The sequence below is a fragment of the Desmodus rotundus genome, chromosome 9 (assembly GCF_022682495.2).
Source record: "Desmodus rotundus isolate HL8 chromosome 9, HLdesRot8A.1, whole genome shotgun sequence".
Taxonomy (NCBI): domain Eukaryota; kingdom Metazoa; phylum Chordata; class Mammalia; order Chiroptera; family Phyllostomidae; genus Desmodus; species Desmodus rotundus.
Genome location: NC_071395.1, coordinates 75,511,957 through 75,655,647, shown reverse-complemented (window position 1 = coordinate 75,655,647; position 143,691 = coordinate 75,511,957). Strand labels below are relative to the sequence as shown.

Genomic DNA, 143,691 nt, shown 5'->3' with positions numbered 1-143,691 from the left:
CGAGGCAGGCAACCTGGACATGAACCTGATATGATGTTCATAGCTGCACACACAGCCTCAGAATACGCAGGCAGACTTTTCATATCCATCTCCGGTGATGTGGAAGATTGAAAAAGAAGCAACAGGTTTTTGGTGATGGTGGCAGAGAGGAGCACAGGCAGGCAGGTAAGCTCACAGCTGGGGTGGGACAGCAGTCCCAGGTGCAGTGAGGACATGGAGGTCAGTATTCTCCCTCTCTGAAGTGTCAGAGTCAAGCAGGGAAGAAAAGACCTAAGCATTTAGTAATGAGAGTGTGACAAAATCTTGAGACTCTTTGGGAGGAAGGACGAGGTAAGTATGAAATTCTTTTCTACCAGAAGACAAGAGATTCTTGTAGCTGTTACTGGGAGCCACCAAATTAGAGGTGCAGAAAGTAGGCGATGGAGGAGAGCAGACGAGGGAGGATCCCTGCAGACTGGTGTGTCTGGGGAAGCTTCGCAGACCAGGAGAGCAGGGGGGAATGTAGAGCTGCCCCCTACCCCAGCAGGGTGGAGGGACTGGTGACTGGAGTGTCCCTTCAGCCTGACATGTTGAGGATGGATGCAATTTCTCCTTCCAGCTCCTGAGGGGACACTCAGAAATTTGCAGTCTGTGTTTAGACTGAGAAACTGCTTCCTATGGGACTGATCCTTGGCGTTAGGTGGTCTCAGCGTTGGGTGGGAATGGAGAGTGTCCACTAGTCTCTGGCTCTGCATCAGGGCAAGACTACAGTTGTCACTGCTCCCAGTGGCGGACAGTACAGGGAAGCAGGGTGGGAGGTGCTGGTGCAGAGAGTGTCCCTGGGAGAGCAAAGGACGAGGGACAGCATTCAGAGATGAGCACTAGGGAGTGAGGCGAGTGTTCAGGAGGCTGACTGGTAGGGAATGTGGTGCTGCTGCTGGAGCAGGGGCGGTGTCCGACTGACGGTGGTGTGGAATGGACAGGTCACAGGGGGACATGCAGGCTCAGACAGGCGCTGCTGGAGGTGCCTTCCTTTCCTCCTCTCCGAGGGTAACAGTGTCTGCCATTAGGAGTGAGTGACAAGAGTGAAAAACAGATCCTTAATGGTAATGGAAAAAGTTCGGATCCGGTTTTCTACTGTGTGACCTCTCTCAGCCTCTTCCAGCCTCAGGTTCCCCTTCAGCACAGGACAATAGCATTGTCCATTTCCAGGGGCTCTTCAGGGAGTTCCCTCCCTTTAACACTGTGGTCCCCCAATTACCCCCACCTCTGTCATCTGGGAGGCTCTGGCAGGAAACATGCTGGACTCAGTCTGACCATGCAGGAAATGCTGTTGACTTGGGCTGAGGGTGTTGCTCTGAGCCTACACTCTCAGGGGTGGCCGAGCCAGGCACTCTGTCCAGTGTGCCGTGTCCTGCCCTGTCCAGCAGAGGGATTCAGCCTCAGAGATTGCTGCATTTCAAGCGTCTCTGTCCAGGTCGGGTGACCCTCCCTTCCTCTGGCCTCCCGTCCCTGTGCGCACGGAAGAGTTTCTGGTGGCGCGGAGAACACAGCCCCTTTCCCTGCAGCTCTGGTCCTCCACTACATCCACTCAGGCTCCCCCCTAAGACTAAGCGTCCCAGGGGTCCGCCCCACGATGGGAGTCTGGCCCTTTATGACAACGGACCTGAGACTCATTAGAGGTAAGGGAACGAGCATTGGAAGCAGAGGTGTTGGAAGGGCTGCTCAGTTCATCCTTCTTTTCAACTCAGGAATCCTTGCGCCAGCGTCCCGCAGATGAGTCTTCCCTCAATTTAGGGAAGGATAGTGGTGGACACTTCCCCACAAAAGACCCTCACACCCCACTTTGGATCAGGTTCCCATTCTACCTCGTGAGGTTGCAAGCCTGGGCACCTCTTAACACTGTTCAGACAAGTTATTCAAACGCCTTCCAGGTGGTATTATATTGCGTGCATTTTCCTGTATTATTAAATGTTCTTCAGACCACTTTTACTCACGCGTGAATTTCTCCTCCTTCTATCAATGCAGAGGTCCCCTCTCTCTCACCCCTGTTTCCCTAGCCTCTCTGAGCCCCTCTCAATGCCCTGATGGTGCCACACTTGCTTTTGCCTCAGCTCAGATGTTACTTCTTCCAGGGACCCGTCCCAGTCCAACAAAGTGGAATTGAATATCCCTTCAATGTCCTCCTGTGGCATCCTGTGTGGCTTTCTATTACAACAGCTTACAAGCAAAGACTGAGTTTCTGGTCTGCTTCCACCACCTTTGAGGGCAATGAAGAGAATAATGTGGTTAACGAGTCAGGAGAGGAACTTAGTTTCATGAGGAAAAAAAGACCATGAACACATAAACGTTTAAAGGAGAGAATCTTAGCAAGCAGAGAGTGCCATGAAATGAGTGAGCACGAGAACACCATGGAGGGTAACTGCGCTGCGGGTGTGGCTTCTTAAAATAAAGACGTCTAGAAGGAACTCTCTGAGGAGGAGGATTTGAGCTGAGACTTCAAAGTTGGGGTTCAGGCATTTAATTGGAATTGCATGGTATTTTGGACTGGGGAATTAGAATTTTTATATTATTGAATTCTTCCCAGGTAAGAATATGGAAAGTCTTTCCAAATTTCATATTTTGATTCATTTTCTTCAATACAATTTTACAGTTTTCTCCATAGAGGCCCCATGTTTTACTGTTGCACTTATTCCTAAGTGTTTCATAGACTTTGTTGTTGCTGCTGCTCATTTTGTCCAAGTCCCAGGATGATTTTCCTAGAATGTAGAAAATTATATACATATTCTTCCATTCATCTTTCTTTTATTATTTTATTTTAAATTGTATTCCATTTTATTTTTATTCTTAAATTGTATTTTGTTGATTAGGTTTTGCAGTGTCCCATTTTTTTTTCTCTCCTTTATTCCCTTTCAGCCAGCACTTCCCAGTCACCCTCAGTCCATCCCCCTAGTTGGTGTCCATGGGACATACCTACAAGTTCTTCGGCTTTTACATTTCCTATACTGTTCTTAACCTTCCTCCCCTTGTCTGTGTCGTACCTGCCATTTAAGCCCTCTACCTTTTCCACAGTCGCCCCCTCCTCGCCCCCGTCCCCGCTGATAACCCTCCATGTGATCTTCATTTCTGTGATTCTGTTCCCATTCTACTCCTTTGCTCAGTTCGTCTTTGTTTCTGCTTTCTTTTAGCTTGGGGTGTGGATAGCTGTGAATTTGTTGTCATTTTACTCTTTGTAGTTTTGATCATCATCTTTTTCTTACCTAAGTCCCTTGAACATTTCCTATAACAAGGGTTTGGTGATGATGAACTCCTGTAGCTTGACCTTACCTGGGAAGCACCTTATGTGCCCTTCCATTCTAAATGACAGCTTTGCTGGATAGAGGAATCTTGGATGTAGGTCCTGGCCTTTGATGACTTGGAATACTTCTTTCCAGCCCCTTCCTGCCTGCATGGTTTCTCTTGAGAGATCAGCTCATAGTCTCCTGGAAATTCCTTTGTAGGTAACTGTTTCCTTTTCGCTTGCTGCTTTTAAGAGTCTCTCCTTCTCTTTAACCTTGTGTAATTTAGGTAGGATTTGCCATGCTGTGTGCTTCCTTGGGTCCTACTTCTTTGGGACTCTTTGAGCTTCCTGGACTTCCTGGAAGTCCATTTCCTTTGCCAGATTGGGGAAGTGCTCCTTCATTATTTGTTCAGATACTTTTTCCATTTCTTGCTCTTCCCCTTCTCCTTTTGCCACCCCTAGGATTCGGATGTAGGAACCTTTCAAGGTGTTGCACAGGTTCCTAACCATCTCCTCAATTTTTTGAATTCCTGTTGGTTCATTCTGTTCTGCTTGAACATTTGTTTCTTCTTTTGGGTCCAAACTGTCGATATGAGTCCCGGTTTCCTTCCCGCGACTCTTGGTTCCTTGCGCATTTGCCTCTATTTCACTTTTCATAGCCTTCACTTTTTCCTCTCTTCTGTGACCATACTCAGCCAATTCTTTGAGCACCCTGGTTAGCAGTGTTTTGAACTCTCATCTGATGGGTTGGCTATCTTTTCATGGCTTAATTGTATTTTTTCTTGAGCTTTGGTCTGTTCTTCCTTTTGGGCAATTTTTTTTGTTTGTTTGGCAAGCCTGTTATGTAGTAAGGGGTAGAGCCAGGGCTTGGCTTAGGTATTTGCCAGGGCTTGGAAACGCAGGCCTTGCGTTATGGTGCTATATGTGGGGAGAGGTCTGAGAGGGAATAGTGCCGCTTGCTCAGTTCTTGGCCAGGTTTCAGTCACTTCCTATGCTACCCAGAAGCAAATTGGGCCCTTCTGGTGCTGATTCCCATGTTGATGAGTTTGTGTACATTCTAGGACCCTGTGGGTCTCTCCTACAAACTCTCCTGTGAGGCTGGGAGCTTCTCCCTCTGCCACAACACACACAGGTTTTTGCAGTTGGAGGCTTTGAGGCTTCATTTGCCCATGCTGGAACCCTGGGTTTCTTAGTCTGTCTCCCTCCCCACTTGTTCCCCCCAGTTTAACCACAGGCAAATGTGGGACCACCTGCTCTGCCAGTCGCCACCTGCTCTGGTGATCCAACTGCAGCCTTGCCGTGAGTCCTCTCCACCCCGGCTGCCCATTTCCAACACTCCTACTGGTGTTGGTGAATGTTTCCTCTGTAACTCCTTGATTGTCAGACTTCCATACAGTTCGATTATCTGGCAGTTCTGTTTTGTTGTTGTTGTTGTTTTGCTTTTAAACTTGCTGTTTTCCTTCTTTTGGTTTTGTGAAGAGGCGAAGTGTATCTAGTTATGCCTCCATCTTGTCCAGAAGTCCTATTCATCCTTCTCTTAAGATTAAACTTATTGGTGTAACATTGGTTAATAACATAACAGTCGAGTGTACAATTCTATAATACATCATTCATATATTGCATTGTGTGCTCATCACCCAGGGTCTAGTGTCCTATCACCATATTTTGACCTCCTTTACCCTCTTCACCTTCTACTCAGCTGCCCTCCACTGGTTACCCCCATACTCTTGTCTGTGTCTTTGAGGTTTTGGTTTGTTCCTTTGTTGCTTTCTATTTCATATCCTACATATGAGTGAAATCATATACTTCCTGTCCTTTTCCATCTGACATTTCACTCAGCATGATAGTCTCTAGATCCATCCATGTTGTCTCAAATGGCAATATTTTATCCTTTTATATGACTGAGTAGTAGTCCATTGAATATAGGTATCCCATCTTTATCCAATTATCTATTGAAGGACACATGTTGTTTTCATGTCTTGGCCACCGTGAGTAATGCTGCAATGAACATAGGGATGCATATATCTTTACAAGTAAGTGTTTTCAAATCCATCCTTCTTCATATACATAATCTCTTTGTATCCTCAGATGCTTACACTGTTTCTGACATTTTGTTCACACCCAAGTAGTAATGTTGAGTGAATAAATGTCATTGTATTAGCACTGGAAATGGCATCTCTTCTTGCCTTATGGGGGAGAAAGAAGTTTTGAACCACCCAGGGAATCAATGAGGGAGAATCAATTTTGTGTGGTTGAAGGTAAAACCTGAGAGTAGATTTTGAGGGAATCGAGCTTGAATCTTGATTCTATCACTTCCAAACTGTGTGGACTAGGCAAATTATTTTTACGTAATTCATCTGACTATCAATGTCCTCTCATATAAATGGAGCTAATAACTTCTATTATTTTTCATAGGTATTTATAAAACTTTATTTTTCACAGTGACTATGAAATAGCTATGAATAGCTCCAGATTATAGGCATAGAGGGGTAAGTAACTTGCTCAAATTTCAGAGTGTAGATTCATAATGGAACTCAGGCCAAACTGAAGCCTGAATGGGCTTAATCATGGTGCTCTTCTAAAAGCAAGAGGTGTACACAGAACTCAGGGTTGTGTGTCTGTGTGAACTTGACTAGTCATTCACAAATGGTCCTTAGGAATGTGACCTATTACTAGTACTTTGAGACAAAGATTATTTAAACTAAAATTCTCCTTAGGTGAATGCTTTTCCAGTGATTTTCAAAATTTTCCATTCTATTCTGTCATACTCCTGATTGCTATACTATTGATTTTCATTTCACTGCCAGAAGATATTCATTCATCCATTGGTTATCGTTGTCCAAATCCTTAGAAAGTATTCCTATTAATTCCTACCTTTGTGTTAAAGGCAAACATTGGATCTTCGTATTCTCACAGCACGCATGTGAGAAATCTTGAAACACTGGCTATGGAGGAATGGAAAGGTTTTCAAGGTGACCTGAAGACTGGGCACTTTCCTACCGTTGCCGGCTCCCTTGTCATAATGTTGGAAGGGGTTCCTATCCCAAGGTAATGCAAATAGGAAGCTGGGGCTCCTTTTTTTCTCACAGAACCTTTGCTCCTTCTGGATTTTTCCTGCAACCAAAGATTGTATATTTTTAATACCAAGGGACAGTGAGTGTCCCCATCCATTATGTGGACAGAAACAAAAAGCCACAGGTGCTCTTGTGTCACATCCGTGAAAAGCCACGGTCAGAACATCCTCAGGGACAGAAAGAGATCAGGGACAGCCCAGGCAGAGTGGGCAGGAGGGGGAGTGATGGAGCAGCAGCAGGCCCAGGGTTGGTGTGGGGCGGCTTGTTCTGGAAGGAGAGAGTGCTTGTGACCTGAGGGATGGTTTGGAAAAGTTGTGAATGTAGCGAAGGCTGCTGGGATATACACGTTGAAGCATCACACAGATCAATTTCATTTGCCTTAACTGACATTTTATTTGGTTCTCACATTTTGACACAGTTTATGAAAACTACATTTTAATTTAACAGACTAGTGTATTAAATGAGGAGAATTAACAGTGCAAGTAGGAGACAGGGAACTGTACAAACGGCAGTCGGAGGGCAGGGGTCACTCTGTGCTCGGGGCAGTCAGCAACACCAGGGGCTGAGCCCCTGGGACTGAGGGCCTCCAGGAGCAGAGGCCAGTGGCTCTGGGGCCACAAGCGGTTCTGGGGCCACAAGCGGTTCTGCTTCTTGCAGTTGAGTCACAGCTGTGCCTGGAGCAGGCTCCGAACCTGCAGAGGGCCCAGCAGTTGCCATTTCCTCTTCAGGTGGCTCTTGCTCTTGCTCTGGAGCTGGTTCTGTAAGTAGCAAGAAGAGAACGAGTTACTGCCAAGACCCCCTCTGACGTGTCTTGTGAGAGCAGGAAAGTTCTCATGTCCACGGAGGAAGTGTCAGGTCAAGTCCCCAGCTGAGCAAGTCTTCCCAGACTGCAGGCCACGGGGAAAGTGACCTGAGCCGATGCTCTGCTCCTACTCCTCCCAGCCTCTGGAAGCCCTAGTCAGTGTGGCCCTGCCCCTCCCCTGCCCACAAGCCCACCACACACCCACTCCTGTTGCTCCTCCTCACCCTGGGTGTCTGCCTCAGAGGGCTCAAGGTGCTCCAGCTCCGAAAGGACAAGCTGAGCCCGATGCCCAAGGTCAGAGCCTGGAAAGTTGAGCTCTAGGTAGGCCAGCAGCATTGTCAGGCACAGAAATCCTGGGGGCTGGAAAAAGTCCTCAGGGTACTGGTCCAGCCAGATGTCCAGGATGGAGGAGATGGTCCTGGGACAGACCAGAGCAGCAGAGTCTGAGGCCTGGCTTTGCCTTCCCCAGGGCCCTTCCTGAGCTTCCCCCTGTGGCGTGGGTCCCTGCGCCTCCTGCTGCTGCCCAGGGAGAGCCAGTCCTACTGGAGGTCCCCCTTCGATCTGGCAGTCCTGGCAGAGATGGGCCTGGTCTCCTCAAAAGGTCTTGCACAAAGCCTTTGTCACAGAGAGCTCTTGCTCATTGATGTGGGTGCAGGTCAGCCTGCTTCAACAAAGCCAGGCATGCTCTGCCAGTGACCCTGCCCCCTGCTCACTGAACTGCAAACCCCACAAAGGGAGGGAGGGTGGTGGGTGCTCTTTACATGGCACTCCTTGGCCCACAGCAGGTATTCCAGGAATGTCTGACTCATCAGAGAAGAAACACACTCTGTGTCCAGCCCTGGCTTCCCAGGGCCCACCTAACACCTCCCACAGTAGCTCCTGCAGCTTCTTGCTGTGTGATTACCGACGTGCCCTGGGAGTCCTTCTCTTCCACTGACACTCACTTCCCACGGGGCAGAACCAACAACTGAGGCCCGCGCCAAGTTGAGTGAGCAGAGTGTTTCTCACAGCCCCTATTCAGGTCCCAGCATGGGGCGGCAGAAGGTGCTCTTCCACACCATCAAGTCTACATGCACAGCTCACTCATCTCCGTTTCAGGTTCTAGGAGAATCCCTCCCACCTCTGTCCTCTGCAGAAATCCCAGGATGGGTGGGAGGCAGGGTTCTGCCCGCACCTCAGATTCTCAGTGCCCATGCTCCCCTGACGTGGAATCCAAAGCCCACTCACTGTCTCTGCCGGTCCAGAGGTACCCCATGCTCTTCACAATATGGGAAGATGCAGCCATACCTAGAGGGGGTCAGGGGGACTTCATGTCAACTGTCCCATGGTCATGCCCTGTGTTCTGTGACATGTGGTGTGAGAGTCCCCTCCCCCATGGCAAAAAGGTCTGGAGTGCCTCTCAGTGGTCTGCTGGGTGCACTGGATTAGGGTCCGTGCCCAGAAACGTGACTGTACCTGTCGTGCCTCCTAACGTACTTGCTGCGTGAACGAGCCCCAAGCAACCGGGTCCTGGCCACGTGAGGGAGCCCGGGGCCCCATGCTCACCCTGGGATTTCCTCTCTCACTTCACCGAGGACAGGCAACCCTAACGGCACCTGCAATCTCCTTTTCAAAAGAGAAAAGGGTTTAAGCCCCAGACCTGAAACTCAGTAACAAGTGAGGCAGAGGCTTCGTCATGAGCGAGGGAAAATGAACATGTAGCACAAGTGAATCCCCTCTAGCAGACCTGTCCTCTGCCAGGCACCCAGAGAGCACTTTGCAGGGAGGAGCTCACTGAAGCCCTACAAGAACCCTGTGAGGTGGGTCCTCTGTTCAGCCCACAGGTTGATGCACGGATCTGAAGCCTCCCAGGTAGCACGTGGCCAGATAAGCTTGGCGCTGTGGAGGGCCAGGGTGCTCACCTCAGAAAGAGCTGGTCCAGCACCTGTTGGGTGGTAGCAAATGTTCTGTAATGATGCAGAAAGGTGGAGACGAAGGTGTGGTCCTTGCCCAGGAAGGCGGTCACCAGGTATTCCAGCAATCTGTCCAGCCAGTGTCCTTGGGTGGTTGCAGCACGCAGGACTTCTTTCCATGCGGGGTGGGTGGTTTGTCACCCTGGCATGGGACAGACGAGGGACAGGAGGTGAGAGGCAGCATCCTGAGCTGCTGGGTGGGTCGGGGTCTGTAGCCCAGAAAGAAGCTCCAAGCCCGGAGGGGTTTGTGGCGTGAAGTAAGACACAAGGGCTCTCAGGAGCGAGAAAGGTTCCAGGCGGGGAAAGGAACAGGTGAGGAATGACGAAGCACGTGAGCATGCAAGGTCATTTTCCTAGTGGAGGATGGACGTCTCCTCCTGTACTAGGTGTCATCCCGCTGGTTTTGGACACAACTTCCCATTGTGTGAGGGGAACACAGAGGCTTTTCCTGGGTCAGATGGGTCAGGACAGGAGGACTTTGGGGATGTTCAGGGCAGCACCGTTGAAATGGCAACAGAAGGGGATCCCGTCCTGGTCCCACACAGGGGAAAACTGGATCGCTTTGGTCAGCAATCAGCATCCTGGCATGTTCCTCAAGACAGGGATGTCCTTGATCTCAACCCATAGGGGCCACCAAGATGTGTTCCCCAGAGCAGCACAGCCGGAGCAGCAAACTTGGCAGCACCAGCCCCATGTCCTTTTACTGAAGAGCATCCCTAGTCATCACCATGGTGAGTGAAAGTGGAAGTCGGCTTGGAATGATGGTCGGGCCCACATGGACATGTGGGGATGGGCATTGAAGGAGGAAAGTGTTGACGTCCGGCCAAGATGGAGGCAGAGGTAGATACACAGTTCTTCCTCACACACCCAAAACAAGGACTACAACAGTTTTAGAAATGAACAATGACCAGAACTGCCTGAAAAGTGAACTGTATGGGAATCTGACAACCAAGGAGTTACAGAAGCAACATTCACCCAGAACGGTAGAAGTGAAGGAGACATGCAGCAGGGGCGGAAAAGACTGGCAGCAAGGCAGTGGCTGCAGGAGAAGAGTGTCCCGCTAAGCATGTGATTAATCTGGGAGGAACAAGTGTGGAGCGAGACAGAGCAGCCCAGTGTTCAAGCGTGGGAAATGAACCTCAATACCTCTGGCTGAAAAAACGTGTACGTGTTTTGGCAGGGGGAGAAACTCCCGGCTTGATGGGAGAGTTCCTCAGAGAGAGCCACGGGGACCTAGAATGTACAGAAAATCACCCACCCAGGAATCAGCACCAGAAGGGCCCAAGGTACTTGTGGATAGCAGAGGAAGGGACTGAAAGGTAGCGGAGAGCTGAGCAAGCAGCATTGTTTCCTCTCAGACCCTTTCCCTGCATACAGCACCATAACACAGAGACCTGAGTTGCCTCCCACTGGCGAATACTTAAAACTGCCCCCTTTCATACGTACCAGGTGCACCGAGATAAAGGACAGGCCCAGATGAAAGAACTGATCAAAGATCCAGAAAAAAAAATACAACTAAGCCATGAAGAGACAGCCAACCTATCAGATGCAGAGTTCAAAGGAATTGGTTGAGTGTGCTCAAAGAATTGGCTGAGTATGGTCACCAAAAAAAGAGTGGAGGCTATGAAAAGTGAAACAGAGGCAAATGCACAGGGAACCAAGGGTCATGGGAAGGAAACCAGGACTCATATTGACAGGTTTGGTCTGAAACAAGAAACTAACATTCTCCTCGCACAACCAGAACTGACAGAGAATCGAACAGCAAGGGGGACCGACACCAAGGAAATAGAAAATAAACATTCATCCAGACTGGTAGGAGGGGTGGAGACAGGCACCAGGGTGGAGAGGACTTGCGTGGCTGTGGCGGGACTGAGACTGGCAGAGTGTGGGACAAATGGCGCAGGCAGTCCGAGCACTAGCAGACCCTGCGGCCCCACATTTGCACAGATAAACCCAGAGGGCCGGACTCAGAGTGGCAGAGAATGGGGCAGGCAGAGCAGTGGGTAGCACCCTGCGGCACCACATTCGCCCACAGATAAACCGGATGAACGACGGGGAGTGAAGCAGACCTCGCAACCCAGGGCTCCAGCTCGGGGAAATAAAGCCTCAGACCTCTGATTGAAAACGCCCGTGGGGGTTGGGGCAGCAGCAGGAGAGACTCCCAGCCTCACAGGTGAGGTTGTTGGAGAGATCCAAAGGGGCCTAGAGTGTGCACAGGCCCACTTACTTGGGAACCAGCACCAGAGTGGCCCAGTTTGATTGTGGGTATCAGAGTGAAAGATTGAAATCCGGAAGAGAGTGAGGCGGGCACCACTGCTCCCACTTGGCCCCTCCCCCACGTAAAGCATCACAGAGCAGCGACCAGCACTAACTTGCCCCGGTGAACACCTAAGGCTCCGCCTCTTAAAGTAACAGACGCACCAAGACAAACAAACAAACAAACAAAAGGCCCAAATGACAGAACACTTCAAAGCTCCAGAAAAAATACAACTAAGCGACAAAGAGCTAGCCAACCTATCGGATGCACAGTTCAAAACACTGGTTATCAAGATGCTCACAGAATTGGTTGAAACTGTTCGAAAAACAGATGAAAAAATGAAGCCTATGCTAAGAGAAACAAAGGAAAATGTACAGGGAACCAATAGTGATGCGAAGGAAACTGGGACTCAAATCAATGGTGTGGACCAGAAGGAAGAAGCAAACATCCAACCAGAAAAGAATGAAGAAACAAGAACTTGGAAAAATGAGGAGAGGCTTAGGAACCTCCAGGACACCTTGAAACATTCCAACATCCGAATTATAGGGGTGTCAGAAGGAGAAGAGGAAGAACAAAAAATTGAAAACTTATTTGAACAAATAATGAAGGAGAACTTCCCTAATCTGGCAAAGGAAATAGACTTCTGGGAAGTCCAGGAAGCTCAGAGAGTCCCAGCTCAGAAGCTGGACCCAAGGAGGAACACACCAAGGCACATCATAATTACATTACCCAAGATTAAACGCAAGGACCTACATCCAAGATTACTGTATCCAGCAAAGCTATCATTCAGAATGGAAGGGAAGATAAAGTGCTTCTCAGATAAGGTCAAGTTAAAGAAGCTCATCATCACCAATTCCTTATTATATGAAATGTTAAAGGGAGTTACCTAAGCAAAAAAAGATCAAAAATAGGAACAGTAAAAATGACAGCAAACTCACAGTTATTAACAACCACACGTAAAACAAAAAGAAGAGCAAACTAGGAAAACAACTAGAACATGAGGGTTCTCAATAAGGGAGTGGGAGGGGGAGAGGGGGGTAAAGGTACAGAGAATAAGTAGCATAGATGATAGGTGGAAAATAGATAGGGGGAGGGTAAAAATAGTGTAGGAAATGTAGAAGCCAAAGAACTTATAAGTATGACCCATGGACATGAACTATGGGGGGGGGATGTGGGAGGGAGGGGGGTGGGCAGGATGGAGTGGAGTGGGGGGGGAAATGGGACATCTGTAATAGCATAATCAATAAATATATTAAAATAATAAAAAATAAATGCTGAAACATCAAAAAAAAAAAAAAAAGAAAGAAACCAACATTCAAGCAGAACACAATGAACTAAAAATGAGGAGAGGGTTAGGAACCCGTGGGACACCTTGAAAAGTTCCAACATCCGAATCCTAGGGGTGAGAAAAGGAGAAGAGGAAGAGCAAGAAATGGAAAAAGTATTTGAACAAATAATGAAGGAGCACTTCCCCAATCTGGCAAAGGAAATGGACCTCCAGGAAGTCCGGGAAGCTCAAAGAGTCCCAAAGAAGTAGGACCCAAGGAAGCACACAGCATGGCAAATCCTACCTAAATTACACAAGGTTAAAGAGAAGGAGAGACTCTTAAAAGCAGCAAGCGAAAAGGAAACAGTTACCTACAAAGGAATTTCCAGGAGACTATGAGCTGATCTCTCAAGAGAAACCATGCAGGCAGGAAGGGGCTGGAAAGAAGTATTCCAAGTCATCAAAGGCCAGGACCTACATCCAAGATTCCTCTATCCAGCAAAGCTGTCATTTAGAATGGAAGGGCACATAAGGTGCTTCCCAGGTAAGGTCAAGCTACAGGAGTTCATCATCACCAAACCCTTGTTATAGGAAATGTTCAAGGGACTTAGGTAAGAAAAAGATGATGATCAAAACTACAAAGAGTAAAATGACAACAAATTCACAGCTATCCACACCCCAAGCTAAAAGAAAGCAGAAACAAAGACGAACTGAGCAAAGGAGTAGAATGGGAACAGAATCACAGAAATGAAGATCACATGGAGGGTTATCAGCGGGGAGGGGAAGGAGGAGGAGGGGGTGAACGTGGAAAAGGTACAGGGAATAAGAAGCATAAATGGCAGGTATAAAACAGGCAGGGGAGTATGTTAAGAAGAGGGTAGGAAATGTAAAAGCCGAAGAACTTGTGTGTATGACCCAGGCCCATGAATTCTGGGGGGTGGGATGCAGGTGGGATGGGGGCTGCAAGGCCGAGGGGAAAAAAGAGCGGAGAATGGGAGAACTGTAACAACACGATCAGTAAAACATATTTAAAAGAAAAAAAAATAAAGGAACAGCATTAGAAAAATGCCCAAGGACTCTTGATTGGACAGGAGGTGTACTGGTAGGCAAGCCTGTTTCCCGGTATTCCTCCAGATATGCGGTCAGTGATTTTGCCTGAGCCCTTAGGAGCTGGACAGTGAGGGCAGGTTAGGGAGCAGATGAGGACCCAGGTCATTTTGGGGTCAGGACTCTAGGAGGGAGCTCAGGAGCATAGCCAAGAGGCTTCAGGCGCCGGTGGACCCATTCAAATGCTTGGGATCCTGGAGCTGGAGTCTAATGGGCCCCTACACTCACCCTGAGTCCTGGCTGCACTCTGGTGGACGTGTGGTGTCCCCGAACCTCTTGCAGGGGGATGGAGTTGAAGTCCCCATGCGTGAGCTCCTTTCCGTGCTCCTGTGTGGTGGTCTGTGAAGATGGTACCCAGCCCCCCAGGCGCAAAACTCAGAGCCCTGTCTTTGCTGGTCGTCAGACCCCAGAAGTTCCAGGGCACGTGTCAGCACACACGCTCACACAAACACACACACCGTGTTCTTCTGCTAATGATGAGGCATGTTTGGCAAGCCCCTCGCCCCCCTGCCTCCGTTGTCCTGTTGTGTCATCACGACAGGACCCCTGGCTTATCCACTGCCCAGCAACTCCTTCCTGCCCAGGGGAGTCCTCCTCTCAGGGTCCCCTAACACCCACAGAAAGAGGAAGCTACATGGGCTGCCCGAGGAAGGCTTCCAGAGGTGGCTTTTCCTGGACTGGATTGAGCAAGGCCAGCTCTAATTACCTTGGGGGATCTTCTGGAAAAGGGCCATAGACGTCGGGGGCGAGGGTTGAACCAACATCTGCAGAATCCTGTAAATCTCTCAGTGAGGAGTGTGTGGAAGCAAGAACTCCGACACAGTGAGGGGGCAAAGGAGGAGAACATCTTGCTCGATCAATGGACTCTTGACCAGTGAGCCAGCTGTGGGGCTGTTGTTAGTCCTTGGCTGCCTGGATACGGGGTTCCAAGTTCTACAGGGCAGTGACCTCACTTCTGGGTATGGCCTTCCCCCTACTTCCCTTGTCCAATAACAGCTATGCCTTAGTCCTCTGGGCCACCACCTGCTCACCTGCCTTCTCCATGGGACGACAAGTGCGTCCCCAGTACCTTGGGCTCAGTGCTGTCCACAGAGCCCCAGAAGGTCTGGGCACAGCCAGGGTTCAAGAGCTGAGGAGAGAGACCTGGCTTCAGACTGAACTCCTCATCCTGACCTCTTCTTCATCCCCAGTGAGCTCCTAGGGCCCTCAGGGCCTGGCTCTCTCCTGCCTGTACAGTAGGAAGGAACCTGCTTCTTAGGGATATGGGGCACCTGGGGCATAAGAGCTCTCAAGTTGGCTCTGGTCTGTCATGTGTCCGTAGTGCCTTTCTTTTCTTTTCCTTTCCCCTAACTGTGTCTGCTTTTCTCGTCACGTCACCCACAGTCATCTCACGGAGGGACAGAGGCACGGAGATGTGATGGTGTGTGCACACACCTGCCAGTGCTCTCCTCCCAAATGAAGTTCTGAAAAGTGTTCTCAGTCCCAGGGTGTGAGGAGGCTGTTGGCTGTAGAGCAGGTGACTCTGGGCTGGGGAGATGGGGACAGTGTGTGAGCAAACCTGGACATATGTTTTTGAATACCCACATGAGTGCAAAGGTAAGACACACGTAGTCACTGCTGTCACTGCCCCAAATGCCACCCTCCACTCTCACTCCTTGAGGTTCACTGGACTGTATGTATATTGGAGCTGCTTAGCTGTAAACTTGAAAACTAAAATAGTCTGTGATGGTCTCCAAGTATTAATGAATTATCCTTAATACCAGATTGTGTCTGTTGTGGGTGATAGCCTACTGTGAAGGGTAATTATATAAAAAATCTGATGTGTAAAGTTACAGAAACAGACATATTAGTAAGAATAATAATTGCCTCCATCTGCAAATAAAATTCTACAAATATAAAATAGGATGGGAAAAGTAATAGAGACAAGTATATTTATGAAATATTAGAAACAGGGACATTAATAATATTAATAATTGCTCCTTTACACAAATAGAATTCTGAGAAAGGGGTAAATCAGATGGGAGGAACATTTAAAGAGGCAGTGTTGACAGATTCTTTAAAAAGGAAATGTTTAGAGTAGAAACATCTTTAGAATGAAGGAGCACATGAATTCCCTGAAAAAGTTACAAGAAAATGTGTGAACACGTTAGTGGAATTAACAACAGTGGGAAGGGAACATTTTAAGCTTCCAGAGAAAGAGAGAGGATTCCTGACAAAGGAGCAGCAATGTCATTAATTCCGATTTCTCCCCAACATACTATGTGCAAAAGGACTATTAAATCATGTGTGTAAAGCAGGAGAGAAAATAACTTTAAATACAAAAGTTAATGTTTGGCCTAAGAGTCAGTTAAATTTGAGGTCATCGACATACAAAGTAGGAGAGAACCAAGATGGAGGCGTAGGTAGACACACTGAGCCTCCTCGTACAACCAGAACTGACAGGATATTGAACAGCAAGGAAGTCCAACAGCCAAGGAGATAAAAAATAAACATTCATTCAGAGTGGTAGGAGGGGCAGAGACAGGCAGCCGGGGCAGAGAGGATTCACGTTGCCGTGGTGGGACCGAGACTGGAGACTGAGACTGGAGGAGTGTGGGACGAACGGGGCAGGCAGTCTGGTCACTAGCAGACCCTGTGGCCCCACATTCGAGCACAGAAAAACCGAGAGGGCCGGACTCAGAGTGGTGGAGAACAGGGCTGGCACAGCGGCGGGTAGCACCCCGCGGCCTCACATTCGCGCACAGATAAACCAGGATGAATGGCGGGGAGCGAAGCAGACCACATAACCCAGGTCTCCAGAACGACGAAATAAAGCCTCAAACCTCTGATTGAAAACACCCCTGGCGGTTGGGGCAGCAGCAGGAGAAACTCCCAGCCTCACAGGAGAGGTCCTTGGAGAGACCCACAGGGGCCTAGAGTGTGCACAAGCCCACCCACTCGGGAAGCAGCACCACAGGGACCCAATTTGATTGTGGGTAGGGGAGGGAGTGACTGAAATCCGGCAGAGAGTGGAGCACGCACCATTCCTCCCTCTTGGCCCCTCCCCCACGTATAGCCTCACAGTGCAGCGACCAGTGTTACCCCGCCCTGGGGAACACCTAAGGGTATGCCCCTTTAAGTAACAGACACGCCAAGACAGGAAAAAAAAAATGGCCCAAATGACAGAACACTTTAAAGCTCCAGAAATAATACAACTAAGCAGCGGATAGCCAACCTATCGGATGCACAGGTCAAAACACCGTTAATTAGGACGCTCACAGAACTGGTTGAATTTGGTCAAAAACTAGATGAAAAAATGAAGGCTATGCTAAGAGAAACAAAGGAAAATGTACAGGGGACCAATGGTGATGGGAAGGAAACTGGGACTCAGCCCAACGGTGTGGACCAGAAGGAAGAAAGAAACATCCAACCAGAAAAGAATGAAGAAACAAGAATTCAAAAAAATGAGCAGAGGCTTAGGAACCTCCAGGACATCTTGAAACGTTCCAACATCCGAATTGTAGGGGTGCCAGAAGGAGAAGAGGAAGAACAAAAAATTGAAAACTTATCTGAACAAATAATGAAGGAGAACTTCCCTCATCTGGCAAAGGAAATAGACTTCCAGGAAGTGCAGGAAGTTCAGAGAGTCCAAAGAAGCTGGACCCAAGGAGGAACACACCAAGGCACATCATAATTACATTAGCCAAGATGAAAGAGAAGGAGAGAATCTTAGAAGCAGCAAGAGAAAAGGACCGAGTTACCTACAAAGGACTTCCCATAAGACTGTCAGCTGATTTCTCAAAAGAGACCTTACAGGCAAGAAGGGACTGGCAAGAAGTATTCCAAGTCATGAAAGGCAAGGACCTACATCCAAGATTACTGTATCCAGCAAAGCTATCATTTAGAATGGAAGGGCAGATAAAGTGCTTCTCAGATAAGGTCAAGTTAAAGGAGTTCATCATCACCAAGCCATTATTATATGAAATATTAAAGGGGGTTACCTAAGAAAAAGAAGATAAAAAATAGGAACAGTAAAAATGACAGCAAAGTCACAGTTATTAACAACCACACCTAAAACCAAAACAAAAACAAACTAAGCAAACAACTAGAAGAGGAACAGAACCACAGAAATGGAGATCACATGGAGGGTTATCAATAGGGGAGCAGGAGGGGGAGAGCGGGGGGAAAGGTACAGAGAATAAATAGCATAAATGATAGGTGGAAAATAGACAGGGGGGAGGGTAAGAATAGTGTAGGAAATGTAGAAGCCAAAGAACTTATAAGTATGACCCATGGACATGAACTATAGGGGGGGAATGTGGGAGGGAGCGGGTGGGCAGGATGGAGTGGAGTGGGGGGGGGGAATGGGACAACTGTAATAGCATAATCAATAAATATATTAAAAAAAGAAATAAAATTTGATGTCATCATGAAACCATTCTCAGTTATACACGGCTTAAGATGTTCTCCAGAGAAATATTTACCTTGAAGACTCTCCGGAAGAAAGTACTCAGGTTAGAAGACAAACGTAATCACAACAATTATGCAAGGGTTATGATAAGTAGGGAGAAAAATAATTTAGCCAAGTTTCCCCTGGACTAAAAAACGCATAAAAAGTCTGAGATAAAGTTCTAAAATACCAGGTAGCGTCAACACTGTCGAGTGGATGAGAGTCGGACTATGGGACAGGAGACCATGTTACAGCACTTGTCCTGCTGGGGGAAAACAAAGATACCTTTAAGAAATCCATGGGGGTAAATTTCAATGCATGTATTTTAAGTTAAGAGAAGGCATCCTGGTTTGCAAAATAGAATGGGTAAACTAAACCATCCTCAGGAGAAAGGACCCATTAAATGAGCACCAGTAAACCGTAAGAAAAACTGAGAAGAGAATTTGGCCAATGGAAGTGATCGTTTGCTTTGTTGTACACGTTATGTCAGTACCTAGCAGACAACACCCAGCCTCTTAAGCAAAATGACATGCTAGCATGTACTATGCCACATAGGAAGTCTCAATAAATTCTGAAGAAGAAATACATGTTTGCTCTCCTTTGAGACGACAGACAATACACAGTGCAAATATGTTCTCTAACCATCGTGCACTAAGGTAAGAAGTTAATAATAAAAGGATAGCTCTCATATGACCAAATACATGAAAATTTAAGAATGTATTACTAAATATGAAGTGAAATGTATATTGTATAAACCTTGTGTTCAAAAAGAAATTGTGAGCGAAATTATGGAATACTTACAATTAAAGAAAATAAAGAAAAGCTACAAATCAAAAGCAGTAAAAAAATGAGAGAGAGTTTTAGTTTTAAAAAGGAAATAATAATAAGGAAAGAACTGTATCGCTCATGCAGTGCTGGTGGGAAGGTAAAATACTACAGCCGCTCTGGAAAGTAGTCTCGTCATTTCATATAAAACCTAATGTGCAACCCAGCAGTTGTTCTCGTGGGCATTTATTCTAGAGAAACAAAACTTACGTTCACTCAAACACCTGTACACAAATGCCTATGGAAGCTTTCTGTTAAAACTAACAAGATATATCTTAAATCCCTTGTTGAGATTAATATGTAGAATTTGTAAGAAACATCTGTCAAATGTAGAACAAAAATGTGTTGAGTATGTGAAAAGAGAATTTCATGAAGGGAAACCCCAATTGTTAGCCCACTATGAAGTGATGTTCAATCTCACCTGTAGTCAGAGAAGTAATGGGTGCCCTTTCCACCCATCAATGCCAATAGAGTCTGATGATACCGAGTGTTGGTGGGAATAGGGAGAAATTGGGAACATCATGTACTGTGATGGGACTGTGAACTAGCACAGGCAATCAGGGGGGCCATCTGCCAGTACTGAGAAAATTAAAATTAAATATATTTATGTGTATTTGAGTATACATACATATATGACTTTGCTAAGTACCAATCATTTTTTTCCTGATGGTCTATATTGGGATATATGCTATATATACATATATATACTATACACTATATATACATATAGTCCCGGCTTGGTGGCTCAGTTGTTTGGAGCCTCATCCTGTCCATACACTAAAGGTTTTGGGTCGGTCCCCAGTAAGGGCGTGTACAGTAGGCAACTGATTGATGTTTCTCTCTCACACTGATAATTCTCTCTCTCTCTCTCTCTCTCTCTCTCTCTGACTCCCTCTCTCTGTCTCTCTTCTTCTCTCTCTAAAATCAATTTAAAAAGCTCTTCTTTGGGTGACGATTAAAATTTTAAAAAATTATATTCACATACGTATGCTGGTATATATGTTTATATATTCATTCATCTATATCCATCTGTCTATCTTTCTTCCTATGTATAGGAGTATCATCCATCTCCTGTTACCTAGAATTCCATTTCTGAGCATAAACCTCACATAAAGTGTCTTAGGGTCCATAGAGAGACATGCGCAGGCTGGTCATCACAATGTTGTTTGTATGAACTTAGGTGTTCACTACCTGGGGGAATGGAGAAATAAAAGCTGGTGGATGCATACATTTCTAAAAGAAACATCACTCTCCCCGGGGTCCACAGTTCCCTAGACGTGGACACACAAGAGCAAACTAAGACATGGTCAAGAAAGCATGTTCACCATGCCTATGGTCCCATTACTATCATTCAAAGTCTGAGTGCTCCACTGAAATTGAGCACTGCCTCATGAGGCAGGCTCTGTGCCATGCCTTCTCATGTCCTCTCATTTAGTAAAAAGGAGTAGATGCTTCCTCCTGTACCCCGCCCTGCAGGAAACACATGGAAGACCAGTAAGAATCACCATAGAAGAACCCATAGCATAGGCCTCTCATTCTCAGGCTGAGTTGATCATTTTTTGAGTAACATTTGCACAGCTGGGACACATGGGAAGAGGCAGGTCTTTTGAATCAAAAGACATCCCCTAAGAGTTTAAGAGCATAAACCCAGCTCTTCAAGTCAGTATCACTGGGTGGAAATGAATCATTGGAAATATTTGCCCAAATAGACAGAAAAAAATAAAACCCAGCGGGAATAAGGGGGTTCCAAAGACTTACATTAGCTTTATTATGAGAATTTTTCCACTGACAACAACATTCCCTTGTGATGATAATTGTGTCGTATCTTAAGAGCATAGCTAATAAATTCATGTGACATCATGAAATGTTGCAAAAATGCTATGATGGAGCCCCCCAAAAAGAAAATGTATCTTCTGTGCACTTTCTTCTGTTGTCATTCATCAGTAAAATGATAACAAAGGGGGGAAATAAAAGAAGCATCGGTCTAGGTGTACATGTAGCTACAATAATATTTTCTATAATTTTTAAAAGTGAAAATATTACAAATACATAGTCTGGTACATAGAATAAAATACAATCACTTGTGTTACTACTGAATCTTAAAATGTTGTCATTGTATGCTGGAGAGAGAGGAGGTACAGTGCAGAGAGGCATAAAGGGGAGAAAAAATTGGGACCACTGTAATAGCATAATCAATAAAATATACTGAAAAAAGAAAAAAAATGTTGTCATTGTATATGAGGCCCAGAAGGTATTCAGCCATGTAATATGAAAAATAGAGACATTTATTGAAGAAGAAACAAGAAACATTGTACATAGGACAATTGACACTTCAGTCCCCTTCAAGGTAGGCACCTTGGGACCTCACACGGTTCTCCCAATTGCCATCAGCTGCCCCGTCATATTTTCTGAATCTCATTGATGGTCTGAAATCTATTCCCTTTCAAAGTTGATTTCACTTTTGAGAAAAGCCAGAAGTGACAGGTTGCCAAATCTGGGCTGAGTCACCTGGGTGATTTGATGTTTTGCCAAAAAACACTTCACTAGATGTAATGCATGAGCAGTCATGTTGTTTTGATGAAGCTGCCGATCACTAGTTTCCCATAGCTGTGGCCTTCTGAATCATTGAATCATCAGTTTCTGCAAAGGAATGTTCAAGCTTAGTGCAAAATTTGATGCAGATTCATTGCTCTACTCGCTCAGTCATTTTGAATGCAATGGCCACACAGTACACACTTTCACTCAATGGTGTGTAACACCTCCAATGACTAGTACAGTGAGGTTGTCATTGTTCACACATGTGTATTCCAGTTCACTCTTCTTGGCTGCCAGGTTACATCGATGTCACATAAACTATTCTCGTTATAGTAAAAGTGTCTAGACTTGTTCCTGACAGACCTCATATGTGTGTGTATTTAAATAGAACATTAGAGTTACAGTTGAGAGAACTTTTGAACTGATTCCATCCCAGTATTTCCTTCCCCAGAGGTAATTACTATCACTGACTTAGTGTTTGTCATTCTTATGTATGTTTTTATAATTTTTCTCAAAAGTTGTGCTTCCAGAAAAATATTTAGCATTGTTTTGCATATTTTAAATTTTTATTTCAATGACATCATCCAGCATGTACTCTGAAACTTGCCTTTTTACTCAAATCATGTTTTGAGCTTTGTTGATACACATACTCAAGTTCATTATTTTAACTGCTGTAATACGTATATGGTATAATTTGCTTATGCTCCTATTGAAGGGCATTTAGGTTATTTCTAGTTTTTCACAATTATAAACAATGTTGAAATGAACTTTCTTGTACACTTCTTTTTGGGCACATGAATGAAGGTTCTTCAGAGTATACTGCTAAGAACGAATTTCTGGGAGGAAGGCCACGCACACCTTACATTTTACTAGTGGGTGCTATTTTACTGGCTGGTTCTCCCATCCCCACCTCCCAGCTGCTATGAATGTTGGATGTTAATGGCTCGTACCTGCCCTTTCCCTGGCCATGGAGGTTAGGTACCCGCCCCTCCATTGCCCTGGGATATAGGGGGACAGCCAGTGGCCAATAACTGACTGACACTGGGTAGACAAGACTGGCTCCTTACCTCCAAATGGGACTGATTCCATGGGTACAATTTGTGTTCCAGATCTCCTCTCAAGACCAGGCTGAACATAGAGTGCTGAGTCCACATCTCTGCTTACCTCCATCTTCTTCTTCTGAGGTAACTCCTTCAATAACCACTTTTCCAATTCCCACTAGTCCCTCTACTTTCAGGGAACCTGACCCAAGATGACTAATATTGCCAAAGTCTCCCTGAAATGGTTGTACTAATTGATGCTGTGAAGGAGAGGCCTGGAGGCTGAGAAAGAGAAAGCCTTCCAAGAGCTGAGGTCGAGGGATGGGTGGCAGAGGCAAAGGCTTTGAGATGAAAGAGCTTTGTACATTCAGCAAACTGAAGGAAAGCCAGAGTGGCTGAAGTTTGGGGAACAAAAGAAAGAGAATGATACTGGTTGAATTGGAAGATATATGTAGGAGTGAGACAAGTAGACCCCATAGGCTGGTTTAAGTTTATTTTTCCTAATTATAATAGGAAGTTCTTGAAATGCTTTAAGAAGAAAAGTGATAGGGCTCAATTTAGACTTTAAAAGAATTATTCTGTGTTTAGATAGTGCATTGAGGAAAGATAAGAGAAGTAGGGAGTTGAGTATCCATAAAAATTATAGTGGTAATGTAGAAAGAAACACAATGGGATCTATAGCACAATACTATGTGTGTATATAAAAAAGGAAGGCATTACATTTTTAAGCATACATGTCTATTTTGAAGTGGTTACCTCTGTGGAGGGAGAGGAAGGGAACAGAGATTAGGGCTAATAAAAGACAATAAAACTAGGAAGATGTCTGACAAGGAATAGTGGTGATAGGCTGTCAAAAACTGAGGCATACGATTTATTCAACTATGCACCAAGAAAATAAAAATCAAAACAACAGCAACCACCCTCCTCCCCACCCATTATTTTCCTTCTCCTTGTGATGACCCATGTCTGGGATAGGGAACAGGCTTTCTGAGAGACCTTCCAAATAATCTAAACTTTTACTCACTAAGTAGGTTCAATTGGACAGCAGAGACCTTCCCTAGTGATCAATTCAGATCTGAGTCAAGGATAGAAGAAGCAGAACCTCCCTGGAGCCTCATTAGTAAGGAAACAGATAGGAATGTTGAGGCAGTCTCCTGACTGATCCTGGTGGAAGCTCCTGAGGCAACGTCTCAGCCTAATTCCTCATTTCCCCGGGGCACTCCATGGAGCTGGGGGCCTATAACTGTGCTCCAAGGTAATGGGGGCTAAATGTCTTGTTAGTTCCCCTTTGCGCAAGTTCATGTCCTAGTCCCAGGAGACCTGGGAACCTAACTTCTACCGTGTCTGACTGTTCTTTGCCTCAGGGCCCAGGGCAGGAGTAGATTAGGTATCAATGAACGTCTGTGCATTAAAAGTTATTGCTTGAATCCTTGATTAAGGGCAAGGGCCTTGAGGTTTTCCTTGACATTTTCCTTCAAGTGCCCATGGAAGCATATGACATGCTCTGAAAGTGTATTTGTCACAATTAATGTTCAACGAGCTTCTTGAGGTGGCACTTTTGTTTCTCATCTAGCCTCGAGAGACAGAAAGTCCCAGTGGACAGAAAAGAGTGTATGTCAGCTTTATCCAGTGAATAAAGCTGCTCTCAGGGGCTCCAGAGCCACCTTCTCAGACATTGTTCAAGACAATCCAAAACCCAGATTTACTGACTGAGCAACTTTCCTTCAGTGGTAAATAGTTTCTTAGTGATTGGCGTCTGAGCTGAGGAGCTTGGAGGAAGCCCAACCTTGCTGGAGCCTTAACCACGAAATCTCTCAATGTACAAACACTACTCACGTCTCTTGGGCACAAGTCCTGGACTGGGCCTTTGGGGCATCAAGAAGAATGAGTGATTCTTACTGAGAAGTCCTAGGTCTTAGTCCACTCAGAAACAGACACAAGTAAAAATCCCCTCTAATCCCATCATCCAAACACAACCACATGCAACATGTTAGTATATTTACTTCTGATCTTTTCCTGTGCATGGGCAAATAGTTTCTTTCTTGTTCTCATTATCTCATGAGAAATGTCTCCTGCTCATAAACATGCTGCATAATATTTCACCTGTTACATGTGCCATCATGTGCTTAAGCATTTCCTATTTGATGGTCATTAGGGTCTTTTTATTTTAAAAAATGATAAATAATGCTGTGATAGACATCTTTGTTTATAAAACTAATTCCATTTTGGATGATTTATTGGGACATGTATCCCCAGGAGTAGCCTTATAGAATCAAATTATATAAACAACAGATTTTTAAAAAATCTTGTTTTTTAAATAATAAAATACTTGATATAATGGTTTGATGCATACGCTTGCAGGTTTTTCTGATAATATATAAAAACACAGATATGTGATTAAAAATAGGATTAAACAAACTTGTGGGTTTCTTCTTTAATTTAAAACTTCAATATGGACATTTTTTTTCTTATCTGCCTTAAGAGAACACCACCCTTTTTGCAACTGAGTATTTCATTGACATGTACATGTATTTTACTCAACAGCCTGTTGATAGATGTTGGGGTAATTCCACATTTTTATGATTACAATGTTGTCATAAATTTACTAGTACTTATATCTTTTTATTTTTCACTGTTGCTTGAATTCCTATAAAGTAAGTTCAAAAAGTGGAATTGTTTGAAAAAGTATGAACATTTTAATTTTTTTAGATCCTCTAAATTGTTCTCTAATAAGTTTGCCCCAATAAAAAATTTCCCCAAAATGTATAAGTACACATTTTTCACACTCTTTCTGATAATCTTTTCCTATTGCTTGTCTTTAAAGGAAATTATTTTTCCTAGACTTTTGAAAGGAGGATGTGGTTAAAAATAGTTTTCCTAACTTCACAACTTACGAGCTCCCTACTTTCTTGTTTTGATGCAGTGTTCAAAATGTGGTAATATTTTCTAACCTCCAATTTTATCTCTACAGTGTCTTTCCTTTTCTCCTTTTATCTGAGTTACTCAATTTGGATTCTATTTTCAGTAATGTTTCCTCTTCCAAATTTACACTTCTTCTGTATCAAAATACCTTCTTGCCATCCCCCCTGCTCACCTCTCCACAAGTCAAACTCTTCCCCATTGTAACCTATTATGGGCCCTCCTGGAGGTCCCCAAGTCAAAAATGGAGGATCATCCTTGATTTGACCCTATCTTGTGTCCCTAGTATCCAGGCCACCCTTGAAGCTTCATGATGTCACCTCCAAGTGTAGCTAGATCATTCTTTTCCTACCTTTCCTGCTCTCGTCCTAGTTCAGGCCACCTTCTCCATCTGCTAGGCAACTGCCCTTTCTGCTTCTGTTCCTGTCCTGTCTTCAACCTGCTCTCATGGCAACCAGAAGGACCCATTCAACCTAAACTGAACCATCCCACCCTACCTGCTTAAAACATTTTAATGACTTTTCACTGTAGTTAAAATAAAAAACAGAATGACTAACTGGCCTAATCCGACCCTACATAGCCCCCAACCTCAACCTGTGTGTCTCACAGCCTCACTCATAAAACACCAGCACTGACTTTCATTCAGTCCTCGAAGACACACTTTCATACCTTTGCAGATGCTCTTCCTTCTTTTTGGAAAGCTCTTTGCCCACCTCTCTGAGCGGCTGACACCCCCTCAGCTGTCTTATGTCAGCTTAAATGTCTCTCAGAAAGACTATCTCTGACCAACTAATCTAAGAAGTTGCCTGCTGCTTCTCTACCCCCACCCCATTACTCTCCATTCCAGATTGGTATTCTCTTGTGACACTTAACAGTTTGTGATTAGTTTTTCAATGTCTGTTTGCTTTTAGAAGCTCTCTCCTGTCCTTCCTGGCATACAAGCTCCAGGAGGGGAAGAAATCATGTCCATCTTGTTCATGGTGGTATCCCCAGCACCTAGCCCAATGCCTGCCCTCAAAAAATAAGGCATGAATAAAACAAGAAATGAGGGGAGGAAGGTAAACCTCCAGGCACAAGTAGAACTGAGGTTGTTTTATTTGTTGGGAGTCTTGGCTACTCCCAGAAAGGATGGGGGTTGTAAAGACAGACTGCAAGGACTTCAGCAGCAGGAGATTGGCCCTCTGTACAAATTGACCCCATGGGGTTGCTGGGTAGTGGCACCAATAAAACTGTGACCACCTCATAATTTGACCAGTAGAGGGTTTGTCACTGTTAGATCTGAATAGTGGAGGAAATTGAGGCATAGAAGAATTCAGTGAATTAATGGATCTTGTAGTGGGACCAGGATAGAACAGAAGTCATTTATACTCTCCTCTAGCATTGTGTCTGTGGCATGACTGCCCCAAACGAAGACTCCAAACTAAGATGTTTTTATACCTACCAACTATGAGACTGGATGCACTCTGTTCAAAATCTGTTTGAAGGTAGTGAGCTCCCCATCAAAGAGGAAATACAAAGACAACACAAGATGTTATCTGGACAGGGATGCTAAAAAAATCTAATTCCTCTAATAAAGGGGTTGTGGAAAAGGGTAAATAGACTTGTTTGAATCTGAAATTCTTTTAACATTGAATCAGTGGCCATAGGAGTTTGGTCAGCTCCTTGGATGGGAGGAGCGATCTGTGGTTTGGGAGATCCTAGCCCATCCTATCCACCTAAAATAGGGAGAAGAAAGGAGAAAGAAATTGAGGCAGGTAACACAGTGAGGGTGGGGAGAGAAGGAGAATCTGGCATTTCCCAAGACCCTTGCTCATTGGAGCAATTACCCACAATTATATGAAAAAACTATCTTGGGATTACTTCCCTGAGGTCTCCCCAAAACTGATACACAGGCAGTCCTGACACAGCCACTTCTTACTGAACATGAGGCTCAGGCATCAGCTGTCAGGTCACCCAGCCTCATTGGGACACCCACAGCCTTAGGTTCTGCCTCCTTTATTAAGGAGACCAGAGATCCAGGTATGAGTTCCTCTGCTTTTACCTTTACCCTATTCCAGTCCTGAGTCCCACAGCATTACTTAAGATCTTTTCTGTTAGTGTTTTCCTGATGTGCACTGAATTTCTGTTTTGGTTGTGTCTGTTTGTCAGTTTTTAATGGGAAAGGAGCAGGTAAATTTGTAATAAACTGAACTTTATCTCATAGAAAAAAAGATCTTTTCTGTTCTGACTGCGAATTTTCATTGAATGCAGGAGCGAAGTGGAGGCAGCGGAACCAGTGAACTCAGAAACCAGCACAGAACAGTGGGTAAGGTCCAGATGTCTTGGGCTCATTCTCTTTCTCTTTCCTCCTTCTCTTACCTTCTGTCTTCTCCATTTTCTGTCTCACACAAACATACAAACTTTGGGAGAATTTTCATATACTCTAACCCCTTAGTATTTATAGGTAATTAACAAACCCTCTGATCGTTTTAGTGCTGTGCAGTTCATTCTCAAACCTGCAAGAAAGGCTTGGTGGGTGAGATGAGGAAGTTGTGGGGCTAGGAGGTGACAGGTTGGGCATTAAAGTCCAGCTGTCCAATGCCAGTTTGGAGCCCTTCTCCATACTGCCCCCACACTCTGTCCCCTCTCCACCTAGTCATGCTTGCAGTGGGGTTTGTGCCTCAAAGGCCATCAGACCACACAGTTGTTCAGAACCCACCAACTCCTACAGGCTCAGAGCAGTACTACTGAACATACAGGAGCCCAACCACCAGCTGATTGCTGAAGAAGACTAGGTTTTCCGAACGGAGCTACTGAGACATCTCAAGGAAGGGGACCTGAACATCTTTTAAAAATGAGTTTTGCAGTCATCCTGATGCACACTAAAGTGAGGGGGACATTTGCCTTCAGGTCAAGAAAGCAGGTGGATGCTCCTGAGTGTCCTGTGGCTTTTTCCCTACCTACCTCTGGCCAACAGGAGGAGTCCCAGAGGGCCCTGAATCCAGGCACCAGGCTGGGTAGGGAAGGGGCTCAGACAGTGCTGAGCATTTCATATGCATTTCCTTGTTTCTCCTCGCTGTAACGTCCCACAGGGCATCAAATAAGGGTAAACTGCAAGTTTTCTATTTGTGGTGTGTGTGTAAGAGTAAACTGGATTTCTAATTTAACAATTATTATAAACATCTTTCCATATATATAAGTGAAAAAATGTTAGCATCATCATTTTATGGTAGCTTCAATGTATTCTGTTGACTTAATAGATTTCATAATTTTTTAAAAGATTTATTGAAATATATAATTCAATGCCATAAAATTCACTTATTTAAAGTATGCTATTTAATGGTTTTAATATATTCACAGATAACCTAATGATTTCACAAATATCACCACAATCTAATTTTAGAACATTCTCATCACTGTTAAAGAAACCCCACACTCATTCCCAGTTATACCCCACTACTCCCTCCCCACAGCTCCTGGGAACATCTGTTCTCTATGGATTTGCCTATTCTGTAATGTTTTAAACAAAATCTCTAATATTGGATGTTTATGTTGTTTTTACTCTTTTGTCATTATTAACAAGGCTCTGATAAACATCTAACATATATTGTATTTTTACATTTTATCTGATTACATGCTTAAGATAAATTTTGAGAACTAGAATTTGTCTAAGCAAAAGCATATCCTTTTTTGTTTGTTTTCAAAGTCACAAAATGACATTGCTGAATATACATTTTTCTTCCTTTTGATTTGTGTAGAAAAATACTCAGGAATATGGAGACAATATTTTTCAAGAATAACAGTGTGTGTGTGCATATGTGTATAAAAATTGGTTGGGTAGCATACTTTTATGACTTTCAAGAAATATAAAATTAAATTTACAAAAAAACTGGAAGACCAAACTTTATAAGCAGTTTTGTATTTGCTTCAATATCTAATACTATCACAACAATTTCTAGCATAAAAGCAAGAAGTTTCTAGATCTCAAGTATCTTCAATAATTGTCAGCATATTTTATGTTTATTATCCTTGTTTCTTGGAGTGATATTTTTCTCAATATTTGTGATTTAGCTTCAAAAATTTCATTTTGCTATTTCCTTATGGTATTGAGCTCATTTTTAAAAACTCCTTTATCTTTATCTTGATGTGGCAGTAATGAGTGCTCTGAAATTAAACATGTTTCACGGGTTAGATTGGCAGGGCTGAATGAACCTGTCCACTTCCCATTGATATGGGGAGTGCAAGTTGAAACTGTCTTCCTGGAGGACATCCTGGCCTGTATAAAAATGAAAAGTGGTACATCCCCTTGAATATACCTAGAAATATATTTAAAAATGTATGTGCAAAGATATTCACTGATTTGCTGTCTGTACAGGAGAAACAGGAAAAAATCTAAATATCCATCATCAGAATATTGATTAAAATTTTATATAATAAAATCATAAAATGCAATAGTATGCAATGGTATATTTTCACAATGGAATTATATGCAGCAGAGAGAAAGAAGGAGCTTGTACCCTTTGCAACGGCATGGATGGAACTGGAGAGCATTATGCTAAGTACCATGGTTTTTTGATCCACTCACTTACTGATGGGCACTTAGGTTGCTTCCAGCACTTGGCTATTATAAATTGTGTTGCTATGAACATTGGGGTGCATAGGGTCTTTTGGATTGGTGTTTCAGGGTTCTTAGGATATAATCCCAGCAGTGGAATTGCTGGGTCAAAAGGCAGTTCCATTTTTAGTTTTCCAAGAAAATTCAATACTGTTTTCCACAGTGGCTGTACCAGTCTGCATTCCCACCAAGAGTGCACTAGGGTTCCCTTTTCTCCACATCCTCTCCAACACTTGTTTGTTGATTTATTTGTGATGGCCATTCTGACCAGTGTGAAGTGGTATGTCATTGTGAGGTTTTTTTTTTTTATTGTTGTTCAATTACATTTGTCTGCATTTTCTCCCCACCACTAACCCCCACCCCAGCCAAACCTACCTCCCTCCCTTGCTTCCATGCTCCCAACTTGGTTTTCTCTATGTGTTCTTTATAGTAGTTCCTGAAAACCCTTCTCCCCACTGTTCCCTCCCCCCTCCCCTCTGGCTGTTGTGAGATTGTTCTTTTTTTAAAATATATTTACTGATTATGCTATTACAGTTGTCCCATTTCCTCCCCTTCACTCAACTCCATCCTGTCCACCCCCTCCCTCCCACATTCCCCTCCTATAGTTCATGTCCATGGGACATACTTATAAGTTCTTTGGCTTCTACATTTCCTACACTATTCTTACCCTCCCCCTGTCTATTTTCCACCTATCATTTATGCTATTTATTCTCTGTACCTTTCCCCTCTCTCTCCCCCTCCCAATCCCCTATTGATAACCCTCCATGTGATCTCCATCTCTGTGGTTCTGTTCCTCTTCTAGTTGTTTGCTTAGCTTGCTTTTGTTTTTGTTTTAGGTGTGGTTGTTAATAACTGTGACTTTGCTGTCATTTTTACTGTTCCTATTTTTTATCTTCTTTTTCTTAGATAAGTTCCTTTAACATTTCATATAATAATGGCTTGGTGATGATGAACTCCTTGAACTTGACCTTAACTGAGAAGCACTTTATCTGCCCTTCCATCCTAAATGATAGCTTTGCTGGATACAGTAACCTTGGCTGTAGGCCCTTGCCTTTCATGACTTGGAATACTTCTTGCCAGTCCCTTCTTGCCTGTAAGGTCTCTTTGGAGAAATCAGCTGACAGTCTTATGGGAAGTCCTTTGTAGGTAACTGGGTCCTTTTCTCTTGCTGCCTCTAAGATTCTCTCCTTCTGCTTAATCTTGGCTAATGTAATTATGATGTTCCTTGGTGTGTTCCTCCTTGGGTCCAGCTTCTTTGGGAATCTCTGAGCTTCCTGGACTTCCTGGAAGTCTATTTCCTTTGCCAGACTGGGGAAGTTCTCCTTCATTATTTGTTCAAATAAGTTTTCAATTTTTTGTTCTTCCTCTTCTCCTTCTGGCACCCCTATAATTCGGATGTTGGAACATTTAAAGATGTCCTGGAAGTTCCTAAGCCTCTCCTCATTTTTCTGAATTCTTGTTTCTTCATTCTTTTCTGGTTGGATGTTTCTTTCTTCCTTCTGGTCCACACCATTGATTTGAGTCCCAGTTTCCTTCGCATCACTATTGGTTCCCTGTACATTTTCCTTTGTTTCTCTTAGCATAGGCTTCATTTTTTCATCTGGTTTTCGAACAGATTCAACCAATTCTGTGAGCATCTTGATAACCAGTGTTTTGAACTGTGCATCCGATAGGTTGGCTATCTCTTCCTCGCTTAGTTGAATTATTTCTAGAGCTTTGAAGTGTCCTGTCATTTGGGCCATTTTTTTTTTTTTTCTGTCTTGGCACATCTGTTACTTTCAGGGGCGGAGCCTTAGGTGTTCACTGGGGCAGGTTAGCGCTGGTTGCTGCGCTGTGATGCTGTACGTGGTGGAGGGGCCGAGAGGGAGTAATGGCGCGCGCTTCACTCTCCTCTGGATTTCAATCTTTCACTCTGATACCCACAATCAAACTGGGCCCCTCTGGTGCTGGCTCCTGAGTGGGTGGGCTTGTGCACACTCCAGGCCCCTGTGGGTCTCTCCAATGATCTCTCCTGTGAGGCTGGGAGTCTCTCCTGCTGCCGCCCCAACCCCCACCGGCACTTTCAATCAGAGGTCTGAGGCTTTATTTGCCCGAGCTAGAGCCCTGGATTACTCGGCCTGCTTTGCTCCCCACCATTCGTCCAGGTTTATCTGTGCTCGAGTGTGGGGCACGGGATGCTACCTGCCACTCTGCCTGCCCCATCTCTGCCACTCTGAGTCCGGCCCTCTTGGTTTATCTGTGCGCGAGTGTGGGGCCACAGGGTCTGCTAGTGTTCAGACTGCCTGCCCTGTTTGTCCCACACTCCGCCAGTCTTGGTCCCGCCACGGCAACTCGAGTCCTCTCCTCACTGGCTGCCCGTCTCCGCCCCTCCTACCAGTGTGGATGAATGTTTATTTTTTATTTACTTGCTGTCGGTCTTCCTTGCCGTTCGATTTTCCGTCAGTTCTGGTTGTGCGAGGAGGCTCAGTGTGTCTACCTACGCCGCCATCTTGGTTCTCTTCTAGATTGTTCTTAATTTCATTGTCTCTGGTTATATTTTGTTTGCTTTTTTCTTTTGTTGATTAGGTTCCAGTCAAAGGCGAGATCATATGGTATTTATTTATATAAATACCATATTTATATATGGTATTTATATAAATACCATATATAACCATCTGATGGCTACTGATGCTGAGCATCTTTTCATATGTCTCTGGGCCCTTTGTATGTCCTCCTTGGAGAAGTGTGTGTTCAAGTCTTTTGCTCATTTTTTAATTGGGTTGTTTGTCTTCCTGGAGTGGAGTTGTGTGAGTTCTTTATATATTTTAGAGATCAAACCCTTGTCCGAGGTATCATTGGCAAATACGTTTTCCCAAATAGTTGGTTCTCTTTTAATTTTAATGCTGTTGTCTTTAGCCATACAGAAACTTTTTATTTTGATGAGGTCCCATTTGTTTATTCTTTCCTTTATGTCCCTTGCTTTAGGGGACATATCAGTGAAGATGTTACTGTGTGGAATGTCTGAGATTTTCCTGCCTATGTCTTCCTCTAGGATTTTTATGGTGTCACAACTTATATTTAAGTCTTTTATCCATCTTGAGTTTATTTTTGTGCATGGCGTAAGTTGGTGATAGAGTTTCATTTTTTTGCACGTAGCTGTCAGAACTCCCAACACCATCTGTTGAAGAGGCTGTTTTTGCTCCATTTTATGCTCCTGCCTCCTTTGTCAAATATTAATTGACCATAAAGACTTGAATTTATTTCTGGGCTCTCTGTTCTGTTCCATTGGTCTATGTGCCTGTTTTTATGCCAGTACCAGGCTGTTTTGATTACAGTGGCCTTGTAATAGAGTTTGATATCAAGTATTGTGATGCCTCCTGCTTTGTTCTTCTTTCTCAAAATTGCTGCAGCTATTCGGGGTTGTTTATGGTTCCATATGAATTTCTGAAATGTTTGTTCTATATCTGTGAAATATGTCATGGGTACTTTAATAAGTATTTCATTGAATCTATAAATCACTTTGGGTACTATGGCCATTTTGATGATGTTAATTCTTCTAATCCATGATCATGGTACATGCTTCCATTTGTTTATGTCTTCCCTGATTTCTTTCTTCAGTTTTGTGTAGTTTTCTGAGTACAGGTCTTTTACCTCCTTGGTTAGGTTTATTCCTAGGTACTTTATTTTTCTTGTTGCTATATCAAAAGGGATTTTTTTTACTGACTTCTGTTTCTGATATTTAATTGTTGGTGTACAAAAATGCCTTTCTGAATATTGACTTTGTATTCCACTGTTTTGTCAACTTCACTTATTAGGTTGAGTAGATTTTGGTGGAGTCTATAGGATTTTCTATGTACACTATTGTGTCATCTGCAAACAATGACAGTCTTGCTTCCTCCTTTCCAATTTGGATGCCTTTTATTTCTTTTTCTTGTCTGATTGCTGCAGCTAGGATTTCCAATGCTATGTTGAGTAGGAGTGGATAATATGGATGAAACTGGAGAGCCTTATGCTAAGTGAAATAAGTCAGGTGATGAGGGACAAATACTATATGATCTGACCTTTAACTGGAATCTAACCAACAAAGAAAAAAGCAAGCAAAATATAACCAGAGACATTAAAATTAAGAACAATCTGAGAGTAACCAGAGTGGAGTTGGGAGGGGATAATGGAGGGAAGGGTTTTCAGGAACAACTATAAAGGACACATGGACAAAACCAAGGTTGTGGGTGGAAGCTTGGGGGGGAGTAAGGGGGGTAAATGCAGACAACTGTAATTAGACAACAATAAAATAATTTTAAAAATAAATAAATATCTTAAGTAAATTATAGATTAATTCAGGAAAATATGTGCCTTTACAATATGTTACCTCTCTATGTAGAAATTAGTAAGTCTATCCATTTATTATTAAATGTAGAAATGGAGAATTGAAATGTCGTGCCCAATTCTTGTTATCTTCATGTTTTAAATTATTTCATTGATAATGTTTCACATAGTATTTTCACCTAGTGATTATTTACACACATACATATTTATAATAATAGGCAATATTTATTGAGTGCCCATCACATACCAACTCTTTGTGTTAAGCACTTTATTACTTAATATTAACCTTGCTACTCATTTTCTCACATAAAAAAGTCTTTTTTCACTTAGCATAATGCTCTCCAGTTCCATCCATGCTGTTGCAAAGGGTATAAGCCAGACGGTGAGGGACAAATACCATATGATCTCACCTTTAACTGGAACATAATCAACAGAAGAAAAAAGCAAGCAAAATATAACCAGAGACATTGAAGTTAAGAACAATCTAACAATGGTCAGGGGGGAGTGGGGAGGGGACAGTGAGGAGAGGGGATTAGAGGAACTACTGTAAAGGACACATGGACAAAATCAAGGGGGAGGGTGGAGGTGGGGGAAGGAGGTGGGTTCAGCTGGGATGGGGTGGAAGGATGGGGAGAAAAGGCATAGAACTCTAATTGAATAACAATAAAAATTTTTTTAAAAGTGTTTTTTCTCTCTCTCTTTTTTTAAATTGTTCTTCAAATACAGTTGTCTCCATTTCCCCCCCCTCCCCAACTCCCCCCAACCCCAGCCATCCCCACCTCCTACCCTCAATCCTACCCCTCTTCGGTTTTGTCCATGTGTCCTTTATACATGTTCCTTGACAACCCTTCTTCTTTTCCCCCCATTATGCCCTCCCATCTCCCCTGTGGTTACTGTCAGGTTGTTCTTAATTTCACTGTCTCCGGTTACATTTTGATGCTTGTTTGTTTTGTTGATTAGGTTCCACATATAGGTGAGATCATATGGTATTTATCTTTCACTGTTTGGCTTATTTCACTTAGCATAATGCTCTCCAGATCCATCCATGCTAGAAAAAAAGCACATTTTAAAGAGCTCAGGTAACTTGCCTGAGGTTTCACAGCAAGTGGCAGAGCTCAGACATGAATCCCAGCATCCGATAGTACAATCTTACCCTTTGCATTGGATGGCCAATTGGGAACACCATTACTTTTGGTCTATTCACTGAGTAAATGGCCACTTTATGGAGGTCATTTTTTATTTCAGCAGATTATCTTAGGTTTCCCAGATAGATCATCCTATCAGCAAATAATAATAATTTTCCTTCTCCTTTCCAATATTTTTACTTCCTCCTCTTTGTTGAACCAACAATAGCCATTTCTTATAATGCTTACACCTGTTTAAAATATCATTTAAAATCTATTCAATATCATACTCTAGTAATCACTATGCAGTTCAGGATATTGGAAGATGGTGGGTTTGAAATAAAACATAGACATTATGCCTGTGATATTGAGTACACCAGATTAGAGTTGCTGGAATGACTGAGTTGCAAAAAGATGTTCCATGTTGTGATTTTGTGCCAGTTTTTATTTTGTTGCTAATCTAAAAATATAAAACAGTCTAAATTGTGTTAATACTAAGAACATGGTTGATTTTGTTTATATGAATGCCCTGATTTGATTGAGGACATATAGTAAATGTCTGTTGGTGCTGATATTGCAGAAAGGTGGGAAATGCATGGAGGCAACCAGAGCCGGGTCTCAGACTTCATACTCCTGGGGCTCTCCGAGAGTCCTGAAGACCAGAGGGTCCTGTTCTGGATGTTCCTGCCCATGTACCTGGTCACAGTGGTGGGAAATTCACTCATCATCCTGGCCATAGGCACTGACTCACGCCTGCACACTCCCATGTACTTCTTCCTGGCCAATCTCTCCTTCACCGACCTCTTCTTTGTCACCAACACAGTCCCCAACACACTGGTGAACCTTCAGTCCCAGAACAAAGCCATCTCCTACACAGGATGTCTGACACAGCTCTACTTCCTGGTCTCCTTGGTGGCCCTGGACAACCTCATCCTGGCCACAATGGCATATGACCGCTATGTGGCCATCTGCCGCCCCCTTCACTACACCACAGTCATGAGCCCTGGGCTCTGTATTTTGTTCCTTATCTTATGTTGGGTGCTCTCTGTCCTCTATGGCCTCATCCACACCCTCCTCATGACCAGGGTGACCTTCTGTGGGTCTCGGAAGATCCACTACATTTTCTGTGAGATGTACGTCCTGCTGAGGATCGCATGTTCCAACACCCAAGTCAATCACATGGTATTGATTGCCACAGGCTCCCTCATATTCCTCACTCCCTTAGGGGTCATGATCATGTCCTATGTCCGAATTGTCAGTGCCATCTTCCAAATACCATCAGCCTCTAGCAAGTACAAAGCCTTCTCCACCTGTGCCTCCCATCTGGCTGTGGTCACCCTCTTCTATGGGACACTTGGCATGGTATATCTGCAGCCCCTCCACACCTACTCTGTGAAGGACTCAGTGGCTACAGTGATGTATGCTGTGGTCACCCCCATGATGAATCCCTTCATCTACAGCCTGAGGAACAAGGACATGCATGGGGCTCTGGGAAGACTTCTCCTAGGGAAAGCCTTCCAGAGGTTCACATGAGGGTAATTTGGGGTATTGAAGTGGAAACTGGGAATTCCCCCCAGCAGGTGGAAAGCATTATCCTGTGGGGAATACAGAAGTAAATAGGACATAGCTTCTGCTCAGAATGAGCTCATTTATCTGTGGTGAAGAAAAGACACATGTAACTAAATATCCCCAGGCCTCACCAGCTTTGACAATAAATAAGCTCATGCTAATACTAATACTAGAAGTTTGCAGTATCAAATCATTAACTTACTTGACCACAGGACCACAGTGCCATCATCCCAGCTTTTTGAAATATACCCAGTTACAGCCTGGGTGGGGTCTCGTGTTCTCTAACACACATCCACTCATGTTCCCAAGCCCTGGCCTTCTGTAAGGAGCCTGCTACCTGTAAGCCATTTGGAGAAGACACCTTACATGACCCTCACTACAAGTGCTTTGAGTGAGGGCCAGTTCCTGGTGCTTTGGTCTGACCCACAGACTCTCTGGATGTAGCCCCTCCAATTCAGGCAAAACTTGTAGGAAAGTTCTCTCCTTTGCTCTGGGGTGACTTTTGTCTCTTGGGCCTTAAACTAGGCTGACTGTGCCTTTTTCCTGCTTTCCTTTACCCTGTGGGAAGACGTTACCCCTGCACAGCTCTTCCCACCCTTTATTACTGTGGCTCCTCACTCCATTGCCCCTGCAAGCAATCCATCCTTCCCTCAGAACAAAACTCTCATGCAGAGCAACATGCATTCCTGAACTGGAGTGGTGATGTAGGTAGTAGATGGGGAGGAGGTAAATGGGAGACCGATCTTACTTAGAGTCAGTCAGCCTGCCTTGTCAAAGGCACTGGCTAGAAAGGGAATAGTAACTGATGAGAAGAGGAATCACTGGGTGGAGGAAGCTGGAGAGAGAACAATTCTTTACAGATGAATCAGGGGAGCCAGCACGGACCTAGACTTAGACAGACAGAGTTGAACTGATCTGAGGTTCACTTTATTCCATTAAAAATGACAGAGTGCCTTTTAGGGCCCTTGACTTGGGTTACACACATGGATCAGGAGTTCACAATGGATGAGGAAGAAGACTATTTTAATGCCATGTCTGAAGAGTTACGGTCTTGGTAGGAGGGTTGAGTGGCACATAGTAGGTAAGCATAGCCTGCCTTGTCAGTGATGGAAGGAGGATTTGGGGATGGCTTCCTTAAGGTGGTGACAGCTAAGCTAAGAACAAAGAATGCTTCTGAGTCACCCAGGAAAAGTGGGAAGGGCAAAGTAAGGTCACTCCCGGAGGGGAGGAGGCAAGGTGCAGAGGGGCGTATTCACATTGGCAGCAGACAACACTACCCATTCCTACGGTGTTTGTAGAAGCCACCTCACCATTCCAAGCATCCTTTCTCCTCTGTAAATCAAGAACAATGGCATTGTGCACCTCGGAGGGTAGCTGTGAGGATTAGATGGGATAATGTGTGAAAGCCCTTAGCAGAGGCCCTGGCCCTTAGTGCAGTTGTTATAAGCGGACATAGCTGGACAAAGGTAGTGAGGCAGGGAATAGCCCGATGTATGCGAGGACTGTCCCAGCTGAGTGCAGCTGAGGAACAAGCCCAGCAAGCCAGGAAGCTAAAAAGCATGTGGTGGGGAGCTGGCTTCAAGGGCCACCAATGCTTTTTTGAAGAGCTAGGCGTGTATTCTGTAGACAATGAGATACAATGAATGTTTATGGTTTGTAGTTTCTACTGTGTTTGTTGAACCAACAATAGGCATATATTGTAGAAATATTACAGTAAAAATAAACCAAAAAAATTGCCTTTAAATTTTAAACTTTGTATTAAATTGTATTTACATGTTAAACTTTGATCTCTGCTAAATATCTATTTTTTCAGAATGAATTCAAACTGTTTTGAAACTTGTTTTTCTACTTAATATCTATGTTAGTAAATATTCAGCTATGTTATCACTTAATGTCTATGCAGTATTTCAGTGTGCAATTCAATAAATAATTAGAATTTCTTTAATACACTGCCCATTATTCAGTATTGGGTTGCTTACAGTTTTCCCCATTGTTTGCTATAAGGAACTGTTCCACTTGTGGGAAATGTAGTCTAGCTCCCACTTGGAAAAGCCAGTGGGTGTGAGGTTCGGCAGGCAGGACCCACGCCCATGGACAGGTTCTCCCATGGGGAATCAGGCCTGCATTGTACCTAGGCTGCTATGAGACTTGCTTTTGCTAAAACTCCCTCACCCTGAATTGAGGCAGCAAAAGTTTACTAAGTATCTTTAACTTCCTAAAGTCTGTGCTAAACCTCCCAAGTATGGAGTGCAACCACTTTCCCCCTTGATCTGTAACATCCTTCTCTTTGAAGTAATTACCAGCCTTCTGTCCTTTGTTGTCTGTAAAAGGTAATCATCTACTGTGAACCTGTGCATAGTAAGTGATGACCATCCTCTATGAAATGTGCCCAGAAAAGCAATAAGAGCCTGTCCAAGCAGGGGTTGGTGCTCTCTTGGGCTCTCTCTAGCCCTCTTGCCCTCTCTCACTTAGAGAGTGGCCATGCCGTCCCTTTTTCTCCAAAGGATTTCTGTAGCCCTTGTGAATTTGTCTATTGCCTCCACAACACAGGATCCTGCTGGCCGGGATCAGCATCAGTTTGCAACTCATCTTTGTTCCCTTACCCGATTGTTTCCTCGGGCGAAATTGGTGAAGTGGACTTGCTGGGCCAAAAGATTGGATGTTAAATTTCAGAAATGAGAGAAAGCATCAGAAACTTTTAAGTATTGGGCTGATCCAAAAGTTCATTTGTTTTTTTTCCATAAGATGTCTCTAGTAGAATTTAGTTGTCTTTATCTTCATTTGAGAAAGTTTTGTTAGATTATATTGTGACAGTTGTCATATAACTGTGAATTTCAAAAAGACTTATCAAGATTGTTAAATTTTTGAGTGGCCATTTTAATATTGAAGATGGAAAAAAATATGCACATTTTGGCATATTATGCTTTATTATTTTAAGAAAGGTAAAAACACAACTGAAATACAAAACACGTATGTGCAGTGTATGGAAAAGGTGCTGTGACTGACCGAACGTGTCAACAGTGGTTTGCTAAGTTTCATACTGGAGATTTCTCACTAGTACAGATAGCCGGTTGAAAATGATAGTGATCAAACCAAGACAGTGAGAATAATCAATGTTATATCACTGGGGAGATTGCTGACATACTTAAAACACTCAAATCAATAAAGTTATTGGTGAAAATGAAAAAATGTGTCTTTCATTTTCAGGAAAAAACTAAACGGACTTTTTGGCCAACCCAATAAAATAGTCAAAAGCAACAATGTGCTTCTTTCGCAACATTGCGCTAGTTAGCATTGTACAGGAAAAGGGGGCTACTCTTTCTCTCTTCTAGATAACCATGGAAATAGCCACCTGGAAGTTAATTCGAAGTTCAAACACACACTCAGAAGTGTCAGCAGTCTTTTTGTCAGCTGGCTCCAAGCTCTTAACACGCTAACTGCTCGGGCTCTTTCTCTCACCCTCTGGCTGCTATAATGTAATTTACAACATCCAGATTTTTTTTCTTGTCAGTAGCATAAAGGATCTTGTTAAACTAACTAAAGTCAGGTGCCCACAAAGAACCATCACTGTGGACAGGCCAGTCAGATGTGCTGTTTCTAACTCTACTCTGGACCCCTGAACCATGCTCCCTGGAACCACCTGGATGCCAAGTGGAAACTGGCAGCTGTTAGAAAGGGGAAAATCGAAGTGGTGTTCACCACAGAACATTATCAAAAAGTATGTAGACTTCTGGTTTCCACTTTGACATATAAAGAGCTTGGAAGTTGTTACTCTCCTCCTTACAGCAAGAAAAAGGATGAACAATCTAAAAAATAAATGAACCCAACAATTTTTCTTAGTTCCATCAGATAATTGAAGTCATATGGATATGAAATTAACCTTTGCTGTTGCAAACCACTGAGATTTTAGGGGCTTGTTTGTTAGCACAATGTAACCTAGCCTGTCTTGCCTGATACAGATGGAAAAACTCTTTTCCACTCAAAGTGAGACACAAAATCACAAAGCATTGTAAGAAAAGACAGACTTGACCACATAAAAATGCAACACATCTATGTGGCAAAACACACTTCAAGCTGAGACAACCGGCACGCTAGAGTCAGGATTTGCAAGTTGCAGGACAAGAAGCTGACATCCACAAAGATGGTTTCCTACCAAACAATCCAGTGGTGAAGAGGGCGTAAGTGTCAAAAGGCAATGCCACAAGAAGAAATTGGCCAACAAATATGTGAAGAGATTCAAGTGCAGTTTTACCTAGACTTAAAAATTAAAATAAAAATATTGCCATTGCTCAACCTTTAGATTGTAAAAACTAAAGACATTCACTTATAACAAGCCTCGATGGGAGGGACAAGGCTACACAGGCACTATCATAGCCTAGTGGATGTGCGAAGTAGTGCAGACATTTTGGAAAGTAAGAGGACAACATACATATGTGCGCATGTGTATCTCAAAACTTATATTTGCATTTTTTAAATTCCATAAAGTTATTCATAGGAATTAATTCCAGGTGGATAATACAGAAACTTGGAAAAATGTCTTTGTAAAGATATTCATCACAGCACTGTTTGTTGTTGCAAAAACAGTTGGAAACAACTGAAATTATATCAACAGAAGTTTGATTAAGTAAATTATGGTTTATGTGTACAATGCTGCGCTGTGCAACCATTGCAATAAAAAAGGATGACTTTTAGTCTTTATTGTGTAAGAGGTTATATTGCATAATGTCTAGAAAAATAAAAGGCAGATCCCAGAACAGTAATTGGTCTCAGGATGTGAAATATGCATGTCATGTTTGTGTAAAATCTCTGGAAGGATGAACATAAAACTCTTCAGAGGAGTAAACGCTGAATCAAGGTGTTTTTTGCTGCACAGACATTTGGACCCAGATGTCAAAGGACAGTTGTATTTTTACTTTCCACTTGACCAAATAATATAGAATCTGAATGTTTCCACTATCAGGTATAACATTTCTAAATAATTTTTAACTGAAGATATTTACATGTGGGGACACAAAGGGAGGAGTCCCAAATGAAATGCAGCTTCTTCACTTCTTAAGGACCCCCTTTGATCTTGCAGGAGAGGGAGAACATAAGAAACAGTTTCCAAGGAAAAGATCCTAAGAGTTTGGGATGAAGGTTCAGGAGAAAACATGCGGAGGCCAGGGGTAGCAGATGGCTCTTTGGGGGTCATAGATAGGATGCACTGGGACAGTGCTAATTGCTCAGAGCTAGATGGAGTGGTAAAAATGGTGGTGGTCATGCTCCCAAAATATCTTCTGGGTGCAGTCCTAGGACAGACTTAGTCCAGACCATTCTGACCAAAAGTAGTTGAATGTGAAGAACTGTGAAGAGATGCTCTTGTCCTGGGTCCTTATGGAATAGGTCGAAACAAGGTCTACCACAGAAAGGAAGTTTCTAAGGTCACCGAGCAGGGGTGACAGCCCACATGCCTGCTTTTCCTTCACAAGAATTTTGCCCTTTGAGAGAAGCTCAACCTCTAACCCCAAAGAGTCTGGAGAAACAAGGGTATCAGGAAAGAGACATACCTCACCTCTGCTCATTAGACTGTATAGGCTGGCACTGCCTGCAAGGCAGGGAGGCTGATGGCCCAATGGGGTTGTGCAGGATAAACCCTCAGCACACACATCTCCCCTCCCTCTGCCCCACCTGTCAGTCCTACTCTGTCCTCTAACATTGTCTGCTAGCAAGAAGAAGCATAGGAGTAGTTCCCGGGAGACTTTGCATCGTTATACCTTTGGCAACACTTAAACATTTTTTCTTCCTGCTGGGAAGGGTGAGGCCTAACAAGAACATCAAAGGGGCTATCAGCTGTGTGGCCACAGCTAATGGGAACTGAGTCCATGGTATGAATTTTGTTCTCGTCTCCTGTCCCCGTTCATCTTCCATTTGCTCCATAGTCGTCTTTGACCTCATCAACCTTCCTTAGTCATCTTCAGTGGATAATCCCAATTCTCCCATCCTTTTTCATCTCCCACTTTCTCATGTCCTTTCCCCAACTGCTATCCTTCTTTCTCAGCCCTTTTGCTCACTGTGCTGTCCCATCACTCCCTCTACCCTCGCACCTCATCTTCATTGCTCCATTCCCAATCCTACCCTACTGCCTACCCTCATGTCCTTTCCCCCATCCTCATTTCAGCTCTTTCTTACAGTTTCCTGGCTCCAAGAAGATATTGCAGAGAAGCCAAGCTCCAGGTGTAGCCATGGGACAGTTTTAGGAATGATACAGTAGAGGGACATCAGAGCAGAATGGCCAAGAAGGTTGGTAGCCTTCCAGAGGAGCCTGGAGAAAAGACACTATTTGGCAATGGATGATCGAAAGATGGAGAAACTGAAGATGAGTGAATTCTCTATGTGGAAGCTGTACTGATGTGTAATTAAGTAAATTCAGAAAGAGGCATCACTCCCACAGACTACATTTATGGATACTCTCTGAACTAAGAGGTTTGGGGGAGAAATGCAGAACTTTGGGGGAGAAGGTTATAGTGGACATCCTACAGTGAAAATTCTAAGGGCCTGACAGGAGTAATAATGCTTACTCTTTCAAAGGCTTTATCGTGTATGTGAGAATGGTGACTCACTTAATAAGGGAGAAAAATATGGCAGAGGATGGAGATGAAACATGCCTTTTTAGACCTGCAGGTATACCATGTATGTATTAATGTAGCTTTTATGTAATGGGCTAGTTCCCTCTCTAGATCTTACCTGTCCCCTAAACATCTTATGGGATTATTTGTGTTAGTAAAGAGAAGGAGCTGATTTTCCTAGAGGTGAAAGGTGAACCATAGAGTAGAATAATCCTTGGCACTGATTTAAAACAGCTTTCTGCACCCTGATCTGGACGGAATCTCTCATTTCCCATGAGAAAAATATTTCACAGTGATATTCCTGGTTTTTTAAGCTGCGATCAAACAAATAGTCCTTCCTTGTAGGCTACTGCTGCCCAGAACAACCAGGCTTCCAAGGTTTCAAGGCTACCTGGAAAGTGAGCATAGCTGAAAAGAAGATAGCAACTTGCCAGGTATGGGGAGCCTTGCTGAGCAGATCCTAACCTCATTTCCCCTTATCTTACCTGTTCTTTGTAGCATGTGTCATTATATGATGTATCAAATATGATGTGTGTTTATTTCATTTATTTTGTCACCCTTCATTAAAATGTGAGTTGCACAAGTGCAGGGATTGTTCACCGGTGCCCCAGAGGAGTGTTGGGATCATAGAAGCAATTCAATAGATGTTTGTTGTCCAAGTAAATGAATACATTATGTAGTGTTTCTTTGCAAGACAGATACATCACACAAATTTTTCCAGCATCAGAATCTATAAATGAATGGTTTGTAATCCTTTCTCCTGGTTACTGCTCTCATGGAAAATTTTCCTCAACTCAGGAAAAGCAGGAAAGGAGAGGCACTATCAGCCTATCACTACTCAGGTCAGTGACCACTTCCCCACGAGCACCCTCCACAGGGCACCCTGCACATCAGGGTTTCTAAGGCTATAGACAAGTGGGTTCAGCATGGGGTTGATAACTGTGTTGAAAACCCCAACCCCTTTATCCTTGTCTGAAGACTCGTCTGAGCCCAGACGCATATAGTTGAAGATACCAGTTCCATAGAAGAGGCAAACCACAGTGAGGTGTGAGCCACATGTGGAGAAGGCTTTCTTCCTGCCCTTCACTGAGCGGATTCGTAAAACTGCAGCTGCCACGTGGATGTAGGAGGTGATGATGAGAACCAGAGTGGCAACTGCCATTAGAATACACATGACAAAGAGCAGCAGATCATTGAATTGTATGCTGGAGCAGGAGAGCTGGAAGAGCTGTGGGAGGTCACAGTAGAAGTGATTGATGACATTGGGACCACAGAAGTTGAGGGTAGTAAGGGCAGTAGTGTGGGTCAGTGCATTGCTGATGCTACAGGCCCAGGACACAGCCACCAACGTCGACTGCACTGTCTGGCTCATGCGGGTGCTGTAGATGAGGGGCCGGCAGATGGCCAGGAATCGGTCATAGGCCATGGCTGTCAACAGGAAGCAGTCCATCCCAGCCAGAAGGTGGAAGAAGAAGAGTTGGGAGAGGCAGGCATGATAGGAAATTATACGCCTGTGGGACAAGAGACGACCCAACATGGCAGGGACAGTGACAGTGATACACCCAACATCCAGCACTGACAGGTTCCCCAGGAAGAAGTACATGGGGGTGTGGAGTTTGGGCTCCACCAAGATGGCAGCAAGGATGCTCAGATTGCCTCCAACTGACACCAGGTAGGCAAAGAGGAAGAGCACAAAGACAAGAGGCCACAGCTCTGGTGTCTCCACCAAGCCCAGTAGAATGAACTCAGTAACAGCAGTTCCATTTGCCCCAGATTCTGGTTCCATGAGAATCTGTAAGGAAACATCCCAGTGTGGAAGCCTCAGTTGATTCAGTGTATTTATGCAACATTAGGGTTTACAGCACCTGTGTTCAGAGCTTCCCGATATGTTCCCAGCTCTCCAAGTGATGATTTTACCTCACCCCAGCCATACCTCACTCACTGACCTCCCATCAGCTCAAATCTCTCAGCTGAGATGTCCCAAACCACAGTTACTTATCACTCCCATAATCCCCCTGTTGTAAGGGTCAGAATACTTGGGAAAATACATTAATCCCGTGACTGTGGCTATTAGACACTGTAGCCAAGTACATTCCTCCAAGGTGAGGGACATACTCTCAAATACAAATTCAAAATTCCTTGGTCAATAAACTGCCAGTGTCTTGATCTTATATAAGCCTTTACACTGGACTTTGAATAACAGCTTCATCAAATGATGTTTTCTTTTTATAGTATCTGCTACCTGCTTCACAAGTTAAAATTGTATCATGACCTATGGGTGGTTTCCTGCAAGGGGCAGTTCCTTTTCTGCATTGCAAAGTTAATTTTCTGCATAGCCTTGCACTTGTCTTTGACTCAGGCACAGTAGGTAGACTGACCAATAGCTGTAAGGAGAGGTTCTCAAAGAAGAAAGTGCATACATACAGAGCTAGACTGAGCTAAGATTTTCACGGCTTACAATAAACTCCTGGTCAAAATATATTACTGCACATGTATCTTTATTGCCCATGGAATAAGCAGAGCTACATCTTCACTAACAGTAATGATATTTCCCTGCATAGAATACATTGGATTTCGAAGATGGGAGGCAGCTGGAGTCCAGTGAGTCTAACAAAAGGGAACAGCAATGAGAGTCTGTGCTCCATAGATAAAAAGGTGGACCTGGTGATCTCTAAAAGGGCCTTAACATTGCAAGAGCACAGGATTGCTGAGATGGTGGGAGGATGCTCCCCAGGCCTGGTCCTCACTGCAAAGAGATAAATGCCTTGCCAATTGACAAGTCAATGGATAGATAACAGCTCTTTACATATATTATCATATTAAAGGGCAATGAACTACTTTCTGTTTTCTCCTTATGGTCCATTTGCACACAAGCATTAGATGGCCACCAGTGATTTTTACCCCTTTATTCATGCTGTTTTCCCTTCCTGCACAGGCCTCCCTCCAATTACTGCAGGCCAATTGACTCAAATACTGGCTGCTGAATGCCTTCTTGGTGGAAACACTTTCATCTCAAAAAGATCTCTTTCTCTCTCTCTCTACCCTCCCTTCCTCCCTGACTTCTCCCTCCCTCCCTCAGCTACAACTACACATTATTTCAGGGAACTTCTCACTGTCTACCTTCTAACTAAGTCACCACTGTAAAACGCATATCTCCCCTGCTTCTCTGTAAGACTGATTCAGTCTTCCAATAGCAGTACTTAACATAATACTTCACACATACTAGATACTCAATATTTCTCGAACAAGTAAGTGATGGTTTAAGTGTCCACAGGATATCAGAGAAGGAAAGCTCTATCTAGTATGAACTGGAGTAGTCATGAAGACTTAGTGAACATGATGAATTAGAGCTTGACTTTTATGAATCACAATGACTTAGTGGAGGAATAAAGGCAAGCGACTGGTGCTAGGGTGGTGGCAGGACTATAGCTCTCCTGGTTTTGAAGGAACAGGCAAGGCATGTAACAATCCACACACTCGTATGTTTCTTTCCATGTAAAGCGCCCAGAGAATAAGGCCCTTGGCAGGGGTGTATGCTCTAGACAAGTGAGTTATACCCAGGGACAGAAGTGCAGCAAACAGCTGCAGCCAGTCCCTGCATGGACACAGGCACAGCTTGCTTGAAATCATTGGGATTCTGGGATGACCTCTGACCAACCAGAGACATCCAGAGTGTTCAGAGGGTCACCATGATGCCCATCATCAGGAGCCCTTTCACATCACCATTCTTGGGGCTGTGTCATGAGCCCAGGTTCTCCTTACGGAGCTCAGGCAGCTCCCTGCTCTTGAATTGCACCTCAGTCCTCCCTGCTCCCAGGGATGAAAAGGCTCAGCAAGGCCTGTGACTGCAGTAAAGGTTTGAGGCTGCCTAATGAAGTAGGTGTCAAGAACTGGCAGTGAACTAGGCTTAGCCAACACCCTCCCAATCTCTCCAAAGAGTAGCAGAGGGCAGGCTTGCTTCATCTGGGAAGGGGGACAAGGGCACTGGAGCCCAGAGAAGAAGCAGGCCTCTGTGTTATCACCACACGTGTTTCCCCCAAGGCTTCCCTTTTCAGGAGCATGAGGTGCACCCTGTGTGAAGGTGAGTGTGAGCTGATGGCAGCAGGAGGGCAGTGGATGGCCCCTGAGAATACTTACTGTGGCATGGGCAGAGAAGCCAGAGAGTTTTCTTCAGGAAAGAAGATGAGGAGCTCTGCAGACTCAGTTATCTACTCAGAAAGAAAGCAGCCGTATAGAAGAAAATGAGCAAAAACAAATTGGTATCATCTTTAGTCTAGAGCCCCAGTCAGTGGGTGTTGTCCTCTGGGGAGTCTCTGAAATGATCCCTCCCAGGAAAGAAGAGACAGGTGGGAGTCATCCAAGATGTTTTGCAAACAACTCCAGCCCTTGGTGAATATAGCAACAATGTCTTACATCTGCTGGTATTTGGACTTTCTTTAAAAAGGCATTATCTCTCCCACGGGCTTTATGACAGGTAGTTCTGGCAGATGATGTAAGTTTCCCTTAATCACGGGTTGCTAAGACCTGTAGGACTTGTCCTCATCCCCCAAGTCCTCCAGGAAGTCAGAAGGGCAATTGAGACCAGAGACAGGTCCCTAAGGGAGGGCTTTGCTTTGGCAGAGGCCAAACCCCATGCTGGGCCTTCTCATAGAGACAAGGTAGTTTCCAGACTTGTCTTAGGCCTGAGAATGAGGTGGGGTGGGGGAGAGGCCAGGAGAGAGAACAGAGGGAGAAGCCTTCCTCAAGCCCAAGTACCTATGAGTTTTCAGGAACATGGTGCTTCCCCTTCAGGGCCTTGTTAGTGTGGGTAGCCTGGGACTGTTTCTCCTGGGCTCCTTTGATGATGCCTGAAGGGCTGGTAAAGAGCTCTATGGATCTAGAAGGCCTCCTGGGGGTTTTCAAACCATATGATTGTCTAGGCCAGGCCCTTTGAGATGGAGAGGTCGCATGAAGGTCACAGTATCACATACTGAAGATGGGGAAATGTGGAGGATTCTGTTCCTCCTAGTTCTGTACTCACCAGTAATTGCTCATCGCATATCCCCCAAGAGAGAGGGCTCTCTCCTCTCTCACCAGAGAAGCCTGATGCAGTCAGAAATGCACTGTAGACAGACTTGCTTGCCCAATTAGGAGTTATTAGAATTTGGACAAGCTGCAGCACCCTTCTGGGCCGCAGTTTCCTCATCTGTGAAATGAACACATCTTCTACCACAGAACATTTGTTGAAGATTATTAATGAACTAACATTCATTAAGATGCTAATAGAACTTCAACAAGACATCAGCATACCTGCGGGTAACATTTTTATGAGTCCTTGTTACAGACACAGGAATGTGGTAAGAGCCTTGCAGCTCAGAGTTCCTCTCCATCCCCACAACAACTCTGTGAAGTGGATCACAGCAGACAGAGTCAATGTTCAGACTCCCATCTTGCTCAGCCATTCTTCTGATTTCAGCAGTGGCCAGATCTGAAATTTCCCTGTCCGTTTAGGCTAATTGTGAGCTGACAGTGTCACCACTTGCCTGGGATCCTCTGATACCAGGAAAAACGGGTTTTGGGGGGTATCAATAGGTCTGAGCACATATGGAGCTCCGATGGCTGAGGACACCTTGAAAATGGGATACAGGAGCCAATGGATAAACACCCCACTGCCTCTTCTTCAGACAGTGCTGGGAGGCATTCTGTATGCTCTTGCACAATCCAGTCTGGGCCGTCCATAGCAGGCACCTTGGGAAAGACCCTTCAGTGAGGAATACTCCTTCCATCTTGTTCACCCATGTCCATAACCTTGGTCTTGCTCCTTGGGACTGCCTTTCAAACAAATTAATTTCCTCTTGCTCTCTGACATGACTTTCTCTTTAAACTACACATGCATCTTGTCTTGGGCTGTGCTTGGTTGGAGGGAACCCAGTTCTGACACTTGGTACTTGGATAGCCCTAGGAAGCATATTTTCCAGATGAAAATCTGGAACTGGACCATTCACTACTGCTTAGGTAAGTGGGGTTCATCATAACCCCTAGCATAGTTACTGAGACTCACCTGTGGTAGACTGGGATGATGTACAGGCGCAAGGCAAAGCACGAGGTTATGTGTTAACACCAGCACATTAATATTATGTGTACCATGATAATTATAAGAATAGTGGAGTTTCAGGAATAAAGGGTGGCCTTTGTTAACTTACTCTGAAGTCTTGAAGAAATCGAGTGATGGGCCCAGGTCAGCCAACTATCAATTAGGAAGTATGTTGTGAAAGGCAGGATACCTCCATGGCAACATTTAATGAGACAGTAATCTTCTGCTGCCACAAGGTAGACAGTGCTGGAAATAGACCTTGGAGCTAATTGTAAGGGTGGCAGAACTACAAGGGCTCATGAGTGTGTAGGTTTGTTGCACGCTAAATCCAGAGCCCTGATAGGAAAGGACTGAGACCTTGAGTCCTGGATGGGGATGTTTGACAAGTTCAGCATGAGAATTTTTACCCCTCAGGCCCTCCTGAACTTTATTGGCAAAAGCATCCCTATCTCCGTGCGAGGGGAGGTCAACCTCCTTTTGCCTGAAGACCATGCAAAGATCTTACATGAAGCAGATGCCTTACAAGGAGATTCTTGTCCTCCTCCAGAACTTCTCCCAAATCCCCCCAAGTGCTTTCAGAAAAATTTGGGTTAGGTCTAAGTATATTCTGAGAAAGGTAATCTCATCTATAATCCAAGAGGAAATAATTTACTCACTGAAAAGAATTCCCATACCTGTCTGAGGTACACTGAATATTGGTCCTCGAAGATATCTAGGCCCTAACTCCTGAAATCTACTTCATATGGTAAAAAAGAGTTAGCACATTGTTAGGGGTCTTCAGCCAGGGAGCATATCCTAGATTATCCAATAAGCCTAAAAGTAATTCAAGAGTCCTTACAAAGGAGAGGTAGAGATGCTACAGAGGAGAAAAAGGCAAGATGGTGATGGAATCAGAGTGGACTAATGTGGTCACAAGCCAAGGAAAGTCAGCAGGCACTACAAGCTGGAGGAAACAATGAATGGATTCTCCCTGGAGCCTCCAGAAAAAAACTGCCCCAGCTGACACCTCTAAGTTAACCCTATAGGGATCATGTGGACAGACCTCCAGAACCATGAGCGAATACATTTCTGTTGTTTGAAGTCACCCCAAGTTTATGGTAATTTGTGATCAGAGCAATAAGAAGTGAATCCACTGGCTAATATATCCTGGGAGAATCTAGAAGTTCCACCTCTTTAGAGGAGCAAGATGGGAGTGGATCATGAGGAATGAAGGAGCAGGTAGAACGTTAATGTTAAATGGGGAGAGTTCATTGACATGGAGCACTTTGCAGGATTCAGGTTTAATATCCTGGCCAGGATGCCTAGGGGTTCTCCAAATACACTCTTCAGATGTCTCTTTGAAACTGGCTTTTGGTTATAGGTTCTCTCTCTGCAATAACCACAGTGAGACCAACCAAGTTTGTCAGGCCTACCTGTGGGAACATGTCTTCCTCCAAGTCAATGGGTGGGCAGAAGTGTTCCTAGCTGTGGTTCCAGGGCAGGAGCTGGGTTATGGGGTCACTTCAAGGTCTAGAGTTTGGTCAGTGGGCCTACCTCTGGAGGCACAGAAGAGGAATGTGTCTTCTAACAGGTTGCTGGACAAGCAGGAGTGTTCCTGGCCCATGACTAAAGCTGATAGAGCCACATTACAGGGCCCTTTCAATGCCTGCAGTTGTACTGAGGTTGGAGGGCCTGTCTCAGGGACACAGATGAGTGTGTCTGCTGCCCTGTCCTTGGGTGGGCATGTCTGGTAGCTAAGATGGTCTGAACCTGAATCACAGGCTACTTCAGCATACACAGCCAAGGATGGTGGAGCTGTTAATACTGCTGTGGCTGAGGCTACAGGGGATAAGAGCTGTGTCCAGGTGTGCTCAGGACTACTGTCAGCCAGTCTACCACCTAGACACAGGCTTGCTTTCTCAATATCGCCCTCCTGGGGCTTGGGCTGCTCTAGGGTCCCACAATTCCCTATCTCCATCCAAAGCTCCCACAAGGCAGTTTGGTCTCAGTATGGCTGCCAGGAATTGTTGCTAGGGGGAATATGAGTGGAAATCTCCTTTTGTGCCATCTTATTGGCTATTATAATATATATAATATCACATACATTATATACATAGAGAGAGAGCATATATATATTGGTTATGGTTATGGGTGATATTATCAACTGGGGAAAGTTAGAACAAACACAAAAGTAAATGTTAATGTATTAAGTATTTGACGTAAAAAGAAATTTTAAACCCTTGTCCAAGGTATCTCTGGCAAATGTGTTTTCCCATATACTTAGTTCTCTTTTCATTTTAATGCTGTTTTCTTTAGCCATGCAGAAGCTTTGTAATTTCATGAGGTCCCATTTGTTTATTCATTCCTTTCTGTTCCTTGCTTTAGGGGACATATCAGTGAATACAAGGGTTTGATCTCTAAAATATATAAAGAACTCACATGCCTTCACTCCAGGAAGACAAAAATCCCAATTAAAAAATGGGCAAAAGACTTGAACAGACACCTCTCCAGGAGGACATACAGAGGGCCCAAAGACATGTGAAAAGATGCTCAGCATCGCTAGCCATCAGAGAGATGCAAATTAAAACCACAATGAGATATCACTTCACACTGGTCAGAATAGCCATCATAAACATATCAACAAAGAAGTGCTGGAGAGGAGGCAGAGAAAAGGGAACCCTAGTGCACTGTTGGTGGGAATGCAGACTGGTGCTGCCACTATGGAAAACAGTACAGATTTCCTCCGGAAACTAAAACAGAACTGCCTTTACACCTGGCCATTCTGCGGCTGGGATTATATCCTAGGAGCCCTGAAACACCAATCCAAAAGAACCTATGCACTCCAATGTTCATAGCAGCACAATTCACAATAGCCAAGTGCAGGAAGCAACCTAAGTGCCAATCGGTAAATGAGTGGGTCCAGAAATTTTAAAGTACTACAAAGAGATCACTGACAAATACTTACACAGGATTTTCATGGAAAAGTCATTTTTTTTAAGCATGATACCAAACAAGATAAATTTCATAAAAACGTCAAATTTAATTTGGGAACGAGTTATCCTATATAAAGTTAAAGATAACTGGGAAATTGGGAAATATATGTGGAACATATATGGCAAAGAGATACTGTCCCAAAACATGAAGTGTTTCCACCAGTCATTAAGGTAAAGGTATCCTACAGCAAAGGGCCAAAAATATTTCAATAAGCAATTTTAAAAGAATAAATATAGGTAGTAATAGATGTAGAATATCTATACAACAATAAATGAAAAATTTCAAATTTAGAAACAATGCCACAATTAATTACATTCTGAAGTTTTATTTGTAACACACAGTAAGTCAACAAGTGAGATCATGAGCATTCTGAATCTGCCCTTACAATTGCCCTGGAAATTTCTCAAACTGCCAACCAAGACATAAAATAGAGCAGAATTTTTGGCAAGTAGGAAGGCAGAATATTTGCAAGTTTTTACCTTCATTTCCTTAGAATGGGTTCCCTACTCTAATGAAATAAACACATACGTTGCTTTTATGAATTTAACTAGTGAAAATAATTTCAGAAGCATGGAAAGATACGTAAATAAGAACATTATCCCAGTATTATTAGCAATTACAAAAAAAGAAAAATAAAAATGAATAACTTGAATCTCATCAGTATAGGTTTCCTTAAAAAGATACAGTTTATACATGAAATACAACAGTATGCAGCCTTTAGAATAGATGAGATAGATTTATTGCTGGACATGTAAAGAATTATACTTTGTAATATGAACAGGGACAAAACCATTTAGAAACTAGTGTAGTCTTTTGAATACACATGTGTGTGGGAGCATGCGTGTGTTCACTTCTCTGAAAGGCTAAACACCAACTATTACCAATAGCTGCCTTTAAATAAGAGGATTGTGGTCAGCACGGTATAAAAGGGCACTGGTGACATTCTCTATTGCTTGAACTTCCACAACAGGATATATGACATGCAGCATGACATTTTTAAAGAGCAAAGATTTCCAATTCGGAATAAAAAAAGCAGATACAAATTCTGAACGAAAGTGAAGAAACTATAAATTGTTAAGAAACCCCTGTGATCCCAGAGAGTGGACAGAGTGCTGGTTATCCGTGTCCTTGGTCATCCTTTGTGATGCTGAGCCTGTGGATCCATTGCACGTGGTGGTGATGTTTCCCCAAATCCCCCCTTGAGGCTTTACATCAGTGTTCACATGGCCAAAATACCCGAGGCACAGGGACTTTCGGAAGGAAACAGAAAGCTCTGTGCTGCTGCAGGGTTAAATGCTGGTGGGTGGAAGTGATGGTGGCAGATGGAGTCACTTTTCAGGGTGAACAGAATGACACAGGTTTCCTGTTCCTTCAGACGAGTAGAATCGGAAAAGATTAGAGGTGGGAGAACTGTGATGATTCCCTGGTGGCTCTGTCAAGTAAGGGCCCAGAGAAGGTAAAGAACGTACTCAAGGTCAAGAGCATTGTGGAGGAGAGGAAATGATAAGGTGATAGCCATGTTGCAGGTCTTCCTCTACAGTTTTCTTGACCCTTGAAGGAAGCTGGCTTTTTGTATCCTTGAAGTTTGGAGACTCAAACAGGATGAGGGAAGAGCCATCTTTCCCATGGCTTTTGACAGCACTGGCAAATGTGACCCAAAAGGCAGGGAGTAATCTGGTAAGTTGAGGAGTTAGTACTAACTCTGATGAGACGTTAGAGATGCAGGTGGAGGAAATATCAGCACTCTTTTCTCCTGTTTTCCCCTCTGATAAACCTTCTCCGTCACATTCTAGAAACATCTTCTCTTCAGAGAAACAGAAAATGAGTTCCCTATATACACTTTAAAAAAAACGGTCACCTGAGGACATGCTTTAACTGACTTTATAGAGAAGGAGAGAGGCATCAATGTGAGAGCAAAACAGTGATGGCTTGCCTCCCATATATGCCCCACCAGGTATAGAACCCTCAACCCAGGTGAGTGCCCTGACCTGGAATCGAACCTGCAACACTTTGGTATATGGGACAATGTTCCAAACAGCTGAGCCACCTGGCCAGGGCCCTATACTACATTTTTAGCACTTTTATCATAATTCAAAATATAATTTCATTCTTGGTAGAGTAGATGGACTACAATGATGGTATTAGGGCTGCCAGAACTGATTGTTTCTGGAGAGTACAGAATAGGAAGCCCACTTCTCCGGTCTCTGACCCACTAATTGTATTACTCTACTTCCTTCCTCTTATCACATCTCTCCAGTGTTCCTCATCTCCCACTCTATCTCTACCCTATTTGACCCCTCCTATACCTTACCGTTTTCCTTGCAACTGTACCCTGTTTTTCACTATTCCTCATTTTTCCTTTTTATTTTTTCCACAAACTCCCCATTTTAACCTTGTTTTATTTCCCTCTCTCATGTCTGTTCACCTCCATCTTTCTCATCCTTTCAATCTCTTTATCCCCACAAAATATCACAGAGAAGACACACCACAGGAGCAGGCCAAGGGATTATGAGGGAAATGAATTGTGAATCATCAGTGGCCCAGTAGGGATGCCAGGAATGGACACTTACTCCTAATAGGGAGGCTAGAAGGGAAATTCAGCTCAATGATTACTGAACCAAAGTCTGGTAAGCAGAAAAGGCAATGATTATGTAAATTAATGCTAGGTCAGGAGATAAGACCTAGCATTAATTTTCACCAGATAAGATAGTGTTCTAGCTTAGAGACATACTTTCCCACTGCAAACAGGAACTTAAAGTGAGACATCACCAAATACAACAGACTTGTATTTACGGATATGGGTTCTTAGCGAACAGGTTAGGGGACTGAGAGTAAGAATTTAGAGGGGAAATTCATATGGAGTATTCTGGAGAAGAGTTCCTGTTGAAATAATATTCAGATTATAAATGCTTAGCTTTTCAAAGATTTGAAACACATGAGGCAGGAAAGATGAGGAAAATTCATCATGGTATTATAAGAGGTATCATATGTGTTAACGGAGTTTTAAGGTTGTGTGCACGGCGATCATGCTCTCCAGAGTTACCAGAGAACACATGCCGGCCCAGCTCCCCATCTATTCCCCTGTCTGCCAGGGCATCTCTGTGTGATGGGAAAGAGAGGAGCTGCTCTTTTAGTTTTGTAGAAGCCTGATGAGAGAGAGAAAATAATCCTGACCTCCAGACCTAAGTTTTATAAGCAGACCAACCATACCTGAACCTGAGGGAGTCAGATGACCCCCTGGTGGGGAAGTCTGCAGGGATGTTTTCGGAAACCCACAATCTAACCAACCAAAAAAGCATTCCCTGTGGGATATGAACCTGTAAGCATTCCTAGGTTTCACTTCTACCTGGCATAGGTAGCTGTCAGTGACTGAAGTTGTAATTTGTCAACTGACCTGACCTAGCATTAATTTACATACCCATTGCCTATAACTAGGCAGGGCTTCTGTGAAAAACAATAACTATTATCACTTCCCAAAAAAGTTATCATGCTCAGAGAGATAGAAAGAGTTCTGGATCATTTGTTCTAGCTATCAGCCCCAGAGGATTTCTCCTTTATTCCAAAAAGAAAAGGAGGAAGTGACACTGGTCAGCTTATCAAGTCAGTGACCGCTTCCCTGTGATCACCTGCCAGAGGGCACCTTGCACGTGAGGGTTCCGGAGGCTGTAGATGACTGGGTTCAGCATGGGGTTGATGACAGTGTTAAAAATCCCAACAGCTTTATCCTTATCTGAAAGCTTGGCTGAACCTAGTCTCATGTAGTTAAAGATACCTGAGCCATAGAATAGAGCAACCACAGCAAGATGGGAACCACATGTGGAGAAGGTTTTCTTCCTGCCCTCCACTGAGCGGATTCGTAAAACTGCAGCTGCCACGTGGGCATAGGAGGTGATGATGAGAGCCAAGGGGGTACCTGCCATTATGAAACCAACAGCAAAGAGCAACTGCTCATTGAGTTGGGTGCTGGAACAAGACAGCTGGAAGAGCTGTGGGAGGTCACAGTAGAAGTGATGGATCACATTGGGACCACAGAAGTTGAGTGTGGATATGGCGACAGTGTGGGTCAATGCATTGGTAGAGGCACAGGCCCAGGACACAGCCACCAAAATCCTCTGGACAGTCTGACTCATGCGGGTGCTGTAGGTGAGGGGCCTGCAGATGGCCAGGAATCGGTCATAGGCCATGGCTGTCAACAGGAAACAGTCCACACCAAGCAGGAGATCGAAGAGGAAAAGCTGTGTGAGGCAAGCTCCATAAGGAATAGCAGGCTTGTGGGTCAACATACGACCCAACATTGAGGGGACAGTGACTGTGATGCACCCAATGTCCACGACTGACAGGTTCCCTAAGAAGAAGTACATGGGGTTGTGGAGTTTGGGCTCCACCACGATGGCAGCCAGGATGCTCAGGTTGCCCCCGACTGTGACCAGGTAGGCACAGAGGAAGGGCACAAAGACCAGAGGCCACAGCTCTGGCATCTCCACCAAGCCCAGTAGAATGAACTCAGTGACAGCAGTTCCATTTACCCCAGATTCCGGATCCATCCGTACCTGTAAAGAAATGTATTGGTGTGGAAGTATCAGTCAACTCAATGTATTTACACAACATTAGTGTTTTACAGCACCTGTATTCAGAACTCCCTGAATAGTTCCCAGCTCTCCAGGTAATGATTTTCCCCCACCCCTGACCACACCTCACTGACTGACCTCCCATTGCCCCAAAGCCCTTAGCCTACTCTCAGCTGAGATGCCCCAAACCAACATGACCTTGTCCCTCCCATACTGTCCCTATGGTAAGGGTCAGAATACTTGGGAAAAAAATGATTAAGAGAAAATCTGACTTTGTCTTTGACAGCAGTAAGTTTAAGATGGATTTGCCTCATTTTCCTTTGAGGGCTTAGACCAAAGCATCAAACAGAATTCAAAATAAAAATTAATGATGTTTCCAGAAAAAGTACAAGGCATTTAAAAAACTAACGGAGGTTTCAAGACTCTCATGAATATTGAAGATGAAGAAAGATATGGCAAGAATTAGGTAAAAGCTCTTTCAGAGCTGATGGCGGCGAGACAGGTAGGAGCGGAGTCCACTTCCCCTCGGCACCACTGAAACGCCTAGCTGATCTGAGGAACAGAGCGAACAGCCAACGTTATTCCAGCATATATGAGGATCGGAGACCAAAGATAGAGGGCATTGAAAGATCAGATGGTAAGAAGAGTGCTTAAGGACAATAAGGTCCCTGGGACCAGCGCGGTGACCAGGGCAGCTGAAGCCCCTGGCCAGGGTGCAGTGTTGGCTGCAGGATTCTTGGGAGAGAGCCAGGCTGGGCTGTTTGAGAGGCCAGGTGCTTGTTTGGGCCAGGGGGGCTTGAATAGGAAGAATTTCTCGAAAAGAAAAAGAGAAAATAGAGGCACTCAGCGGCTATATAGAGAACTCTCTGCAGCAGCCATGGCCTCTTGCTTCCCTACCCCCTCAGCCCCTGGACTGTGAATGCGGGATAAGCAGCCCCAGCACACACCTGAAGCCCAGTTGGCATGCACCCAGATCAGTGGACTGGGCGCCCACAACTGAAACCCGGGGTGGGCGCACACCCTGATCAACGGCTCGACTGCCAGGGTGCGCAAGCCCAAAGGGCCCTGGTGGTTGCGTACCCCAATCAGCGGCCAGGATGCCCACAATGGAAACCCCGGACAGGCGTGCAACCAGATCAGTGGCCTCACTGCCCCAGGCGCACAGGCCCAAAGCCGGGGATCAGTGTGCACCCAGATCAGTGGCTGGGCTGCCTGGGTGCACAGGCCCAAAGCACCTGGGTGGACACACACCTCGATCAGCAGCCTGGTGGCCCACACCTGAAACCTCGGGTGGGTGTGCACACGGATCAGCTGCTGGCTGCCCCAGCACACAGGCCCAAAGCCCGGGATCAACCCGATCAATGGCCTGGCTGCCCTCGGCGACCACACCTGAAGCACTAGTTGTGAACAACTCCCACCTAGCCCCTGCGCACAGAGTCTTGCAGGGCCTACTCGCTGTCTAGGAGGAAGGCAGAATGCCCAGCAGAGGGGAGTTGCAGGGCTAGGGGAGACTGCAGTCCCTGGAAAGACTTGACCCAGTAGGGGCTGAACTACCCCGAAGGAGCACCGAGAGGCCCTAGCATCTAAGACAGCAAAGAGCAAGAAGGTGGAATGTGAGTTGTCCCTAATTGGTGCAACTCAAGGACAGCACAACTGGTGAACTAAAGGCCTAGTGGGGAGCAGAAGGACCCTGAGGAACTGGACTGGAGGCTGGACAACAGTGAAGAGTGTGGCTCAGGAAGGGAGAAAAGTGAAACCAACCCCTCCAACCACCCTTCCCATTTCACAGACAGGAAGACCAGAAGAACTAACCTGACCAGTTTAAAGCCAGCAGAAGACTTTTTTTTTTCTCCTTTCCCCCTAAATTCCTTCTTCCTTCCTTCCCTCTTTCCTTCCTTCCTTCTTTCCATTCCTTTTCTATTTCCTTTTTCCTTCCTTCCCTTCTCCTTTTTTTCTTTTCTTCTTTCTCCTTTTCCCACAGGTGAGACAATAAAACCAGGAGCTCTGAAAAGACAAGAGATAGATCCTGTTAGACCCATAAACGTCAGCTCAAGACCAGTGAGCTCAGGCAATTAAGAAGATGGCACCACTGAATTCCACTGGCATTCTTCAAAAGAAGTTCATACCATAAACCCAGGGAGTCAGAACAGATCAATTTAAGAAGCAGAGGCTAACAAGAAGAGTCTTACAAACAATGGGAAGACAAAGAAACAATCCCCAAATGAAAGGAAACGAAGAAGCCTCAGAAAGAATGCTAAATGAAATAGAGGCAAGTCAACTATCAGATACTGAGTTCAAAGCAATGGTTATCAGGAAGCTCACTGAGCTCACAGAGAACTACCAGAAACTACAGGGAAACTACAATGAACTCACTGCAAACTATATCAACATGAAAAAGGAAATAGAATCTATCAACAAGGGCCAAGAGGAAATTAAGAATACAATTTCTGAACTGAAGAACACAGTAGAAGGAATCAAAAGCAGACTTGATGAAGCAGAGGATTGGATAAGCGAGCTGGAGGACAAAGTGGAAAAAAAACACCCAGAAAGAGCAAGAAAAGAAAAAGAGGCTCAGAGAGAGTGAAGAGGTATTAAGGGAAATGCAGGACAACATGAAACGTAATAATATGCGTATAATAGGGACACCAGAAGGAGAAGAAGAGGAGCAAGGGATAGAAAACCTGTTTGAAAAAGTAATGATGGAAAATTTCCCTAATCTGAGGAGAGAAAAAGTCACCCAAATCCAGGAAACACAGAGAATCCCAAGCAAGAGGAACCCAAAGAGGCCCACTGCAAGACACATCATAATTAAAATGGCAAAATTCCAAGACAAAGAGAGGATCTTAAAGGCAGCAAGGGAGAAACAGGAAGTAACATACAAGGGAGCCCCAATAAGGTTAGCAACTGACTTCTCAATGGAAACGCTCCAAGCCAGAAGAGAATGGCAAAAAATATTCCAAGTAATGAGAACCAGAGGCCTGCAACCAAGGCTACTTGACTCAGAAAGGCTCTCAATCAAGATAGAAGGCCAAATAAAGTCTAAAGAAGACAAAAGAAGTCTAAAAGAATACAGCTCCACCAAACCAGCTCTGCAAGAGATGCTAAAGGGACTGCTTTAAGGAAAGGAAGGAAAAGAGAAAGACAGAGGAACACAGGTAGGAAAAAGTGGCAATGAATAACTACCTATCGATAATAACCTTAAACGTAAATGGATTAAATGCTCCAATCAAAAGACATAGAATAGCTGAATGGATAAGAAAACATGACCCACACATACGCTGCCCACAAGAGACCCACCTCAGGATAAAAGACCTACACAGACTGAAAGTGAAGGGCTAGAAATAAATTTTCCAAGCAAACGGATAGGAAAGAAAAGCAGGGGTAGCAATACTCATATCAGACAAAATAGACTTCCAAAGAAGGGCCATAAAGAGAGACCCAGAAGGTCACTTCATAATACTCAAAGGAAGAATCCACCAAGAAGACATAAACATTGTAAATATATATGCACCCAACACAGGAGCACCCAAATACATAAAGAAAATCTTGGAGGACTTCAAGAAAGATATTGACAGCAACACAATTATAGTAGGGGACTTTAACACCACACTGTCAAAAATGGACAGATCTTCCAAACAAAATATCAAGAAGGATATTGTGTCACTTAACAATACCCTAGATGAAATGGACTTAACTGATATATATATATAGAGAGAGCTTTTCATCCCAAAGAAGCAAAATACACATTCTTTTCAAGTATACATGGAACATTTTCTTTCTTTCTTTTTTTTTTAAGGTGACGGAAACTTTTTAAAAAAAATTACTGATTATGCTATTACAGTTGTCCCATTCCACCCCCCACTCCTCTCCATCCTACCCACCCCCTCTCTCCCACATTCCCCCCACCCCCCCATAGTTCATGTCCATGGGTCATACTTGTAAGTTCTTTGGCTTCTACATTTCCTACACTATTCTTACCCTCCCCCTGTCTATTTTCCACCTATCATTTATGCTACTTATTCTCTGTACCTTTCCCCCCTCTCTACCCCTCCCAATCCCCTATTGATAACCCTCCATATGATCTCCATTTCTGTGGTTCTGTTCCTGTTCTAGTTGTTTGCTTAGTTTGCTTTTGTTTTTGTATTAGGTGTGGTTGTTAATAACTGTGACTTTGCTGTCATTTTTACTTTCCTATTTTTTATCTTCTTTTTCTTAGATAAGTTCCTTTAACATTTCATATAATAATGGCTTGGTGATGATGAACTCCTTGAACTTGACCTTATCTGAGAAGCACTTTATCTGCCCTTCCATTCTTAATGATAGCTTTGCTGGATACAGTAATCTTGGATTTAGGCCCTTGCCTTTCATGACTTGGAATACTTCTTGCCAGTCCCTTCTTGCCTGTAAGGTCTCTTTGGAGAAATCAGCTAACAGTCTTATGGGAACCCCTTTATAGGTAACTGTCTCCTTTCCTCTTGCTGCTTCTAAGATTCTCTCCTTCTCTTTCATCTTGGCTAATGTAATTATGATGTGCCTTGGTGTGTTCCTCCTTGGGTCCAGCTTCTTTGGGATTCTCTGAGCTTCCTGGACTTCCTGGAAGTCTCTTTCCTTTGCCAGACTGGGGAAGTTCTCCTTCATTATTTGTTCAAATAAGTTTTCAATTTTTCGTTCTTCCTCTTCTCCTTCTGGCACCCCTACAATTCGGATGTTGGGACGTTTCAAGATGTCCTGAAGGTTCCTAAGCCTCTGCTCATTTTTTTGAATTCTTGTTTCTTCATTCTTTTCTGGTTGGATGTTTCTTTCTTCCTTCTGGTCCACACCGTTGATTTGAGTCCCAGTTTCCTTTGCATCACTATTGGTTCCCTGTACATTTTCCTTCATTTCTCTTAGCATAGCCTTCATTTTTTCATCTAGTTTTTGACCAAATTCAACCAAGTCTGTGAGCATATTGATAACCAGTGCTTTGAACTGTGCATCTGATAGGTTGGCTATCTGTTCGCTGCTTAGTTAAATTATTTCTGGAGCTTTGAAGTGTTCTGTCATTTGGGCCATTTTTTTGTGTGTGTTGGAGCGCCTGTTATGTAAAGGGGCAGAGCCTTAGGTGTTCCCTGGGGCGGGGTAAAGCTGATCCCTGCGCAGTAAGGCTGTACATGGGGGAGGGGCAGAGAGGGAGCAATGGCGCTTGCTCCACTCTCTGTTGTATTGCAGTCACTCCCTCTGCTACCCACAATCAAATTGGGCCCCTCTGGTGCCGATTCCTGAGTGGGTGAGCTTGTTCACACTCTAGGCCCCTGTGGGTCTCTCCAACAGCCTCTCCTGTGAGGCAGGGAGTTTCTCCTGCTGCCTCCCCAGCTCCCAGGGGTGTTTTCAATCAGAGGTTTGAGGCTTTATTTCCCCACGCTGGCCCCTGGGTTGCGCGGTCTGCTTTGCTCCCCGCTGGTTGTCCCAGTTTATCTATGCATGAGTGTGAGGCCACGGGGTGCTACCGGCCACACTGCCTGCCCTATTCTCCGCCACTCTGATTCCGGCCTTCACGGTTTATCTGTGCGCGAATGTAGGAATGCAGGGTCTGGTAGTGGTTAGACTGCCTGCCCCGTTCGTCCCACACTCTGCCACTCTCGGTCCCGCCACAGCAATGCAAGTCCTCTCCGCCCCCGCTGCCTGTCTTCGCCCCTCCTACTGGTCTGGATGAATGTTTATTTTTTATCTCCTTGGTGTCGGACTTCCTTGCTGTTCTATTTTCCGTCAGTTCTGGTTGTGCGAGGAGGCGCAGTTTGTCTCCATACACCTCCATCTTGGTTCTCTCCTACATGGAACATTTTCAAAGATAGATCACATGATAGGAGATAAAGCAAGCCTCAACAAATTCAAGAAAATTGAAATCATATCAAGCATTTTCTCTGACCACAAGGGCCTGAAACTAGAAACCAACCCCAAAGGAAAAAACCCAAAACACTCAAAATCATGGACACTGAATAGCATACTATTAAACAAAGAATGGGTCAAGAACGAGATTAGGGAAGAAATCAAAAGGTTTCTGGAAACAAATGAAAATGAACCCACAACAACCCCAAACCTATGGGACACAGCAAAGGCTGTCCTGAGAGGGAAGTTCATAGCAATACAGGCCTCACTTAAAAAGATAGAAATATTTCAAACAAACAACCTAACCCTATGCCTACAAGAACTCGAGGAACAACAACAAAGACAGCCCAGAGCAAGTAGAAGGAAGGAAATAACCAAGATCAGAGCAGAGTTAAATGGCATAGAGACTAAAAGTACAATTCTAAGGATCAATGAATCCAGGAGCTGGTTCTTTTAAAAGATAAACAAAATCGACAAGCCTTTCAGCAGACTCATCAAGAAAAAAAGAGAGGATCCAAATAAACACAATTAGAAATAAAAGAGGAGCGATTACAACTGATACCACAGAAATACAAAGGATTGTAAGAAATTACTACAAAGTACTGTATGCCAAGAAATTTGAAAACCTAGATGAAATGGACACATTTCTAGAAAAATATAATCTTCCAAAATTGAATGAAGAAGAAGCAGAAAACCTGAACAGACCAATAACAGCAGACGAAATTGAAGCAGTCATCAAAAAACTCCCAACACACAAAAGCCGTGGACCAGATGGTTTCACAGGAGATTTCTACAAAGCATTTAAGGAAGAGCTAACCCCTATCCTTCACAGACTATTCGAAAAAATCCAAACTGATGGAAGACTCCCAAACTCTTTTTATGAAGCCAGCATCATCCTAATCCCAAAACCAGATAAAGACACAACGAAGAAAGAAAACTTCAGGCCAATATCGCTGATGAACATAGACGCTAAAATTCTCAACAAAATATTAGCAAACCGCATCCAGCAATATATTAAAAAGATCATCCACCATGACCAAGTGGGATTCATCCCAGGGATGCAGGATGGTACAATATTCACAATCAATAAACATAATACATCACATAAACAACAGCAAAGACAAAAATCACATGATCATATCAATAGATATGGAAAAAGCGTTCGATAAGATACAGCACCCATTTCTGATAAAAACACTCAGCAAAGTGGAAATAGAGGGAGCATTCCTCAACATAATAAAGGCCATATATGAGAGACCTACAGCCAAAATCATACTCAATGGACAAAAACTTAGAGCTTTCCCACTAAGATCAGGAACAAGACAAGGATGCCCTCTCTCACCACTCCTATTCAACATAGTACTGTAAGTCCTAGCCGCATCAATCAGACAAGAAAAAGAAATAAAAGGCATCCAAATTGGAAAGGAGGAAATGAAACTGTCAGTGTTCGCGGATGACATGATAGTGTACATGGAAAATCCTATAGACTCCACCAAAAAACTACTCGACCTAATAAATGAATTTGTCAAAACAGCTGGATACAAAGTCAATACTCAGAAATCAAAGGCATTCCTGTCTACCAACAATGAAACTGCAGAAACAGAAATCAGGAAAATATCCCATTTGATATAGCAACAAGAAAAATCAAGTACCTAGGAATAAACCTAACCAAGGAGGTAAAAGACCTGTACTCAGAAAACTACACAACACTGAAGAAAGAAATTAAGGAAGACACAAACAAATGGAAGCATGTACCATGCTCATGGATTGGAAGAATTAACATCATCAAAATGGCCATACTACCCAAAGCGATTTATAGATTCAATGCAATACTTATTAAAGTACCCATGACATATTTCACAGATATAGAACAAACATTTCAGAAATTCATATGGAACCATAAACAACCCCGAATAGCTGCAGCAATTTTGAGAAAGAAGAACAAAGCAGGAGGCATCATAATACTTGATATCAAACTATATTACAAGGCCACTGTAATCAAAACAGCCTGGTACTAGCATAAAAACAGGCACATAGACCAATGGAACAGAACAGAGAGCCCAGAAATAAACTCAAGTCTTTATGATCAATTAATATTTGAAAAGGAGGCAGGAGCATAAAATGGAGCAAAAATAGCCTCTTCAACAAATGGTGTTGGGAGATCTGGACAGCTATGTGCAAAAAAATGAAACTCGATCACCAACTTATGGCATACACAAAAATAAACTCAAGGTGGGTAAAAGACTTAAATATAAGTCATAACACCATAAAAGTCCAAGAGGAAAACATTGGCAAGAAGATCTCAGACATTCCACGCAGCAACATCCTCACAGACACATCCCCTAAAGCAAGGGACATAAAGGAAAGAATAAACAAATGGGACCTCATCAAAATAAAAAGCTTCTGCTGACTAAAAAACACAGCATTAAAATACAAAGAGAACCAACAGTATGGGAAAACATATTTGCTAATGATACCTCAGACAAGGGCCTGATCTACAAAATATATAAAGAACTCACATGACTGCACTCCAGGGAGACAAACAACCCAATTTAAAAATGGGCAAAGGACTTGAACAGACACTTCTCTAAGGAAGACATACAGAGGGCCCAGAGACATATGAAAAGATGCTCAGCATCACTAGCCATCAGAGAGATGCAAATTAAAACCACAATGAGGTACCACCTCACACCAGTCAGAATGGCCAACATAAACAAATCCACAAACAAATGTTGGAGAGGATGCGGAGAAAGGGAACCCTAGTGCACTGTTGGTGGGAATGCAGACTGGTGCGGCCACTGTGGAAAACAGTATGGAATTTCCTCAGAAAACTAAAAATGGAACCGCCTTTTGACCCAGCAATTCCGCTGCTGGGATTATACCCTAAGAGCCCTGAAACACCAATCCAAAAGAACCTGTGCAACCCAATGTTCATGGCAGCACTATTTACAGTAGCCAAGTACTGGAAGCAACCTAAGTGCCCATCAGCAAATGAGTGGATCAAAAAACTATGGTACATTTACACAATGGAATTCTATGCAGCAGAGAGAAAGAAGGAGCTTATACCCTTTGCAACAGCATGGACAGAAGTGGAAAGCATTATGCTAAGTGAAATAATCCAGGCAGTGAGGGACAAATACCATATGATTTCACCTTTAACTGGAACATAATCAACAGAAGAAAAAAGCAAACAAAATATAACCAGAGACATTGAAGTTAAGAACAATCTAACAATAGCCAGAGGGAAGTGGGGAGGGGACAGTCAGGAGAGGGAATTACAGAAACTACTATAAAGGACACGTGGACAAAATCAAGGGGGAGGGTGGAAGTGGGGGAAGGAGGTGGGTTGGGCTGGGGTGTGGTGGAAGGATGGGTAGAAAAGGCATACAACTGTAATTGAATAACAATAAAAATTTAAAAAAAAGAATTAGGTAAAAAGTCTCCGTGACTGTGGATATAGACACTAGCCTCCATGGTGAGGGACACACTCTCAAACACAAATTCAAAATCCCTTGGTCAATTAATGTCCAGTGTTCTTGTTCTTAATGTAGCCTTCATCCTGGACTTTGAATGACAGCTTCATCAAACGATGTTTCTTTTTACAGTGTCTGCTACCTGCTTCACAATTTGAAATTGTAACATGACCTATGGGTGGCTTCTTGTTAGGGGCAGTTCCTTTTCTGCATTGCAAAGTTAATTTTCTGCATAGCCTTGCACTTATCCTTGAACCAGGCACAGTAGGTAGACTGACCAATAGCTCTAAAGACAGATTCTCAAAGAAGGAAGGCAAACACACATACAGAGGCAAACTAAGCTAAGATTTTCATGGCTTACAATAAACTCCTGGTCAAAATATATTACTGTACACGTATATTTATTGCCCATGGAATAAGCAGAGCTACATCTTCACTAACAGTAACGACATTTCCCTGTAGAGAATACATTGAATTCAGAAGATGGGACACAGCTGGAGTCCAGTGAGTCTAACAAAGGGAGCAGGGATGAGACACTGCACTCCATGGATAAAAAGATGGACCTGGTGACCTCTAAAAGGGCCTTAACATTCTAAGGGCACAGGATTGCTGAGATGGTGGGAGGATGCTCCCAGGCCTGGTCCTCCCTGAAAAGAGATAAATGCCTAGCCAATTGACAAGTCAATGGGTAGATAACAGCTCTTTACATATATTATCTTATTAAAGGACAATTAACTACTTTCTGTTTTCCCTTAGGGTACATTTGCACACAAGCATTAGATGGTAACCAGTGATTTTTTACCCCTTTATTCATGCTGTTTTCCCTCCCTGCACAGGCCTCCCTACAATTACTGCAGGCCAATTGACTCAAATACTGGCTGCTAAATGACTTCTTGGTGGAAACACTTCCATCTCAAAAGGATCTCTTTCTCTCTCTCTCCACCCTCCCTCCCTCCCTGACTTCTCCCTCCCTCCCTCAGCTACAACTACACATTATTTCAGGGAACTTATCACTGTCTACCTTCTAAGTCATGACTCTAAAAGCGTATCTCCCCTACTTCTCTGTAAGACTGATTCAGTTTCCAATAGCAGTACTTACCATAATACTTCACACATAGTAGGTACTCAGTATTTCTCAAACAAATAAGTGATGGTTTAAGTGCCCATAGGATATCAGAGAAGGAAAGCTCTATTTAGTATTAACTGGAGTCATCACGGAAGACTTTGTGAACATGATGAATTAGAGCTCGACATTTATGAATCACTATGACTTAGTGGAGGAATAAGGGCAAGTGCTGGGTGCTAGGTGGGTGGCAGGACTACAGCTCTCCTGGTTTTGAAGGATCAGGCAAGGCATGTGAAAATAGACACACTGGTATGTTTCTTTCCATGTAAAGCACCCAGAGAATAAGGCCCTTGGCAGGGGTATACCCTCCAAAGAAGTGAGTTATACTCAGGGACAGAAGAGCAGCAAACAGCTGCAGCCAGTCCCTGCATGGACAGAGGCACAGCTTGCTTGAAATCATTGGGATTCTGGGATGACCTCTGACCAACCAGAGACATCCAGAGTGTTCAAAGGGTCACCATGATGCCCCTTTGAACATGTGAGCCCTTTCACATCACCATTCTTGGGGCTTTGTCATGAGCCCAGTTTCTCCTCATGGAGCTAGGGCAGCTCCCTGCTCTGGAACTGCACCTCAGTCCTCCCTGCTCCCAGGGATGAAAAGGCTCAGCAAGGCCTGTGACTACAGTGAAGGCTAGAGGATGCCTGATATAGTTGGTGTCGAGAACTGGCAGTGAACCAGGCTCAGCAAATCTCTTCACACTCTCTCCTAAGAGTATCACAGGGCAGGCTGGCTTCATCCGGGAAGGGGGACAAGGGCACTGGAGCCCAGAGAGGAAGCAGGCCTCTGTGTTATCACCACACGTGTTTCCCCCAAGGCTTCCCTTTTCAGGAGCATGAGGTGCACCCTGTGTGAAGGCGAGTGTGAGCTGATGGCAGCAGGAGGGCAGTGGATGGCCCCTGAGAATACTTACTGTGGCATGGGCAGAGAAGCCAGGGAGTTCTCTTCAGGAAAGAAGATGAGGAGCTCTGCAGACTCAGTTATCTACTCAGAAAGAAAGCAGCTGTATAGAAGAAAATGAAGAAAAACAAGCTGATATTTTCTTTATCTTAGGGCCCTAGTCACTAGGTATTGTCCTCTGTGGGGGTGAGGGGTCTCAGAAATGATCCCTCCCAGGAAAGAAGAGACAGGTGGGAGTCATCCACAATGTTTTGTAAACAACTCCAGCCCTTCATGAATATAGCAACAATGTCTTCCACCTGCTGGTATTTGCACTTTCTTTAAAAAGGGCTTACTTCTCCCCCTGGCTTTATGACAGGTAGTTCTGGCAGATGATGTAAGTTTCCCTTAATCATGGGTTGCTGAGGCCTGTAGGACTTGTCTTCGTCCCCCAAGTCCTCCAGGAAGTCAGAAGGGCAATTGAGACCAGAAACAGGTTCCCTAAGGGAGGGGTTGCTTTGGCAGATGCCAACTCCATGCAGGGCCTTCCCACAGAGACTAGGTAGTTTCCAGACTTGTCTTAGGCCTGAGAATGAGGTGGGGTGGGGGAGAGGCCAGGAGAGAGACCAGAGGGAGAAGCCTTCCTCAAACCCAGGTCCCTAAGAGTTTTCAGGAATGTGGTGCCTCCCCTTCAGGGCCTTGTTAGTGTGGGTGGCCTGGAACTGTGTCTCCTGGGCTCCTTTGATGATGTCTAAAGGGGCAGTAATGGGCTTTATTGATCTAGAAGGCCTCCTGGGGGCTTCCAAACAATATGATTGTGACCTCAGAGTCCCTCTCCATCCTTACAACAAGTCTATGAAGTAGACTACAGCAGACAGAGCTGATGTTCAGACTCACATCTTGCTCAGCCATTCTTCTGATTTCAGCAGTGGCGGGTGTGGAAATTTCCCTGCTCATTTCTGCTGGTTGTGAGCTGACAGTGTCATCACTTGCCTGGGATCCTCTGATGCCATAAATAATGGAGTTTGGGGGGTTTCACTAAGTCTGAGGGCATGTGAATTTTGCAGAAGCAGGAAGTAGCATGGTGGTTACTAGGGCAGGGAGGTGAGGGAAACAGAGAGATATTGGTCAAAGATTTCAAAATTCCAGGCTTGTAAGATAAAGAAATTCTAAGGATCTAACGGATGGCTTGAGGACTGTAGTTAGTAACACTGTGTTGAAAAGAGGTAACTTGCTAAAAGAATAGATTTCATATGCCCGCATCAGAGGGAAAAAAAGGTAATTATTTGAGATCAATATATCAATTAACTTGCCTGTGGCGATGATTTTACTTTGCCCATATCTAATTATTATCATGTTTTACATCTTAAATACACATAAATTTTTTTGAAAAGAAACAATGGTTCTTACATACATATAATACACATAATTTTTATGTAAAAGAAACAATGGTTCTTCACATTTGAGAAGAGGATACCATATACTTCATTTACAAATGTCTCTATTTTTAAATCTTCTGGTGAGTATGTAATAATAATATAGAAAATTTGTTGTAACCCTGATGATGGAAATAATTTTCACTTTTCAATGCTCATGGGAAAATGATCACTTTTGCCATTAATTATTTTGTGTTATTATATATTTATTAAGTACATGTAGTAAAATGCTAGTAAAGTGAATAACAAAATGAAACAGTTGATGCAGCCTTGGGGAGATACTTACGTTTTGATAACAATTTGGCAGTATACAACATGAGCTTTAAACTGTCCGTAAGTACACAGGACATATTCATTTTTAGGAATGTAGGCTGGGAGAACAAATCACGTAAAAAGTAATGGTTGCTGGAATGGTTATTTTTGATATTCAATAATTTGAAGTAATCCTCAGGCAGTACAGTCGGGCAATCTCGACAAAACTACGAAGTAAGGGCGTCTCGGCACATCTCAGAAAGTAGTTATGACAAATGTGCAAACTGGGTCATTACAGGGACATTCATATATAAAGTATAAATACTGTTTAAGGTAAAAAGTAAAACTAAAATGAGTGGTGATTATTAATTTAAATAGTGAAAGATGCATATGGGATGGTGCAAACCTGTGTATTTTAAGTGAAGTGCATAATTGTTACTGTAAATTTCAGTATCCAGTAACTTCCCAGCACATGCATCCTGCTAAGTGAACGACCCGACATTAAGCCCCACCATGTTCTCCAAAAGAATGATTTAAGCACAGGATCCCTTCTGGTTTCCCAGTGCAGGAACAGGCAATCCCTTATCAGCAGTTTTGAGAGTGAATTCACATTATCTGCTGCTGCTCAGCTTTAGTTTTAACAAGGACTACTGCTACAACAGCTAACATTTGTTGAAGGTATACTACATACTAGGAATAAACCATTTACATGCTTACGTGCATATTGAAATCATCACACAGAATGTTTTACATATTTTACTCAAACTCTACTTCCTGATGACATGGAAGGTAGTTTATATTTGCTTTGAAAGGTGAAGTAATTTCCCAGGATCATGCAGCTTACCAGTGGCAAAGCCAAGACTGAACTTGCTTCAGTCTTACTCTAGAGCCAGTGCTGTCTACTGCTTTGCTACACTACTTGTTATTGTCAGAAGGAGTGTGTGAGCTTCCTTTAAGGTAAAAGGGAGCAGGTGAGCTAGCAATCAACTGCTGCCTTCCACTGGTGAGATATTATCTGCAGTAATCACAACCTATGTCACTGTAGCATGCAACCTGATTCTTAAAGGGAAGTGGGCAAGAATGAAAATAGTTCTCAGTACTAGCCTTTTATTTTCTTACTGAACCGAATTGGTCATGGTATACCTTTCCCCCAACTTTTACTGAGTCATCTTTCCAACAACTACTGCTGATGTAGCTTTTTGGTAACCATCAATAATAATCAGTGCATTATGAAAATATTGGCCTGAGTTGATCTTGGGAGGCATATAGGACAGAGTGGGTTAACTGTGGACATATAAGTTGTGAACTGGTGATGGTGGACCCGAACGATAGGAAGAACACTTTGAACTTTATTCTGCCAGCAGTAGAGAGCTACTGGGGTCTTCTAATAGGATGGGAGTCATGGTGATGTAAGCAACCATATTCTTTGGAGATCAGTCTGATTGCGGTGTGCAGAATAGGTGGAATGGGGAGAGACTGGGGACTGGAGATATTCTAGGAGGGGGTGTCAATCACTCAGGTAAGCAATTATGAAGTATCCATAAAGCCATTCTTTCCTGGCCCGTAACTGTATGATTATAGTCATGCCTGTGGTGTGTAGAACATGTTAAGATGCCCGGGCATTATGCCAAGTGGCAAGCATTGGGGCAGCAAAGATAAAATTGACTTGGAAAAGTTTTCCCAAAAATAAAAATGAAATTTAAGATGTTAAGAGCGATGGGGTTCTCAGATGGTTGGTAAAATATGGCAGCAGGGCAATGGAAGTGCTCCATCAAATCCTTCCCAGTCCTAGCTTCTGTTCTTTCAGCACAGGGGTGGCACACATGGAAAGTCTCAGTGTGAAAGGCACTGCTGGTACAACCCCAGGTCATCCAGGTCACAGTGAGGGGGGAGAAAGTTATCTTTCCCTGGAGTTTATTCTCAGCCACATACAACAGCACACCCAGATGTTCCTGGTTGGCATGAGCTGTCTGACCCCTGTGCTTTCAAAAGTTTTCAAGCACATCCTTTATTACATTATTTACCAGGATAGCTATGACTTTAAAATATTATGGTTTTAAGAACTTTAGCTAAAGATATTGATGTGAAAATGGGTTTGTTCTGATGCACCCTTACAGCTTAGATATGAAAATTTCAAGTTCAGATCACAGGTCCTAGAAGTAGGTTTCCACTTACTCTCCTTTAATTACTGCTTACTTGTGGGGAGTACACCTGAAGGGAGACCCCCATATTGGATGTGAAGTCATTACCACCGAGGGGAATAAATTTTCCTCACCCAAATTAGCTTTCTCAGGGAAGACTTGATGTCTCTGTTCCTCAAGCTGTAGATGAAGGGATTCAGCATTGGGGTTACTGCTGTGTATATCACTGATGCAATTGCACCATTTGGTGCTGAGCGGGTTGAGGGGGGACTGAAGTAAACACAAGAGGAAGTCCCAAAGAATAGGGAGACCACAGAGAGATGAGAGCTGCAGGTGGAAAGGGCTTTCTGCTTCCCCTGAGTGGAGGGGATCTTCTGGATTGTCGAGAAAATGTATGTGTAAGAGATAATCAGGCAAAACAAACACACCAGGACTGTGAGACCTCCGATGCTGAAGATCACCAGCTCATTGATGAAGGGGTCTGTGCAGGACAGTCTCAGAAGGGGGTTGATGTCACAAAAGAAATGTGGGATCTCTTGCTCTGCACAGAAGGATAAGCTGTTCGTCAACAGTGTGTGTAGGAGGGAGTAGAAGGCACTCATGATCCAGGATGCAGACACTAGGGGGACACAGAGCCCAGGGCTCATGACCATGGTGTAATGGAGTGGGTGGCATATGGCCACATAGCGGTCATAGGACATGACTGCTAAGAGTAATATCTCCAGTGTCCCAAACAGTATAAAAAAATACAGTTGTGATAGACACCCTGCATATGAGATGACCTGATTTTGGATCCATATGTTTGCCAGCATGTTGGGGACTATGGTGGACACAAGACCGGTGTCATTAAGGGAGAGGTTGGCCAGGAAGAAGTACATAGGTGTGTGGAGTCGAGCGTCAGTGATGACAGCCAGAATGATGAGGAGGTTTCCTGCCACTGTGATCAGGTACATGGAGAGGAACAGCCCAAAGAGGAGCTCCTGTTGCTCTGCCTGCTCTGAGAGCCCCAGGAGGAAAAATTCAGACACGCTGGTCAGGTTTTCCCATCCCATTTATCTGTAAGCAGAAAGTGGGGATAATTGAATGAGGTTGACAAGCCCTGGATTGTGAACTCTGACACTTATGCAACATGCTAATATTGATCTTCTTGTATGAGGTGGAATCATACGAAATATCGAACATTTAACCACTTGGGAACTATAAAAGTGGCGGTTTCATGTAGTTCAGTGGAATATTTGCAAGTGGTTGTGCTTGGTGCCATGGGAAACCAAAGATTTGTTTTTAATGGGAGAGCGTTTCTTTTTTAAAACTTATTATTTAAGCATCAACCTAATGCCCACATTTCAGGGGTGGGCTGGAGGTGTTTGTTGGCATAATTCTTGTGGTATTCATGTGGACCTGATGACATTAATCCATCCTAAGACTCTGCCCATCTTATTTCTTGGGCTGAAATAGTCTTCCCTCTCTCATTCATCCATCTAGCTAAACTTGAAATGTTAGTTTAGATGCTACTTCTTCTAGGAAGCCTTCTCTGACTTATCCTCTTACAACAAACTCAGGTCCATGCCCCTCATGCCCATGTGCCTTCCCCATCACAGCAGGTGTCCCTCTGGATGGTGACTATTGACTTACTTTTCCGTGTCCTCCACACTCTCACTGGTGTGAGAACCTTGAGAGTAGGCAGAGAAAGTGCATGTCTTACTCGTCTATGAAATGTAGCATTAGCCATGAGCCCGGTACAACACAGATACCTAGAGAGTGTCCAGCATGTGAATAAATAAACCCCATGAAGTAGAAAGAAGAGACAGTAAAGTTGGGTAGAGGTAACATTGCACATTGGAAACAGCCTGAATCTTTTTGTTAGTAGGTTCATACGTATCTTTGATTTAATGGAGTCGTGGCCATAGGAATATGTAGAAAACATAGTTACAGAGACATACAGATGTCAAACAAAGCAAACGCACTCTTTCTAGGTGAAATTCTGGGAATGGAACAGTGTTTCAGCTGAGGAATTGACCCACAGAATCAGTCTCCCACCCTGTGCTACATGTTTCCCTCCAAAGTAAAATATGTCCTATGAATCTGTCAACCCAAGTTGCAGCCACTGAAATGACCACTCCCCACATGGCAATGGCATCTTTGTCCTATTTGCTCACTGACCACAGATATCTCTCACCAAACTGTCTTCCTTTTGTCTGTGGGTATCCCAGGACATGTTGCATGCTGCTCCCTCTCATTAAAATCTTCACCAGAAGTAGTTCTGGCCAAGATGGAGGAATAGGTAGAAACCCTTCGCTTCCTTGCATAACGAAAAGGAGAAAAACAACCCATCTAAAATCAAGAAAGCACTAGAATTGCCAGAAAACCAAACTGCATGGAACTGCAGCAACCACAGAATTAAAGAAACAAACAGAACAACCAGATCTGTATGGAAGCAGAGGGGAGAAACCGCACTGAGGCAGTGGACCACGGGGGCAGGGCTGGCTGCAGCGAGGTGGGAGGCTGTGTGGGAGGGGCTGACTTAAGGGGAAACTGAGACTCAGAGGTGGCTGTGTACTAGAGTGGTTGCTGTGGTGGGACAAACTCCCGATCTCACACTACAGAGTTCGTTGAAAAGTGTGCCAGAGAAGAGCAGGGGAGCTGCATTGTTCCCTCTCTGGCCCCTCCCCCACCGGCAGCACTGCAGTGCAGCAAGGAGGTTTGCCCTTCATGGGCGAATACCTAAGGCCTTGCCCCCTTTACGACTTATCAGGAACCACTGGCAACAAAATAGGGACAAAGTGAAAGAACAGAGCGGAACCTCAGAAAGAGAGCTAAGTGAAGAGGATATAGCCAACCTATCTGGTGGAGAATTTAAAGCCCTGGTAATGAAAATGCTCACAGAACTGATTGAGCTTGGTTGAAAAATGAAAGAACAAATGAAAGATATCCAAAGTGAAATAAAGCAAAATATTCAGGCAACCAGCAGTGACAGGAAGGAAACCAGGACTCAAAGCAACAATTTGGAAGAAAAGGAAGAAATAAACATCTAACTGGAACAGAATGAAGAAATAGGAATTCAAAGAAATGAAGAGAGGCTGAGGGATCTCTGGGACAACCTGAAACGTTCCAATATCTGAATTATAGGGGTGCCAGAAGGAGAAGAGCAAGAGTGAAAAATTGAAAATTTCTTTGAACAAATAATGAAGGAAAACTTCCCCAATCTGGCAAAGGAAAAAGACTTTCAGGAAGTCCGGGCAGCCCAGAGAGTCTCAAAGAAGTTGGACCCAAAGAGAAACACACCAAAGCACATCATCATTAAGTTAGCCTAGATTAAAGACAAAGAGATAATCTGAAAAGCAGCAAGAGGAAAGGAGAGAGTTACCTACAAGTGGGTGCCCATAAAGCTGTCAGCTGATTTCTCAAAGGAGACCTTGCAGGCAAGAAGGATGGAAAGAAGTATTCCAAGTCATGAAAAGCAGGGACCTACATCCAAGAATAGCAAAGGTATTATTTAGAATGTCAGGACAGATAAAGTGCTTCCCAGATAAGGTCAAGTTAAAGAGTTCATCATCACCAAGCCATTATTATATGCAAGGTTAAAGAAACTTATCTTAGAAAAGGGAGATCAAAAATATGAACAGTAAAATGACAATAAACTCACAACTGTCAACAAATAAACCTAAAAAAATAAAAGGAAGAGAAACAATGAAAACAAAAACTAAGTAAACAACTAGAACAGGAACAGAATCAGAGAAATGGACATCACATGGAGGGTTTTCAGTAGGGAAGGGGAGGGGAAGAATAGTGGGGAAAAGGTACAGGGCAGAAGAAGCATAATTAGCAGGCATTAAGTAGACAGGGAGAGGTAAAAAGTTGCATGGGAAATGAGGACTCAGAGAACTTATATGTACAACCTATGGACATGAACTAAGCGGGGGATGCTGGAGGGTTGGAGCTGCAGGGTGGAGGGGGGATAATGAGTGAAAATTGGGAAAATTGTAGTAGCATAATCAATAAAATATTGTTTAAAAAATCTTCACCAAAGGCAAATACAGGAAGCCCAGAAACAGAGCACAATGCACATCAGGTTTTGGTCTGCTGAAGGCAGCATTGCCAAGTGGTAGGAAAGGGGAGAGGGATTGAACAAATGGTGCTGGGACCAGCTAGTTCACTCTTGGTGGAAAATTAATTTAGACTCATACCTCACAGTGTTTGCTGAATGAATTTCGGGTAAGTGAAGCATTATATCTACAGATATAACTGTAAAGTGACCAGAAGAAAATAAAGCACAATAGTTATTTGATATCAGGACAAGGTTGGCCTTTTAATTAAAAAGAATGGAAGGAACAGAATGGAAAAGAAAGTTGGTTTCATGAAATTAAATTAAAACTCTCCTTTTAATGGGAAAGATCACACACAAAGTTTAAAAAAAGCAAGCAAAAAGTGGAAAGCTGATTTTTAACATTCATTTTAGAAAGAAATAAGATTCTTAAGGATTAATTAATAATTGTAAGTAAATTATTGATTAATTAATAACTTAATAATAATAAGTAAAGAACATTAGCCCCAATACAAAAATGGATGATCACTAACCCTAAGTCACGTCCTGCATGGGCAGAACTGGATGTAGTCTCAGTCATTTAGTTCCAAGGCCCAGGCTCCCCACCGTCCACATGATCTCCATTACCCCATACCTTGTCTGCTAGCAGCTAAAATCCCCAAGATCACCTGCTTGTGTGCAACTGGCCCAAATATGATTATAATAGATGGTGTCTCCCCTATGTTCTCCAAGGATTTCCACACTACTCAGGCCTGTATTTCTTAGACTTTGTATTCTCAATACCCCACAGAGCTAGCTCTAGGTGTAGTGGATGGATTAGTGGGGTTCAGTCCATGGCTGCATTGGTTAACCTCTCCCAATGGCCCTTATGAATACAATCACTTCTGTAGTTTCCTGGCCTCAGTAGCTGTTGCCTTTTCCACTGCCCAAAGCTGACCCTCATCTCTCCCTTACTCAGGACAGAAGGTCTATTGACTAAGGTAGATCAAAAGGCTTCAGAATCTCCACTCTCCTCAACCTTGTCTCTTGACCACTTCTGGCTCAGCAGACACAGAAACCTCAGCCCTCATTCCCCCACCAGCTTTCCTCTTAGCTCCCTGAGTCACAGACCAGAGACCTCATGTCCTCCTTTGTTTCTCCTTTTGCTACAGTTTATTCCCAACTTTTAGGCCATGTTTCGCATTATGAATACAAAGTACTTTATCAACACATCAAACTCATTCTATGCAGTGTCCTACCTTTTCCTATGGGGGCAGGGGGCATTTTCCAGGCTTGTTATAAACTATAACTCCTACACTCAAAACAAATTTGTCCTTATGTTTTAGATCAGCTGTGTGCTGTTTTAACACATACATTTTCTGTGGTCGATCATAATTTTTGGTGAACTTCTCTTGGATGCTTCCTAGACTCAGGTTCAGTTTGAAAATGGAAATGAAATTTAGAGGACCTGTGTTTCCCACTGATGAGGGAAGAAACATCCAGAGGAAAGAAGTGAAAGTTACCAGGGTAAAAACAGAGGGAAGAAGGTGTTGGTGGGGAACTGAGTGATCAGGAATTCCCATATTTGGGAATATTTGTTCCTATTCCTATTACCATACTTGTTCCAAACATAAACATTTTAATCCCACCTCCCAAACTAATATATATTTTGTTGACTTGTATGTTTGTTAAAAAATAGTGGAAGAACATATATGCAGGACCCATGGACATGGACAATGGTGTGGTGATGGCCTAATGTAGGGGGACAAGAGGCTGGGTGGAGGTGGACAAATGGGGAAAAAGTGGGGACAACTGTGGTAGCATAAACAATAAAAATTTTTAAGAGTACACAGGAAACCAGTAACAGTGATTACTTGTTGGAAGTGTGGTGATTGGGTCGATGAGACATGGGAGAGGGAGGGAGATTTTCATGTGTAGTTTTCAGTACATTTTTTCTCACATTGTGTTTTTTTAAAAAGTAGGTTGGTATATACCATCTTATATTGTTTATATTAATTTTAGGTGTACTATATAGTGAGAAGTTCCACCTAATGTACCATATAGTGAGAAGTTTTGCCTGTGTGAATATACTACTTATTGAAAAATAAATTTAAATTGTACAAAATAAAAGACAATGCAGAATAAAGCAGCCTCTCTCTTCTGGAGATGCCATAAATAGCAGAGAAAATGGTTGCAGCCACATCTTTTTAATCTCTTAATGCAGTGTGAGGCCATGAGTGTGCTGTTCACGTTTTGTGCATCTGTGTGAGTGCATGTGTGTCTCCTGCAAAGGGTGGACGTTGAAAGGAATTGTTGTGGAATTATTTGAAGAGAAGTCACTGTTGATTCCTGTGCTCTGTTCTCCTGATAGCATGTGTCTCTCACTGTCTGTAAGATTTTATGGACATGGGCCTCTGCCTCTTTTGGTCACTCAAGAAGCACAGTATTATCATTGTTGGCACAGGACTATTTGTGAAAGATAGGCTCCCAGTTGACCATAGGGTAGGATGAGCAAAGGAAAAAGAAGGAGAAAAAGAAGCAAAATGGAGTCATGTATCCTAGTCCTTACCTGGTTGTTCTTGCCAGTTGCTGAGGGTATTACTGGCAGGCTTCTGTTTACTTCATACACACCTCTCTGGCAGTGAATGGCTAGAAGGTGATGGGAACTGTGTTTAAAGGCACCAAAAGGAAATATGCTTCACGCTCTGAATGTGTTGAATAATGACTCTTGCTGTCACTGCACCAGTCCAATTTTCTTTTTTTGCCTTATAGTATTAGACAACTTCTTATTTTTGTCCATTGTGAAAAAAAAAAAAAGGACAAGAGCTCTGGGTTAAGATTGTGATCATGCCAGTATATATCAATCTGTGAAGCTACATTCACAGAACACGAAGCAGAGCCGAATAACAGCTAGGTAGGGTCCCTTTCCATGTAGATGAGAATATGCTTCTAGTGTCTGCCTCTTGTACTTCCTCGTACAACCCATGAGAATTGCATTCTTTTATATCATCAATGTCCTGGGAGTGAAAATTCTGCTCTTCTTAGCTGTAGGTTGGGCCATTCTCAAGATCTGTTAAATCAAAGATCATTAATTCTGTACAGTACCCAAAACCCAATAGGATTGAGAGCACAGTGTGGTGTCCCTGGTGTGAGCTGGTCCAAGAGAGGTTAATAAGTTAGGGACCTATGACACTTCTGTGGTCCCAGCGGGATGCTAGCAGTTCATTCACCAGAAAAGCAGCTAAGTTGCTTTGATTGGTTCTTTTAGCCTTATGATATCTTCCAGGGACTTTTCAGGAAGGCACAGATAGAGGTCTGCAGCACATGAAAAGGGCCAGATGAGGTGAACCATGTTGGCTCAGAGAGTACCTTACTATCTTGTCTTCTTCTTGACATAATAATCCTAGTCCAGGTTGAAGCTTTGTTGGTACATCCCCACCAATACTAGATGTAGCATTTCTGGTCTGGGGAGATCAGGAGTAGGTTCGGGGCATTCCTTGTCATGGCAGGTGCCAGCAAGCTGAATCTTGTCCTTGCAGGTGTTTCATGGTCAGATCTATGGGGCAGGTGAAAGCTAAAAGACACCCAGCAAGTGAAATCTCTTTCTTAATCCTGGAGAAATGATCGCATAATTGCCCTTCTGCTCCCAGTTCATCTAATCAAGGACACAGGGAATAAAGAAGCACGGATTGTGGGACTCACTGACTTAGGAATGTGAATTATTCTTGAGTCTCTTGGGACAGTGGCCACTTCCTAGTGTGTTCTAGAAGTCGTGGCATGATACACCCTTATACAGTAATCTAAACGTTTAAATATATTATTCCACTTTATTCAACACAATTACCACATAATTCCATGCCAAAAGAAGTCTAGTTTAATCTTTTTTATGCCATGAGCAAAAGGAAAAGAGTGAACTGGTCCTATAAGAAGAACATGTAACATGACTTGGAACATTGGTGTTGGATACTCAGAAATCACTCTCCAAAGTGGAGTGGCAACTGGAATGGCTGAATGGACAGAAATTGGGAAGGGAGTTATGCAGATGTTGGAATGAGAAAAATGATCTGTGCTGAGTCCATTCTATATCACTTCCTCTTTTCTTAGAATCTGGAGAAGTAAAACCTAAAGAGAGCTCAAATTCCATCAAGTTTCCACAGTTTGACCATACCAGCCTCCCCAAAGGCCCGTTATCTTTTTTTTTTTTTTCAGTCCTATATCTGGAGAGGTATAGCATGGTGACAAAAGATCATAAGGTATCTGAAGACTGGAGTCAGGTAGCTGGGATTGAATTCTAGCCATGTGAACCTGTGCAAGTTTCCTAAGTTCTTCCAGCCCAAGTTTCCTCACTTTAATGATCCCTGAATTACTTGTGCATGAAATGGCGTCCAGATAAGAATAAAGAATTAAACTGAGACTTGAGTGATTGCCACAAAGAAAGAGTTTTTAGTTAGATTTCAGCCAAGTTTAGTGCCTGCTGAAATGAACAAGTATTCCAACAAAATCCCAACATTTTTTTTGAAAAATAAAACAAAATCGAAAGTTTCCATAATATAATATTCACAATGTCTGGGAATCAGTGAAAATAACTAGACATATAAAGAAACTGGAATGCAAGAGCCATTCTCAAGACAAAAGAGACTTATTTTATTATTTTTCTTTTCTTTTTCCCTTTTTTCATTGTTGTTCAAGTACAGAGAGCACCCCTCAGCACTCCCCCCCACTGCAGCCATTCCTACCACAGACCCCTGATCCCAACCCCTCTTGGTTCTGTCCATGCGTCCTTTATAGTTGTTCCTGAAACCCTTCCCCCTACCACCCCTTTATCCCTTCCCACCTCCCCCCTGGTTACTGTGAGATTGTTCTTAATTTCAATGTCTCTGGTGATATATCTCTATATATTTTAGTTTCCACTTTTTATTTTATTTATTTCATTTTATTAAATATTTTTGAATTTTATTGTTTTTCAAGTACAGTTTTCTGCCTTTTTTCCTGGCCCCTCCCCACCACCCCAGCTATCCCACTTCCCTCCCCTGTTTCCACCCTGCCTTGTTTTTGTCCAAGAGTGCTTTATACTTGGTCCTGTAAACCCTTCACCCTTTCCCCCTCCATTAGGCTCTCCCCTCTCCCCTCTGGTTACTGTCAGGTGGTTCTTAATTTTAATGCTTCTGGTTATATTTTGCTTGTTTGTTTGTTTTGTTGATTAGGTTCCACTTAAAGGTGAGTATTTGTCTTTTACTGCCTGGCTTATTTCACTTAGCATAATGTTTTTCAGTTCTATCCATGCTGTCAGAAATGGTAGGAGCTCCTTCTTTCTTTCTGCTGCATAGCATTCCATCATGTAAATGTACCATACTTTTTTGATCCATTCATTTACTCATAGGCACTTAGGTTGCTTCCTGCACTTGGCTATTGTAAATTGTGCTGCTATGAACATTGGAGTGCATAGGTTCTTTTGGATTGGTGTTTCAGGGTTCTTAGGGTATAATCCCAGCAGTGAATTGCTGGGTCAAAAGGCAGTTCCATTTTTAGTTTTCGGAGGAAATTCCATACTGTTTTCCACAGTGGTTGCAGTAGTCTGCATTCCCACCAACAGTGTGCTAGGGTTCCCTTATCTCCACATCCTCTCAAGCACTTGTTGTGTGTTGATTTGTTTATGTTGGCCATTCTCCTTGGTGTGAAGTGGTATTTCATTGTGGGTTTAATTTGCATCTCTCTGTTGGCTAGTGATGCTGAGCATCTCTTCAAGTCTCTGGGCCCTCTACATGTCCTCCTTGGAGAAGGGTGTGTTCAAGTCCTTTGCCCATTTTTAGTTAGGCTGGTTGTCTTCTTGGAGTTGAGTCTTGTGAGTTCTTTATATATTTTGGAGATCAAACCCTTGTCCTATGTATCATTGGCAAGTATGTTTTCCCCTACAGTTGGTTCTCTTTTTCATTTTAATGCTGTTTTCTTTAGCACTGCAGGAGCTCTTAATTTGATAAGATCCCATTTGTTTATTCTTTCCCTTATGTCCCTTGTTGTAGTGGACATATCAGTGACAATATCACTGTGTGGAATATCTGAAATTTATATATCGATGTTTTCCTCTAGGACTTTTATTTAAGCTTTTTAAGCTTTTATCCACTTTGAATTTATTTTTGTATATGGTGTAAGTTGGTGACTGAGTTTCATTTTTTTTTGCATGTAGCTGTCCAGATCTCCCAACACCATTTGTTGAAGAGGCTATTTTTACTCCATTTTCTGCTTCCTTTGTTGAATATTAATTGACCATGGAGACTTGGGTTTATTTCTGGGCTCTCTGTTCTGTTCCATTGGTGTATGTGTCTGTTCTTATGCCAGTATCAGGCTGTTTTGATTACAGTGGCTTCATAATACACTTTAATATCAGGCATCGTGATCCCTCCTGCTTTCTTCATCTTTCTCAAATTTGCTGCAGTAACTCGGTGTTATTTATGATCGTGTATAAATTTCTGAAATCTTTGTCTATATATCTGAAATATGTTGTTGGTACTTTAATAGGGATTGTGTTTTTCTTGATTTCTGGTATTTCATTGTTTGTGTACAAAAATGCCTTTGATTTCTGAATATTGACCTTGTATCCCACTGTTTTGCCAAATTCACTTATTAGGCCATGTAGTTTTTTGTGGAGTCTATAGGATTTTTTATGTACACTATAATGTCATCTGCAATGACAGTTTTGCTTCCTCCTTTCCAATTTGGATTCCTGTTATTTCTTTTTCTTGCCTGACCTCTGTGGCTAGGACTGTCAATACTATATTGAATAGAAGTGGGGAAAGCAGACATCCTTGTCTTGTTCCTGATCTTAGTGGGAAAGCTTTTATTCTTTGCTCATTGAGTATGATGTTGGCTGTAGGTCTCTCATATATGGCTTTTATTATGTTGAGGAATGCTCCCTTTATTCCCACTTTGCTCAGTGTTTTATTCATAAATGTGTGCTGTACCTTATCAAATGCTTTTTCAATAACTATTGCAAATCATGTGGTTTTTATCTTTCATTTTATTTATGTGATGTATTATGCTTATTATTTGCAAATATTGTACCATCCTTGCATCCCTGGGATGAATACTACTCTATCATGGTGTATGATTTTTTTGGATATATTTATTGATTATGCTATTACAGTTGTCCCATTTCCCCCACTTCACTCAACTCCATCCTGCCCACCCCCTCCCTCCCACATTCCCCCCCTATAGTTCATGTCCATGGGTCATACTTATAAGTTCTTTGGCTTCTACATTTCCTACACTATTCTTACCCTCCCCTTGTCTATTTTCCACGTATCATTTATGCTGCTTATTCTCTATACCTTTCGCCCCCTCTCCCCTCCCACTCCCCTATTGATAACCCTCCATGTGATCTCCATTTCTGTGGTTCTGTTCCTCTTCTAGTTGTTTGCTTAGTTTGCTTTTGTTTTGGTTTTAGGTGTGGTTGTTAATAACTGTGACTTTGCTGTCATTTTTACTGTTCCTATTTTTTATCTTCTTTTTCTTAGATAAGCCCCTTTAACATTTCATATAATAATGGCTTGGTGATGATGAACTCCTTGAACTTGACCTTATCTGAGAAGCACTTTATCTGCCCTTCCATCCTAAATGATAGCTTTGCTGGATACAGTAATCTTGGATGTAGGCCCTTGCCTTTCATGACTTGGAATACTTCTTGCCAGTCCCTTCTTGCCTGTAAGGTCTCTTTGGAGAAGTCAGCTGACAGTCTTATGGGAACCCCTTTGTAGGTAACTGTCTCCTTTCCTCTTGCTGCTTCTAAGATTCTCTCCTTCTCTTTAATCTTGGCTAATGTAATTATGATGTGCCTTGGTGTGTTCCTCCTTGGGTCCAGCTTCTTTGGGATTCTCTGAGCTTCCTGGACTTCCTGGAAGTCTCTTTCCTTTGCCAGACTAGGGAAGTTCTCCTTCATTATTTGTTCAAATAAGTTTTCAATTTTTTGTTCTTCCTCTTCTCCTTCTGGCACCCCTACAATTCGGATGTTGGAACGTTTTGAGATGTCCTGGAGGTTCCTAAGCCTCTTCTCATTTTTCCGAATTTTTGTTTCTTCATTCTTTTCTGGTAGGATGTTTCTTTCTTCCTTCTGGTCCACACCGTTGATTTGAGTCCCAGTTTCCTTTGCATCACTATTGGTTCCCTGTACATTTTCTTTTGTTTCTCCTGGCGTAGCCTTCATTTTTTCATCTACTTTTTCAACAAATTCAACCAATTCTGTGAGCGTCTTAATAACCAGTGTTTTGAACTGTGCATCTAATAGGTTGGCTATCTCTTCGTCACTTAGTTGTATTTTTCTGGAGTTTTGAAGTGTTCTGTCATTTGGGCCATTTTTTTTTTTCTTTCCTGTCTTGGCGCATCTGTTACTTTAAGGGGTGGAGGCTTAGGTGTTCACTGGGGCGGGATAACCCTGGTTGCTGCGCTGTGACATTGTACGTGGGGGAGGGGCCGAGAGTGAGCAATGGCGCCTGCTCCACTCTCCACCGGATTTTAGCCACTCCCTCCACTACCCACAATCAAATTGGGCCCCTCTGATGCTGGTTCCCGAGTGGGTAGGCTTGTGCACACTCTAGGCCCCTGTGGGTCTCTCCAATGACCTCTCCTGTGAGGCTGGGAGTCTCTCCTGCTGCCGCCCCAATCCCCACGGGAGTTTTCAATCAAAGGTTTGAGGCTTTATTCCCCCCCGCCCCCACGCTGGAGCCCTGGGTTACGCGGTCTGCTTCGCTCCCCACGGTTGGTCCCGGTTTATCTGTACGTGAGTGTGGGGCCGAAGGGTCCTACCCGCTGATCTGCCTGCCCTGTTCTTTGCCACTCTGAGTCCAGTCCTCTGGGTTTATCTGTGTGCGAATGTGGGGCCGCAGGGTCTGCTAGTGGTCAGATTGCCTGTCCCTTTCATCCCACACTCCACCAGTCTCCGTCCCGCCATGGCCACGTGAGTCCTCTCCACCCAGGTGCCTCTCTCCACCCCTCCTACTGGTCTGGATGTATGTTTCTTTTTTATCTACTTGGTGTCAGACTTCCTTGCCGTTTGATTTTCTGTCAGTTGTTGTTGTATGAGGAGGCGCAGTGTGTCTACCTATGCTGCCATCTTGGTTCTCCTGAAAATATTTGAAATACCTCAAAATATTTGGCTTGTTTGAGTTTAACCACAACAGGAAACTAGCTTTGTTGCATTCATATTTAAACATAATACTGCAGGATTCATTTATTAATTTAATACAAATGCATTAAATAGTTACTATCTGAGGGGAGACTCCCCAAAATGCGGAATTATCTTCTGGAGGGTGGGCCCTTTGTACTACAGGCTTCCCCCACTATGTGGAGTTCTAGGAACCCATCTGTGTCAGTGTACCAGTTATGAGAAGCTGTGTTTGGCCCCATTGCATTTTTTTGAAGAGTCAACACGTTTGTCCATTTCCTTTGGGTGATTTACAAGTGCAGCTGCCCATAATATGCTGCAGGATTTTGACGCAAACCCCCAAATGTCATGACCCCTGTGTCCCACCCTTCCTATACACCTGATCTCTCGGAACAACATTTTTTGTTTGTTTCCCTGGAAGAAAATGTCCTCAAAGGCAAATGCTTTGCTGCTGTGTAAGCGATGAGAGAAACACATGGCAGAAGCACTAGAAGGCATCAGAACCAACAAGTTCAAGAATGTTCTGAGTAGTGGAAAAAACTGTTTCGATAAATTCCCTTTTTAGGGTCCACCCTCAGATGTTAGCCCCATATTTGTTCTGCTGGAGCTACAGCAGAACAAAACAGATCTGCAGTCTTCACATTCTTGTGGGGAGAGACAGACCATACATTTATGTAACATTCTCAATAGCCAGCTTTGGAACTTCCCTCCATGCTTTGGTCATGCATTCACCACAGATTCACATGCATTTGCAATCAAATCCTTTTTGGTTGTAAAGAAGATACTTGGGATAGTTCTCATCCTTGGTATTTTAGAGGCTCAGAAAGCACTGAAAGGTGAATAACATCATCTTCCAATATTCACAGACAATTCTTGGCAATGTGAGTTATCTGTAGCAGATAATAATTCTATGTTTTTACTGGTAGTTAAAAATAGTAGATAATAAAACAACTTGCACACTCTTCTAAGATACACTCAATGCATCTCTTCGAGGTGTTATTCTCTTTGAGAGTATGATGTTTCAGGATAATCATTTATATTTTATTAACATTTTGAAAAAGTTTTATAATTTTCTCATCAAATCATAGTTAGTGGAGTTCCTCAGTGGGTATTTACTGACCCACTGGGTTAACCACCTCTGTTTTGGGGACTATCACCCACATAGTCAGTGCCAGTCACCCAGCAGAAAAGCCTCACCTTTCCTGGGCCAGTCTGAGGAAACATGGTCACATCACTTTTAATACTTTCCCTTTTCTTCACTTATTATTTGACACCTGAATTTTTGACATTGTAGCTCTATTTCATTTTATACTTAATCAAATCAGCACTTTATTATATTAATTGCATGAGAATAATTATTACTTTAAAATGCAATAACAATTGATGAGTGTCATTTTAGTAAGATTTTAGGGAAAGTATTATGCTCTTTAGAAACAGTCTAGTTTAATCCACAATAGAGTGTGAGGAAAAATATCTCCCTAGGTCAGCTTATTTAAAGATTTTATGGATGGGTAAATAATGTCTGGTATGATTCTGTCTGATCATTATCACATTACATTTCAGAGACTGATATTTCATTTGTTCATCCCACTTTCCAGCAGGAGTAATTGGATACACTACATACGACCAAAATTATGAAAGGTACAGTGATGTGTTAAGACCTGCCTTCACAGGATGATAAGCCTAGAGGAGATGATTAACCACCATACTTTGATAAAAATGGACATTTGATTAGTGATTTATATCCTTCAAATAACGAAGTCTTTTACTCACATCCTGTGACAGTGGCGGGCAGAGATTATTTTCATAAATGTGGATGTGGAAGTGGAGCTTCAGACCTTTTCCACTTCTTCTGAGAGTCAGAACAAGAGCTGAGACATGAACCCAATATCCTGCGCTGCCACTCTGCTGAAGGACAACAACGTGGACAAAGTGACAATTTCAATAAGATGAATCACAAGCTGTTACCAATACCTGAGAAAAGTAAATTTTAGCTGGAAAGAGGAGACGTGAGTTCTTGAAAGGAGAGGACATTAGGGGTGGCTTCCCAAGTGCATTAAAATGGTGTCTGCGGTCTCCAATGTATGAACTCCCGTTGCTTACATGGAGATTCTGTTGCTGAACAGTTTCCGCAGGGCAGCCTTCATGTCCCGATTTCTCAGACTATAGATGAAAGGATTTAACATTGGGGTCACTGCGATGTACATCACAGTCATCACAGCATCTTTTAGGCTGTACCTGGTCAGAGGGCGGAAGTACGTGCCCATGACTGTCCCATAATACAAAGAAACAACTGTGAGGTGGGAGCCACAGGTAGAGAAGGCTCTGAGCACACCCTTGGTGGATGGGACACGTAAGACTGTGGAGAAGGCCCGAACATAGGAGATGATGATACACAGCAGAGGCACAGAGAAAACAGCAACCCCGAGGTACATCATCTTCACATTAAAGTGGGTGTCAGAACAGGACAGCTTGAGCAAAGGGGTAATGTCGCAGTAGAAATTGGCCACTTCCTGGTTGCCGCAGAAGGACAGACTAGCTGTGAGCAGAGTGTGGGGGAGGGCATTGATGTTTCCAACCACCCAAGACCCAACAACTAGCAGGACACAAGTTCGTGGGCTCATAATTGTTGTGTAATGAAGTGGGCGGCTGATGGCCACTGCACGGTCATATGCCATTGCAGCCAGGATGTAGCTATCTGTGTTACTCAAAGCAATCAGGAAATACATCTGCGTTAGACAGCCCCCAAAGGAGATGGCTTTGGTCCCCAAGAGATGGTTGGCTAGCATCTTAGGGATGGATACAGAAGAAGAAATAATGTCAACAAAGGAAAGGTTAGCAAGGAGAAAATACATGGGGTTGTGAAGGCGAATGTCACAGTGAATGGCCAAGATGATGAGCAGGTTTCCAATCAGTGTGATGGGGTAAATGAAGAGGAAGAGGATGAAGAACAAATCTTCCTGTTCCTGCTGCCTGCTGACTCCCAGGAGGATAAACTCCAGTGCAGAGGACCTGTTGTCTTCTCTCATGGCTCTTATTTAGAAAGGGGAGAGGAATCCAGAGTTACTAGTGATCTTACTGTGTGTCATGGTTTTCTTTATCCACCAGTTTTTACTCATGTGACAAGTCATCTCTACAGGTGAGTTTACTACATCTGGAGAGAACCAACACTTTGGGGAAGTATCCTTGTTGATCAGTGGGTCTAATTCACAGTTAGCCCTGGACACTCATGTCTAAGACACAAATAATCTTTGAGTCAGAAGTGCCCGTCCTCCCCCAATCCAGTACCATCACACAAACACCTGGGATTTAATCAATTAACAAGCACTTCATTTTCATATTGCATGCACTGGAACTTTGTTAGGCTCATGGAAAAGTAAAAACTATGTGAAAAATGCATATTATTTATCTTTTTATTCAACCTGTAAGGCATAGTCTGTGTTCTCAGGGACCTTACAACTTAGTGGAAAAGGCAGAATCAAGTGCTAATTTTATTACATATGATTTGGAAATGACAGCATTTTGGAATTTTTGACAAAATACTTCAGTGTAAAAGGTGTGTTAGTACAAGGACCAGCTTGGAAATTAAGAATTGTTCCAATGACCAAAGTCATAGTGTTTCCACAGCCCAGGAAGTAACAGGTATCTACACTGACACTGAAAGACTATAAATCACAAAGACCATTGGGCTGAAGTCTTAGCAAAAACAAGTCTAGTGAATTTCCTCCCAATAATTCCCATTTTCTTTCTTTTTTTTTATGATTCCCATTTTCAAATAAGACTTTCACCCCCTCCTTGATAAGTTTTACCTCTTTGGAACTGTCTAATATAGAGCACTGCAAAACTTTTGTCTTCGGTGTTCTCTTTTCTTTCTTTATTATTTCTTATGGGGGCTCATCCAACTGAATAGTCACTTCCAGGACTGCAGAGTAAACTCTCAGGTCTGTAGACTCGATTCTGTATTTTCTGTATTTCTATGTTCAGCCACCCTGTCAACAAGCATGTCCAGAGCCCCTACTTTGCACATCCAACCTAAGCGGTTTGTAAACTTTTTTTTTAAGGAGTGCAACCATACTTTGTTTATTTTAATCACCCCATGCAGTTTGTTGTGAAATATTGTTCATTGTATGAACAACTAAGTTTCCATGCAATATTTCTAGAGTTAAGTCAAGGTTTATTGCTTTGGTTTCCCACATGTGGGATGCTCACAGGCACACACACCCAGTTTAGCCTTCACTTGAACATCTGACCTTGTTGATTCTTCATTTAAAAGAATTCTTACATAAGTTAACTTGTTTACCTATTGTCTCAGAGCTTCAGCTTAGATAACCACCATTTTCTACCTGAAATATTGTAATGTTTCCTTAACTTCTTGACTATAGATTCTGCCCTTTTGGTACACTTGTACTCTGAGGCATACTAGTAATGTCCAAAAGTATTAGCTACTCATCCAAACCCACTTTGTTCTCTCTGGATGTACAATCGGACTAGATTTCCCAGGCTCCCTTGCACTGAGGTGTGGTCGTGTGCCTGAGTTTTGGTCTACCAGTTTGTTCATGTGTTTCCTTTCTGGGCTTCCTGTGAGCTAGACAGGACTGGCCCAGAGACTGAACAGGGTAGTAGAGTCACATGGTGAAATGAGCTGATGCTCCTAGATCTCCACATCCAGCAGAGCCACCCAGCACCAAGGATACCCACTGGCACTGGTACATAGGAGAGCCATAAATTTTATTCTGTTTAAAATATCACACATTTTCAGATCTATTTATACTGCAGTATTTACTATCCTACATTCATTTTTATCCTTTTTTAGGGCATCCTGAATAATTCACTAATTTTTCCAAAGACAATTCTACTCAATAATTAATTCAATATATAATTGATTCAATCACAAATTCTCAATATCTCCTACAGTGCTTGTGTGAATTATATGCTAAGCACAGGGGATGCAGATCTAATTGTGTTTCCGCAAATATGATATCCTTTCCTGTCTCTGAAGCTAAAAGTATTTAGACTTCTTTCTTAAAGTGCTTTTCCTTATCCTTGCACAGAATCATAGTATCTTAGGGTTGAGAGCATTCAATAAAGCGAAAGGGCTCGGATGTTATCCTTAGTTCATTTGGTGTGGAAGTGTACTATTTTAGAGGTGTGATTCTTGGCAAGATAGCAGACTAAGCTGATCCTGTTCCAATTTAAACATACAGAAATTCTAGATACACTTTAAAAATAATAAAATACATATAGCGAAACCTAAAAGTAAGAAGTGGGAAGACAATTGTAAGACAGAGATGGTGATGCTGTGGACCCTTGAGATTTCCAACTATGAACAAGGCCCTACAGACAGGGGTCTGGTTTGCAATTTCCCTTTGGTTCAAGAGATGCGGCACGAGGCCTGTATGAAGTAGAGAGCTAATTTGAGTCTTCTTTGTAAAACAGGTAAAGTCTTGCTCTCTTTATGAAATAACACTAGAATTTTTTGATATGTTAGATTGGAAAGGAAAGAACAAGAGAATAATGCGATTGTCTACAAAGAAAACCCAAAAAACTCTAAATCAATCATGAATTTCCAAGGGAATCTCTAGAAGTATCAGCAAGATTCTCTGATACAGATCAATATTTAAAATAGTCAACACTGTTCTTATACATAAATAATAACTAATTAGAAAACACAATTTTTAAAGAGTCCTCATTCACAATGGCAATAGAAAATATTAAGGAATCTAGAAAAAAATTCTAACAAAAGAGGTCCAACTGGTTTCAAAAATTATAAAACCGTACTGTAGGAAAAAAAAGAATACCTATAAAATTGAAGAGGTAAGTAATGTTAATGGTGAGACTCAGGGTGGTAAAATTGTCAGTCTGGAGAGCAGTATGCTAAGTGAAATAGGCCAGGCGGTGAGGGACAAATACCATATGATGTCACCTTTAATTGGAACATCATCAACAAGAGAAAAAAGCAAACAAAATATAACCAGAAATATTGAAATTAAGAACATTGTAACATTAGCCAGAGGAGAGTGGGGAGGGGATAGTGGGGAGAGGGGTCTATAGGAGCTACTGAAAGGACACATGGACAAAATCAAGGGGGAGGGTAGAGGTGGGGGAGGGAGGTAGGACTGGCTGGGGTGGGGTGGAGGGATGGGGAGAAAATGCAGACAATTGTAACTGAATAAAAATAAATAAATAAATTAAAAAATTGTCACTCTCCTCCAAACTATCTATGAATTTGATGTAATCCCAATCAGTAGATTTCTTTTAAACCTGGAATTTAGCATGCAAAGAATGAGGAAACATAACGAGCTAAAACATTGTGAAGATAGAGAACAAGCAGAAAGACATGGTCTCATTATGATTTACTACGGTCATTCAAACAGCAGAGTAGTACCGATGTCGGAAATGAAGAATATACCTTTTCACAGACTAAAGAGTTCAGACACAGATCAAGCATTTGTTAGCTGAGGGTATATGACATGGGCTGGTTTAGAAATGAGCAGGGAAAGGGTGGAGTGACCATAGTAAACAGTGTTGGGACAATGGGATACCCATGTATGAGAAATAATCCCTAAAGGATAATTGTGAAAAGCAAAGCTTCAAACAATTTAGAGGAGCATACCATAAACATATCAAATCAACACATTGTACTCCTTAAACGTATACAATGTTATTTGTCAATTATATCTCCAGAACACTGAAACAAATTTTAGAGGAAAATATGTTTATGATATCTGAAAAGCAATTAATTTCTTAAACCAGCACAAAACACACAAAATATAAGAAGAATTTCTTACATTTTGAGTATTTTAAATTTAAAACACTTGTATGAGAAAGACACTATAAAGGCAGGGGAAAGACAAGTCATAGGCGGGAAAGAAGTGCTTGCTACTCAGGTAATCAATTAAGGACTAATATTCAGAATACACAGGAATCTCATGCACTGATAAGAAGAAGACCGAAAATGCAGCAGGGAATAATGGGGAAAAGTTAGAATAGACAAGTCATAGGAGAGGAAAAGGGCATGGCTGCTAAATGAAAGAAAAGATGTTAAATTAAAACAAAATTTAATAAGGAATAGTGGAGAAAACACACAAAACGGGAAATGAGCTTGGAAAAGAAGTTTGTGGTTGTTTTGCAAAATTTTTAGTTTGAGCTTGATTCCTAACATACTAACAATTAGTATAGCAGGTATAAATTCAACTACCCATGTTTTGGTGATAGAAATAAGAACTTTTTGTTTAATGCAAACATAAGTATTTGGATGTATGAAATGACTGATGAATAAAACAACATTTGGATGACGATCTGGTGCAAGGACAACCACAATTTGTTTTTAAAAAGAGCTAATAAATGTAAGAATAAGCTGCACCCGGTGAGAAGTGGTTGGTGTAATCCATGTGAGAACTAGAAACGGGGAACAAGAGCAGAGAAGTTTCTGGGCTCAAGAACTTCACAATCCCCAGTGTTAGGGGTTAAGGTGTCATCATGGGAGAGACGACTTCTGCTGCAACATTGAGGAGAAAGGTAAATATGCTACAAGGAGAGGAGCCAGGTAATGCATCTGCACGAATGCTAGGCACGGCGGGAGCCTTGAGTTCACTGCAATTAACCAGAGTTCCAGGCAATGGTGAGCCACTGAAATCCTTCCTCCTGGAAAGTGTTTCTGCTCTGAGTGTGACAGGGTCCAGGACGATTTTTCAGGGACACAGAGGCCAAATACTTCCCCTTGACACCGTGGGAAACAGACAAAATCAAAGAAATGTCATCCGAGTGCTTTGACCCATCAGTGCTTTGATAATAAGATAAACATAATTTTCTGAAGGGTCCTGTTAGCGTGCACTGTTGAATGTGGGAGGAGCAGGTGGGTTTGCAGCTCCTCTCTAAGACCAACAGGCTTATACTAGTGCACACCCACAAGCACACATGCACATGCACACACACCATTTCTACAGGAGGTGGAGAGCTCAGGACTGAGATCACCAAATGAAAACTACCCCTTCCTCAATCTGTTCTTATGCATAAGTATCTCAAAATAACCACTGTCCATTATCAGAAGGGGAGGTCTCTCTCTCTCTCTGTCCACACCCCACCCCTCGTCTCTCTCGATTTTGTCTGTGCAATCTGGAGACCTTGGGTTCTGGAACCAAGGTCTGAGTCCTAGTGTTGCCAGTCCTTCTCGGTGTGGCCTTAGGCAATTCAGTTCACCATTTCTTTCATCTGTTAAAATGACAAAATAACTCAAAGTAATTCTACTTACCTCTTCAGGGTTTGTGAGGGTTAAAGGAGATAATGTATATGTAGTTGCCAGCTACCTGTCCCTTGATGTCACTGTCTTAGAGACTTTGTTCTTCAGGGCCCACAGCCCCTGCCGGGGGAGTCAGCTCAGATGGTGTCAGAAACGGTCCTGATCCTGCCTCTACTTCTCTTCCCCAAATGGGAAGTTTACAGCCAGCTGTCTAGCACCTGGTATCATTCCTATTAGGTGGCAGGCATGCTGGAGAAGGTTCCAGTAGCAGGCTTGTAGCATGGGTCCTTTGATCCTATGGCAAAGGAGATAAGATTAGGATGGTTTGGAAATAGGAACCCCACGTAATCCAACCCCACAATTGGGGTGGAGCAGAAGGGTTGGAAGAGCTGTCCTGGGCAAAGCCTGCTCGTATGGATTCCAGTTTCCTCCTCAAGGAACCGGGGTGGTCACAGCATAGAGGAAATTTGGAATTGTTCACCAGGTTATAAAGCCTCCCAAACTGTGACTCCCACAAGTCTTTCCTCTGGCCATGGAGTAATTGTTGAAACTCATTACTCATACCTATAGCTGTCTCAGGGGGGCAAACAGTGGTTCTCAAGAGTAATAGTTTCCAGAGTTGTCTTCTAGAAGAAAGGATGGGCAAGAGGGTTTCTGAGGTAGTGTGTCTCCGGGGTTAAAGCTCCAGGCTGACCCATTCTAGCCTCTTTGCTGGAATGTGGGCCCCTATCCTCTGCTGTTCAGTACAAACTGGAACTACCCCATGGGAAGCAATGTCTGTGGTACAATTGTACTCCTGGTCATACTTGAGCCTTCACTGAAGCCTCTGTAGTAGGGTTAAGTGTCAGGATTCTTCCTGAGAAGTTTAGCCCATGAGTTTCTTGGGACACCTCATCTACGGATCCCCCCAACTGATCCATAGACACCCCCAGAACTCATCCACTTTCCAGTGGCCAACTCCCTGCATTCCACCTTGTGGAAGGTGAGTCTGAGCCTTTGCAAATGGCTTGTGAGCGTGTGCAGAAAGCCTGCCCAACTTGGCAAGTTTGGGAGAAAGCACACATTTTAGGGCATTGCATGGGCCAAACAAAGTGGAGACTCTCCTTTGCTGCTCTGACTTTGCAGGATTGAGAGAAGGCATGCAATCTTAAGAAGTCACTCCCCACAGGGAACAAGAATCATGGAGTGGGTATGTCCATAGAAAAGGTCCAAGAGAGCTTTTGAGTTGCTAGTGGACTGATTGATGAATGTATTTCTCTCTCAAAGCCTGTCAGTAAAAACTGGAGAAGGTGACTCCTTTTTCATATGTGAAGACAGCAACTCAAAAATTCAAGAACACAAAAACTAAGGAAGCATGATGATATCAAAGGAATACAATAATTTTCTAGTGACTGACCCCAGAGAAATGGAGATCTAGGCATTGCCTGACAAAGAATTCAAAATAATTATTTTAAGACACTCAGCAAGCTACAATAGAAAATAGATAAAAAACACAAAATCAGGAAGGAATATATGAAGGAAATATATGAAGGAAACAAGTTCAACAGAGATAGAAATCATAAAAAAGAATGAAGCAAATAATGGAGCTCAAGAATACTAAGACTGAAATGAAAAATGCACTAGACTTTTAACAAGTTCTATAGGGAGTTCTTCAAGCTGAAACAAAGGATGTTAATTTGTAACATGAAAACGTGAAAGTACGAAACTGGTCAAGGTAGGTATAGGGACAAATTCAGAACACTCTAATTTTGTAATAGCTGTGTGTGTGAGTCATTTTAATTCTAGTATAATGTTTAAAAGACAAAGGTATTAAAATAAGTATAGCTACAGTAATTTGTTACTGAGTAAATGATGTAAAGACATGGTAATGGTGACATAAACTGTCAATTGCTGGGTGGGGGACAAAGTGTAGTGGTTTTGTATGCAATCAAAGTTAAGCTATTAGCTTAAACTAAACTGTAATAACTCTAAGACTTATGTAAGCTTCATGACAACTGCAAAGCAAACTCAAAACACAGAAGAGAAAAATAACGGAATCAAAGCATACCTCTGCAAAAATAACCATCAAATCACAAAGGAAGACAGTAAAAATGAAAGAAAAGAGCAAAGGAACTACTGAACATCCAAAAAAAAAAAAAAAGAAAAGAAAAGAACTAAATGAGTATAATCCTTACCTATCCATTACTTTACATACAATGAATTAAATGCTCTTGTGAAAACAGCATAAGCTAGTCAATTCTATTGTATTTAACACCTGTGTTTGCTGACAGATGGTCACTGACATACCAGGGTGATCACATTGTAAGGTGTATAAATGTAGGATCACTATGTTGTACACCTGAAGCTAATATAATGTTCCATGTCAACTCTAATGTAATAATAATTACAAAGACAGAGTGGCTGAATGGGTAAAAAATAAACCAAGACCCAACAATATGCTCCCTACAAGAGACTGACTTCAACCTTAAGGACATACATCAGCTCACAGTGAAGAGATGAAAAAAAAACTTCATGGAAATGAAACCCAAAAGAGCAGGGGTTCAACATATACAAATCAATAAGAGTCATACACCACATGAATAGAATGAAAGAAAATTCATGTGGTCATCTCCATGTATGCAGAAAAAGCACTTGGCAAAATAAAACAGTATTTTCCCTAATATTTAACCAGCCATGCATTCTTGTAACAATCCCCATGTGGTGAAGGTAGAGTGCCCTTTTAATGTTTTACTGGTGCCCGCTTAAATTTTTCTGGGAATTTTTACATCAATACTCACAAGTGAGACTCCTTTGTGGTTTTATTTCTGTGAAATATTTATCAAGCCTTAAAATCAACAGTATAATTGCTTTATAAATTATTTTGAAAGTTTTTCTTTTCTGTCTATAATTTGAGCAACTGTCCTCAGAGGACACCTGGTTTTCACCTTCTCTTCAGGATAGGGAAGACATGGTTTTAGAGAAAAAATCCTGTTTCTTCTACTTTGGTTTCTGCCAAAGCCCATGGCCCAGTGACACATCCCTTAACCATTTCCATGACCTCCTGGGAAACCAGAGACATGGACGGAGTCTGACAGCTGTGATTTCTGTTCCTGTCATTTCCTCCTCTTGAAGTTCCTTTGCACTCTCTTTGGTGGGGCTGGGTACATTTGGGTGGGCCACATGATGATGATGATGAATGGGAACTGAGACTAGAAGTTGTCAGTTCATTTTCCCACTTTACAGTTGATAACTTTTTGTGGGAGCCCATGTTTCCCACCTCTGTCCTGTAACTTGACTATTTCATGGCTGGAGAGTCCTCTCTGCCTCTCAAAATTCTGGCCATGTCTGCCACCAGTGTGCACATTCTGACTGACTTAGACATTATCACTCCTTCCTTTATGTCTCTTCCATGGGCCCACTGTCAAGTCAGGAGAGTGCAGTTGGTATGAGGGAAACTGAGCTCAAATCCTCACCTACTTTCTAATGAAAGAGATTGAATAAGTCCCTTCTTTTGGGGATTTGGTTTCCTCATCTGTACCAGAGGGCTATTATTATCTCTATTACAAGTCTATTCTGAAAATTTAAAAAGACAGTAATACATGTGATAGAATAAAATACACATGCACATGTGTATATTTGACATTTAAAGAAATACTTTCTCTGGAACCATATGGCACATTTTGAGCTATATGGCACTTGGCACTTTTCCTTTGTGTTGACTATTGTTGCACTTATTTTTTATTTATTTAATTTATTTAATTAAAAAATGATCTCAATTACAGTTTACATTCAATATTGTTTTGTATTAGTTTCAGGTGTACAGCACAGTGGACAGACACTCATATACGTTACAAAGTGGTGCCCCCAGTATGCCCAGCACCCACCTGGCGCCGTACATAGTTATTACAACATTACTGACTGTATTCCCTATGCTGTACTTTACGTCCCCGTGACTATTCTGCAACTACAAATCTGTACTTCTTAGTCACGTCACTTGTTCATTTAGCCTGTCACACGCTCCTCCCCTCTGGCAGCCATCAGTCTGTTCTCTACGTCTATGAGTCTGTTTATTGTTTCATTAAAAAACAAACTAGTATTTGCATGCATACTCAGTAGTAGTATGACAATACACCGAAAGTATCCTGGGCCACGTGCTTCGACTGACAGAAAACTAAGAGAGACTCATAGGTTGATTTGCATGGTCATCGAGTTGAGTTTGTATAAGTTTCTTTCTTCCCCAATTGGAATTTTCATTCTCCACTATGACCCCCTTTCTTGAAATTTAATCATTATATCAAAGTCTTTTACATGATTTCATCTATTTCTGAACTGTATCAACTCCAGTCTGACTTACGCTCTGCTAATTTTTTAAATCCTCAGCTGAGGATGTATTTATTTATATTAGAGACAGAGGAAGGGAAAGAGAGAGAGAAAGAAACATCAATGTGAGAAACATTGATCACTTGTCTCCTGTATGCACCCTGACTGAGGATGGAACCCACAACATTGGTATGTGCCCTGACCAGGAATCGAACCCACAACCTTTTTTTGGTGTGTAAGATGACACTGCAACCAACTGAGCCACCAGGACAGGACTACTCTGCTGATTTTGCTGCAAAGTTTCGTATCTTCCTTGGACAATTTATTGAATACTTCCATTAGAGCATCCCACAAGACCCTTTTAAAATTGGCCCAAAATGGAACTATTGTCTCTCTCTCTTTTTTTTAATATAGTTATTGATTATGCTATTACAGTTGTCCCATTCCCCCCCCACCTCGACTCCATCCTGCCCACCCCCTCCCTCCCAAATTCCCCCCTATAGTTCATGTCCATGGGTCATACTTATAAGTTCTTTGGCTTCTACATTTCCTACACTATTCTTACCCTCCCCCTGTCTATTTTCCACCTATCATCTATGCTACTTATTCTCTGTACCTTCCCCTCCCTCCCCCCCCACCTCCATGTTGATAACCTTCCATGTGAGCTCCATTTCTGTGGTTCTGTTCCTGTTCTAGTTGTTTGCTTAGTTTGCTTTTGTTTTTGTTTTAGGTGTGGTTGTTAATAACTGTGAGTTTGCTGTCATTTTACTGTTCATATTTTTTATCTTCTTTTTCTTAGATAAGTCCCTTTAACATTTCATATAATAAGGGCTTGGTGATGACGAACTCCTTTAACTTGACCTTATCTGAGAAGCACTTTATCTTCCCTTTCATTCTGAATGATAGCTTTGCTGGATACAGTAATCTTGGATGTAGGTCCTTGCGTTTAATCTTGGGTAATGTAATTATGATGTGCCTTGGTGTGTTCCTCCTTGGGTCCAGCTTCTGAGCTGGGACTCTCTGAGCTTCCTGGACTCCTGGAAGTCTATTTCCTTTGCCAGATTAGGGAAGTTCTCCTTCATTATTTGTTCAAATAAGTTTTCAATTTTTTGTTCTTCCTCTTCTCCTTCTGGCACCCCTATAATTCGGATGTTGGAACGTTTCAAGATGTCCTGGAGGTTCCTAAGCCTCTCCTCATTTTTCCGAATTCTTGTTTTTTCATTCTTTTCTGGTAGGATGTTTCTTTCTTCCTTCTGGTCCACACCATTGATTTGAGTCCCAGTTTCCTTTGCATCACTATTGGTTCCCTGTACATTTTCCTTTGTTTCTCTTGGCATAGCCCTCGTTTTTTTATCTACTTTTCGAACAGATTCAACCAATTCTGTGAGCATCTTGATAACCAGTGTTTTGAACTCTGCATCTGATAGGTTGGTTATCTCTTCGTCGCTTAGTTGTTTTTTCTGGAGCTTTGAAGTATTCTGTCATGTGGGCCTTTTTTTTTTTTTTGTCTTGGTGCGTCTTGGTTACTTTAAGGGGCGGAGCCTTAGGTGTTCACTGGGGCGGGGTAACAGTGGTTGCTGAGCTGTGACGCTGTAGGTGGGGGAGGGGCGGAGAGGGACGCTGTAGGTGGGGGAGGGGCGGAGAGGGAGCGGTGGCGCCCAGCTGCTCCACTCCTCTGGCTTTCAATCTTTCACTCTGATACCCACAATCAAACTGGGCCCCTTTGGCCTGTGCACACTCTAGGCCCCTGTGGGTCTCTCCAATGACCTCTCCCACGAGGCTGGGAGTCTCTCCTGCTGCCGCCCCAACCCCCACGGGCTTTTTCAATCAGAGGTTTGAGGCTTTATTTCCCCAAGCTGGAGCCCTGGTTTGCGCGGTCTGCTTCGCTCGCCCCCGTTCCTCCGGTTATCTATGTGTGAATGTGGGGCCGCAGGGTGCTACCCACCGCTCTGCCTGCCCCGTTCTCCGCCACTCTGAGTCCGACCCTCTCGGTTTATCTCTGTGGGAATGTGGGGCCGCCGGATCTGCTAGTGCTCCGACTGCCTGTCCGTTTTGTCCCACACTCTGCCAGTCTCGGTCCTGCCACAGCCACGTGAGTCCTCTCCACCCCGGTGCCCGTCTCCGCCCCTCCTACTGGTCTGGTTGAATGCTTATTTTTTATTTCCTTGGTGTCGGACCCCCTTGCCGTTCTATTCTCGGTCAGTTCTGGTTGTGCAAGGAGGCACAGTGTGTCTACCTACGCCGCCATCTTGGTTCTCCCGAACTATTTTCTCTTAAATTACTCTCTTATTACTAATTTCAAGAAAGGCATCCTTTATTATCCTAAAAATTACCACATTCTACTATTTCTATTTCCACATTACTTTTGCATCTAGATTCTTTGTTTGTATCTTCACTCTTGCACTCCAGATTGCCCTGAGATGCCTAATTAAACTGGTCTCACCACTCCCTGATCTTCCCTTACTGCTCTCTCTCCTACCCACCGCTTCTTAAAGAAAAGCTCTCATCATTGTTTCGTGCAGACCTCTATTTTTCTTTCTCTCTCTCTTTCTTTCTTTCTTTCTTTTTTATGGATTAACAGGCTTCTCTCAATTTACCTATCTAACATCTACTTATTTATTTATCCATAATGGGAAATATTATAAACATCATTGATCCACTATCCAACCTTAAAATCAAGACTTGAGTAACGACCTACATGGTGCTGCACTTCCATTACCTTGAGTTTCCCCCTTGAACATCCTCTCATCCTGAATTCTGTACTGATGTTTTGATTTTGTTTTAATGTGCTTTTATTGCATCCACATTATTCCCACAAAGTGATTTTTTTGGTTATTTTACTTGCTACTAATCTTGTGGAAAATTTATTGATACTAGTATTTTCAAACATATATATTTTCAGCACATATTATTATGATAAGAGCAATCAAATTAGAGTATGACCCATTCAAATTACTATGCGCCATTCAGAAAATAGAAGATTTCCTGTTGGCAGCAGTGACAGATCCCAATTGGATGGATGTTGTGTTGATAATACACAAAGGGGTGTCAGGAGGACTGCGTCTATAAGGATGCCTGGGATTCATTTGTATTTCTATGCCCAGCAGTAAAGATGAATAGAAACTACATCAACAACAATGACAAAAAGAGGCAGTACTACGTGGTCTCCCCTTTTCTGAACTCCATGATTGTAGTAATGCCACCATTTCTCTTTAGTTCCCCCAGTCCCAGTGAAAGTAAGTTCTTCCCAAAGTTAATAACTATTTTTTTTTTAAATTTATTTATTGTTATTTAATTACAGTTGTATGCCTTTTCCCCCATCCCTTCACCCCACCCCAGGTGAACCCACTTCCCTCCCCCCTCTCCACCCTCCCCCTTGGATTTGTTCATGTGTCCTTTATAGTAGTTCCTGTAATCCCCTCTACCCACTGTCCCCGTCCCCACCCCCCACCCCCGCCCTTGCTATTGTTACATTGTTCTTAACTTCAATGTCTCTGGTTATATTTTGTTTGCTTTTTCCTTCTATTGCTTATGTTCCAGTTAAAGGTGAGATCATATGGTATTTGTCCCTCACTTCCTGGCTTATTTCACTTAGCATAATGCTCTCCAGTTTCATCCATGCTGTTGCAAAGGGTATAAGCTCCTTCTTTCTCTCTGCTGCGTAGAATTCCATTGTGTAAATATACCATAGTTTTTGGATCCACTCGTTTGCTGATGGGCACTTAGGTTACTTCCAGTACTTGGCTATTGTAAATTGTGCTGCTATGAACATTGGGGTGCACAGGTTCTTTTGGATTGATGTTTCAGTGTTCTTAGGGTATAATCCCAGCAGCGGAATTGCTGGGTCAAAGGGAAGTTCCATTTTTAGTTTTCTGAGGAGATTCCATACTGTTTGCCACAGTGGCCTCACCAGTCTGCATTCCCACCAACAGTGCACGAGGGTTCCCTTTTCTCCGCATCCTCTCCAACATTTGTTTGTGGATTTGTTTATGTTGGCCATTCTGACTGGTGTGAGATGATACCTCATTGTGGTTTTAATTTGCATCTCTCTGATGGCTAGTGATGCTGAGCATCTTTTCATATGTCTCTGGGCCTTCTGTATGTCTTCCTTGGAGAAGTGTCTGTTCAAGTCCTTTGCCCATTTTTTAATTGGGTTGTTTGTCTTCCTGGAGTGGAGTCGTGTGAGTTCTTTATATATTTTGGAGATCAGGCCCTTGTCTGAGGTATCATTGGCAAATATGCTTTCCCATATTGTTGGTTCTCTTTGTAATTTGGTGCTGTTTTCTTTAGCCATGCAGAAGCTTTTTATTTTGATGAGGTCCCATTTGTTTATTCTTTCCTTTATGTCCCTTGCTTTAGGGGATGTGTCTGTGAGGATGTTGCTGCGTGGAATGTCTGAGATTTTCCTGCCAATGTTTTCCTCAAGGACTTTTATGGTGTTACGGCTTATATTTAAGTCTTTTATCCATCTTGAGTTTATTTTCGTGTATGGCGTAAGTTGGTGATCGAGTTTCATTTTTTTGCACGTAGCTGTCCAGATCTCCCAACACCATCTGTTGAAGAGACTGTTTTTGCTCCATTTTATGCTCCTGCCTCCTTTGTCAAATATTAATTGATCGTATAGATTTGAGTTTATTTCTGGGCTCTCTATTCTGTTCCATTGGTCTATGAGCCTGTTTTTATGCCAGTACCAGGCTGTTTTGATTACCGTGGCCTTGTAATACAGTTTGATATCAGGTATTGTGATACCTCCTGCTTTGTCCTTCTTTCTCAAAATTGCTGCTGCTATTCGAGGTCGTTTATGGTTCCATATGAATTTCTGCAATGTTTGTTCTATATCTGTGAAATATGTCATGGGTACTCTAATAGGGATTGTATTGAATCTATAAATTGCTTTGGGTAGTATGGCCATTTTGATGATGTTAATTCTTCCAATCCATTAACATGGTACATGCTTCCATTTGTTTATGTCTTCCCTGATTTCTTTCTTCAGTGTTGTGTAGTTTTCTGAGTACAGGTCTTTTACCTCCTTGGTTAGGTTTATTCCTAGGTACTTTATTTTTCTTGTTGCTATATCGAATGGGATTTTTTTCCTGATTTCTGTTTCTGCAGTTTCGTTGTTGGTGTACAGGAATGCCTTTGATTTCTGGGTATTGACTCTGTATCCAGCTATTTTGCCAAATTCATTTATTAGGTCGAGTAGTTTTTGAGTGGAGTCTATAGGGTTTTCCATGTACACTATCATGTCGTCTGCAAACAGTGACAGTTTCATTTCCTCCTTTCCAATTTGGATGCCTTTTATTGCTTTTTCTTGTCTGATTGCTGTGGCTAGGACTTCCAATACTATGTTGAATAGGAGTGGTGAGAGAGGGCATCCTTGTCTTGTTCCTGATCTTAGTGGGAAAGCTCTAAGTTTTTGTCTATTGAATGTGATGTTGGCTGTAGGTCTCTCATATATGGCCTTAATTATGTTGAGGACTGCTCCCTTTATTCCCACTTTGCTGAGTGTTTTTATCAGAAATGGGTGCTGTATCTTATCGAATGCTTTTTCCGCATCTATTGATATGATCATGTGATTTTTGTCTTTGCTGTTGTTGATGTGATGTATTATGTTTATTGATTTGCGAATATTGTACCATCCTTGCATCCCTGGGATGAATCCCACTTGGTCATGGTGGATGATCTTTTTAATATATTGCTGGATGCGGTTTGCTAATATTTTGTTGAGAATTTTAGCGTCTATGTTCATCAGCGATATTGGCCTGAAGTTTTCTTTCTTCGTTGTGTCTTTATCTGGTTTTGGGATTAGGATGATGTTGGCTTCATAAAAAGAGTTTGGGAGTCTTCCATCAGTTTGGATTTTTTCGAATAGTCTGTGAAGGATAGGGGTTAGTTCTTCCTTAAATGCTTTGTAGAAATCTCCTGTGAAACCATCTGGTCCAGGGCTTTTGTGTGATGGGAGTTTCTTGATGACTGCTTCAATTTCCTTTGCTGATATTGGTCTGTTCAGGTTTTCTGCTTCTTCTTCAGTCAGTTTTGGAAGATTATATTTTTCTAGAAATGTGTCCATTTCATCTAGGTTTTCAAATTTCTTAGCATATAGGTCTTCATAGTAATTTCTTACGATCCTTTGTATTTCTGTGGTATCAGTTGTAATCTCTCCACTTTCATTTCTAATTCTGTTTATTTGGATCCTCTCTCTTTTCTTCTTGATAAGCCTACTTAAAGGCTTGTCGATTTTGTTTATCTTTTCAAAGAACCAGCTTCTGGATTCATTGATCCTTACAATTGTGCTTTTAGTCTCTATGTCATTTAGTTCTGCTCTGATCTTGGTTATTTCCTTCCTTCTGCTTGCTCTGGGCTGTCTTTGTTGTTGTTCCTCCAGTTCTTGTAGGCATAGGGTTAGGTTGTTTGTGTGAACTGTTTCTAACTTCTTAAGGTAGGCCTGTATTGCTATGAACTTCCCTCTCAGGACTGCCTTTGCTGTGTCCCATAGGTTTTGGGTTGTTGTGAGTTCGTTTTCATTTGTTTCCAGGAAGTTTTTGATTTCTTCCCTAATCTCGTTCTTGACCCATTCATTGTTTAATAGCATGCTATTCAGTCTCCATGATTTTGAGTGTTTTGGGTTTTTACCCTTGGGGTTGGTTTCTAGTTTCAGACCCTTGTGGTCAGAGAAGATGCTTGATATGATTTCAATTTTCTTGAATTTGTTGAGGGTTGCTTTGTGTCCTATCATGTGGTCAATCTTTGAAAAAGTTCCATGGACACTTGAAAAGAATGTGTATTTTGCTTCTTTGGGATGAAAAGCTCTGTATATATCAGTTAAGTCCATTTCCTCTAGGGTATTGTTAAGTGACACAATATCCTTCTTGATATTTTGTTTGGAAGATCTGTCCATTTTTGACAGTGTGGTGTTAAAGTCCCCTACTATAATTGTGTTGCTGTCAATATCTTTCTTGAAGTCCTCCAAGATTTTCTTTATGTATTTGGGTGCTCCTGTGTTGGGTGCATATATATTTACAATGTTTATGTCTTCTTGGTGGATTCTTCCTTTGAGTATTATGAAGTGACCTTCTGGGTCTCTCTTTATGGCCCTTCTTTGGAAGTCTATTTTGTCTGATATGAGTATTGCTACCCCTGCTTTTTTTTCCTGTCCGTTTGCTTGGAAAATTTGTTTCCAGCCCTTCACTTTCAGTCTGTGTAAGTCTTTTGTCCTGAGATGGGTCTCTTGTAGGCAGCATATGTGTGGGTCATGTTTTCTTATCCATTCAGCTGTTCTATGTCTTTTGATTGGAGCATTTAATCCATTTACATTTAAGGTTATTATCGATAGGTAGTTATTCATTGCCATTATTTCCTACCTGTGTTCCTCTGTCTTTCTCTTTTCCTTCCTTTCCTTAAAGCAGTCCCTTTAGCATCTCTTGCAGAGCTGGCTTGGTGGAGGTATATTCTTTTAGACTTCTTTTGTCTGGGAAACTCTTTATTTGGTCTTTTATCTTGATTGAGAGCCTTGCTGGGTAAAGTAGTCTTGGTTGGAGGCCTCTGGTTCTCATTACTTGGAATATTTTTTGCCATTCTCTTCTGGCTTGGAGCGTTTCCATTGAGAAGTCAGTTGCTAACCTTATTGGGGCTCCCTTGTATGTTACTTCCTTTTTCTCCCTTGCTGCCTTTAAGATCCTCTCTTTGTCTTGGAAATTTGCCATTTTAATTATGATGTGTCTTGCAGTGGGTCTCTTTGGGTTCCTCTTGTTTGGGACTCTCTGTGATTCCTGGATTTGGGTGACTTTTTCTCTCCTCAGATTAGGGAAATTTTCCATCATTACTTTTTCAAACAGGTTTTCTATCCCTTGCTCTTCTTCTTCTCCTTCTGGTATTCCTATTATACGGATATTGTTACGTTTCATGTTGTCCTGCATTTCCCTTATTGCTTCTTCATTCTTTCTGAGCCTCTTTTCCTTTTCTTGCTCCTTCTGGGTGTTTTTTTCTACTTTATCCTCCAGCTCGCTGATCCGATCCTCTGCTTCATCAAGTCTGCTTTTAATTCCTTCTACTGTGTTCTTCAATTCAGAAATTGTATTCTTCATTTCCTCTTGGCTCTTGTTGATAGTTTCTATTTCCTTTTTCATGTTGATATAGTTTGCAGTGAGTTCATTGTAGTTTCCTTGTAGTTTCTGGTAGTTCTCTTTGAGCTCAGAGAGCTCAGTGAGCTTCCTGATGACCATTGCTTTGAACTCAGTATCTGATAGTTGACTTGCCTCTTTTTCGGTTAGTATTCTTTCTGAGACTTCCTCCTTTCCTTTCATTTGGGAATTGTTTCTTTGTCTTCCCATTGTTTGTGAGGCTCTTCTTGTTGGCCTCTGCTTCTTAAATTGCTTTGTTCTGAATCCCTGGGTTTATGATATGAACTTCTATGGTAGAATGCCAATGGGATTCGGTGGTGCTGTCTCCTTACTCTCCTGTGCTCACTGGTCTTGAGCTGACGTTTATGTGTTTAACCCGGTCTAACTCTAGTCTTTTCAGCACTCCAGGTTTTGTTGTCGCACCTGTGGGAAAAATAGAAAGGGGGGGAGAAAGAAAAGGAAAAAACAAACAAACAAACAAACAAACAAACGAACAAAAAACCAAAGATGGGAAGGAGGGAAAAAGGAAATAGGAAAGGAGGAAAGGAAGGAAGGAGGGAAGAAGGATTAAAGAAAGATCGGAGGCAAGCTAAGAAGGAATTTTAACAAAAATTAAAACATAGAAATAGATAAAAGAAGGCAGGAAGAAGACATAAAAATGGTAAAGGATGGGAGGAAGAAGGAATGAAAGAAAAAAAAGAGAGAGAGAGGAAGAAGGAGTTCAGGGGCAAAGGAAAAGGAAAAAAAAAAAAGAGGGGAAAAAAAAAAAATCTTCTGTTGGCTTTAAACCGTTCAGGTTATTTCTGCTGTTGTCCTGTCTGTGCAACGGGAGGGGGTGGTTGGAAGGATTGGTTTCACTTTTCTTCCTTCCTGGGTCACACTCTTCACTGTTTTGTAGGTGTGGTCCCTGGCAGGCAATCAGGCCGTTGATCAGCCACTCCAGCAGCTTTGTTCTTGGGACTCTCGAGTGGCCGTTCCAGCCGCTTTGGCTCCGGACGCATGCGCGCGCAGCTGGGGAATCCAGCCGCTTCGGGTTTGTGACGTTATTGGGGCTCTGAGCGCGCAGCCGGCCGACCAATCGAGCCGCCCAGGCTAGGGAGGCTGGCGCGCTGCAAGCTGCTGGTTCAGCCGCCTTGGTGTTACGACTCTCGCCAGCCCCTTTGTGCTTGGGAAGTGCGCATCCAGCCGGCCCTACGCTTGGTGAGCGCGCAGCCCGCCGCGGAGCCAGAGGCTCTACGCTTGGGGGCCCGATCCAGCCGCCAGGGGCTTGAGACTCTCGGGTGGGCGGGGCCGCCCTGGGACCGAATCACGCGGTACTCGGTTCCGAGGTTTTGGGTCTGTGGGTGGAGCAGCCAGTCTCTGCTCCAAAAGATCTCGGAGGTTTCAGGTGTGGGCGCCCCTCCGGGGTTTCGGGTATGAGCCCCGTTCGCTAATATGTGCGCGCGCGCGCGGCCGGACCTCAGGTGAGCGCCGGTGCTGCTTATCCCGTGTTCCGCGTTCGCAGTCCAAGGGCGGAGGGGGGAGGGGCGCCAGGGGCCTCGGCCACCACCGAGAGTTCTCTAACTAGCCCCTGAGTGTCTCTATTTTCTTTTTCTTTTTGAGAAATTCCTCCTTTTCAAGCCCCCCTGGTCCAATCAAGCACCTGGCTGCTCACAGCGCAGCCTGGCCCTCTCCCAGGACTCCTGCAGCAGCCCCTGCGCCAGGGCTGGCGCCTCTGCAGCCCTTGTACCGCGCGGTCCCGGTTCCCGGGGACCTTATTGTCCTTGAGCACTCTTCTTACCGTCAGATCTTTCAATGTCCTCTATCTTTGGTCTCTAATCTTCGTATATGCTGGAGTACTGTTGGCTGTTCGCTCTGCTCCTCAGATCAGCTAGGTATTTCCCTGGCGCTGAGGGGAAGTGGATTCCGCTCCCACCTATGTTGCTGCCATCTTCCCATCCCAGTTAATAACTATTAAGTTACATCAGTATTCATCTTTTACCACCTTCAGTTGCTTTCAGAATACACCTATGTATCTAATGTTCTGTTTTAAGTCCTTTTTGTTTAAATGTTATGAGTATGATTTCTGAATAGCCCCTAAGTGACTTCATGCCATACCAGGTATATATGACAGTTTTGAGAAATAAAGTCAAAGCTGATTGCATCTAATCATGATCAGATTACATTTATTCATTCCACCTCCACCAATAGTTATGTTCTTTAATGACCAGCCCTGGGAAAAGTAGAGTGATGTGTTAAGACAGCCCTTTTGCTCAGGTTTGCAGGCAAAGTGGGGATGATTAAACACAAAAGTCCAAAATTGACTTTTAAATGGTGATTTATAGCCTTCAAAGCCTGAAGTACTGTGATAGTCAACCTATGGCAGAGACAAGGCAGACATTATGTTTTTATTATGGAGATCTGGACAACAAGGCTCCAGAATTCTCAACTTTGCTCTGCTAGTCAGTAGCAAAGCTGGGACAGATCCCAATATGCCTCGTCTGCCACTCTGAGAAAAGGAGCAATAATGTGCACAAATTGATAATCTCAATACCATGTCTCATCGCACTGCTATAAGATTTCAGAGAAGAGGAATGTAGTAGCTGTAAAGAACAAAAGTGGCTTCTTGGAAAGGGAAGACATTGGGGATAGATTTCCAAGTGCATTTTAACTGGTGACTGCAGTCTCCAAATATGAACTCCCGTTGCTTACACGGAGATTCTCTTGCTGAAGAGTTTGCCCAGGGCAGCCTTCATGTCCCAATTTCTTAGACTATAGATGAAAGGATTTAACATTGGGGTCACTGCGATGTACATCACAGTCATCACAGCATCTTTTAGGCTGTAACTGGTCAGAGGGCGGAAGTACGTGCCCATGACTGTCCCATAATACAAAGAAACAACTGTGAGGTGGGAGCCACAGGTAGAGAAGGCTCTGAGCACACCCTTGGTGGATGGGACACGTAAGACTGTGGAGAAGGCCCGAACATAGGAGATGATGATACACAGCAGAGGCACAGAGAAAACAGCAACCCTGAGGTACATCATCTTCACATAAAAGTGGATGTCAGAACAGGACAGCTTGAGCAAAGGGGTAATGTCGCCGTAGAAACTGGCCACTTCCTGGTTGCCGCAGAAAGACAGACTAGCTATGAGCAGAGTGTGGGGGAGGGCATTGATGTTTAAAACCACCCAAGACCCAACAACTAGCAGGACACAAGTGCGTGGGCTCATAATTGTTGTGTAATAAAGTAGGTGGATGATGGTTGGGTCCAAGAGATGGTTGACTAGCATCTTAGGAATGGTTACAGAAGACAAGAGATGCCAACAAAGGAGAGGTTAGTAAGAAGGAACACATGGGGTTGTGAAGTCCAATGGCCAAGATGATTAGCAGGTTTCCAATCAGTGTGATGTGGTAAGTGAAGAGGAAGAGGATGAAGGAGAAATCTTCCTGTTCCTGCTTCCTGCTGACTCCCAGAAGGATAAACTCCAGGGCAGAAGACCTGTTGTCTTCTCTCATGGATTCCTCAGCAGGAAAAGGGAGAGAAATCCAAGTTTATTAATGAAGTTGGTGTGTGTAATGATCATCCTCAACCACCTCTTTTGACTCCCTTATTTGTTGTGTCTAAACCTGGGTGACTAAATTCAGAAATAGACAAATAGATTGGTGTGTGGGGTGGGGTGGGAGGGAGAATTCCTTTTGGTCAGTAGGACTAATTGATAGCTGACCCTGGCCACTCCTGTCTAAGAAATAAGCGATCTGGAATCCGTGGTGCCCATCTTCACATCAGGACTATCATCCAACCGCCTAGGATCTAGATGCTTTGATACACCTCACAGAAAAGTATAAACGTGTGAACGTTACAGTTGATTTGCCCACTTGTTTATGTATGGCATAGTCTCTGCTCTCAGGGACCTTACATCTTAGTAGGGAAGTCAGAATCACATGCTAATTTTATTACACATGAAAAGGAAAGAACAGTAGTTTGGAGTCTTTGAAAAACCATTCCAGGGAAAAAAAAGATCAGTGAGCACCCTAGACAAGTAGATATTTTTCCACTGACCAAACTCAGAATGAGCCCAGAGCTGGCAGGTAACAGGCATCTCCACTGGCATCAAAAGATTGTAAATCACAAAGACCACTGGGTTAGGCCATAGCAAAGCAAGATCAGTAAATTTACTTCCCCAATAGGCCATTTTTAATTGGATATTCACGTTTGATAGGCTTTTATTTTTACCTCAAATCCTCAAATAATGTTTTTCTCTTCAACCTTCTCCTACCTTTATTATTTCCTTGGTGACTCATCCAACTCCATCATGGCTTCAGTGGCTGCTTAGTAGAATCTCAGGTCTGTATCTGTGGGCTTAATCTCTTTTTTCCCTATTTCCACGTTCAGTCACGCTGTCAACTTGTCTGACCAAACCTCACACTCTGTGCATCCAACCTAAGTAGACTGCAAATGTGTTTTGAGGAGGAGGACCATATCTTGTGTATTTTTATCTTTTCCAATGAGATTATTATGCAAGATTTCTCATTCCATGCACCAATCAGTTTGCAGTCAATAACTCTTGCATTACATCCAGGTTTGTCATGGGTTCCCCACACGTGGGATGCTCACAGTCACACTCACCCAATTTACTCCTCACCACTACATCTGATCTTGTCGATTGTTCATTTAAAATAATTCATAAGTGCAGCATAATTTACACTTGCCAAGATTTGGAAGCATCCCAAGTGTCCATCAGTAGATGAGTGGATAAAGCAACTATGGAACATTTACACGATGGAATTCTACTGGGGCATAAAAAAGAAAAACAATTCACCCTTTGTGACGGTGTAGAGAGACCTGGAGAACATTATGTTAAGTGAAATGAGTTACTGAAAGAAAGACAAATGTCAAATGATATCACTCATGTGTAGAATCTAATGAACAAACTGAACTAACAAGCAAAATAGAGACAGACTCATAAATAGAGAGCAGGATGACAGATCTGGGAGAAGGTTGAGGGTGGAGGGATGGAGCAAAAAAGGAAAAGGACTCAGGGACATGGACAACAGGGTGGTGATTGCAGAGGGGCAGGGAGTATGTGGAGGTGGAAGAGGGTATAAGGGGGGTAAATGGTAATGGGAAAGTACAATAAAAAGAAAACAAAATAATTCATAATAACTTTTCTAATCATTGTCTCAGTGCTTCATTTTGGACCACCATCATTTTCTACCTGAAATTTTGTAATGTTTTCTTAACTGCTTGACAACTGGTTCCCTCTTCTTTAGTCCATCTTGAGGCATATTAATTGTGGCAGACCTTTAGCTGCTCACCCAGATCCGAATTGTTCACTTGGACAGTCAGCTAGACTACATTTCCCAACCTCCCTTGCACTGAGGCATTGCCATGTGACTGAACTTTAACCAACCCACCCACGTGTTCCAGTTCTGGCTTTTCTTCACACTCTCTTTGCCCTATTGTTAACTGATGGGAATGGCCAGGAGGCAGAATGGGATGGCTGAAAAAAGCAAACAAAATATAACCAGAGACATTGAAGTTAAGAATGATCTAACAATAGCCAGGGGGGAGTGGGGTGGGGTCAGTGGGAAGAGGGGATTACAGGAACTACTATAAAGGACACATGGACAAAATCAAGGGGGAGGGTGGAGGTTGGTGAGGGAGGTGGGTTCAGCTGGGCTGGGGTGGAGGGATTGGGAGAAAAGTCATACAACTGTAATTGAATAACAATGAAAATTAAAAAAAAAAAAGAATGGGATGGCTGAGTCACAGGGCAGAATGAGCCTGTGTCCAAAGTTTTCCACATCTAGGAGAACCACCATGTACTAAGAAGACACACTGGAACTGTTACCTACAAAAGAACCTTTCTACTTTTTAAACCAATGTAGTTTTGTGATTTATTTGTTACTATAGTCCAGGATACCCTACATAATTCACTGATTTTTCTAAATAGATCTCTAGTCCATAATTGATGCAGTCATTCATCCAACCAGCAGTTCTCAGGTCTCCCATAGTGCACATGGGGATTATGCACTAGGCATAGGGAATCCAGGTAAAATTATCTTTCCCCTAGATGTGCCTTTTCATGTCCACACCTAAAGGAATTTGGTTCTCCCTTGAAATGCCTTTCCCTATATTGCCACAGAGTCCTAATGTCTCAGAACTGAGAAGGTTCCACATACCTGAGGGCTCAGAGACTACAGTTAGCTCATTTGGTAGTAAGGAAGTGTAAGATCAAGGGGGTTGCTTTCTGCAAGTTGTCCAACTAGGCTGGTATTGACAGGTCACATCTATATTAAAAGCCCTAAAAATTCTAAATGTTATAAAAGCAAAATTAAAAAAATACATGTAACCAAACATAAAAGAAAGAAATGAGAATACCTAGCTCTGAGAAATAAAAAGAATGCTCCATTACATGGCACTGGATGGTATGCTGGGTGGGCAGCTTCCATTTGCTCCTCCAAATTCATCCTCTTTTCTCCACCCTGCTCTGCACTCTGGAAGCCCATCAGTATCAGCTCAGAGAAGGACTGCTGTGTCCTCTGGCATCTGGTTTGGTTTAGGCAATGGAGAGCTGCAGCAGAGGCGGGAGGGAGTGAAGAGTGAGGTTGGAGAATTTTACTCCTGAAAATACGAATTTGTAGCTGCTTTATCCTTATGTAAAAGTCATAACACCTACCAGGCAGCTGGCTATGCATAGCTGTGCCTCTGTCTGTCCCTGGGCTTTGTTCGTTGTTTCCTCTCCTCCTCCCTGTCAGATTTGGGGCTTAAAGTCCTTCCTGAAATTTCAAATTGATTTCTGGATGGTAAGTGTGCTCATTGCCATGGAGCATCATTGCTTCTAGGTCTGCTGGGTGGACAGAGAGAAAAAATACAGGTATGCATAGATGTACATGTATGCACACACCTCAACATCTATCTGTTTGTGGACCAATCTATAGTCTATCTATCATCTATGTATCTATCTGGCTATGTGATTATCACCTTCCAAACCATGAGTTTACACACATATCCCCAGTCCAATACACAGGGTTTGTGCCAGCCTTTGCCCTTTCCGAATGTGAAATTCCCCCTGGCAACAGTAGGAAAGCTGGCTTTCATTATCCACATTACATTCACTTATTTACTCAATCATAGGACACGAAAAGCAGATTCAGAATCACTAACCACTTCTATTATGAAAAATGAATTAGTAACAAGAATAAAATATGTTTTTACAGTTAAATGTGTCATTAGCCTGAGGTACATAGTAAAAATAATGTGTTCAAGAGCTATTTGGTTTAACATTCATCCCCCTTTTTAATGTAGTTCTATTATTCACTTGAAATCCAGTTAGATTCATTTGTTTGTGTTTGCCTTCTGTTTGGGTTGGGTTTTCCCTATTCATAATTTTATATCTATACTTGTAACTATACTATACCTGTATCTATTTCTGTGTAACTTGTATATCTGCCTATGTGGTGCGGTTTATAATCTGGTTAAATTATTTTCCAGATAAACCTACTTCAATGGTATTTCAAATAAATAACATAACCACACTGAAAAGGGGGCAGAATGAAGGAAGCTAATTCTTGAACACAATAACTTTGACTAAATTCAAGAAGGAAACATAAAGACATATAGTGTAGTTATTTATTTGTTTTTTTTTCTCAGTGGTATTGGTTAGCAGTTCTAAGATGACTTTATGTATATTCTAAGACTGAGCCTGTCTTTTCCAGTGCTTTTCTTTCTTTTTTTAAAGACTATATTTATTTATTTTTAGGCAGAGGGGAAGGGAGGAAGAAAGAAAGGGAGAGAAACATTAATGTGTGGTTGCCTTTCTTTCTTTCTTTCTTTCTTTTTTTACAAAAATATTTTATTTATTTATTTTTAGAGAGAGGGGTAGGGAAGGAGTAGAGGGAGAGAAACATCAGTGTGTGTTTTGCCTCTTTTATGCACCCGACTGGGGACCTGGCCTGAAACCCAGGCATGTGCCCTGACTGGGAATTTAAGCGGTGACTCTTTGCTTTGCAGTCCAGCACTCAATCCACTGAGCCACACCAGCCAGTGCTCCAGTGTTTTTCTGAGGGAAGAGCAAGCAGTGGCCCTAGAGATGCTGGTGGGGTGGGGCTATGCTGGATGTAAGCTCTGGTCACATGTGCAGCAGCTGCACTTGGAAGACCGATGCTGGGCACCCACTCTGGGGGATGGTGACTGCTGGTGATCCCGGAGCTGCGAGCGTGCCCGGAGACTGGAGTTTTCTGGCATCCCCTGCCCCTGGTGCCCCTTAGTCCTCAGTGTCTTCTATCTGGAAGCTCACAAACCACTGACCTCCACACAAGATATCCTAATTTTAGCAGAGGACTTTGATGACAATTGAAGTGTGCCATTTCATATATTAGCATCTGAAGGAGATATTTTTGGATGGATCATGTGGCTCTTTAGTTCAACCCAAGAGATGGGCAGTTGGCAACTTTTCTTAAAGGAAATCCCAGTACTGCTGGACCACATCCTTTCTCCTCCCCAGTAACTGCTCCTGAGGGGATGTCAAGGCCATGGGACAATTATCTAGCTGCAAACTCCCACAGGACTCCTGAGAGAAACCACACTGATGCTACCTGGGAAATAAATAAATAGCAGCAGTTCCTGCATAGCCCAAGCCAGACACCTCAGGGTTATTCCAGAGGCCAAGATATGATGAACAGAGGTTGTCTGCTCCCCACCTCCATTGATGTGCTGGACAGGCATGGTGTGACAGAGGCAGGCAACCTGGACATGAACCTGATATGATGTTCATAGCTGCACACACAGACAGCCTCTGAATACACAGGCAGACTTTTCAAAGCCATCTCCGGTGATGTGGAGGATTGCAAAAGAAGCAACAGGTTTTTGGTGATGGTGGCAGAGAGGAGCACAGGCAGGCAGGTAAGCTCACAGCTGGGGTGGGACAGCAGTCCCAGGTGCAGTGAGGACATGGAGGTCAGTATTCTCCCTCTCTGAAGTGTCAGAGTCAAGCAGGAAAGAAAAGACCTAAGCATTTAGTAATGAGAGTGTGACAAAATCTTGATACTGTTTGGGAGGAAGGATGAGGTAAGTATGAAATTCTTTTCTACCAGAAGACAAGAGATTCTTGTAGCTGTTACTGGGAGCCACCAAATTAGAGGTGCAGAAAGTAGGCGATGGAGGAGAGCAGACGAGGGAGGATCCCTGCAGACTGGTGTGTCTGGGGAAGCTTCGCAGACCAGGAGAGCAGGGGGGAATGTAGAGCTGCCCCCTACCCCAGCAGGGTGGAGGGACTGGTGACTGGAGTGTCCCTTCAGCCTGACATGTTGAGGATGGATGCAATTTCTCCTTCCAGCTCCTGAGGGGACACTCAGAAATTTGCAGTCTGTGTTTAGACTGAGAAACTGCTTCCTATGGGACTGATCCTTGGCGTTAGGTGGTCTCAGCGTTGGGTGGGAATGGAGAGTGTCCACTAGTCTCTGGCTCTGCATCAGGGCAAGACTACAGTTGTCACTGCTCCCAGTGGTGGACAGTACAGGGAAGCAGGGTGGGAGGTGCTGGTGCAGAGAGTGTTCCAGGCAGAGGGAAGGACGAGGGACAGCATTCAGAGATGAGCACTAGGGAGTGGGGCGAGTGTTCAGGAGGCTGACTGGTAGGGAATGTGGTGCTGCTGCTGGAGCAGGGGCGGTGTCCGACTGACGGTGGTGTGGAATGGACAGGTCACAGGGGGACATGCAGGCTCAGACAGGCGCTGCTGGAGGTGCCTTCCTTTCCTCCTCTCCGAGGGTAACAGTGTCTGCCATTAGGAGTGAGTGACAAGAGTGAAAAACAGATCCTTAATGGTAATGGAAAAAGTTCGGATCCGGTTTTCTACTGTGTGACCTCTCTCAGCCTCTTCCAGCCTCAGGTTCCCCTTCAGCACAGGACAATAGCATTGTCCATTTCCAGGGGCTCTTCAGGGAGTTCCCTCCCTTTAACACTGTGGTCCCCCAATTACCCCCACCTCTGTCATCTGGGAGGCTCTGGCAGGAAACATGCTGGACTCAGTCTGACCATGCAGGAAATGCTGTTGACTTGGGCTGAGGGTGTTGCTCTGAGCCTACACTCTCAGGGGTGGCCGAGCCAGGCACTCTGTCCAGTGTGCCGTGTCCTGCCCTGTCCAGCAGAGGGATTCAGCCTCAGAGATTGCTGCATTTCAAGCGTCTCTGTCCAGGTCGGGTGACCCTCCCTTCCTCTGGCCTCCCGTCCCTGTGCGCACGGAAGAGTTTCTGGTGGCGCGGAGAACACAGCCCCTTTCCCTGCAGCTCTGGTCCTCCACTACATCCACTCAGGCTCCCCCCTAAGACTAAGCGTCCCAGGGGTCCGCCCCACGGACGGGAGTCTGGTCCTTTATGACAACGGACCTGAGACTCATTAGAGGTAAGGGAACGAGCATTGGAAGCAGAGGTGTTGGAAGGGCTGCTCAGTTCATCCTTCTTTTCAACTCAGGAATCCTTGCGCCAGCGTCCCGCAGATGAGTCTTCCCTCAATTTAGGGAAGGATAGTGGTGGACACTTCCCCACAAAAGACCCTCACAGCCCACTTTGGATCAGGTTCCCATTCTACCTCGTGAGGTTGCAAGCCTGGGCACCTCTTAACACTGTTCAGACAAGTTATTCAAACGCCTTCCAGGTGGTATTATATTGCGTGCATTTTCCTGTATTATTAAATGTTCTTCAGACCACTTTTACTCACGCGTGAATTTCTCCTCCTTCTATCAATGCAGAGGTCCCCTCTCTCTCACCCCTGTTTCCCTAGCCTCTCTGAGCCCCTCTCAATGCCCTGATGGTGCCACACTTGCTTTTGCCTCAGCTCAGATGTTACTTCTTCCAGGGACCCGTCCCAGTCCAACAAAGTGGAATTGAATATCCCTTCAATGTCCTCCTGTGGCATCCTGTGTGGCTTTCTATTACAACAGCTTACAAGCAAAGACTGGGTTTCTGGTCTGCTTCCACCACTTTTGAGGGCAATGAAGAGAATAATGTGGTTAACGAGTCAGGCGAGGAACTTACTTTCATGAGGAAAAAAAGACCACGAACACATAAACCTTTAAAGGAGAGAATCTCAGCGAGCAGAGAGTGCCATGAAGTGAGTGAGCACGAGAACACCATGGAGGGTAACTGCGCTGTGGGTGTGGCTTCTTAAAATAAAGACGTCTAGAAGGAACTCTCTGAGGAGGAGGATTTGAGCTGAGACTTCAAAGTTGGGGTTCAGGCATTTAATTGGAATTGCATGGTATTTTGGACTGGGGAATTACAATTTTTATATTATTGAATTCTTCCCAGGTAAGAATATGGAAAGTCTTTCCAAATTTCATATTTTGATTCATTTTCTTCAATACAATTTTACAGTTTTCTCCATAGAGGTCCCATGTTTTACTGTTGCACTTATTCCTAAGTGTTTCATAGACTTTGTTGTTGCTGCTGCGCATTTTGTCCAAGTCCCAGGATGATTTTCCTAGAATGTAGAAAATTATATACATATTCTTCCATTCATCTTTCTTTTATTATTTTATTTTAAATTGTATTCCATTTTATTTTTATTCTTAAATTGTATTTTGTTGATTAGGTTTTGCAGTGTCCCATTTTTTTTTCTCTCCTTTATTCCCTTTCAGCCAGCACTTCCCAGTCACCCTCAGTCCATCCCCCTAGTTGGTGTCCATGGGACATACCTACAAGTTCTTCGGCTTTTACATTTCCTATACTGTTCTTAACCTTCCTCCCCTTGTCTGTGTCGTACCTGCCATTTAAGCCCTCTACCTTTTCCACAGTCGCCTCCTCCTCGCCCCCGTCCCCGCTGATAACCCTCCATGTGATCTTCATTTCTGTGATTCTGTTCCCATTCTACTCCTTTGCTTAGTCTGGTTTTGTTTTTGCTTTTTCTTCGCTTGGGTTGTGGATAGCTGTGACTTTGTTGTAATTTTACTCTTCATAGTTTTGATCATCTTCTTTTTCTTACATAAGTGCCTTGAACATTTCCTATAACAAGGGTTTGGTGATGATGAACTCCTGTAGCTTGACCTTACCTGGGAAGCACCTTATGTGCCCTTCCATTCTAAATGACAGCTTTGCTGGATAGAGGAATCTTGGATGTAGGTCCTGGCCTTTGATGACTTGGAATACTTCTTTCCAGCCCCTTCCTGCCTGCATGGTTTCTCTTGAGAGATCAGCTCATAGTCTCCTGGAAATTCCTTTGTAGGTAACTGTTTCCTTTTCGCTTGCTGCTTTTAAGAGTCTCTCCTTCTCTTTAACCTTGTGTAATTTAGGTAGGATTTGCCATGCTGTGTGCTTCCTTGGGTCCTACTTCTTTGGGACTCTTTGAGCTTCCTGGACTTCCTGGAAGTCCATTTCCTTTGCCAGATTGGGGAAGTGCTCCTTCATTATTTGTTCAGATACTTTTTCCATTTCTTGCTCTTCCCCTTCTCCTTTTGCCACCCCTAGGATTCGGATGTAGGAACCTTTCAAGGTGTTGCACAGGTTCCTAACCATCTCCTCAATTTTTTGAATTCCTGTTGGTTCATTCTGTTCTGCTTGAACATTTGTTTCTTCTTTTGGGTCCAAACTGTCGATATGAGTCCCGATTTCCTTCCCGCGACTCTTGGTTCCTTGCGCATTTGCCTCTATTTCACTTTTCATAGCCTTCACTTTTTCCTCTCTTCTGTGACCATACTCAGCCAATTCTTTGAGCACCCTGGTTAGCAGTGTTTTGAACTCTCATCTGATGGGTTGGCTATCTTTTCATGGCTTAATTGTATTTTTTCTTGAGCTTTGGTCTGTTCTTCCTTTTGGGCAATTTTTTTTGTTTGTTTGGCAAGCCTGTTATGTAGTAAGGGGTAGAGCCAGGGCTTGGCTTAGGTATTTGCCAGGGCTTGGAAACGCAGGCCTTGCGTTATGGTGCTATATGTGGGGAGAGGTCTGAGAGGGAATAGTGCCGCTTGCTCAGTTCTTGGCCAGGTTTCAGTCACTTCCTATGCTACCCAGAAGCAAATTGGGCCCTTCTGGTGCTGATTCCCATGTTGATGAGTTTGTGTACATTCTAGGACCCTGTGGGTCTCTCCTACAAACTCTCCTGTGAGGCTGGGAGCTTCTCCCTCTGCCACAACACACACAGGTTTTTGCAGTTGGAGGCTTTGAGGCTTCATTTGCCCATGCTGGAACCCTGGGTTTCTTAGTCTGTCTCCCTCCCCACTTGTTCCCCCCAGTTTAACCACAGGCAAATGTGGGACCACCTGCTCTGCCAGTCGCCACCTGCTCTGGTGATCCAACTGCAGCCTTGCCGTGAGTCCTCTCCACCCCGGCTGCCCATTTCCAACACTCCTACTGGTGTTGGTGAATGTTTCCTCTGTAACTCCTTGATTGTCAGACTTCCATACAGTTCGATTATCTGGCAGTTCTGTTTTGTTGTTGTTGTTGTTTTGCTTTTAAACTTGCTGTTTTCCTTCTTTTGGTTTTGTGAAGAGGCGAAGTGTATCTAGTTATGCCTCCATCTTGTCCAGAAGTCCTATTCATCCTTCTCTTAAGATTAAACTTATTGGTGTAACATTGGTTAATAACATAACAGTCGAGTGTACAATTCTATAATACATCATTCATATATTGCATTGTGTGCTCATCACCCAGGGTCTAGTGTCCTATCACCATATTTTGACCTCCTTTACCCTCTTCACCTTCTACTCAGCTGCCCTCCACTGGTTACCCCCATACTCTTGTCTGTGTCTTTGAGGTTTTGGTTTGTTCCTTTGTTGCTTTCTATTTCATATCCCACATATGAATGAAATCATATACTTCCTGTCCTTTTCCATCTGACATTTCACTCAGCATGATAGTCTCAAGATCCATCGATGTTGTCTCAAATGGCAATATTTTATCCTTTTTTATGACTGAGTAGTAGTCCATTGAATATAGGTATCCCATCTTTATCCAATTATCTATTGAAGGACACATGTTGTTTTCATGTCTTGGCCACCATGAGTAATGCTGCAATGAACATAGGGATGCATATATCTTTACAAGTAAGTGTTTTCAAATCCATCCTTCTTCATATACATAATCTCTTTGTATCCTCAGATGCTTACACTGTTTCTGACATTTTGTTCACACCCAAGTAGTAATGTTGAGTGAATAAATGTCATTGTATTAGCACTGGAAATGGCATCTCTTCTTGCCTTATGGGGGAGAAAGAAGTTTTGAACCACCCAGGGAATCAATGAGGGAGAATCAATTTTGTGTGGTTGAAGGTAAAACCTGAGAGTAGATTTTGAGGGAATCGAGCTTGAATCTTGATTCTATCACTTCCAAACTGTGTGGACTAGGCAAATTATTTTTATGTAATTCATCTGACTGTCAATGTCCTCTCATATAAATGGAGCTAATAACTTCTATTATTTTTCATAGGTATTTATAAAACTTTATTTTTCACAGTGACTATGAAATAGCTATGAATAGCTCCAGATTATAGGCATAGAGGGGTAAGTAACTTGCTCAAATTTCAGAGTGTAGATTCATAATGGAACTCAGGCCAAACTGAAGCCTGAATGGGCTTAATCATGGTGCTCTTCTAAAAGCAAGAGGTGTACACAGAACTCAGGGTTGTGTGTCTGTGTGAACTTGACTAGTCATTCACAAATGGTCCTTAGGAATGTGACCTATTACTAGTACTTTGAGACAAAGATTATTTAAACTAAAATTCTCCTTAGGTGAATGCTTTTCCAGTGATTTTCAAAATTTTCCATTCTATTCTGTCATACTCCTGATTGCTATACTATTGATTTTCATTTCACTGCCAGAAGATATTCATTCATCCAACAAGTATTTATTGCCAGGTGCCAGACATAGCTTCTATATCCTACTGTAATGTGAAGGTTCAATAAACTTTGGAAAGTATCCTTGAGAATAAACTCTCAATATATGTTGACTGCTCTTTTAAATTGTTTGCTAAATGTTCTTTGAAATTTAAATGATCCAGGATATGACAACTTATGGGTCTTTTATTTTTCAATAATTATGTGCAGAATTCAGAGGACCAGTTAGATTTTCAAATGCAGGACTCTTTCCATCATAGTACAATCTGCATCAGATTCATGTGTTTCCCTTTGGTTCCTTTGGTGTTGCTCATGATATTACATTCCTAAATATTAAGCCTACTTCCCTAAAACATTCTTATCCACGTTCCCTAAATATTATTCACACCTACCTGATGAATAATAATTTATTGTTATCCAGTTCTAGTGTATATTCAAATTCCTGCACTGAAAAATATCTTTGTCATTTGGTTTATCAAAATAGGAATTTCATCCAGGACTTTGCACTGCGTCTGGTTGTTCTGAATCCTGCTGTAGACACTTCATCTCTACCAACTCAGTTGTCACAACAGTGACTGATTGAAGAGATTGCCCCATTCTCCTCCTTCTCAAAACTGTGTTCAGTCACAGCAGCATCAGCACAACCTGGAGTTTGTTCAAATGTGGATTCCAAGTCCCGCCCAGACCCACAGAATGCCAATCTGCATTGACTAGTGTGCCCCTCAGTGGCTTATATGCATGTGAAATTTTAAGAGGCACTGTGGTAGAGTATCCCATCTTTATCTACTCTTTTTTTCTTGTTGGATCTAGTTTGCTCCTTGAGATCCTATGTTCCTATAAATGCCAGTAATTGCTAGCAGTTTGATGACATTTAAGTTAAAAATTTTTGGTACTATATGTCACATTATATTGTATGGCATGATTGACTGATAGTAAGATTAACCCCTGGATTCGTGAAATGAGAGACTGATCCCTCCAGTGTAAACTCACATTTTCCTTCTTGTGAGACTGGGAAGGAATGTGTGTGGTGTGTTTGGCATCATATAAATATCTGGTCCTTCACCAGCCATTTACCCAATGACTTTAACACCATTTGATATCTTTTTATCCCTGCCTGAATCAAGGCTTTAATGGGCTTTAAAGTGTTCCTCATATAGTAGATCTTAAAATCTTCTTCTCAGGTGTTTTTCCCCTGGGTATTTTGCTTTATTTATTTATTTATTTTTGGTTGCCATTTGACAGGGTGGGGCACAAGTAGGTTGACAGTTGTTCATATGGAAAACAATACAATAATTAATACATAATAATACAAGAATAAACTCTGTTTCACGTACTCCCAACTCTAAACCTGCTTTTGCTCCCGCCCTATGAATGGGGTCTTCTCTTTCATCACAACTTCCAACTGAATGTGGTTCGTATGCATGAATGGCTGGTTTGTGCTGTTGATTCCAAAAGATACGAGTCTTACTGTTTTTCAGCTGATTTTCTCCAACATCATTTTGATCTTTTTTTCATACTTATCAGGCTTCAAAATTAATCTTATGCCTGCTTTATCAAGTGACTTTGGACATTTTCCTTCTCTTTCTGTACTCTGAATAGAAAAAGAGGTTATCTAGCTTTTTTAAAATTATTTTTTTTGTTGATTTTGCTATTAGAGTTCTCCCAACTTTTCCTCTTTTGCCCCCGACCTCACCTAGCACCCCCCAGAACCAGAGGCCATCCCACGCCATTGCTCACGTCCATGGGTCTTGCATATAAATTCTTTGGCTACTCCGTTTCCTATACTGTACTTTACATCCCCCTGGCTATTCTATAAGTGCTTAGTTGTACTTTAAAAAAAAAGATTTTATTTCCTTTAAGAGAGGGGAAGGGAGGAATAAAGAGAGGGAGATAAACATGAATGTGCAGTTGCCACTTAAACACCCCCCACTGAGGACCTGTCCTGCAACTCAGGCAAGGGCCCTGAGTGGGAATTGAATCCATGACCCTTTGGTTCACAGTCCGGTGCTCAATCCACTGATCCACACTATCCAGGGCTGCTTATTTCTACTTCTTAATCCCCTCACCCCTTCACCCATTCCACAACACCTTTTAAAGGTTTGGTGGCAGGTCCTGTGAACTCGGTGATGCTGGCCCTTCTTCAGGGGAAGAGCTTTTTGACCGGGATGCTAGACTGTGTTCTGGAGGTCAGTTATTTTCCACTTCCCCTGAAGGAGGATGCTACACTCCCATTCTTTGCCATGTCAGTGCTTCCTGTGGGAGGTGAGAGTTCTGTGTCCCTCTGTTGTCTGGCCGGGCATGTAACTTGTTTTACCTATGAAGCTGAGTGGACGTGATATGTGCCAGTTTCAAGCAAAACCTTTAAGAAGCATAATTAGCTCTCTATCTCCTTTCTCCTTTTCTTTAAGAATGGCATATCCCAAGAAGGGCCACTTTAATCAGAGTACAATGCAGCTTGAAGTTGCTGTGTAATATAGGTGAAGAAATAAATCTTTTTTGTAATCCTTTGATATTTGAGGGCAGTTTCTACCACACTATAACCAAAAGAAAAATGATTAATATGATATTTTTTGTGGAATGTGGTTGGCTTAGACTTTCTGTTTCTACCATCAAAATGCCCCCTATATCAATGATTCTGTCTCTGTTCTTCTTGTTTGCTTAGTTTGTTTTTAGATTCAATTATTGATAGATTTGTACTTTTGCCATTTTTTTTGTTCATAGTTGTTTGGTCTTTCCCTTACATAAATCCCTTTACCATTTCATATAACAGTGGTTTGGTTGTGATGAACTCCTTTAGTTTATTCTTGTCTGGCAAGCTCTTTATCTGCCCTTCAATTCTAAATGATAGCTCTGCCAGGTAGAGCAATCTTGGCTATAAGTCTCTGTGTAGGATGACTTTGAATACTTCTTGCCAAGCCCTTCTGCCTGCAAAATTTCTCTTAAGAAATCAGCTGAAAGTCTTATGGGAACTTCCCTGTAGATAACCAACTTTCTCTTACTGCTTTTAGTTTTATTTTTTTTTAACCCTTCCAAGTGCCAACCACCCTGTTCACTATTTGTTTTATTTCCGTATGTAAATTCTTTTTATTTATTTCTTATTTCTTTTAAATTATTTTATTGTTGTTCAGTTACAGTTGTCTGCATTTACCCCACCACTTCCCCCCACCCCAGCCATCCCCACCTGCCTCCCCTCCTTCCACCCCCCCCTTCATTTTGCCCATGTGTCCTTCATAGTTGTTCCTGAAAACCCTTTCCCCCTACCCCCCATTATTCCCTCCCACCACTCATCTGGTTATTATCAGATTGTTCTTAATTTCAATGTCTCTGGTTATATTTTGCTTGCTTGTTTGTTTTGATTATTTTCCTGTTAAAGGTGAGATCATATGGTATTTGTTCCTCACCTCCTGGCTTATTTCACTTAGGATAATGCTGTCAGTTCCATCCATGCTGTCACACACGGTAGGAGCTCCTTCTTTCTTTCTGCTGTGTAGTGTTCCATTGTGTAAATGTACCATAGTTTTTTGATCCATTCATTTACTCATGGGCACTTAGGTTGCTTCCAGCACTTGGCTATTGTAAATTGTGCTGCTATGAACATTAGAGTGCATAGATTCTTTTGGACTGGTGTTTCAGGGTTCGTAGACTATAATCTCAGGAGTGGAATTGCCAGGTCAAAATGCAGTTCCATTTTTAGTTTTCTGAGGAAATTCCATACTGCTTTCCACACTGGCTGCACCTTTATCTTTAACCTTTGGCATTTTAATTATCCTGGGTCTTGGAGTGTGCCTTTTTGCATCCATGTTGTTTGGGAATCTCAGTCCTTCCTGGACTTGCATGTCTATTTCTTCACCAAATCAGGGAAGTTTTCTTTCACTGTTTTTTCAAGTAGATCTCCAATTTCTTGCTCTTTCTCTTCTCTTTCTGTGTCTCCATGATGTCAATGTTGGGGTTCTTGAAGCTGTGCCAGAAGCTGTTTATACTATTTTCATTTTGAATTTGTTTTTTTTCTTGTTCTGATTGGTTATTTTCTGCATCCTTATGCCCCAAATGATTGATTTGATTCTCAGCTTCATGCACTCCACTGCTGTTTCCCTGTGAATTGTTCTGTATTTCAATTAGTGTATCCTTCATTTGTGACTGGATCTTTTTTATGCTGTTGAGGTCCACAATATGTTCTTGGAGCATCCTTATAACCAGTGTTTTGAACTCTGCATCAGATAGATTCCTTATCTCCATTTCATTTAGTTCTTTTTCTGGAGTTATGATCCGTCCTTTCATTTGGGCCATGTTTCTTTGTCTCCTCATTTCGGCAGGCTCCCCATGTTTGTTTCTATGTATTAGGTAGAGTTACGTTGACTTTATGTCTTGGTAGAGTGGCTTCATATCATTGGCGTCCTGTAAGGTCCAGTAGCACAGCCTCCCCTATCACCCAAGCTGAGTACTTGAGGTGTGTGCGCTCTGTGTGGGCTGAGTACACTCTCCTCTTGTAGTTGAGCCTTTGTTTCTGTTGGCAGGTCAATGGGAGGGATTTACCCAGGCCAGTCACTGCAAGGATTGGCTGTGACTACTGACCACTAACCTCTACCCTCCGTGGAGGATCAGCTGTGCAGGGGCATGGTGGTGGTGCTCTGATGTGGCCTATAGGTGTCCACTGGGTGTGCTGGCCCTAGGGTTTCCCAGGTGGTGCAAGCCAGAGTCAGCCCCCACCTGTGTTTTGCCCAGGGCCACCTTACCTGAGCTATATATAAAGCAATCTGAGATGGCTGCTGCTAGTGCTGGGCCTGGAGCTCACTGAAGCCAGTTGTTGCTTGTTTGATAGGACAGAGGAAGTTGTAAAGCATGAGCCAAGAGCAGCCAGTCATATGGAAAAGGAGCTTGGGTGGGCCAGTAGTTGGGTTCAGCAGAGTTGCTGGGGATCTCCAAGGTGGGTCAAACAGTGTTAGCCAAGTTGATGGAGACTCAGATATGGCACCAGCTTGCCAGCTCTGTGGAAGGGGTGCCTAGAAAGTGACAATTGCCTCTACTTGTCTTGATGACAGACACTTCAGTTTCTCCCTGTATACCACTGTTTCCCTTCAAGTTGCTACATTGGTGGTGGAGCTCAGAGGGAGTGAGTCTGAGAAGGGGAATCCACATGTGGGTTCTTTAAGAGGAACTGCTTGGGGCTCCAGAAGTTTCTTCCACCAACTCAATCTTTGCTTGTTTTTGCAGCCAGAGTTGTGGGGACTTATCTTCCTGGCACTGGGACCCTGGGCTAAGGGGTCTTATGTGGGGCTGGGACTTCTCGCTCCCCAGATGTTCCTCCAGAATTTTTATCCACCACACACGGGTGAGGGACCAGCCCGTGTGTGTTTGCGTGCCTCCCGACCGTCTGAATGGATGTGGTTTCTTTAATTTTGTAGTTGTCAGACTTCCATTCAACTGATTTCTGACGGTTCTGGGTGATGGTTGTTCTATATTTTAGTTGTAATTTTGATGTGGTTGTGTGAAGAGATGAGCCATGTCTGCCTACGCTGTCATCTTGACTGGATGTCCTATAGGAATGTAACATATGCAGTTATGTCTATGTCATTAGATTGAAAATTCTCTGGGATTAAGGGTTGTCATTGTTTTATTTACCTAGCATTCTACCACGTCCAGAGTTGGTACTTAATGTCTGTTGGAAGAATGAATAAATCAAATCTTCTTGATTCTCCTGAGAATACAGATGAAGAAAAAGAAACTACAACTAAAGGAGTGTACGAAAGGAAAAAAGTGTAAAGAAACAAATCAAGAATCTTGTTTAATTTTCTTAAATCGTGTCTCTCATGCTTCTTAGTATATTGTATTTAGTAGTTTTCAATAGAAATATACAGTGCAAATTGTATGTGATCAATACACATACATTAATTATTTTCTCTTCTCTAGAGTTCAGAGAATGACACAATCATCAATAACATAGAGTGAAAGATGTTTAGAGAGTTTTAATGGGTCTCACTCCACGTCTCTTTCTGTGGCTTCTAGGCATATGGCGGGAGGGAACAAGACCACCATCTCTGAGTTCCTCCTTTGGGGACTCTCAGAGCAGCCAGAGCAGCAGCATATGCTCTTCCTGCTGTTTCTGTGGATGTACGTGGTCACCGTGGCTGGGAACTTACTTGTTGTCCTGGCCATTGGCACCGACACACGTCTCCACACACCCATGTACTTCTTCCTCGCTATCCTTTCCGGTACAGACATCCTTTTCACTTCCACCACTGTGCCCAAGGCCCTGGTGAACATTCAGTCCCAGAGCAGATCCATTTCCTATGCGGGATGCCTGACTCAGCTCTACTTCTTCTTGACATTTGGGGATATGGACATCTTCCTTCTGGCCACAATGGCGTATGACCGCTACTTGGCCATCTGTCATCCTCTCCACTACACGATGATCATGAACCGCCAGCGCTGCACCTTCCTGGTGACTGTCTGCTGGACCCTTACGAGTCTTGTTGCCATGACCCACACCTTCCTCATATTCCGGCTCTCCTTCTGCTCTAAGAAGATCATTCCCGACTTCTTCTGTGATCTGGGACCCCTGATGCAGGTGTCTTGCTCGGACACTCAGGTCAATCAGCTTGTGCTCCTCTTCTTGGGGGGAGCAGTCATTTTAATCCCCTTTATGCTCATCCTGGTCTCTTACATCCACATTGTTTTAGCCATCCTGAGGGTCCCCTCTGCCCAGGGAAGGTCCAAGGCCTTCTCTACATGTGGGTCCCACCTTGTTGTCGTGGCCCTGTTCTTTGGGACGGTGATCAGGGCGTATCTGTGCCCCTCGTCCTCGTCCTCCAACTCAGTACCAGAGGACACAGCTGCTGCTGTCATGTACACAGTGGTGACTCCCCTGCTGAACCCCTTCATTTACAGCCTGCGGAACAAGGACATGAAAGGGGCCTTGGGAAGACTTCTCAGGGGCAAAGCCTCCTTTTCGTGGGGCAAGTAATGTCTGCAGAGAGACTGCAGGTGTTCTCTGTTCCCTCCAGTGAAAAGCTTGACAGAAATTTCTACCGCATATGTCTTGTTTTTGAATCCCACAGTTACCTCATCACCACTCCCCTGCCAGCCTCCCCACCAGAATTTGATATTGTGGAGGAAAATTCAGATTTTGCATTGTGCTTTAAAGTTAATCTGTTAAGAGTTGCTTATTTACTCATTTATTTCACTTATAAAATAACTTCAGAAGAATGAATGTCTTTTTCAATGTTTTTAATTTGAAAAGTCAGTGCAGCCTTTTATGTTCGCTCATGAAAACTTGATCCTGGAAAGTAGATTTATTATGAAAATATTAGCAAGTAGGTCAATATTGGGTGTCAAAGTGTTTATAACATTAATTGAACAACTATATTTTTTCCTACAAAAATAGGAAATTACATAAGCACTTACTGTCTCAAGGTTATGAGTTAAAAGATTCTGCAATCACTAAAATAAAGCACAGTTACAATTTTGTTCTTTCTCTGTGTGTGTGATGAGAACACTTATGATCTACACTCTTAGAAAATTTCAAGTGTCTAAATGGTATTGTTACCTATAGTCACACTACTGTACATTCAATCTTCAGAAATTCTTCTTTTTATTGCTGTTCAAGTACAGTTGTCTCTATTTCCACCCCTTACTCTATCCCGACCCTAGCAATCCCCACCTCCCACCCTCAATCCTACCCCATTTGGCTTTGTCCTTGTGTCTCTTATACATGTTCCTTGACAACCATTCCTCCCTTTCCTCCCACTATCACCTCCCATCTCCCCTCTGGTTACCACCAGTTTGTTTTTTATTCATCTTGCAGAACTAATTTTTGTACCTTTTGACCAATATCTACCCCATCCCTAACAATGCTAAAAGACTCACAGATAATGCTGACATGGGTAGTCTAAAGCCCACACTTCAAGTAGAAAGGCTATGATGTAAGTAAAGGACCTGTAATTGGAAAATTATAAGACATTGAAGAAAGAATTTGAAGAAGGTACAAAAAATGAAAGCATACATTGTAGTCATAGATAGAATTAACATCATTAAAATGTTTCTATTACCCAAAGCAATCTACAGATTCAATGCAATCCTCATCTATAGCATTCATCACAGAACTAAAACAACAGTCCGAATACTTATATGGAAGCACAAAAGACACCGAATGGGCACAGCAATCTTGAGAAAGAAGAACAAAGTGGGAGGAATCACATTACCTGATATCAAAATATTCTACAAGGCCATAGTAATCAAAACAGCATGATGTTGGCATAAGAACGGATATATAGATCAATGAATCAGAATAGAGAGCTCAGAAATAAATTGATACCTATACAGTCAACTAATATTTGAGAAAAGAGGCAAGGACATACAATGGGGTAAAGACAGTCTATTTAAAAAATGGAGTTGGGCACTGGCTGCTATGGCTCAGGGGACTGAGTGCCGGCCCATGAACCAAATGGTCATCAGTTCAATTCCCAGTCAGGGCACGTGCCTGGGATGTGGGTCAGGTCCTCAGTGGGGGTATGCAAGAAGCAACCACACATTGATGTTTCTCTCCCTCTCTTTTTCCTTTCCCTCCCCTCTCTCTAAAAATAAATAAATGAAATCTTTAAGAAAAAGGTGTTGGGATAATTGGACAGATATATGCCAAAATGAAACTAGAACACCTTCTTACACCATATACAAGAATAAACTCAAAATGGATTCAAGATATAAATGTAAGAGCTGAAACCATAAAATTCCTAGAAGAAAACATAAGCAGTAAACACTTTAACCTTTCTCTTAGCGATATATATTTTTTGATATATCTCCTCAGGCAAGGGAAACAAAAATATAAACAAATGAGACAACATCAAACTAAAAAAAATTGCATTAAAAAGGAAACCAGCAATGCAATGGAAAGTCAACCTGCTGCATAGGAGAAAATATACACTATTAATACATCTGATAAGGAATTAATATTCAAAATTTATAAAGAAACTCATAAAATTCAACACCAATTAAACGCAAACAATTCAATTAAGAAATGGGCAGAAGACCAAAATAGACATTTCTCCAAGGAGGACATAGAAATGGCCAATGGACATATGAAAAGATGCTCAACGTCAGTAATCATCAGAGAAATGCAAATAAAAACTGCAATGAGATATCACCTCACACCAGTCAGAATGGCTATCATCAATAAATCAAACAAATGTTGGCTAGGTTGTGGAGAGCAGGGAACCCTTATTCACTGTTCATGGGAATGCGGAATGGTGCCACCATGTGGAAAAAAGTATGGAGATACCTCAAAAAATTAAAAATGGAACTGTCTTATGACACACCAAAGGCCCACCTCCACCACTTCAACCCCCTGCAGGAGAGCCCGTCAGGAATGAGGCATAAACTACAAAAGTCAAAGTGTCTGTGATGGTCACTGAGTGTGAATGAAGACAACAAGACTGGCTCTTCTCTGCCCACCTGTGGGGACAGCAGGTCCCAGCGCAGCACAGCCCCAATAGCCTCTCTCCCTCTACCCCACTCCACTGCCACCACATGGCTGCGCCCAAAGGGAAACGCTAGGAGAGATGGAAACATCTTAGGAATGATGATTCTTCCTGGTGAAGAAATAAAGGGTCTATTCTGCTCTCTTTCCATTTCAATCTTCCTTTTCATAATAAACATTGGTTATCGTTGTCCAAATCCTTAGAAAGTATTCCTATTAATTCCTACCTTTGTGTTAAAGGCAAACATTGGATCTTCGTATTCTCACAGCACGCATGTGAGAAATCTTGAAACACTGGCTATGGAGGAATGGAAAGGTTTTCAAGGTGACCTGAAGACCGGGCACTTTCCTACTGTTGCCGGCTCCCTTGTCATAATGTTGGAAGGGGTTCCTATCCCAAGGTAATGCAAATAGGAAGCTGGGGCTCCTTTTTTTCTCACAGAACCTTTGCTCCTTCTGGATTTTTCCTGCAACCAAAGATCGTATATTTTTAACACCAAGGGACAGTGAGTGTCCCCATCCATTACGTGGACAGAAACAAAAAGCCACAGGTGCTCTTGTGTCACATCTGTGAAAAGCCACGGTCAGAACATCCAAAGGGACAGAAAGAGATCAGGGACTTCCCAGGCAGAGCGGGCAGGAGGGGGAGTGATGGAGCAGCAGCAGGCCCAGGGTTGGTGTGGGGCGGCTTGTTCTGGAAGGAGAGAGTGCTTGTGACCTGAGGGATGGTTTGGAAAAGTTGTGAATGTAGCGAAGGCTGCTGGGATATACACGTTGAAGCATCACACAGATCAATTTCATTTGCCTTAACTGACATTTTATTTGGTTCTCACATTTTGACACAGTTTATGAAAACTACATTTTAATTTAACAGACTAGTGTATTAAATGAGGAGAATTAACAGTGCAAGTAGGAGACAGGGAACTGTACAAACGGCAGTCGGAGGGCAGGGGTCACTCTGTGCTCGGGGCAGTCAGCAACACCAGGGGCTGAGCCCCTGGGACTGAGGGCCTCCAGGAGCAGAGGCCAGTGGCTCTGGGGCCACAAGCGGTTCTGGGGCCACAAGCGGTTCTGCTTCTTGCAGTTGAGTCACAGCTGTGCCTGGAGCAGGCTCCGAACCTGCAGAGGGCCCAGCAGTTGCCATTTCCTCTTCAGGTGGCTCTTGCTCTTGCTCTGGAGCTGGTTCTGTAAGTAGCAAGAAGAGAACGAGTTACTGCCAAGACCCCCTCTGACGTGTCTTGTGAGAGCAGGAAAGTTCTCATGTCCACGGAGGAAGTGTCAGGTCAAGTCCCCAGCTGAGCAAGTCTTCCCAGACTGCAGGCCACGGGGAAAGTGACCTGAGCCGATGCTCTGCTCCTACTCCTCCCAGCCTCTGGAAGCCCTAGTCAGTGTGGCCCTGCCCCTCCCCTGCCCACAAGCCCACCACACACCCACTCCTGTTGCTCCTCCTCACCCTGGGTGTCTGCCTCAGAGGGCTCAAGGTGCTCCAGCTCCGAAAGGACAAGCTGAGCCCGATGCCCAAGGTCAGAGCCTGGAAAGTTGAGCTCTAGGTAGGCCAGCAGCATTGTCAGGCACAGAAATCCTGGGGGCTGGAAAAAGTCCTCAGGGTACTGGTCCAGCCAGATGTCCAGGATGGAGGAGATGGTCCTGGGACAGACCAGAGCAGCAGAGTCTGAGGCCTGGCTTTGCCTTCCCCAGGGCCCTTCCCGAGCTTTCCCCTGTGGTGTGGGTCCCTGCGCCTCCTGCTGCTGCCCAGGGAGAGCCAGTCCTACTGGAGGTCCCCCTTCGATCTGGCAGTCCTGGCAGAGATGGGCCTGGTCTCCTCAAAAGGTCTTGCACAAAGCCTTTGTCACAGAGAGCTCTTGCTCATTGATGTGGGTGCAGGTCAGCCTGCTTCAACAAAGCCAGGCATGCTCTGCCAGTGACCCTGCCCCCTGCTCACTGAACTGCAAACCCCACGAAGGGAGGGAGGGTGGTGGGTGCTCTTTACATGGCACTCCTTGGCCCACAGCAGGTATTCTGGGAATGTCTGACTCATCAGAGAAGAAACACACTCTGTGTCCAGCCCTGGCTTCCCAGGGCCCACCTAACACCTCCCACAGTAGCTCCTGCAGCTTCTTGCTGTGTGATTACCGACGTGCCCTGGGAGTCCTTCTCTTCCACTGACACTCACTTCCCACGGGGCAGAACCAACAACTGAGGCCCGCGCCAAGTTGAGTGAGCAGAGTGTTTCTCACAGCCCCTATTCAGGTCCCAGCATGGGGCGGCAGAAGGTGCTCTTCCACACCATCAAGTCTACATGCACAGCTCACTCGTCTCCGTTTCGGGTTCTAGGAGAATCCCTCCCACCTCTGTCCTCTGCAGAAATCCCAGGATGGGTGGGAGGCAGGGTTCTGCCCGCACCTCAGATTCTCAGTGCCCATGCTCCCCTGACGTGGAATTCAAAGCCCACTCACTGTCTCTGCCGGTCCAGAGGTACCCCGTGCTCTTCACAATATGGGAAGATGCAGCCATACCTAGAGGGGGTCAGGGGGACTTCATGTCAACTGTCCCATGGTCATGCCCTGTGTTCTGTGACATGTGGTGTGAGAGTCCCCTCCCCCATGGCAAAAAGGTCTGGAGTGCCTCTCAGTGGTCTGCTGGGTGCACTGGATTAGGGTCCGTGCCCAGAAACGTGACTGTACCTGTCGTGCCTCCTAACGTACTTGCTGCGTGAACGAGCCCCAAGCAACCGGGTCCTGGCCACGTGAGGGAGCCCGGGGCCCCATGCTCACCCTGGGATTTCCTCTCTCACTTCACCGAGGACAGGCAACCCTAACGGCACCTGCAATCTCCTTTTCAAAAGAGAAAAGGGTTTAAGCCCCAGACCTGAAACTCAGTAACAAGTGAGGCAGAGGCTTCATCATGAGCGAGGGAAAATGAACATGTAGCACAAGTGAATCCCCTCTAGCAGACCTGTCCTCTGCCAGGCACCCAGAGAGCACTTTGCAGGGAGGAGCTCACTGAAGCCCTACAAGAACCCTGTGAGGTGGGTCCTCTGTTCAGCCCACAGGTTGATGCACGGATCTGAAGCCTCCCAGGTAGCACGTGGCCAGATAAGCTTGGCGCTGTGGAGGGCCAGGGTGCTCACCTCAGAAAGAGCTGGTCCAGCACCTGTTGGGTGGTAGCAAATGTTCTGTAATGATGCAGAAAGGTGGAGACGAAGGTGTGGTCCTTGCCCAGGAAGGTGGTCACCAGGTATTCCAGCAGTCTGTCCAGCCAGTGTCCTTGGGTGGTCTGCAGCACGCAGGACTTCTTTCCATGCGGGGTGGATGGTTTGTCACCCTGGCATGGGACAGACGAGGGACAGGAGGTGAGAGGCAGCATCCTGAGCTGCTGGGTGGGTCGGGGTCTGTAGCCCAGAAAGAAGCTCCAAGCCCGGAGGGGTTTGTGGTGTGAGGTGAGACACGAGGGCTCTCAGGAGTGAGAAAGGTTCCAGGCGGGGAAAGGAACAGGTGAGGAATGACGAAGCACGTGAGCATGCAAGGTCATTTTCCTAGTGGAGGATGGACGTCTCCTCCTGTACTAGGTGTCATCCCGCTGGTTTTGGACACAACTTCCCATTGTGTGAGGGGAACACAGAGGCTTTTCCTGGGTCAGATGGGTCAGGACAGGAGGACTTTGGGGATGTTCAGGGCAGCACCATTGAAATGGCAACAGAAGGGGATCCCGTCCTGGTCCCGCACAGGGGAAAACTGGATCGCTTTGGTCAGCAATCAGCATCCTGGCATGTTCCTCAAGACAGGGATGTCCTTGATCTCAACCCATAGGGGCCACCAAGATGTGTTCCCCAGAGCAGCACAGCCGGAGCAGCAAACTTGGCAGCACCAGCCCCATGTCCTTTTACTGAAGAGCATCCCTAGTCATCACCATGGTGAGTGAAAGTGGAAGTCGGCTTGGAATGATGGTCGGGCCCACATGGACATGTGGGGATGGGCATTGAAGGAGGAAAGTGTTGACGTCCGGCCAAGATGGAGGCAGAGGTAGATACACAGTTCTTCCTCACACACCCAAAACAAGGACTACAACAGTTTTAGAAATGAACAATGACCAGAACTGCCTGAAAAGTGAACTGTATGGGAATCTGACAACCAAGGAGTTACAGAAGCAACATTCACCCAGAACGGTAGAAGTGAAGGAGACATGCAGCAGGGGCGGAAAAGACTGGCAGCAAGGCAGTGGCTGCAGGAGAAGAGTGTCCCGCTAAGCATGTGATTAATCTGGGAGGAACAAGTGTGGAGCGAGACAGAGCAGCCCAGTGTTCAAGCGTGGGAAATGAACCTCAATACCTCTGGCTGAAAAAACGTGTACGTGTTTTGGCAGGGAGAGAAACTCCCGGCTTGATGGGAGAGTTCCTCAGAGAGAGCCACGGGGACCTAGAATGTACAGAAAATCACCCACCCAGGAATCAGCACCAGAAGGGCCCAAGGTACTTGTGGATAGCAGAGGAAGGGACTGAAAGGTAGCGGAGAGCTGAGCAAGCAGCATTGTTTCCTCTCAGACCCTTTCCCTGCATACAGCACCATAACACAGAGACCTGAGTTGCCTCCCACTGGCGAATACTTAAAACTGCCCCCCTTCATACGTACCAAGTGCACCGAGATAAAGGACAGGCCCAGATGAAAGAACTGATCAAAGATCCAGAAAAAAAAATACAACTAAGCCATGAAGAGACAGCCAACCTATCAGATGCAGAGTTCAAAGGAATTGGTTGAGTGTGCTCAAAGAATTGGCTGAGTATGGTCACCAAAAAAAGAGTGGAGGCTATGAAAAGTGAAACAGAGGCAAATGCACAGGGAACCAAGGGTCATGGGAAGGAAACCAGGACTCATATTGACAGGTTTGGTCTGAAACAAGAAACTAACATTCTCCTCGCACAACCAGAACTGACAGAGAATCGAACAGCAAGGGGGACCGACACCAAGGAAATAGAAAATAAACATTCATCCAGACTGGTAGGAGGGGTGGAGACGGGCACCAGGGTGGAGAGGACTTGCGTGGCTGTGGCGGGACTGAGACTGGCAGAGTGTGGGACAAATGGAGCAGGCAGTCCGAGCACTAGCAGACCCTGCGGCCCCACATTTGCACAGATAAACCCAGAGGGCCGGACTCAGAGTGGCAGAGAATGGGGCAGGCAGAGCAGTGGGTAGCACCCTGCGGCACCACATTCGCCCACAGATAAACCGGACGAACGATGGGGAGTGAAGCAGACCTCGCAACCCAGGGCTCCAGCACGGGGGGAAATAAAGCCTCAAACCTCTGATTGAAAGCGCCCCTGGGGGTTGGGGCGGCAGCAGGAGAGACTCCCAACCTCACAGGAGAGGTTGTTGGAGAGACCCACAGGGGCCTAGAGTGTGCACAGGCCCACTTACTCGGAAACCAGCACCAGAGTGGCCCAGTTTGATTGTGGGTATCAGAATGAAAGATTGAAATCCGGAAGAGAGTGAGGCGGGCACCACTGCTCCCACTCGGCCCCTCCCCCATGTACAGCATCACAGCGCAGCCACCAGCATTACCCCACCCCGGTGAACACCTAAGTCTCTGCCCCTTAAAGTAACAGACGCACCAAGACAAACAAACAAACAAAAAATGGCCCAAATGACAGAACACTTCAAAGCTCCAGAAAAAATACAACTAAGTGAGGAAGAGATAGCCAACCTATCGGATGCACATTTCAAAGCACTGGTTATCAAGATGCTCACAGACTTGGTTGAATCTGTTCGAAAAACAGATGAAAAAATGAAGCCTATGCTAAGAGAAACAAAGGAAAATGTACAGGGAACCAATAGTGATGAGAAGGAAACTGGGACTCAAATCAATGGTGTGGACCAGAAGGAAGAAAGAAACATCCAACCAGAAAAAAATGAAGAAACAAGAACTTGGAAAAATGAGGAGAGGCTTAGGAACCTCCAGGACACCTTGAAACGTTCCAACATCTGAATTATAGGGGTGCCAGAAGGAGAAGAGGAACAACAAAAAATTGAAAAGTTATTTGAACAAATAAAGAAGGAGAACTTCCCTAATCTGGCAAAGGAAATAGACTTCTGGGAAGTCCAGGAAGCTCAGAGAGTCCCAAAGAAGCTGGACCCAAGGAGGAACACACCAAGGCACATCACAATTACATTACCCAAGATTAAACGCAAGGACCTACATCCAAGATTACTGTATCCAGCAAAGCTATCATTCAGAATGGAAGGGAAGATAAAGTGCTTCTCAGATAACGTCAAGTTAAAGAAGCTCATCATCACCAATTCCTTATTATATGAAATGTTAAAGGGAGTTACCTAAGAAAAAGAAGATCAAAAATAGGAACAGTAAAAATGACAGCAAACTCACAGTTATTAACGACCACACCTAAAACAAAAACAAGAGCAAACTAGGCAAACAACTAGAACATGAGGGTTCTCAATAAGGGAGTGGGAGGGGGAGAGGGTGGGAAAGGTACAGAGAATAAGTAGCATAGATGATAGGTGGAAAATAGACAGGGGGAGGGTAAAAATAGTGTAGGAAATGTAGAAGCCAAAGAACTTATAAGTATGACCCATGGACATGAACTATGGGGGGGGGGATGTGGGAGGGAGGGGGGTGGGCAGAATGGAGTGGAGTGGGGGGGGAAATGGGACAACTGTAATAGCATAATCAATAAATATATTTAAAAAAAATAAAAAATAAAAAATAAATGCTGAAACATCAAAAAAAAAAAAAGAAAGAAAGAAGGAAACCAACATTCAAGCAGAACACAATGAACTAAAAATGAGGAGAGGGTTAGGAACCCGTGGGACACCTTGAAAAGTTCCAACATCCAAATCCCAGGGATGGCAGAAGGAGAAGAGGAAGAGCAAGAAATGGAAAAAGTATTTGAACAAATAATGAAGGAGCACTTCCCCAATCTGGCAAAGGAAATGGACCTCCAGGGAGTCCGGGAAGCTCAAAGAGTCCCAAAGAAGTAGGACCCAAGGAAGCACACAGCATGGCAAATCCTACCTAAATTACACAAGGTTAAAGAGAAGGAGAGACTCTTAAAAGCAGCAAGCGAAAAGGAAACAGTTACCTACAAAGGAATTTCCAGGAGACTATGAGCTGATCTCTCAAGAGAAACCATGCAGGCAGGAAGGGGCTGGAAAGAAGTATTCCAAGTCATCAAAGGCCAGGACCTACATCCAAGATTCCTCTATCCAGCAAAGCTGTCATTTAGAATGGAAGGGCACATAAAGTGCTTCCCAGAAAAGGTCAAGCTAAAGGAGTTCATCATCACCAAACCGTTGTTATAGGAAATGTTCAAGGGACTTATGTAAGAAAAAGAAGATGATCAAAACTACAAAGAGTAAAATGACAACAAAGTCACAGCTATCCATAACCCAAGCTAAAAGAAAGGAGAAACAAAGACGAACTGAGCAAAGGAGTAGAATGGGAACAGAATCACAGAAATGAAGATCACATGGAGGGTTACCAGCAGGGAGGGGGAGGAGGAGGAGGGGTTGAACGTGGAAAAGGTACAGGGAATACGAAGCATAAATGGCAGGTATAAAACAGACAGGGGAGTAGGTTAAGAAGAGGGTAGGAAATGTAAAAGCCCAAGAACTTGTGTGTACGACCCAGGCCCATGAATTCTGGGGGGTGGGATGCAGGTGGGATGGGGGCTGCAAGGCCGAGGGGAAAAAAGAGCGGAGAATGGGAGAACTGTAACAACACGATCAGTAAAACATATTTAAAAGAAAAAAAAAATAAAGGAACAGCATTAGAAAAATGCCCAAGGACTCTTGATTGGACAGGAGGTGTACTGGTAGGCAAGCCTGTTTCCCGGTATTCCTCCAGATATGCGGTCAGTGATTTTGCCTGAGCCCTTAGGAGCTGGACAGTGAGGGCAGGTTAGGGAGCAGATGAGGACCCAGGTCATTTTGGGGTCAGGACTCTAGGAGGGAGCTCAGGAGCATAGCCAAGAGGCTTCAGGCGCCGGTGGACTCATTCAAATGCTTGGGATCCTGGAGCTGGAGTCTAATGGGCCCCTACACTCACCCTGAGTCCTGGCTGCACTCTGGTGGACGTGTGGTGTCCCCGAACCTCTTGCAGGGGGATGGAGTTGAAGTCCCCATGCGTGAGCTCCTTTCCGTGCTCCTGTGTGGTGGTCTGTGAAGATGGTACCCAGCCCCCCAGGCGCAAAACTCAGAGCCCTGTCTTTGCTGGTCGTCAGACCCCAGAAGTTCCAGGGCACGTGTCAGCACACACGCTCACACAAACACACACACCGTGTTCTTCTGCTAATGATGAGGCCTGTTTGGCAAGCCCCTCGCCCCCCTGCCTCCCTTGTCCTGTTGTGTCATCACGACAGGACCCCTGGCTTATCCACTGCCCAGCAACTCCTTCCTGCCCAGGGGAGTCCTCCTCTCAGGGTCCCCTAACACCCACAGAAAGAGGAAGCTACATGGGCTGCCCGAGGAAGGCTTCCAGAGGTGGCTTTTCCTGGACTGGATTGAGCAAGGCCAGCTCTAATTACCTTGGGGGATCTTCTGGAAAAGGGCCATAGACGTCGGGGGCGAGGGTTGAACCAACATCTGCAGAATCCTGTAAATCTCTCAGTGAGGGGTGTGTGGAAGCAAGAACTCCGACACAGTGAGGGGGCAAAGGAGGAGAACATCTTGCTCGATCAATGGACTCTTGACCAGTGAGCCAGCTGTGGGGCTGTTGTTAGTCCTTGGCTTCCTGGATACGGAGTTCCAAGTTCTACAGGGCAGTGACCTCACTTCTGGGTATGGCCTTCCCCCTACTTCCCTTGTCCAATAACAGCTATGCCTTAGTCCTCTGGGCCACCACCTGCTCACCTGCCTTCTCCATGGGACGACAAGTGCGTCCCCAGTACCTTGGGCTCAGTGCTGTCCACAGAGCCCCAGAAGGTCTGGGCACAGCCAGGGTTCAAGAGCTGAGGAGAGAGACCTGGCTTCAGACTGAACTCCTCATCCTGACCTCTTCTTCATCCCCAGTGAGCCCCTAGGGCCCACAGGGCCTGGCTCTCTCCTGCCTGTACAGTGGGAAGGAACCTGCTCCTTAGGGATATGGGGCACCTGGGGCATAAGAGCTCTCGAGTTGGCTCTGGTCTGTCATGTGTCCGTAGTGCCTTTCTTTTCTTTTCCTTTCCCCTAACTGTGTCTGCTTTTCTCGTCACGTCACCCACAGTCATCTCACGGAGGGACAGAGGCACGGAGATGTGACGGTGTGTGCACACACCTGCCAGTGCTGTCCTTTCAGACAAAGTTCTGAAAAGTGTTCTTGGTCCCAGGGTGTGAGGAGGCTGTCGGCTGTAGAGCAGGCGACTCTGGGCTGGGGAGACGGGGACAGTGTGTGAGCAAACCTGGACATATGTTTTTGAATACCCACATGAGTGCAAAGGTAAGACACATGTAGTCACTGCTGTCACTGCCCCAAATGCCACCCTCCACTCTCACTCCTTGAGGTTTACTGGACTGTATGTATATTGGAGCTGCTTAGCTGTAAACTTGAAAACTAAAATAGTCTGTGATGGTCTCCAAGTATTAATGAATTATCCTTAATACCAGATTGTGTCTGTTGTGGTTGATAGCCCACTGTGAAGGGTAATTATATAAAAAATCTGATGCGTAAAGTTACAGAAACAGACATATTAGTAAGAATAATAATTGCCTCCATCTGCAAATAAAATTCTACAAATATAAAATAGGATGGGAAAAGTAATAGAGACAAGTATATTTATGAAATATTAGAAACAGGGACATTAATAATATTAATAATTGCTCCTTTACACAAATAGAATTCTGAGAAAAGGGTAAATCAGATGGGAGGAACATGTAAAGAAGCAGTGTTGACAGATTCTTTAAAAAGGAAATGTAGGATTGGGAGTCGCAAGATGGCGGCAACATAGTTGGGAGCAGAGTACACTTCCCCTCAACGCCAGGGAAATACCTAGCTGATCTGAGGAGCAGAGCGAACAGCCAACAGTATTCCAGCATATATGAAGATCAGAGACGAAAGATAGAGGACATTGAAAGATCTGAGGGTGAGAAGAGTGCTTAAGGACAATAAGGTCCCCGGGGCCGGGACCTCGCGGTACAAGGGCGGCAGAAGCGCCAGCCCAGGTGCAGGGGCTGCTGCAGGAGTCTTGGGAGAGGGCAAGGCTGAGCTGTAAGCAGCCAGGTGCTTGATTGGACCAGGGGGGCTTGAATAGGAGGAATTTCTCAAAAAGAAAAAGAAAATAGAGACACTCAGGGGCTAGTTAGAGAACTCTCAGCAGCAGCCGTGGCCCCTGGCACCCCTCCCCCCTCCGCCCCTGGACTGCGAGCGCCAGATAAGCAGCCCTGGCGCTCACCTGAGGTCCGGTTGCGTGCACGCGATTAGCGAACTGGGGGCACACACATGAAACCCTGGAGGGGCGCCAACACCTGAAACCTCCGAGAGCATCTGGAGCAGAGGTTAGCTGCTCCACCCACAGGCCAAAAACCTCAGACCGAGTGCCTCGTGATTCAGTCACAGGGTGGCCCCGCCCGCCTGTGAGTCTCAAGCCCAGGGCGGCTGGATCGGCCCCCAAGCACAAAGCGGCTGGATCTCTAGCGAGTCCCAAGAACAAAGCTGCTGGATTGGCTGATCACGGCTGGATTGGCTGCCAGGGACCACACCTACAACGCCTACCTAACACCTGCGCACAGAGCCTTGCAGGGCCTACTAGCTCTCTAGGACAAAGGCAGAACACCCAGCAGAGGGGAGCTGCAGGGCTTAGGGAGACTGCAGGCTGAACAACAGCGAAGAGTGTGGCCCAGGAAGGGAGAAAAGTGAAACCAATCCTTCCAACCACCCCCTCCCATTGCACAGACAGGACGACCAGCAGAACTAACCTGACAGGTTTAAAGCCAGCAGAAGACTCTTTTTTTTTCTTCCCTCCTTTCCCCCTGAATTCCTTCTTCCTCTCTCTCTCTTTTTTTTTCATTCCGTCTTCCTCCCATCCTTTACCATTTTTATGTCTTCTTCCTGCCTTCTTTTATCTATTTCTATGTTTTAATTTTTGTTAAAATTCCTTCTTAGCTTGCCTCCGATCTTTCTTTATTCCTTCTTCCCTCCTTCCTTCCTTTCCTCCTTTTCTATTTCCTTTTTCCCTCCTTCCCTTCTTTTTTTTTCTTTCTTCTCCCCTTTCTCTTTTTCCCACAGGTGAGACAACATACCTGGAGTGCTGAAAAGACTAGAGTTAGACCGTGTTAAACCCATAAAGGTCAGCTCAAGACCAGTGAGCACAGGAGAGTAAGGAGACAGCACCACCGAATCCCATTGGCATTCTACCATAGAAGTTCATACCATAAACCCAGGGAGTGAGAATAGAGCAATTTAAGAAGCAGAGGCCAACAAGAAGAGTCTCACAAACAATGGGAAGACAAAGAAACAATTCCCAAATGAAAGGAAAGGAGGAAGTCTCAGTAAGAATGCTAACTAAAAAAAAGGCAAGTCAACTATCAGATACTGAGTTCAAAGCAATGCTCATCAGGAAGCTCACTGAGCTCTCTGAGCTCAAAGAGAACTACCAGAAACTACAAGGAAACTACAATGAACTCACTGCAAACTATATCAACATGAAAAAGGAAATAGAAAATATCAACAAGAGCCAAGAGGAAATGAAGAATACAATTTCTGAATTGAAGAACACAGTAGAAGGAATAAAAAGCAGACTTGATGAAGCAGAGGATCGGATCAGTGAGCTGGAGGACAAAAGAACAAAACACCCAGAAAGAGCAAGAAAAGGAAAAGAGGCTCAGAAAGAATGAAGAGGCAATAAGGGAAATGCAGGACAACATGAAACGTAACAATGTCCGTATAATAGGAATACCAGAAGGAGAAGAAGAAGAGCAAGGGATAGAAAACCTGTTTGAAAAAGTAATGATGGAAAATTTCCCTAATCTGAGGAGAGAAAAAGTCACCCAAATCCAGAAAACACAGAGAGTCCCAAGCAAGAGGAACCCAAAGACACCCACTGCAAGACACATCATAATTAAAATGGCAAATCTCCAAGACAAAGATAGGATCTTAAAGGCAGCAAGGGAGAAAAAGGAAGTAACATACAAGGGAGCCCCAATAAGGTTAGCAACTGACTTCTCAATGGAAAAGCTCCAAGCCAGAAGAGAATGGCAAAAAATATTCCAAGTAATGAGAACCAGAGGCCTGCAACCAAGACTACTTTACCCAGCAAGGCTCTCAATCAAGATAGAAGACCAAATAAAGAGTTTCCCAGACAAAAGAAGTCTAAAAGAATACAGCTCCACCAAACCAGCTCTGCAACAGATGCTAAAGGGACTGCTTTAAGGAAAGGAAGGAAAAGAGAAAGACAGAGGAACACAGGTAGGAAAAAATGGCAATGAATAACTACCTATCGATAATAACCTTAAACGTAAATGGATTAAATGATCCAATCAAAAGACATAGAATAGCTGAATGGATAAGAAAACATGACCCACACATATGCTGCCTACAAGAAACCCATCTCAGGACAAAAGACTTACACAGACTGAAAGTGAAGGGCTGGAAACAAATTTTCCAAGCAAACGGACAGGAAAAAAAAGTAGGGGTAGCAATACTCACATCAGACAAAATAGACTTCCAAAGAAGGGCCATAAAGAGAGACCCAGAAGGTCACTTCATAATACTCAAAGGAAGAATCCACCAAGAAGACATAAACATTGTAAATATATATGCACCCAACATAGGAGCACCCAAATACATAAAGAAAATCTTGGAGGATTTCAAGAAAGATATTGACAGCAACACAATTATAGTCGGGGATTTTAACACCCCACTATCAAAAATGCACAGGTCTTCCAAACAAAATATCAACAAAGATATTGTGTCACTTAACAATACCCTAGAGGAAATGGACTTAACTGATATATACAGAGCTTTTCATCCCAAAGAAGCAAAATACACATTCTTTTCAAGTGTCCATGGAACTTTTTCAAAGATAGACCACATGATAGGACACAAAGCAAGCCTCAACAAATTCAAGAAAATTGAAATCATATCAAGCATTTTCTCTGACCGCAAGGGTCTGAAACTAGAAACCAACCCCGAAGGAAAAAACCCAAAACACTCAAAA

At 43.6% G+C, this 143,691-nt stretch overlaps 6 protein-coding genes and 1 pseudogene across 11 annotated transcripts; 2 read left to right on the top strand and 5 right to left on the bottom strand.

The window, feature by feature from the left end:
* Positions 1-27,407: 27,407 nt before the first annotated feature.
* Positions 27,408-37,154, top strand: LOC128779268 (olfactory receptor 1D2). 2 transcript variants are annotated; one of them, XM_053911532.1, is made up of 3 exons: positions 27,408-27,485; positions 27,717-27,771; positions 36,070-37,154. In XM_053911532.1, the coding sequence occupies exon 3, from the start codon at positions 36,081-36,083 to the stop codon at positions 37,020-37,022; it is 942 nt and encodes a 313-aa protein (XP_053767507.1). In that variant the 5' UTR covers positions 27,408-27,485; positions 27,717-27,771; positions 36,070-36,080; the 3' UTR covers positions 37,023-37,154. The 2 variants fall into 2 exon arrangements, with proteins under 2 accessions (XP_053767507.1, XP_053767506.1); XM_053911531.1 differs by lacking the exon at positions 27,408-27,485 and adding an exon at positions 27,585-27,635.
* Positions 37,155-38,894: 1,740 nt separating this feature from the next.
* LOC128779267 (olfactory receptor 3A2) lies at positions 38,895-48,044 on the bottom strand. Its single transcript, XM_053911530.1, has 2 exons — positions 47,801-48,044; positions 38,895-45,455 (listed from the first exon to the last, which is right to left on the bottom strand). Exon 2 carries the CDS (start codon positions 45,447-45,449, stop codon positions 44,502-44,504), a length of 948 nt encoding a protein of 315 aa, XP_053767505.1. The 5' UTR covers positions 45,450-45,455; positions 47,801-48,044; the 3' UTR covers positions 38,895-44,501.
* A 4,845-nt stretch (positions 48,045-52,889) lies between these two features.
* LOC128779266 (olfactory receptor 3A1-like) lies at positions 52,890-68,728 on the bottom strand. Of its 2 annotated transcripts, none has more exons than XM_053911528.1 (2): positions 68,653-68,728; positions 52,890-57,259 (listed from the first exon to the last, which is right to left on the bottom strand). In XM_053911528.1, the coding sequence occupies exon 2, from the start codon at positions 57,251-57,253 to the stop codon at positions 56,306-56,308; it is 948 nt and encodes a 315-aa protein (XP_053767503.1). In that variant the 5' UTR covers positions 57,254-57,259; positions 68,653-68,728; the 3' UTR covers positions 52,890-56,305. The 2 variants fall into 2 exon arrangements, with proteins under 2 accessions (XP_053767503.1, XP_053767504.1); XM_053911529.1 differs by lacking the exon at positions 68,653-68,728 and adding an exon at positions 59,090-59,145.
* Positions 68,729-70,527: 1,799 nt separating this feature from the next.
* LOC112308707 (olfactory receptor 1G1) lies at positions 70,528-79,372 on the bottom strand. Its single transcript, XM_045199056.3, has 2 exons — positions 79,038-79,372; positions 70,528-73,503 (listed from the first exon to the last, which is right to left on the bottom strand). Exon 2 carries the CDS (start codon positions 73,497-73,499, stop codon positions 72,552-72,554), a length of 948 nt encoding a protein of 315 aa, XP_045054991.2. The 5' UTR covers positions 73,500-73,503; positions 79,038-79,372; the 3' UTR covers positions 70,528-72,551.
* An 8,349-nt stretch (positions 79,373-87,721) lies between these two features.
* On the bottom strand, positions 87,722-88,651 carry LOC112308473 (olfactory receptor 1A1-like). The gene has a single exon (XM_053911527.1). It carries the CDS (start codon positions 88,649-88,651, stop codon positions 87,722-87,724), a length of 930 nt encoding a protein of 309 aa, XP_053767502.1.
* A 20,316-nt stretch (positions 88,652-108,967) lies between these two features.
* Positions 108,968-109,778, bottom strand: LOC128779264 (olfactory receptor 1A1-like; annotated as a pseudogene).
* Positions 109,779-114,915: 5,137 nt separating this feature from the next.
* On the top strand, positions 114,916-128,611 carry LOC112306842 (olfactory receptor 1P1). Of its 4 annotated transcripts, none has more exons than XM_053911523.1 (3): positions 114,916-115,167; positions 126,296-126,413; positions 126,708-128,611. In XM_053911523.1, the coding sequence occupies exon 3, from the start codon at positions 127,092-127,094 to the stop codon at positions 128,043-128,045; it is 954 nt and encodes a 317-aa protein (XP_053767498.1). In that variant the 5' UTR covers positions 114,916-115,167; positions 126,296-126,413; positions 126,708-127,091; the 3' UTR covers positions 128,046-128,611. The 4 variants fall into 4 exon arrangements, with proteins under 4 accessions (XP_053767498.1, XP_053767499.1, XP_053767501.1 ...); XM_053911525.1 differs by lacking the exon at positions 114,916-115,167 and adding an exon at positions 120,231-120,295; XM_053911524.1 differs by lacking the exon at positions 126,296-126,413.
* The last annotated feature ends 15,080 nt before the right edge of the window (positions 128,612-143,691 follow it).

Coding starts and splice junctions, on each gene's coding strand:
- LOC128779268 (XM_053911531.1), top strand. Junction 27,772..36,069: donor AAACCAGCACAGAACAGTGG/GTAAGGTCCAGA, acceptor CTGATATTGCAG/AAAGGTGGGAAATGCATGGA.
- LOC128779267 (XM_053911530.1), bottom strand. CDS start 45,449: ATGGAACCAGAATCTGGGGCAAATGGAACTGCTGTTACTGAGTTCATT.
- LOC128779266 (XM_053911528.1), bottom strand. CDS start 57,253: ATGGATCCGGAATCTGGGGTAAATGGAACTGCTGTCACTGAGTTCATT.
- LOC112308707 (XM_045199056.3), bottom strand. CDS start 73,499: ATGGGATGGGAAAACCTGACCAGCGTGTCTGAATTTTTCCTCCTGGGG.
- LOC112308473 (XM_053911527.1), bottom strand. CDS start 88,651: ATGAGAGAAGACAACAGGTCCTCTGCACTGGAGTTTATCCTCCTGGGA.
- LOC112306842 (XM_053911524.1), top strand. CDS start 127,092: ATGGCGGGAGGGAACAAGACCACCATCTCTGAGTTCCTCCTTTGGGGA.